Raw genomic sequence first — 140,205 nt, forward strand, 5'->3', positions numbered from 1 at the left:
GAGTTCAAACCTCAATCTGCTAGGCAGGAGGAACCTAACAGTGCTGAGCTCTAGTTCACTCCACCACATAAGGGTGTGTGCATGTACAGGTGTAGCATACAGGGCCTGAGCTACCCTGGTGTGGTCATGTCTGAATTTCTCGGTGTAGTTTTTTCCTTGGATTTCCACATGCTCTGCCTGACTGCCTCCACCACTCCTAATTCATTCCAAGTATTTGCATTTCGATGGAGAAAACTACTTTTTTGTGCCATTAAGACAGGTTCCCTTTCTCATAACTTTATCCAGACATTTTCTTGCATTAAATTCCATCTCTCGTGCTTTACTCCATTTATCTTGTCAAAACATTTCTGCAGCTCCTCCCAGTCCTGCTTTCTTGGTTTTCTCAGTAGTGTGTGTGTGCCAAGGGAACCATTTCCGGCCACCATCGGTCAGTGCTTTGTGTATATTTGTTGGTCGAGATTCATCATATTCTCCCCGGAAGTGAAGTGAAAGTGTACGTGCGTGGCTGCCAGGTGCGGCGTGATCCCGGACCCTTTCACCGGAGGGGCCGCGAGCCTCGTGTGGGGGGGAGGACGCGGGGTGGAAGGAGGTGGAAAGTACAACAACAAAACAGAAAGGGAAAATGTCGAAGGGAGAGGAAGGAGAGTGAGGGACGAGGAGGAGGAGGAGGGGAGAGGGATGGAGGGAGGAAAGTACAACAAAACAGAAAGGAAAAATGGCGAAGGGAGAGGAGAAGAGATGAAGGAGAGTGAGGGACGAGGAGGAGGAGGGAAGGGAGGGAGGAGAAGGAAGAGGAGGAGGAGGAGGGGAGAGGGAGGGAAGGAGGAAAGTACAACAAAACAGAAAGGAAAAATGGCGAAGGGAGAGGAGAAGAGATGAAGGAGAGTGAGGGACGAGGAGGAGTAGGGAAGGGAGGGAGGAACAGGTATTGGAGATAAAGAAGAGGGAATGGAGGAGGAGGAGGAGGAGGAGGGAGATGGAAAGTACAAAACAAAAAATGGAAGGAAAAATGGCGAAGGGAGAGAAAAGAGATGAAGGAGAGTGAGGGAGGCGAGGAGGAGGAGGAGGAGGGGGGAAGGAAGGAAGGAGGAGGAATTAAAGTACAAAAACAAAAGAAAAGAAAAAATGGTGAAGGGAGAGGAAGAGATTGAGAGCAGTGAGGGAGGAGGAGGAGGAGGAGCTATCCATCCCAATATATCACCACTACTACTACTACTACTACTACTACTACTACTACTACTACTACAAATTCCCCACACCTGATAATGCGAGGCAATGGTGAGGAGGCATAACTGGGGAGCGTGGGGGGAGAGGGGGGGCAGGTGATCAAATATTAACGGATTTTTATTATTATTATTTGGCAAACTCAAAATGGATATCCGGCTTCCTGACACACCCGCTGGGGCTAACGGGCGAGGACGTGAATTATTGGCGTGTTTATTTATGGCTCAGAAAATAGAGTCGTTAAGGATAGTAGACTAGTAATAGTAGTAGTAGTAGTAGTAGTAGTAGTAGTAGTAGTCTGGATAGGTTGTCCCTTCACTAATACAGCCAATATTCCCTCATTTTTAGGACTACAGCACAATATCTTCGTTGCTACAAACTTATCAATCTCTACAAAAATGGAACACTGGCTTTTGCGAAGTTATGCGTCTCCCTCGCGGACGGGCTCTTCAAACTTTTTTTCCTGCTTCAAACTTTCCCTGCTTCTCCTATCACCCCTCCCCTTGCTTCACCCCTTCACCCCTTCCCTGCCTCCCTCTTCACCCCTTCTTTTCTTTAGCCCTTCACCCCTTCCCTGCCTCCCTCTTCACCCCCTCTCTTCTTCACCCCTTCACCCCTTCCCTGCCTCCCTCTTCACCCCTTCCCTTGCTTCACCCCTTCACCCCTTCCCTGCCTCCCTCTTCACCCCTTCTCTTCTTCACCCCCTCACCCCTTCCCTGCTTCCCCCTTCATACCTTTGGCTTTTGGGTTCATATCTTTGGGTTATTGTGAAGAGATGGAGAACGTTAGGAAAGGCCTTTGAAATTACCCCGCAGTGGACTAGTAATGGACTAAGTAGTAATGGTCGTAGATGATCCTTACAACAAAACCAATAGCCTCAGATAGAATATAGGCCTTCTTAAAACTGTAGTAAATACGAAAAGAAAGGCAGAACGCAGAACGGGGTAGGAAAGAACGGGAAGGGAGACGAGTGAATGAACGCGGTATTAGTTCCATGATATTGTTGTGCTGGAAGCTTCCCCCGGCGACCATAGGCCTCGAGAAGGCTCCCGGAGAAACGAGCAAAGGGGCGGGGAGCAAGGCGAGCCGTCCGCGCCCCACGGAGCGCGGCCAGGCGCCAGGCGGGAAGTGTGGCGCGGCCAGGCGCCAGGCGGGAAGTGTTGCCAACTCGCATATATTTTTGCTACATGTTCTTGTATGATCTAAAATATACTGTAACATTCTAGACTGTACTGTTCTGGATATATATAGGAGAAGAGGGCGAGAGAGTCCCAGTCATAGTAAGCTAGTGTTAAGTGAAGAGTCAGAGTGAAGTGTACTACTAAGGAAGAATATTAAACTACAGAAGCTGTGCAAAGTGTTTACATATCTCCCTCCCACGGAGTCTCCTGACGGCGACACGGAACCCAAGTAACACGTCCGGCATAACAATATTGACACATTGTAATATTATGGCACAACGTATTGACATGTGGCGAAATATCATTATGCGTCTCCGTGGTGCAGTGGTTACCGTGTCTACCTAGATATCTGTGGGTCCGGGTTCGAATCTCAGCCTGGGGAGTTGGCGCGCAGCCCACGTGGGGAGAAGGTAAACTGTGGTAACCTGGATTATCACAGGCTCAAGGGTCAACGTTACGGAGATGAACACCGAGGCCACGCGTATAGCTCTTATATATAGCGTAAACCCCCAACTTTTCCTTTCACCATTACCTAATAACATTCACTACTGCGAGACGGAAAACGACCCTGAGAATTACCTTTTCCTTCACCAATCACATCCTGTTCTATTATTTTGACCTCTTGCACGGAAAACCCCACCGCCGCTCACCTGCCGGGGCCGCGGGTGAAGGGGGAAGGGGAGGCAGGGAGGGGTGAAGGACTGAGGGCTGAGACAGGAAAGGGGTGGAGGGGGAAGGAACCTGTGTGAAGAGGTGGGGAAGGGAAAGGGTGAAGGGGTGAAGGGCAAGGCAAGGGAAGGTATGAAGGGAAAAGAAGGGAAGAGGTGAAGGGCTGAAGAAAAGGGTGAAGAGGGAGGCAGGGAAGGGGTGAAGGGGTGAAGGGCTGAAGAAGAAAAGGGGTGAAGAGGGAGGCAGGGAAGGGGTGAAGCAAAGGGAGGGGTGATAGGGGAGGCAGGGAAGGTTTGAAGCAGGAAAAGTTTGAAGAGGCAAGAGGTAGCAAGAGTAGGGGTGAAGGGGGAGACAGGGAAGGGGTGAAGGGGGTAGAGAGGTGAAGCAGAGAAGGTGTGAAGCCGCCACTGAGACACCACAAAAGCTTCAGTCTGACCCTCGCCGTCAAACCGGGAGGACGTCTTGAAAGTGGGGTTCCTATACGCTAACTCGGCCGCCGTGACTGGAACATGGGTGAGTGGGAATCTGTGTTACTTATTAGTATTTCAAGATTCTCGTCTCCATGATTCTTTTTGTTTGCGGTTTACTTGTATTTCCTGAAGATTGGGATCGTTGTGCATCATTAGGGGACTTTAGGGATTTAGTTGCGAATTGTTTATTAGTTTTTATTCCTTTATTTGTCTTTCTTCCTTCCTCCTTCTGCGTCCTGTCTTCCTTTTTTAGTTTCGAATTGTTCATTAGTGATTATTCCTATATTTGTCTTTCTTCCTTCTTCCTTCTGCGTCCTGTCTTCTTTTCTTCACTTAGTATAGCTTCAGTGGATGTAAGGGTATAGTTTTCTTTTCCTGGGGACGGTAAACTTTTCCGTCGTGTTTTCTTGCAGTTCTAAACCAACCTTGCCTCCATTTACTTGCTCTTTCTCTTTCTTCCCTCCCTTTTCTGTTCCTGACTTTCATATCTCATTATAGCTCCAGTGGGTGTAAGGGTATAGTTTTCCTTTCCTGGGGACGGTACATTTTTCCGTTGTGTCTTCTTGCAGTTCTAAACCAACCTTGCGTCCATTTACTTGCTCCTCTTTCTTCCCTCCCTTTTCCTGACTTTCATATCTCATTATAGCTCCAGTGGGTGTAAGGGTATAGTTTTCCTTTCCTTGGGGTGGTAAGACTAATGGTAAGCAGGTAACCGAACTTATTTTATTTTTACAACAAGGGAGACGGCTCAAGGGCAACAAAAAGAGTGTAGAAAAAAGTCAGTTATTCACCGCTCCCACAACAGACAAAAGAGAGGTCAATTTCAATTTCTAAGATGATAGCCCAGCCCTGCCCTTCTCTCCCTCGTAAAAAAGGATAAGTCAGTCTCCTATTCCCTCATTTTACGTCTATATAATGCACATAATAGCATCTTAGGGAAGTCCATATTCTTCACTATCATCAGGGTCTGGTAACACTGAGATACAAGGCGTCCGATATCCACGTTCAAGAAAATAACTCGGGTTGTTTATCTTATTTATTGTTATTTTTATTATTTATTATTGTTTACATGTTTTAGCTGGTTGTTGTTTGTTCGTCTCTCTCTCTCTCTCTCTCTCTCTCTCTCTCTCTCTCTCTCTCTCTCTCTCTCTCTCTCTCTCTCGGGAACGTTGCTCTCTGCGTTGAACCAGTTTATCGTTAGTTTTTATAAAGGAAGATGAGTCGATTTCCTGCAGTACTTCCTTTTCCTATATATGGTGAAGAGTGTCTGTTGCTGTTTGTCTTTGCATTCGTCTCCACACCTCGGAAGCGACGTTGTAGCTATACGAGGGTGTGCTTTGGTTATGGAAGTGTGTGTGTGTGTGTGTGTGTGTGTGTGTGTGATTTGCTTGCTTGTTTTCTTCCTTCCTTCCTTTATTTTCTGTTTGTTTGTTTGTTTGTTTATTTGTATGGTTGTTTCTTTCGTTTTCTTTCTTTTTATCTCTTCCCTCTTCCTTTCTTTAATATTTCTTTCCATTTTCTTTCCTCCTTCCTTACTGATTTCATTGACCTAATTTTCACATTCGTTTATTATTAAAGAGAAAAAAACACGTTCCAAGCATTATTAAAAGAACATAGATGCTAAAAATAGTGTCAGGATGTGATTAGTAAAACACACACACACACACACACACACACACACACACACACGGAGCTTCCTTCAAGAGATTTCTATGCACACAAGGTAGTGAGTTCTTGAGTGAATGAGAGATGTGCAAGCTGGTTTGTTTGAATGTATCTTTTTTTATTGCTTTTTTGTTTTAATTCGTTTTCTTTCTTATTGTTTCTTTCCTTTTGTTACTGTTCCTCTTCTGTTCTTCTTTATTGATTTTCTTGTGCTTATTCTTCTTGTTATTCTTCTCCTATAGTTCTTTATCTTTTTTTCTTTCTTTTGTATTTCTGTTCATCTCTAGTTCTTCTTGTTCTTCTTGTTCTTCTTGTTTTTGTTCTTCGCGCTTGTCAGTATGAATGTATGTATGTATGTATGTATGTATGTGAGGTAGTCTTTCTCCATGTGCGTATGGGGGGGGGGGGTCTGTTTATCTGTCCGTCTGTCCGTCTGTCTGTCAATCTGTGTTTTCTCTCGTCTTCTCTTTTCTTTTATCGGCGGAAACTATAAAATGAAAACTTACTATTGTCTTCCTGTCTTCCCTTGTCATCTCCACCTGGCCCCATATACCTATTGTTAAGGAAATAGGTCTCTCTATCTATCTATCCATCTATCTATCTAACTATCTATCTATCTAACTGTCTCTCACTCCTGATGTCATTGTTTGTTTTTGTCTTTTTTCCTGTTCGTGGCAATAACAGAGAGAGAGAGAGAGAGAGAGAGAGAGAGAGAGTGTTCAAGCATGTAGAATTTGAGTAAACACCACGAGAAAGTTTACCAATATAATATAAACACATTCCTCTCTCTCTCTCTCTCTCTCTCTCTCTCTCTCTCTCTCTCTCTCTCTCTCATCACCATTAGGAGGGCAGGCGGTGGTTATGGTGGCAGCAGTGTTACCAACGCCATGGTGGTGCTATACCCTTGTTACCTATTTGAGGGCCGCCCGCATGACTGGCAACGCTGCGGCTCACGACAGGTGGTGAAGGAAAGTGGAGCGTCTCTCTCTCTCTCTCTCTCTCTCTCTCTCTCTCTCTCTCTGTTACTCGCCTTCTACATCACGGAAAAGTAGAATTAGTCGCCAAACAATCCTAATTTCGCCCGTGTCATAAGTACATAATAATAATAATAATAATAATAATAATAATAATAATAATAATAATAATAAACGTGAATTGTTACCGAACCTTTCTCACGCGATGAAGAATTTCCCTGAGAGAGAGAGAGAGAGAGAGAGAGAGAGAGAGAGAGACGTGGTAGTCGAGGAAAGCAAATAAACAATCTTTTCAACTACTTTTGTCTAGATCTTGTCAAATAATTACATGAGATTTTCTTTTCTTTCTTTCTTTCTTTTTGGCAGTCCGGTGAGAGAACTGAAGTCTTTGATGATTACTTACTTTCTTATCTTTTCATCGTTACTATTTGCTCTGTTTTCAAGGTACGTGTGTGTGTGTGTGTGTGTGTGTGTGTGTGTGTGTGTGTGTGTGTGTGTGTGTGTGTGTGTGTGTGCATGCTTCTCATCCTCAATATTTACAGTGACTAGACAGAGGAGTGAAGAAGCGCTGAAAAGTGACATTGAAGAAAGAAAGCTAAGATTGGAAGGAGGAGGAGGAGAAGGAGGAACAAAAAGAGGAAGAGAAAGATGATGATGATAAGGAAGAGGAAGAAGAGGAAGAGGAGGAGGAAAATGGTGATGATAAGGAGGACAAAGAGGAGGAGAAATTTGTGTATTAGAAAAGGGATCAAACAGAAGAGCTTATTTGAAGAGCTTTAGTGGAGCGATGAAGAGAAAGAGAGGAAGTATTTGAGGGTTGAGGAAAATGAACTGGAAGAGGAGGAAGAGGAGGAGGACGAGGAGGGAGGGTGTTCGTTGAATTGCAGTGGTTATAAGGGTCAGTTTGTGGAGTGACTTGAAGGGGTAGAGTGGGAGGGGAGGAGGTGGATTAGGAGGGAGAGAAGGTGGAGAGGAGGGAATAGGAGTGGGAGGTGGAGGTTTAATTTCTGTATCGTGGTTGTAATGGAGGCGAGGGAAGTGTGTTATCACTACTACTACTACTACTACTACTACTACTACTACTACTACTATTACCACATTTGCTGGACGGTTTCTACGCTGTACTTGGCAATGATTTTCCGGTCAGTTAGGTCGGTTTCACACACACACACACACAGAGTACGGGAAAGTTTCATTACTAATAGAAACTTCCGTGGTGTTGATTCGAGTGTGTGTGTGTGTGAGAGAGAGAGAGAGAGAGAGAGAGAGAGAGAGAGAGAGAGAGAGAGAGAGAGTGAACTTGAGTGCAGTGGAGTTGCTCTTCATGAGGGGGTGCACGTATAGAAAATCATAACACTCTACTGACATTATGATCTGTTGAAGGCTTCGTATGACTGGTGGGAAGAAAGTGACTCTAGCAGGAGGTTCTGTGCATATGGCGGGTGGCGTGAAGGGTTGAGATAGACAAAAAGGAAAGAAGTGAGTCCCGTGAGAGAGACTGCAATATATTTTACATCAAACTCTCGCTTCACAGACAAGTAGCCATATTTAAGTCACTTCATCTACAGTCATAGTGCACGTACTTTCACTATATATAACGTATACACACACATCATAACGTATATTGACTTTCACTCCTACAAACACCACCAGCAACGCCCTCTACAGCCATGCATCAGAAGTCTGGTCTTCCCATACACGATTCGTCTCGGTCCGCTGGTCACAAAAACTTCAGTCATAACTACACGGTTTATCTACCTCTCCATTCCTTACAAGCATCGTCATCTGTTCTCCCTCACCATCCTTCACTATATTTGGGCCCCAGACGGTGGAGAATCGAGTCATCAACACCATATATCACCTCGACCGCCACTGCAGCGACCATGACAGTCAGACGCTTTCGGCTCTCGGCTCTCACAGCAACTATCTCCAAAGGCCACGGAGGAGATTGGTCGGGCTCCCATGATTATTTTTCACGTTCATGGTGTAGAAGGCTTATCAAACTAACAGTAGGGATATAAAACTACCCTTAGAAATCCCTAAAACCTCTATGAAAGCCTTATCAAATGTGGGTATGTGTTTGAGAGTATGGGCCAGTGTTTTTCACGTTCATGGTGTAGAAGGCTTATCAGACTATCACTAGGCATATAAAACTACTCTCGGAAATGCCTAAAAACCACTACGAAAGCCTTATCAAATGTGGATATGTGTGTAAGCTCCGAAAAGTGCGAAAATATGGACCTCGCTCTCTTCCCGTGACTGCATGAATCTCCCCTAGTCCACTTTCTCTTGCTTCTCGCTGTTTTGTGTTGCTTTATTTGTAGCCACGACGTTATTAATCTCCCCCAAAGTAGCTAGATTAATTGACATGACTGTGCTCTCCTTTCTAGCTTGTTTTCACTTCACATATTCCCTGTTTAGTCGTGTAATTATGATGTTGTGTGACTTGAATTGCTTTATTGTAGCCTAGGCGTTGTTGATCTCCACGAAGACGTCTCAATGAATTCTCAAGACCATTCTCTCGTATTTTGCTCGTTTTCACCTCGTATGTTCTTGCTCGTGTTCATGATGTGTGTCTTGCCTTGCTTTCTTATGTGCATCAAAGTCTATATATATCAAGTCAAGTCGCACGCAGCTCTGTGGGAGGAGACACGGTATATAGAGACTTTGATGTGCATGGGGGTGAAATTTTATCCGTTTTGTGTAGGTTGGTCCCAGTCTGTTAGTGGAGCAGGCGGATTTTATTTATAGTGAGTGCCGTGATGTATGCCTCTTGCTTGGCCTGTGCTGCCCCCCCCACCCACCCATAGGCTACACCGGTGCTCCTCTTGAAAATTGAATAGTTGGGAAAGCGTGAAGGAAGGTGTTAGTCGGAGTTCGCTTCTAAATACGGGAAAGAAAAAGAAATGAACGTAAAGAAATCATAAGAGGTAATGAATGGAATAAAAGATAGATAAGTGGAGCAGAAGGAAGTATAAAAGAAAGATGAAACAATGAAAATCGAAATATAAAGTGGAGAAAAAAGAGAGAGTGAAGGAAGATGATGGTTACTTGGTGTTTGCTTCTAAAAGTGGGAAATAAAAATAAATGAACGTAAAGAAAGTATATAAGACGTAATGAATGGAATAAGAGATAGGCTAGATAAGTGGAGCAGAAGGAAGAATAAATGAAAGATGAAACTGCGAAAAACGAAATAAAAAGTAAAGACAAAAAAACGAGAAGTAAAATGGAAAGAGAAAGAGAGAGGAATACAGGAAAAATAAAGCACACAGTCATTATATATTCATGCACTTGTTACCAATGCAGACAGTCACTTCCTGCTTCTTCGGTTCCCACTTTTCTTCCCCGTATGACGCAATAATTACCCTAAAAACCGATAGATGGGGCGAGAACACAGCCTTTGCGACCGTTACTAACCGCCAACACACACACACACACACACACACACACACACACATCTGTTTTTCGTCCACTATATAATAATTTGTCTCCTGTTTGGTGTTAATGTTTGTATGTCTTTCTCTTCTTCCTCGTCTTCTTCTCCTCCTTCTCTTGTTTTTGTTCTTCTTGTTCTTGTTCTTCATCCTTTTCTTCTTCTTCTTCTTGTTTTTGTTCTTCTTGTTCTTTTGTTCCTATTCATGTTCTTGTTCTTGTTCTCGTTCGTCTTCCTTATCTATCTTCTTTTTCTTCTTCTCGTTGCTGATATTGTTATTCTTTCTCTCTTCTTCCCTCGTGGCATTGTTGTTGTTATTGTTGTCATAAGGGTTGGAGAGATGCCAGAGGAAGGAGGAAAGGAATGGCAGAGAAGAGGAGGAGGAGGGAGGGAAGGGAGGGGCGGGGCTGGCGAGGTGCAATAGAAGGAGGAGGAGGAGGAGGAGAAAGAAGAGAGGGTCAGGAGGAGGAGTTGCAGGTTGAGGAAAGACCCAAGGTTGAGTGAAAGTAAAAGTGAGAGAGAGAGAGAGAGAGAGAGAGAGGTTATGTAACTTTCTATTTCTTTGTTTTTCTTCTTCCGTGTCACGTGTTTTTTTGGTATTGCGTCATCAATATTATTAATTAAAATGCTACTCGTGACAATCTCTTCCTTCTTTCTTTTTTCTTTCTTTACTATTTCCTGCTCTTTACTTTCTTGACTTTATTTTCATTCTCCATTTTTCTGTATTATTTTCTGGTCCTTCTTTCTTTCCTTTATTTTCTGTTCGTTCTCTCTTTCTATCTTTCTATTCTTTCTTTTTGTTCAGTCTTTCTTTCTTTCTGTTCCTTCATTCTTTCATTTTTTATTATTTTCTGTTCATTCTTTATCGTTCTGTTCATTCTTTTTTTTCATAATTTTCTGTTCCTTCTTTCTTTCTTTTTCATTTTTTTTCTTTATTTCTATTCATTGTATCATTCGTTTTTTTATTCATTCTTTAATTCTTTCTCTCTATTCCTTCTTTCCTTCTCTTATTTTCTGTCCTCTCTATCTTCTTTTATCATTTCCCGTCCTTTTCCTAATCTTTCAAAACCCTCGTGTGTTGAAATTGCTTTCGTATAGTTCTTTGCATAAGCGTTTTAATTTGCATTCATTTATATTATTAATTGTTTCATAGAATTTACTTTCGCTGCCATTGTTCTCCGGGTTGAAATGAAGAGTGCATGATAAATAAATAAGAGTTATGATGGAGAGGATATATAAAAAGCTTCATTATATATTAAGTCTGGGGTTGCGTCATGGTATTAGGCTAGTCATTAAGTCAGTACCTAGCTATTGTTTTGGGTTCCTCGTCCTCCTCCTCCTCATCTTCCTCTTCCTCTTCCTCCTCTTCATCGTCCTTATTCTCATTCTTATCCTTCTTCTTCTGGTTATATCTATCATCTTCTTTCTCTTTCTTTTCATCTTCCTCCTTTTCTTTCTCGGTTTCCTCCTCATCTTCCTCTTCTTCCTCCTCTTCATCGTCCTTAATTATAATTCTTATCCTTCTTCTTCTTCTTCTGGTTATATCTATCATCTCCTTTCTCTTTGTTTTCCTCCTCCTCCTTCTCCTCTTTTTCCTCCTCGTATTCTTTTTGTTTCCTTCTCTTTATTCTCCTCCTCCTCCTTCCTTTCTCGTTTTCCTCTTCTTACTTCTCTTCCTCCTCCTTTACTTCTTTGCTTTCTATTGTTCTTTCTTGCCCTTATTTTGTTTGTCCTCCTGTTTCTTCTTGTTATCCTATTTCTTTTTATTCTGTTTCTTCTCCTCCTCGTTCTTATCTTTCTTTCTCTTGTTATATTTCTCCTTCCTTTTCTTCTTCGCTTTCTATTGTTCTTTCTTTCTTGTCCTTATTTTGATCCTCCTTCTCTTCTCCTCATTGTTATTCTATTTCTTATTATTATTCTGTTTCTTCTCCTCATCCTTCTTATCTCTCTTGTTATATTTCTCCTCCTCCTTCTGCTTTGCTTTCTATTGTTCTTTCTTATCCTTATTTTGATCCTCCTTCTCTTCTCCTCCTTCTTGTTATTCCATTTCTTCTTATTATTCTGTTTTCTTCTCCCCATCTTTCTCTTTCTTGCTTGTTTCTCCTCTTTTTCTCACCTCCACATACGCTGCGTCACTCCCACCACACCAGGTCACCGCCCTCACCACCACCACCACCTTGACCCCACGCCCTGCCCACGCCTCACCTTGACCGCACGCCCACACGCCCATCGTAGACTCTCACTTTCCCTTTCTCAGTATCCCCGCCCACGTAATAGGATTCTTTGGGCCGCGGGTCACAATGAGAACGATGGAAACAGCTCAAGGTTATTATGGGTTAGTTAGGCTATCGTGTGTGTGTGTGTGTGTGTGTGTGTGTGTGTGTGTTGTCGTTGAAGCCGGATTATGGTGATGATTTGGTGGTGGTGTGGTGTGGTGATGGTGGTGGTGGTGGTGGTGGTGGTGGAATTGGTGTTGTTGTTGTTGGTGGTGGTGGTGGAGGTGGTATTGGTATTGGTGGTGTTGTGTTGTTGTTGTTGTTGTTGGTGGTGGTGGTGGTTTTGTTCTTTATTATTATTTTGTTTTCTTTTTTTCTTCTTTCTTCCTCTTCCTTCTTTCTTTCTATCTTTCTTTACCATTTTCTGTTCTTTCTGTCTTTCTCTGCCTTCTTTCTTTCCTTCTATCATTTTCTGTTCCTTCCTTCTTTCTGGTTCCTTCTTCTTCACGGGCTATTATCCTCTTCCCCTTCTTCTTCCTTCTCCTCATCCTCATTTTTAACCTTATCCTTATTTTTGTTCTCCTCCTCCTCCTCCTTCTGGTTATATTGATCAATCTTTTTCTTTCTCCTTGTTTTCCTTCTCCTCCTTCAATTCCAACTCCATTTCTTTCTTCTCGTTTTCGTCTTTCTGCTTCTCCTTCATTCTTCTTCACTTTCTATATATTTTTTTATTTATTTTGCTCTTCCTCTTCCTCTTCCTCGACCTTCTTACCTCTTTGTTTCCTGTTTTACTCCTCCTCGTCCTCCTCCTCCTCTTCCTCCTTCTCCTCTTCACACACACACACACACACACACACACATACATACATACATACATATATAGCCTAGTGGTCGTCTTTGGTCAAACTTCTATATTAGGCTAACTTTCTTTTTCTCTCTCTCTTTCTCTCTCTCTTTCCTGACCCTTTCTTGGTTCGGTTTGTCTTGGCGCGGTGCCTAGAAATGCCGACCAGTATAGTGTGTCAAGTTCGAATCCCAGGGTGAGTTTTATTAGTGTTTTAAGAGGTTTTCATGTAGCTATTGTGGGTTTGTTATCTCTCTCTCTCTCTCTCTCTCTCTCTCTCTCTCTCTCTCTCTGGTAATGATCGTTTTCCTCTCTTCTTTTTTCTACTTGTCCATCTCCTTGTCCCTTTTTTTTGTATTTCTTCTTCTTTTTCTTCTTCCTCTTCTTCTTCTTCTTCTTCTTCTTGGAGGGAGAGAAAGTAGACTGATGGAGAAGGAAATGGAGAGTGAATGAGAGACGGAAGTAGCGGATTAGGAGGAGGAGAAGGAGGATGAGGATGAGGATGTGAAAGGGACGAGAGAGAGAGAGAGAGAGAGAGAGAGAGAGAGAGAGAGAGAGAGACGAGGGCAGCCTGCACTCAATACCAAAAGACCTACATACATAAGAATAACCGTAGTATTAAACAAGAGCAGATTGTGTCACTTCGCAAAGCCGGATCGCCCACACACACACACACACACACACACACACACACACACACACTCACTCACACGCGCACGTAAATACAAACAGACACACACAAAACAACTTTCTAACTCAGATGTTGTACTGATGTGAGAGATGTGAGGAGGGGGATAAAAAGGAAGGTTCAAGGACGAAGGGAAGATGTGGAGGAGGAGGAGGAGGAGGAGGAGGAGAAAGGGTTGGTTATAGAGGAGGAGGAGGAGGAGGAGGAGGATACGAAAGAGGAAAGGGTTGGATATAGAGGAGGAAGAGGAGGAGGAGGAGGACGCTTGAGGAGGATAAGGAAGGGGAAAGGGCTGGATATAGAGGAGGAGGAGGAGGAGGAAGATGAAATAAGATGAGTCCTTTGTGTTATATTTTTTTTGTGTTGTTGTTGATATGTGGATTTGTGTGATAATAAGTAATGATATCTTGTTTTCTCATCTACCTGTCTGTCTGTCTGTATTCTTAGGGTCAGTTCACCTGTATATGCACCAGAGTGACCACCTGTATTAATTAAGGTAGCCTACACACCTTGCCGCCGGGCCCAGCAGGTGTCCGTGGCCCATGTGTTTATGTAAATATGTGTAAATTGTCGCCTTGTGCCTCTACCCCCCTCACCTCCTCTTCCTCCCCCGTTCCCTTCTTGTACATTGCGTCCCCTTATATCATCTCTCACTCCCTCTCTTTCAGCGTTGCCAAGTTGTCGTACACTGAACATTGCATTTATAATTTTTAGGCTCGAAGACTGTCGTAACCACACATATAACGATAGGAAATTAAAGTTAGCGTTAAAACTGTTAAATATTGATGGGTTTCGTTCTTTTTTGCTACAGTTATCGGTCAGAAACTACAAAAAATGCAATGCGCTGAGTACGATAATTTGGGAACGCTGCTCTCTTTCCCTCTCACTCACTCGCTCCCTCTCATGGCCATTTTACCCTCTCCTCCTTTTCCTCATGTCCATATCTCCTCTTCTTTATACCGCTTCCTACCTCTTCCTCCCACTTTCCCTCCTGTTTATTGCCCCTCCCTGTAATATCTCTCATTCCCTCTCTTTCCCTCTCACTCGCTCCCTCTCATGGCCATTTTACCCTCTCCTCCTTTTCCTCATGTACATATCTCCTCTTCATACGGTCATACCCCTTCCCTCCTTTTCCTCCCCCTTTCCCTCTTGTATATTGCCCTTCTTTATAATCTCTCTCTTTCCCTCTCACTCCCTCCCTCCCTCTCATGGCCATTTCACCCTCTCCTCCTTTTCCTCATGTCCATATTTCCTCTTCATACGGTCATACCCCTTCCCTCCTTTTCCTCCCCCTTTCCCTCTTGTATATTGCCCTTCTTTATAATCTCTCTCTCTCCCTCTCTTTCCCTCTCACTCGCTCCCTCCCTCTCATGGCCATTTTACCCTCTCCTCCTTTTCCTCATGTCCATATTTCCTCTTCATACGGTCATACCCCTTCCCTCCTCTTCCTCCCCCTTTCTTCTTGTTTATGCCCCCCCCCCACCTCTCTTTATAAGGCTACTTGTTTCCTCACTCTCCCTCATGGCCATATTAGTCCCTTTTCTTATGACCTCACCCCCCTCTCTCCTCTCTTCTGCCCACTCTTTCCCCCTTTCCTTCTTGTTATTTTATGCCCCCTCCACCCCACTCAAGACCTCTCATTCCCTCTCATTCCCTCTCATGGCCCAACCCCTACTCCTTTATGGTCACACACCCCACCTATCTCTTCTATCCATGGCCATCCCCCACCCACCTTGTCCATGCCCCCCTAACCTCACCCATTTCTACCCATGCCCCCCCCCCACCCCCACCCCCACCCATCTTGTCCATGCCCCCCTGACCACATCCATTTCTACCCATGCCCCCCCCCCACCACCACCACACCCATCTCCCCTATCCATGGCCACACTACCTAACCCAACCTTTGTATCTGTTCTATGACGCCACATCCCCTGGTCACACTATCCCTCCCCTCCCCCCCAAACATTATTCTCCCCTCCTCTCTTCTCCCCTCTCCCGCCCCCCTTCGCTTGGTGTGGGTGCCTCTTGTAGGTCGGCCCCTCCCCTTCTCTCCCCTTCTCCCCTCTCCCCCTCCTCCTCCCCCCTCCCCTCCCCTTCTCCCCTCTCCCATCTCCCCACCCCTCCCCATTACCTTTCACCGCCTACACACAGCTCCCGGCGGCCTACTACCTAATTTTGGGGTCGTGATACACTTATTTTTTTTTACTCTCTCTCTCTCTCTCTCTCTCTCTCTCTCTCTCTCTCTCTCTCTCTCTCTCTCTCTCTCTCTCTCTCTCTCTCTCTCTCTCTCTCTCTCTCTCTCTCTTACGTAATTTATCTTTTTTTATCGTTTATTATCCATTTAACTTAACATTCGTGTCTCAGTTTTATTTATTTATTCATTTATTTATATTTTTTGTTTGTTTCATGAGAGTAAATATTTTCCCCATTCGAGTATGACTGAAAATATATGTAAAAAGAAGTTCACCATGAAGGGTTTGTAATCTCTTCGGCATCGTATTCGGCTTATCACTATTTTTGAGATAAGAAAAAAAGAGAGAGCGAAGAAAAAGAAAGAAAAGACAAAATCTCCCCGATGACTCATGACCGAAAACAAAGAAAATAAAGAAAAAACAATGACTCGACCGAATACAAAGAAAAATAAATAAAAAGAAAAAAATGACGACCGAAAACAAAGAAAATAAAGAAAAAAATAACTCGTGACCGAAAAAAAACAAACAATGACTCGACCGAAAACAAAGAAAAAGAAAGAAAAAAAGAAAAAAAACAATGACTCGACCGAAAACAAATAAAAACAAAGAAAAAAATAACGACCGAAAACAAAGAAAAAAGAAAAAAACACTCCCCGATGACTCATGACCGCGCGCTTATGACCTAATGGACTCAGACTAATGGGATGTAATGACCCACTGCGGTGCTCTTTACTTTTCCCGCTGTGACCTGGTTTTCCTCGCAGCCTGACCCTCATGACCTATTATCACCTAACTAACTAACAGGCAGCATACGGAGGGGGTGCGTTGCTTCACTCACTCGCCGCTTCTACCCCATCTTCCCTCCCCCCTCTCTTGTTTATGGCCCCCTCTCATAAGACCTCTCACTCCCTCTCTTTCCCTCTCATTCCTTCCCTCTCCCTTTCTCTCTTGTTTATGGCCCCCTCTTATAAGACCTCTCACTCCCTCTCTTTCCCTCTCATCCCCACAGTACCCCCTTCCTCATGGCCCTACCCCCATACCCCCGTAGCAAGCCCCCACCCAGCTGCCCTATCCATCCCAAGTCCCTCCCGGCAGGTTCGATCGACTTGCCCCAGACATGAATTGCGTGGGCGTCCCCTTCGTCTCCACTCAGCATGGGAAGGAAATCAAAATAAGGGTGAATAAGAACTAACGGGGAAGGAGCCAGAGGGAGGGAGTGAGGGAGAGAAAGTCGTATACAAAGAGGAAAGTTTTAATGCAAAGAGAAAAGGCAGCCTACCGCCCTCTCTCCTCCCTCTCTCCCTCCTTCTTCCCTCTTCCTCCCATCCCCTTTTCTTCCCTTCCTTCTCTCCTTCCTTTCCTCTTTCCTCCCTTCCTCCCTCCTTCCTCCCACCCACCTTCTTTTCTTCCCTTCCTTCTCTCCTTCCTTTCCCCATTCCTTCCTTCCGTCTTTTCTTACTCCTCTCTTTTCCTCCTTTCCTCCCTCCCTCCCTACCTGCCTCCTTACCTCCTTCCTCCTCTTTTCCCTTCCCTCAGGTGTGAAACATAAATAATTAAGACCACGTACGCACATACACCTTATAGGCCACGTGTTTACCTGTCCGTCCGTGCAACACCTGACAACTCTCCCTGACGTTCGTGTGTGTGTGTGTGTGTACTTCATCATGGTTTAGTCACACCCTAGACTCGTCATCGCCAGCCAGTACCCTCTCCGAATATAATAGCTCACAAATAGCGGATCTCTGGGCACGGGACATACCCCAGACTGACACCCGGTACCCTTTCACTGCTGGGGGGACAGGGAGCACGGATTACAGGAGACTACCCATCCGTCTCCACACCGCCCGGGAATCGAACCTGGGACTTTTCTAGTGTGAGGCGAGCACGATAACCACTGCGCTACGAAACTCCGCGTGTGTGCTGGGGCTGGGGGGATATATACAGTAGTTTCTCTGCGTGGTGCTGCGTGACGATGCCGGGCGATAGGCGGCGTCTTGCTAGGGGGTGCCATTGTTGTACACTCGCTGCTGTGTTAACAATGAAACAACAACAACACACTTTCTCTTAGCGTGTCGCAGAGTGGACGGATGGCCCCTAACTCCTCACGTCACGGCTGTTCCCCTTTCTTTCTCCTCCTTTCTTTTCTGTTCTCTTTTTATTTAACGATAGAAGGCGACGATGATGTGTGTGTGTGTGTGTGTGTGTGTGTGTGTGTGTGTGTGTGTGTGTGTGCTGCTCTCCCTTTTCCCTGCCTCTCCTCTTTCTCCTCTCCTTTTTTCTTCTCTTTAGTTAACGATAGAGGGTGATGATGATGATGATGATGATGATGGTGTGTTTTGTCTCTTTTTTTTTCCTGTCTCTCCTCTTTCTCCTCCTTTATTTTTTGCCCTCTTTAACTATTTAACTAACGAGAAATGATGATGGTGATGATAGGGGTGATGATAATGTGTGCACGTGTAAATAAATAAGAGAAGAATAAGAAAAAGAAGGAAGAGAAAAATTGAGTCGCGAGGAAATTCATTGATATTTACACAAGCAAGACTTTTCCATCATAATTACCCGTCCGCTTACTCACGTGCTTTCTCACCTGTCAGCTACTTCGAAAGGTGTGAGTGTGGGGGGGGGGGAGGGGAGGGGGGAAGCCTGAAGGTCGGTCATGGGCAGAGGTGAAAGGTTGGTTGGTCGGTCGGTCGGGAGAGAGAAGGAAGGAAGAAGGGAGATAGAAGGAAGGAAGGAGGGAGAGAGAAGGAAGGAAGGAGGAAGAGAGAAGGAAGGAAGAAGGGAGAGAGACTGAGATAAGGAGATAGGAGGAAGAAAGGGAGAAAGAGGGAAGCTTGAGATATGAAGAGATAGGGAGGGAGAGATGGGGAGGGTAAAGGATAGGGAGAGGGAGAGAGGGAGGTAAAGAGAGGGGGAAGGAAGCAGGGAGGGAGTGACGATGTGAGGGAGGGAGAAAATGAGAGAGGGAGAGAAAGGAGGAGAAAGGGAAAGGAAAATAGGAGGAAAAGTAAGGAGAGAGGGAGAGAGTCAGGGAGGGAATGAGGTTATGAGGGAGTACGGGAGGAGTGAGATAGGGAGAGAAAGGAGGGGGAGAGAAAGGGAAAGGAAAATAGGAAGGAAAGCAAGGAGAGAGGGAGGAAGTCAGGGAGGGAATGAGGTTATGAGGGAGTACGGGAGGAGTGAGATAGGGAGAGAAAAGAGGGGGAGAGAAAGGGAAAGGAAAATAGGAAGGAAAGCAAGGAGAGAGGGAGGAAGTCAGGGAGGGAATGAGGTTATGAGGGAGTACGGGAGGAGTGAGTGAGGGAGAGAGAGAGAGAGAGAGGGAGGGAGAGAGAGAGAGAGGGAGGGAGAGGTGTTGGGTATTTCCTGATGACGTCACTTTTGATCACTTTCACTTACTGAGAGAGAGAGAGAGAGAGAGAGAGAGAGAGAGAAGGTATGGTAAATTTCATCACAAATCTTATGTCTTAAAGGTCTTTTTTTTTTCTATTAATATATCATTCATAAGTCGACTCTTTCTTTCTCTATATCTCCCTTCATCCTTTATCTCTCTTTCTATCTATCTATCTCTCATACTCTCATTAATACGGTTTTTCTTCCCTCCTATTCCTCTATCCCTTTCCTCCTTACCTTGTCTCTCCCTTCCTCCCCCTCCTCCTCCTCCTCCTCCTCCTCCTCCTCGTCATCTATCCCATCCCATTATCCTTCCTCCTCCTCCTCCTACTTTCCCTTTCCTTTCACTACCTACTTACCTGTAATACGTCTGTCACAGGTGCGAGTCCTTCACCTGGCCAATTAGGAGAAAGGGGGTCGGGGAAGGAGGGGCAGGTGTAATTACTAGTGACAATAAACAACATAAACATCACCTGCCTGCAAGAAACAAAAGAATGACGAAGGTGTGAAGGCGAACGCTTGCCCAAGAGAGAGAGAGAGAGAGAGAGAGAGAGAGAGAGAGAGAGAGAGAGAGACTGCCCATGGAAATACTAAACTAAATAACACATAACCTCTACGAAAGCCTTATCAAATATGTGTGTGTGTGTGTGTGTGTGTGTGTGTGTGTGTGTGTGTGTGTGTGTGTGTGTGTGTGTGTGTGTAAGCCCCGGAATGTTTCAGAATATGGAAAAATTATGTGAAAATGTAATAAAAACAACATTATTTCTATCTTATCTTACTTTCTTTTATCCTATCATACTTTATCTACTTTCTATCTCACTTTCTTATTCTTATCGTTCAACTTTTCTTTCCCTTTCCTTTTCCAATTTATTATTCTTATAGTTCACCTTTCCTTCCCTTTTTCTTTTCCAGTCACCGGCAGATTGAAGCAAGCGGTGGTGGTGGTGGTGGTGGTGATGGTGGTGGCGGTGGAGGGCTCGTGGAAGTGGGGGGAGGAACAGGAGCCCCCCCAAGCCCCCGCCTCCGCCTCCTCCGTCGTCACCTCCTCCTCTTCCACCTCCACCTCCTCCTCCACCTCCACCTCCTCGATAGCGTCTGCCCTCCCTCCCTCAGCATCATCGAAGGAGGTAAGAGATAGATAGAGAGATAGAGAGATAAATAAAGTAGATAGATAGACACAAGTAAATAGATAGGAAGATAGATAGACAGAGACTGATAGATAGATGGATAGATAAGTAGACGGATAGACAGGGTAGATAGATAGATAGATTGATTGATTGATTGATTGATAGATGGATGGATAGCTAGATAGATAGATAGACAGTTAAAGATAGATAGAAAGATATAGTCTTGGAATATCACTGATGAAAATTCCTAATGTCACTTGAAATAAAAAACAGAAACAGGTTTATTGAGTTTGAAAAAAAAGAGAAGAGGAAAAAAAGGTTATCTGATTATGGTTTTAAAGGTAACTTGATGACATACTTTTTACTTGCCTTGTTCTTCTTGTTCTTGTTTTTTTATTATTTTTTTTATTATTATCATTACTTTTATTATTATCTTATGTAACTGAAGAAAGACAAACAAGCAAACAAGATTCCTAGCCACTACGAAACAAACATACGAACACACAGACTCATTTCACCTTCTTCCATTACTATTATAACTATTCTATGTAACAAAAAAAAAAACTCATAAATAAACAAACAATTGACCTCTCTTTCGGCCACCTCTTTGGATTCTTTTTAGGAGCAGCGAGTAGCGGGCTTTTTTTTAATTATTGTTTCCTTTTTTTTTGTGCCCTTGAGCTGTCTCCTTTGTTGTAAAAATAAACAACAACAACAACAACAACAACAACAATAAACAATCACACATACAAACACACGTACTCACTTTACCTCCTTCATCACTTCACCTAACATGACCTAACACAACACAACACAACACAAGACAACCTAACGTAACTTACCCTAACCTAACCTAACCTAACCTCACCTAACCTTAGCGGGCGCCGAAGTCACTGGAAGGGCAGGCGGCGGCGGAGGAGACGGAGGGGGAGGAGCTGGTGGCGGAGGAGTCGATCTTGGCCCCTCGAAGCGTAGGCCACCCGCTCCCCGACGCCCAGCCGAGGTTCATTGGCAAGCTGAAGAAGAAGATGTGCTCCGTCGGCCTTGGCATTAATGTAAGTAGATGGGTCATGGTACTCTAGGGTCATGTCAAGTTAGTTCAGGTTAGGTTAGATAAGGTATATTTTGTTTTGATGAGCTTAGGTTAGTAAATAGATGGCTGTTGGGACTGGGGTCATGTCAGGCTAGGTCAGGGAAGGTTAGATAAGGTATATTGTGTTTTGGTTAGCTTAGGTTAGTAAATAGATGGCTCGTGATACTGGGGTCATGTCAGGCTAGGTCAAGGAAGGTTAGGTAAGGCGTTTTTTTTGTTGTTTGGGTTAGCTTAGGTTAGTAAGTAGATGGCTCATGGTACTGTGGGGTCATGTCATGCTAGGTCAGGGAAGGTTAGATCAGGCGTTTTTTGTTTTGGTTAGGTTAAGTTAGTAAGTAGATGGCTCGTGGTACTGTGGTCATGTAAGGCTAGGTCAGGGAAGGTTAGATAAGGCGTTTTTTGTTTTAGTTAGCTTAGGTTAGTAAGTAGATGGCTCGTAATACTGGGGTCATGTAAGGCTAGGTTAGGTTAGGTTAGGTTAGATAAGTTATATTTTATTTTGGTTAGGTTAGGTTAGTGTGGGTTGAGTCAAAAATGGCAAATGACTCTCTTTGTTACTCATGACCCCGCACACACCCATAGTCACCCTCTCCATGTCAGTCCCTCACAATTAACGACCCTGTAGCCTTGCCCTTTCCTTACTCATAACCACCCCACCCGTGACAATTTGACAACCCCACACAGTAAACGACTCTGCAGCCTTGCCTAGCCCCCACTCATAACCACTCCACCCATGACAGTCCCTTACAGTTAACGATCCTGCAGCCTTGACTAGTCCCCCCTCATAACCACCCCACCCATGACAAGTTGACAACCCCACACATTAAACGATCCTGCAGCCTTGACTTGCCCCCGCTCATAAATCATAACCACCCCACCCATGACAGCCCCTTACACTAAGCAACCTTGCACCCCGGACTAGCCCCCTTGATAACCATTCCACCCATGACATCCCCTTACAGTAGACGACCCTCATTACCATCCGCCCATGACAAACCCACATAACAGTCGACTCTTTCCCTCCGCACTCACGACTCCCCCACTACCCCCGCACCCCCCCAGTGTGGCGGCAAGGGCAAAGGCCACTACACCCCCGCGGCCCAGCACTACGGCAAGCCCGCTGACCCCCACGAGGTTCAGTACGTGCAGCCTGTTGTCATACGCCCCGTCGGCAAGCCCATCCCGGCCATCCCCTACAACCACGGGGGGTCCTATGGGGATTATCAAGGCCACGGGGGGTCCTATGGGGATCATCAAGGCCACGGGGGGTCCTATGGGGGGTCTCATGGCCATGGGGGGCACTCGCACGGGGGTCCTGAGCCATCCTACAGCCAACCGAGTTTCTACAGTGGCGGGGGAGGCGATTCAGGGCCACACTATGGAGCCCCGAAGCCTTCAAGCATTATCCGCAGTGCCCCGGGGCTCTCCTACGGCGCCCCTGACCCTCCATCCTACTCCTTCACGCCCCCGGGTCCTCCCTCCCTCAGCTACAGTATCCCCGACCTTCCTGCCAGCTACCTCACCCCTGACCCTCCCGCCACTAGTTACATCGCTCCTGACACCCCGATTTACATTCCCAACGACCCGGACCCGCCCTCCTATAGCGTTAGTGACCCCGTGCCGATCTCTTTGACCTCGAGTGACTCCGATGGCGGCTACGGAGGTTCCAAGCCTGATGGGTCGACGCAGACGGTGCAGCATTTCCATATCCATCAGCACTCTTACTCTGGTTTTGGTGCTGGTGATGGTGGTGGTGGTGGTGGTGGTGGTTATGGGAGAGAAGTAGGAGGAGGTGGAGGAGGAGCGCAAGGTGGTGGTTATGGTGGAGTTGGAGGTGGTAGTGGTGGTGGTGGTGGTGGTGGAGGTTATGGAGCAGGCGGAGGAGGAGGTGGTGGGGGTGGGGGTGATTATGGTGGAGTTGGAGGTGGTAGTGGTGGTGGTGGAGTAGGATATGGAGGAGGAGGTGGAGGAGGAGGAGGAGGTGGAGCAGGAGGAGGTTATGGGGGAGTTGTAGGAGTGGGAGGTGGAGGAGGAGGAAGTAGCGGCTATGGAGGAGGAGTGGGAGGAGGAGGAGGAGGAGGAGGCGGCGGCTATGGTGGACTTGGAGGTGGTGGAGGAGGTGGTATTGTAGGTGCAAGCTATGTAGTGGAAAGTGAAGGAGGAGGAGGAGGAGGAGGAGGAGGAATAAGCTATGGAGGAGGAGGAGGAGGAAGCAGCTTTGGAGGAGGAACAAGCTATGGAGGAGGGGGAGGAGGTGGGGGAGGAGGAGGGTTTGGGGGTAGCCTCGGAGGTGGGGGCTACAACAACAACAACATCATCACCGGCACCCAAAAGCTCTTCACGAGGGAGACTCCGGCGAAGGCGATCCCGGGGGCGGTGCGGGGCGTGCGGCAGCCTGCGGGAGGGGCGGGGGCGGCGTGCGTGTGCGTCCCCGTCGAAGAATGCCCCGCCCACTTAATCGTCTCCTCGTCACCATTCGCACGGGAGGACTTTGGCAACCTGCAGGACCCTCGCAACCCCCCAACGAGAGTCCTATCCAACGCCACTATCCCCGTCAGGACCCGAAGAAACACGGACATGAAGCCGCCCTTGGACCAGATAGCGGCGGCGGCTTCAGCGGTGGAGGCGGCAGCGTTGGCCCCAAAGGAGTACCTCGACCAGCTCGCCCTCGCTACCCACACCCACTTCGCCAAACTGCGGAAGACCCAGGAACCAGAAGCCAGTGACGACACCCCCTCTGAGGACCCTAAAGCCAAGGACCAGGACACGGCACCTCAGGAAACGGCCATACAGGTAACAGAGGCCCCTTTGATCACCATTACCGTGCCTTCAGGATACCCAAACATCCACATCGTACGTTCTGGCATCAAGGTACAGCAGGGAACCGCACCAGCCACTTCCGACCTCGCCTCCGCCAAAACCCAAGGCCCTTTCGCCCCTCTCGCCCCTGTTGCCCCGGTCCCGTTCCCCGTTTCAGCCCCACTCGGCCCCTCCATCATCCGGTTGACCCCCGTGGCCCCATCCCCCGTCCCCCGCCCTAAGCCCCTGGCCACACGAGGGATTGTGGACGACGTGACGCAGCACCTTCAGCAGGATCTGTCCACTAATGTAAGATGGCCGTGGTGGTGGTGGTGGTGCTCGTTGTGGTGGTGGTGGTGGTGGTGAGTCGGTATGGTGGTGTTGCTCCGAGGCTCCCTGCGCTGCGCCCCTCTACGTCTCCTTTTGATCCTCTTTTGTTTTCTTGCCTGACTTGAAGACTTCGGGACTGTTTCGATTTTTTTGGGTTTTCTTTGCCTGACTTGACGACTTTTGGGGGGACGGTTATTTGACTCATCCTCCATCACTGTATTGTTCTTTGTATGCATGGCTCTGTTGTCTCTGTCTATCTATCTATCTACTTTTCTATTTATCTATCTATCAATCTATTTATCTATCTATCTTTGAGGATCCTTTCGGTTTCTCTTACATTTTTTTTCTCTTCCCATTTTTTTCTCCCTTTTTTCTCCCTACCACTCTTCTCTCTCCCTCCCTCTTTTCTCCCCCTCTTTTCTCCCTTCCATCCTTCTCTCTCCCTCCTCTTTTCCCTCCCTCTTCTGCATCCCTCTTTTCTCCCTCTTTTTTCCCTTCCACTCTTCTCTCTCCCTCATTTTTCTCCCACCCTCTTCTGCATCCCTCTTTTCTCTCCCTCTTTTCCAGCATCCCTCTCCCTGTCCCTTCCTCTCCCTCCCCCTCCTCCCCACTGTTCCACTCTTTCATCCCTCCTTCTTTGCATCCCTCCTCTCTCATTCCCTCTCCCTCCCACTCCCTCCTACTATATCCTACACGGTGTTTCAGGAGCCCGCCGAAGGAGCAGAAGGAGCAACAAGAGCCAGGGTTCGTCGTGGCACTGTCGGTAAGGGTTGTAAAAGCATGCTAAGAGTACGTCGGGAGGCTCGCAACAACAACAATGACAACAACGATAACAACAACAACAAGAAGAACAAGAAGAAGAAGAACAAGAGGGAGAGGGATGCCAGAACTACAGCCTCTCCTTCTTATACTCCCTCTTCCTCTTCCTCTTCTTCCTCCTCTTCCTCCTCCCCTACTGCACCTCGCTCCTCCGGCTCCTCTTCCTCCTCTTCTTCTTCCTCTTCCTCCTCTCCCACCTCTTCAACAAACCCGGTAAGTACAGTTATTATGTTTGTTTGTTTGTTTGTTTGTCTTCTTTTTCTCACAAGCACACTTAGAAGTTTGCACAAGCTCACATAACACACACACACACACACACACACACACACACACACACACACCTAGTACAGCACTCAGCACTCTGCACAGTAATAGACACACCTCCTCTTCCTCTTCCTCCTCCTCCTCTTCCTCTTTATATAGTGGTCAGTCTCCTTCCCTCCTCCTCCTTTTTTTTTTTTTTTTTTTTACTTCATTATCTCCCCTTGTCTCTTCTTTCCATTATCTTCCTCCCCAGTATTTTTTTCTTTGTTTTATTTTCTTATTTATTTTCATTCTTGTGTTATCTATCTATCTATCTATCTACTTTTCTGTTTACCTATCTATAATTATCTCTATCTACCAATCTATCTATTTATCTTTCTATTTTTGAGGATCCTAAGTTTTGGATTCACTTTCAACCTTCTCTTCTTTGCCTCATCCCTTCAGCGTTCATGTCACGTCCTTCCTTTCCTTATCCCTCCCCATTCCATTTCTCCCATCACTCTGACCCTTCTTTAAACCCCCGTCAGTTGTCATTCCTATATACCCACCCCATTCCTATATACCCACCCCATTCCTATATACCCACCCTGTTGCTATATACCCATCCCATTCCTGTATACCCGCCCCATTCCTATATACCCAACCCATTCCTATATACCTACCCCATTCCTATATACCCACCCCATTCCTATATACCCACCCTGTTGCTATATACCCACCCCATTCCTGTATACCCGCCCCATTCCTATATACCCAACCCATTCCTGTATACCCACCCCATTCCTGTATACCCACCCCATTCCTATATACCCACCCCATTCCTGTATACCCACCCCATTCCTATATACCCAACCCATTCCTATATACCCAACCCATTCCTATATACCCACCCCATTCCTGTATACCCACCCCATTCCTATATACCCAACCCATTCCTGTATACCCACCCCCTTCCTGTATACCCACCCCATTCCTGTATACCCACCCCATTCCTATATACCCACCCCATTCCTATATACCCACCCCATTCCTGTATACCCACCCCATTCCTGTATACCCACCCCATTCCTATATACATACCCCATTCCTGTATACCTACCCCATTCCTATATACCCACCCCATTCCTGTATACCAACTCCATTCTTTAAGCATCATCATCCCTTCCTTCTTTCTCCTTTTCCTCCTACGCTTCCCATCCCTCCCATCACCCTACCACAGATGTCACTCCTGTGCCCCATCATTTGAGCATCACAGTCACCTCCTCTCCCCTCCCCCCCCCCCTCTCACTTCCATCACCCTGACCTCTCTAAACCCCTTCATCGTGTTTGTTGTCACTGGTTTCCCCCATCACTTGACCATCCCTCTCTTCCCTCCCATTCTCCTCCCATTAACACTCCACACCCTCGTCACTCCCTTCCCTTCGTCAGCGCTTCCTCCAAGGACTCCTCAACGGCAATGGCTTCGACGGCTTCGACGGCAACCGCTTCTTCGCTGGGCTCGGGTTGGTCCCCTCCTTCGGCATCAAGTTCGGCACCATCCCTACATTCGGCGGCGACGGCTACGGCGGCGGCGGCTTAGGCGGCGGCATAGGGAGCGGCGGCAACCCTCTGGGACTCGATCTGGGGCCCGTGTCGATCAACCCGCAACTGGGCCTTAACGTGGCGAGTCTTGATGGTCGGCCGCTGGTCAACCCATCCTTGGAGTTACTGGTGTCCCCGAATAAGCAAGGTGTTCACGCCCTCCAAGGCCTAAGGAACACCTTCTTAGGGGGCCTCGGCGGCGGGTACGGAGGAGGCTTCCCAGGTGGAATTGGCTCTGGCATCGGCCCTGGCATCGGCGGGTACCCTGGCATCGGCCCTGGCATCGGCCCTGGCATCGGCCCTGGCATCGGCGGGTACCCTGGCATCGGCCCTGGCATCGGCCCTGGCATCGGCGGGTACCCTGGCATCGGTGGCTACCCAGGATATGGCCACGGGAACAAGTATACTCATCCACCCCCTCTTCCTCCACCTCCACCTCCCCCACCTCCACCTCCCCCACCTCCTCCTCCAGTGTATGTGCCAAAGCCTGTCTATGTCCCCAAGCCTGTCTATGTCCCCAAGCCTGTTTATGTCCCAAAGCCCGTTCCTAGACCTCCATTCTTGCCACCTCCCTTCCGCCCCAGCCACCCGATCCCTCCTAAACCTGTCGAACTCCACCACCACGAACACACGCACTTCCACGAACACAAACACGGACACGACGGCTACCAAGGACATGACATCCACCGACCTGGTTTGGGCGGTTTTCACGACCCTCACGGACTCGACTTCAACCGACCTGGCTTGACCGGTTTTCACGACCCTCACGGACACGACTTCAACCGACCAGGCTTGAGCGGTTTTCACGACTTCGGTAACCACAACGGACATGATGATATTTACACCCCCGATGGCTTCGTTCACTCCATCTTCGGCAGGTCTGAAGGTGGGAGTGGGAGAGACGCCCTATCCTCCTCCTCTTCTTCTGCAGTTCCCCCTCGTCCAGGCTCCTCCAGTTCTCGTCTACCTCAACGTTCATCATCATCCTCATCACCATCTTCATCATCATCGCGTTTCCCGTCATCCCCCTCCTCCTCCTCCTCCTCCTCCTTCCGTGCCTCCTCCAGTCCCACGTCCAACAGGAGATCGGATCCTGGCGGTCTCAAGTTCTCCGCGAAGTAAGAAGTGGGAATTCGTAATCACACTTCGCTATAACGTTTTCGGAGACTTGAGTTATTGAGGTTCATCTTTTTTTCGGATTTCTTTACGTGAATATCTTAACTTTTATTTATCTGAGTTATTGAGGTTCGTCTTTTTTTCGGATTTCTTTACGTGAATATCTTAACTTTTATTTATCTTGTTACTTTCTTACTTTCTCTCATGTTTCCGGAGATAAAGTCATTGAGATTCATTTTTTTTTCGTATTTCTTCACTTAATTAAATATTCTAACTCCTATTTATCTTGCACTTACTCATTTCCTTTCACTTCCTCACTCTCACTCACTCGCGTTCACCCGTCACACGCTTCCTCATACAGTTAGTTTAGACGCTTTATGAACTTGAGTATGTTTTCCTTTAGTTAGTTTAGCCGCTTCATGGACACATATGCACGGAACCAACGCCGAAATCCCACTTTAGTTTATAGTTTCATTCTCTAGTTCATTGTCACGCACCTCTGACCTAGCGTTTCTTCGTGTGGTTTAGAGAGTGCACATTATATATATTTAGATCTCGTTGATAGTCGTTTTAATTGGCACTTACGGTTTTTAAATTAGTATACGCTTGATTCGCTTTGTGTCTGTGCCATTTGCAATAGTCGTAGTTGTTAGTAGCCTAGTTAGTCGTTTTCTAAGATTATGATTTGCGTTTGTATTTTTTTTATAGTAATAGGCCCTAAGTATTCCATGTGGGTGTTTATATATCTCTAGTGTTAGTGATGGTATGTCTATATGCAATTTTCGTTTTCTTTTTATGGACAGAAAGCTTGTTTGTGTGTATTTAGGTTTATATTCAGGTTTATTTATGTTTTATTTATCTATTTATCTATTTTATTTATTTATCCACATTCAATATTTAGCAGAATAAGGAGAAAAAGAAAAGAGAGGGAGAGGGATGGCAGAACTACAGCCTCTCCTTCTTATACTTCCTCTTCCCGCTCTTTCTCCTCTTCCTCCTCCTCCCCTACTGCTGTTCTCCCACAAGTGATCAGCGCCCTTGGTATTCTGTCCGGGGAAAGCAGGATCGCGCGGCGCACACTTCCAACTCCTGCCGAGAATAATAACCAACAGTCAGGCGCGCGGGGAACGGTGTAGGCCAAGCGTTGTGTATTGATTACGTCGTTTTGCGTGATGGACTTTGATTTTTTGTACCGTATAATGAGAGAAAAAAACGATGAATTGATAGAAGTGTTCAAGTCTACGATGATTGCCAGAGGAGAAGGAGGAGGAAGGAGTGGAAATGGTATAATGACAGAAAAAAATGATGAATTGATAGAAGTGTTCAAGTCTACGATGATTGCCAGAGGAGGAGAAGGAGGAGGAAGAGGAAGTGTAGAAGGAAGTATAGGATTAGGATGTCATGCTTGATGGAGAGTAAGCTTTTGTCTGATAATGGTTTGATGATAGAAAAATTAATGAATGATAAGGACGTTTTCGAATATTTATGATAACCGTCGAAAGAGGATGATGATGATAAGGAGGAAGCAGAGGAGGAGGAGAAGAAGGAGAAAGAGTAGAAGGAGGAGGAAGTAATGGAGAACTGAATGAATGGTTTGATAATAGAAGAAAAATAATAGATTGATAAGGAAGTGTTCGAATTCACGATACTCGTCAGAGGATGATAATGATGACAAAGAGGAAGAGGAGGAGGAGAAGGAGAAAGAGTAGAAGGAGGAGGAAGTAATGAAGAACTGACTGATTGGTTTGATAATAAAAATAAATAGAATAAACAGAAGAGGATGATGATGATGATGATGATAAGGAGGAAGAGGAGGAGAAAGAGTAGGAGGAAGAAGAGGAAGTAATGGAAAATTGACTGATTGGTTTGATAATAGAAAAAAAATAATAGATTGAGTGTTTCACGATACTCGTCAGCTCGAGGATGATGATGATGATAAGGAGGAAGAGGAGGAGAAAGAGTAGGAGGAAGAAGAGGAAGTAATGGAAAATTGACTGATTGGCTAATTGACTCATAAAACACTAATAGGCTATCATTAAGTTGTTGAAAATAGATTATCAATGAAAGAAGGAGAGAAAATTAAGACGCATATAAAACTAAATAAGAAAAATGATATTGCACTAACGAGAAAAGGAAAAAAATCCAGCAAACATTCTTACAAGATATACAAGAGCGAAAGAAAGAAGAGGAGGAGGAGGAGAAAGAGAAGAGGTGTAAGAGCGGAAGGAAGAGGAGGAGGAGGAGAAGGAAGTAGTGCCTCATGAAGCTGCCATTTCGTAAGGAGTGCCAAGCGGGGGCGGGTGGTGCCATGGCGGGGCGGTGTCTGGTGAGTCGGGGTTCGGGGCTCATTGATTTAATAGCCGCCTGACGCCGCTGTTTACCGACACGCGCGCTGGTCCCCCGCTCATGCGCTGATTACGTGGATTTTAATTACTTTCTTATCCAGTTATTTACAGTGTTTATTCCTTTACTTACAAGCGTTAATTATTTCTGCAGCCTTTCGGTTTATCTTATTTATTTAGTTAGTTAGTTATTCATGTATTTATTCATTTATTTATCTATTTATTTGCTTACGTAACTTATGTAGGCTATCATTTATTGGTCTCATGCTTATTTATTTCGTTTATTTATGTATTTATCTATTTATTTTAACTTAACATGAGATTTTTTACGTTTTAATGTCATTCAGTGCCACATTATCGAGTTAAGGGTAGTAATAAGTCTCTGTGTGTGTGTTTGTTAAGTCTCTCCTTGTGTGTCATTTTAAGCGATTTGACTGTTGAATGTGTTTGAGAGTGAATACCTTGCCGACCAGAGCCCCGGTAATACTAAGACCAGGAATGTTAGCTGCGTATACTTGTTGTTGAATATGCGTATACCATGAAGGTGCTCTTGAGATATGAGTTGAAAAAAGGATACTGTGTTGGCGCCCTGGTGTTAGATAAAGCTCGTTAAGTTGTTAAGGATTGTGGTCAGACCGTCTAGCCTATTCTCTGTTGTTCCCCTCACGAACGTTTTTTTATTTATTTCTATTTTTTCTCTTGATTTTCTTGCGTTTTCCTTCATCATCGCGACAATCTATAAAAGGTTTTCATTAAAGTCTATGGTCATCCCGTCTCACTTTCACTCATTTTATCACTCACGAACGTTGTGTGTGTGTGTGCGTGTGTGTGTGTGTGTGTGTGTGTGTGTGTGTGTGTGTGTGTGTGTTTCATCTCGATTATTTCATTTCTCTTCACCATGACGCTTTGAATCTTATCACCAAAAAAAGAAAAATGTCATCTCGTTTTACTTTCACTCGCTAATGACTTTTTTTTCTATAGGTTTCTGAAATTCGTAGACAGTGACATATTTTTCGATTTCTTACGTCATAGCGCTCTTAAATTATTATTATTATTATTATTATTATTATTATTATTATTATTATTATTATCATTGTTACTATTTTAAGGTGGAAGAAGGTATCGAACCCCGGTCACCCCGAATCCTGGGTCCAATAAGCGACTTCTTCAGCCATCTCCCCATCGACGTGTCCCTTCAGTTCTCCCACCAGCCCCATCACCCCCCTCTTTACCCACCCATTCACGACCTCACCCCCCCTCACCACCACCACCACCTCCACCAGCACTCAAACACCCCAGATCACAACCCCCATCTCTCTTATCTCCCCTCACCCCATCACCCACCCCCCTTTCACCCACGTCCTGCATCCCCCATCTCCCCATCACTCTCCCTAGGACTGACCCCTGACCGACCCCTGACCTCGTTACTGCATGACCTCAAACTGGGATTAGGTCAACTTGTAGGTCACTCCCCTCTCCTGCATGGATCTGAGGGGGGTTTAGGTATCCTCCACAAGCCTCCTCCTCCTCCTATCCCTCCTCTTCCTCCTCCTCCTCCCCACCGCCCCTTTGTGACCCATGCGCATGCCCCAATATGCCCCAACATCGCCGGCTGCTTCCTTCTCCGTCTTCAGTGTCTGGTAAGTTGTTTTGTTGTTTCATCTACGGACGCAACGGACGAACGGACGGACCCACGGACGGACGGACGGTGAGATGGACGTGGTAAGATGAGTGAGTTAATATGGTGAGTGTTTGTTTGTTTGTTTGTTTATTTGTTTGTATTGGGGAGGGGTATGGTTAGGGAGGGTAGGGGGGATTGGGGGTGGTTCAGAGAGAGAGAGAGAGAGAGAGAGAGAGAGAGAGAGAGAGAGAGAATGCATGGGAGACAGAGACAGAACGCATGACATATTTTATCTAGTGTTATCATTATTACCACTACTACTACTACTACTACTACTACTGCTACTACTACTACCATCACCCCCCTTCTGTCACCCCATCACAGCGACAGTTCAGCGGAGGCGGAGTCGGGGGCGTAGTGTCTGGGGACCGTGACAGCTGTAGCGTGTACGAGGTCTGCTGCGGGGCTACCATCGGGGGGCTGCTGGGGTCTGCTTCAACCCCCCAGAGTAGCCTGAGTCACCCCCGAGCCAGCACGTGTGGTCTGAAGGGCAGCGAGGATGTGCGGTCTCGTATCAGCAGTCCGCAAAGGGAAGATGGGGATGCTGAGTTCGGTGAGTGTGGGGGGTAGGAGGGGGGTAGTGTAGGGTATATGGGGGGGGGGGATTGGGTAAAGTAGGGTGGGGGTGGGAGGTGGGGGAGGTATGATCCTGTTCTTGTGTAGGCCTATGCTTCGTCTTCGTGGTTTAGTTTTCTGTTCTTCTGTTATGACTTTTTGTTCTTGTTTTTTTTCTTGTTCTTTTTGGTCTTCTTGTTCTTGTTTTTTTCTTGTTCATGTTCTTGTTCTGCTTAGTCTTCTTGTTCTTTTTCTTCTTCCTCTACCTCATTTTTTTGTGTGTCTCTTTCCTTCTTCATCTTCCTTGTGATATTCTTCTTCTGTGTTTCTTTTTCAACGTCTTCTGGTCCTCTCTTCATTATCTCTCTCGATTTCTTCTTCTTCTTTTTTTTCTTCTTCTTTTCTTCCTTATTCTATGTGTTATTGTAGTTAGTATGATCAACACCATTACCATCATCACCCTTTCTTCCTTTACCCGCGGCAGGCGAGTACCCGTGGCAGAGCGCCGTGCTGAAGAAGGAGGGCGTGGACAGCGTGTACGTGTGTGCGGGGACGCTGGTGGACGACCGGCACATCCTGACGGCGGCTCACTGCGTCACTGGGTACTTATCTTACTGCTACTAATACAACAACTATAGAAAAAGTCACCCTATATTACCCCTAAACTGACTTATCTTACTGCCATTAATGCTAGGTACAACTATAGAAAAAGTCACCCTACATTGAACTTACCCCTAAACTGACTTATCTTACTGTTACTAATGTCATAACTGTAGAAAAAGTCACCCTACATTACCCCTAAACTGACTTATCTTACTGCTATTAATGCTAGGTAAAACTATAGAAAAAGTCACCCTATACTAAACTTACCCCTCAACTGACTTATCTTACTGTTACCAATATCATAACTATAGAAAAAGTCACCCTACATTACCCCTAAACTGACTTATCTTACTGCTATTAATGCTAGGTACAACTATAGAAAAAGTCACCTTACATTGAATTGACCCCAAAGACTCGGCCCCTCTTCACAGCTATAAGATCTGATTGCTTGGAGTGAAGGAGCTTGGAGTTAGGAGTCAATGTTTTCTTGGTGCGAGGGTGAAGGAGGGGGCGGGGGTTCTGGACCAATTTAGTGTATACGATGACTATAATACTATGCCGTTCACATTAGCATCGCATATAAGCCCCGCCCACTTCAGCTCAGAACCCGCCAATGACATTTAAACTTTTCTCATTATCTCATTTTCATTCTCATTTTCATTTATCATTTTCATTCTCATTTTCATTTATCATTTTCATTCTCATTTTCTCATAACCAAATTTCCTCTTTCCACTCGGTCAGAATAGCCCACTTGTTTTCTCCTTTCTACCTATCCACATCTCTCGCTCTCTTTATAACCTATTGTAACTTCTTCACCTACTTCTTTCCTCACTTTTTTCACCCTTTTCCACACCCTTTGTCCCTCTATTCCCTTTCCTTTTCCTTTTATCTTGCTCGCCACCTCTTCCTCATCCCCTCTCATCTCATCTCTACTCCTTTCCTCACCTCCTCACCCTCCTAGCTCTCTCCGCCTATACTTCTTTGTACGCTTTCCTTTCCTTTTCCTTTTCTTTTTATCTTGCTCGCCACTTCTCCCTCATCCTTTCTCATCTCATCTCTGCTCCTTTCCTCACCTCCTCACCCTCCTAGCTCTCTCCTCCTACTTCTTTGTACCCTATTACTTTACTTTTTTCCCCAACCGGCCTCTTGCAGTCTCCTTACGTTCTTATGTTCTTATGTTCACCCCTTCCTTCTCAGCACAAACCTCAAACCACACACACATGCACACACACACACATCACTATCCCTTCTTCCCCCACACAGATACTCGGCCAGTGAGCTCCGTGTCCGTCTCGGGGAGTGGGACGTGAACAGTGACACAGAGTTCTACCCTTACGTGGAGAGCGACGTGGTAGCCGTGTACGTCAACCCCGACTACTTCTCCGGCAACCTCATGAATGACCTGGCAGTAGTGAGGATGGCGGCCCCCGTTGACCTGGCGCGCAAGTAAGTAGAGAGAGAGAGTGAGGTGTGAGATGGGAGGGGAAGGAGGGTGAGAGGAGTGAGGAAAAGATGAGGAGAGGTGTGAGATGGGAGGGTGAGGGAGGTGAGGAAAGTGAGGAAATGAGAAAGGGTGAGGAGAGAGGTGTGAGATGGGAGGGGAGAGAGCTATAGGAGGGTGAGGAGGTGAGGAAAGGAGATGAAATGAGAAAGGGTGAGGAGAGAGGTGTGAGATAGGAGGGGAGAGAGCTATAGTAGGGTGAGGAGGTGAGGAAAGGAGATGAAGTGAGAAAGGGTGAGGAGAGAGGTGTGAGATGGGAGGGGAGAGAGCTATAGGAGGGTGAGGAGGTGAGGAAAGGAGGAAGAGATGAGATGAGACAGGATGAGGAAGAGGTGAGGAGCAAGATAAAAGGAAAAAGAAAGGGAATAGAGGAAATAAGGGTGTGGAAAAGGGTGAAAAAGCGAGGAGAGAAGGTGAAAGCATAATTTAAAGAGGGTAGGAGATAGATGGAAAGGTCGAGTGCGTATTATAGACATGTATTAGAATATGGGTTGGAAATTGTAGGCCTATGAATAATAATTTTGCTTGTTTTCTTCTTCTTCCTCTTCTTCTTCTTCTTCTTCTTTTTCTTCTTCATCATCTTTTTTCTTCTTCTTCTTCTTCTTCTTCCCCCCCTCCGCCCCGCCAGCCCCCACATCGGCCCCATCTGCCTACCCCACCAAACTGACTTCACAGGGCATCGGTGTTGGGTGTCGGGCTGGGGCAAGGATGGCTTCGGGGACGACGGCAGGTACCAAAGTGTTCTAAAGGTACGCATATACTTAATTAATCACCTACACCGTTCATTAGACAGGTATACATAGTTAATTAGAGAGGTAAACTATTCGTCCTTTTCTTCTGTTATTTGTTAGTGTTTATTTCGTCTGTGGAAGAGTTAGTTAGTTAGGTTTTTACTTTGTTTTTCTCTGTTTCGGTATAGCCTAGTTTCAGCTCTTCTTCCTCTACTTGTTTCGTCTCCTTTATTTTCTTTTTTTTTCCTATTCCTCCTTCCTTCCTTTTTTTTCTCTTCCTCCCTCCTGCCTTTTCCCTCTTCCTTCTTCCCTCTCTATCTGTTTCGTCTCCTTTATTTTATTTTTCTCCTATTCCTCCTTCCTTCTTTTTCTTCTCTTCTGCCTTTTCCTTCTCTTCCATCCTTCCTTCCTCCTCCTTCTCTTATTTCTTCTTTAACTCCCTTCCTGCCTTTTCCTTCTCTTCCTTCCTTCTTCTTCTCCTCCTCCTCCTATTCCTTCTTTCTCTTTCCTCCTGCTTTTTTCCTCTCTTCCTTCCTCCTTCTCTTCCTCCTATTTCTTCTCTCTCTTCCCTCCTGCCTTTCCCTCTCTCTTTCTTCTTCCTCCTCCTCCTTCTCTTTTTCCTTCTTTCTCAACCCTCCTGCCTTTCCCCTCTCTTCCTTCATCCTCCTCCTCCTATTCATTCTTTCTCTTCCCTGTCTCTCTTTCGCACTCTTTATTTCTCTCTCTCTGTCTCTCTAAATACCTTGTTAACCCACCACAAAAGAATTAAAGAACGTAGATAGCTTAAGATATACTATAATTCCCGCTGCTTCAAATCTTCCACATGTTTCCTTTACTCCTGCGTGTGTTACTATTCCTTCACGTCTCTTTGGGCCCTTCAGGAGGTGTCGCTGACCGTGGTGCCGCGGGAGGCGTGTCAGGCGGCGCTCCGACACACCCGCCTTGGGCCCCGCTACGTCCTGCACCCCGGGATGATCTGTGCGGGCGGCGAGGCGGGCAAGGACGCGTGTAAGGTGAGTGCTTCCAAGGCTTGCGTGTGCTTCCAAGGCTTCCAAAATGCCTTTTCTTCCTCTTCTTCTCCCTTATTATCCACAGCCTCTTCTATAATGTGTCGCGGTCCGCAGGGTGACGGCGGCGGCCCTCTGGCGTGCAAGGGTTCCGACGGTCGCTACCAGTTGGCGGGCGTCGTGTCGTGGGGCATCGGGTGTGGGGCGCCGGGTGTTCCTGGGGTCTACGTCAACATCCCCTACTACACGCCGTGGCTCAGGGATATCCTCCGCTTCTAAGGGCGCGCCACACCCCACCCCTGGCCATGCAACCTCACCCCACCGTGCCTTGTTATATATTGAGTGGTGTAATTGGTTTTCCTTTCCTCCTTGTTCCTGTACGTTTTTATAAGTCTTTTTCCTTCTTCGTCTTTTCGTGTTAGTTTTTCGTTCGTCATTTGTCTGCTGGAAAGACTTGGAAAAGGTGACGGATAAAAAAAAATAAAGAAAAAGTAAGTTGGACGTTTCCCAGTTAGGCTATATGAATTTTAAACATTGTTATTATCATTACTATTATCATTTTTATTATTATTATTTTATCGTGAGCCTATATTGATGTCATTGTTATTATTTTTTTTTTTTCGTGAGTAGGCTACCTCCTTTTTCTTTTTTTCATATGTTCGTGATTTTAATTTCATGACATTTTCTTAAGACATTTTCTCTCTTATCATCTTGACGGAGCGTGTTTGACCCAATTTCCTGAATGATATCAATGGCAGTCTTGGGCGGGGCGGGGCGGGGAATAGAATCCAATCCCATATCCGATCCTTTGTACACCTGCTCAAAAAAATATGTTCACCGGATTACCTTTGTATAAAACGTCCCTCCATTTCCCCCTCACTCCTCTTTATTTATTATTATTATTCTATTCCGTTATTTATTCGTTGTTCCCATACTTTCCGCAAAACTACTTTCGCCTCCTCTATGTTCTTATCTTTGTTCTATCATACTACTGCTTGCTATAACGCTTCATACTCTGTTATTTATTGAACTTTACCGCACTTTCCACGAACCACGATTTTTTTTAACAGCTCAAGGGTAACAAAAAAAGGTGTAAAAAAAAAAAAGAAGCCCGCTAATTGCTGTTCCTATCTTTATTATCTTTAGTCTCGTCTCTTTTAGGTTCTTATGAAGTCAGAATATGTCAACAATTTGCTAAAGTGTGCCCCCCCCCCCCCCTTGCCCTGCCATTCTCGTGTTAGTGTGTTAGAGTATGTACCGAGCGCCGGACTGCTGGTCGGCTGGTCTGTCTGTAAATAAAGCTTTTTTAATGTTACTTTACAATATCCGACGAGATCTTTATTTATCACCTTTCCATCCTTCCTTTAGCGCACCAGAAATCCTTCCAATCCTTCCATAGAAATATTAGGAACTGACCTTTTCATTTGAACTTCCCTCCAGAGCGCATCTTCAATTGAGGAGCTTCGAAGCCTCGGCCGCAAGGTTTCGGGGATTCATAAAAGAGTAAGAGTGAATCCAATGGCCCAGAGAGGTTTGTGTTCATATTGTTCCATTATTTTGTGTTCATTCTGAGGGAAGGAGACGAGGACATGTTAACAATGGGAGTGTGGATGGTCAAAGAAGAGTAACAGGAAATAAAGTAACGAATCTATGAACGCATCCGAACACAAGGCTCAGATGGTTCGAACGCAGCATCAGCATCTGCCAACACCTGTGCTCACTGCTCACGTGCTCAGTTGTCAATGGACGGTGAAGGAGATATTAGAGTGTGTGGCATCTTTGACCTGCGAGTGGGCATAGCTACGTCGGTCTATTCATAATGCCTTTACACGGAGTCTACTTAAGGTGAATCAGAAAACAAAAGCTATCGACCACCGGAGGAATTGAATGTATCTCTGAACTTATGGATTGATAAGCACGTTGAAAAAAATAATTGGGCTCCATGAATCTACAAATTCACTGCGGTAAGTTCTGATTTGATGTGCAAGTATTAATCTACACTACTACTACTTTGTATACGAGTAGCCTACTTACCTAAAAACTAGCTTCGGAACTACATAGACTACTTTTTTGTACATTACTTGTGGGTTTGACTTCAGTGGGCGAGAGTAGTTGTGCAGATTTAACTCATACGTAATGTTTTTTTTATTTTTTTTTATTCATTTCTGTAATTTCTCCACAGTACTGAAACTGAATCATGTCGTTACCATGTCTCAATCTTTCACGAGTTGCGCACACCTCCCCTGCCACAGTACAAAAAGGAACTTGTACTAAATAACAACAAAAGGGCCCTTTTTCACATAGTTACCCAGAAAATGTAAAAAAAAAAAAAAAATATTCACAGTAGAGGAGTGAGGACAGAAGGAGGAAGAAGGAAGGGCGGTGTGGCATTCAGGTGGGTGAGGTTAGGAAGGAAGGGAAGAGAGGGGAAAACAGACATCCTAGTGAAGAAGGACAGAAGGAGGGGAAAGGTGTGTGAGGGAATAATACTGTTGGAGAGAACAAGGAGGGAGGGAAAAGGAGAGGGGAGAGGAGACATCCCAGTTAGAGAGGACAGAAAAGGAGGAAGGAGCGTGAGGGAAAAATACTGCTGGTGAAGACAGGGAAGGGAGTGACAGGAGAAAAAGTAGACATCCCAATAGGTGAGGAGAAAGAGGTGGAAGAAGTGAGGGAGCATTACTGGAGGTGAGGACGAAATGAATGATGGAAGGAAAGTAGATATCCCAGTGAGGAAGGACAGAAGGAGGGGGAAGAAGTGTGAGGAAGCATTACTAGGAGGAGAGAAAAAAAGACATCCCAATAGGTGAGCAGAAAGACAGGGAAGAAGTGAGGGAGCATGACTGGAGGTGAGGACGAAATGAGTGATAGGAGGAAAGTTTGGGGTCAAATTACAAGACATTTCGTCACCCAAGAACACCTATTTCACAAGGCTTTCGCAGGAGTTGTGGGCATTACCAGTAGTAGTTGTATGACCCTGGTGGTAGTCTGACCCTTCCTCTGTACCTTGAACCTGAAGAAACACTCATTAGAACCTGACTGACCCCCTCTTTGACCGATAGAAAGAGATGATGTGAGAAGCGAAAGTGTCTTGACATACCGACCTAGATATCCCAGTGAGGAAGGACAGAAAGAAGCGGAAAGGAGTATGAGGGAATAATACTGCCATTGAGGACAAGGAGGAAAGGGAGAGGGGAGAGGAGACATCACAGTGAGAAAGGACAAAAAGAGATGGAAGAAGTGAGGGAGCCTTACTGGAGGTGAGGACAAGATGAGTGATGGGAGGAAAGTAGATACCCCAGTGAGGAAGGACAGAAGGAGGGGGAAGAAGTGTGAGGAAGCATTACTAGGAGGAGGAAAAGTAGACATTCTAATAGGTGAGGTTAAAGCGAGGTGGGGCCTAAGGACGGGATGGTTAGCGGCTCCTGGTCTCCTTGGTGGGGGCAGCGTGGGGTAAGCAGACTCTCCGTAACAATGATACTGTTTATGTCACCGCTACACAGCACGAAGCACACTGGTTCACTAGAGGTGGCTCTTAACAAAACGTTTGCAAATCAATGCCCATAAGGTTGGCCTCTACACTACAGGGCAGCCAAGGAGGGGCGCCGAGGCCGGCCGCTCAGGGGAGGACAGACGGACACAGCAACTAATGTGAACAGCTGGTGTGAGAACATCTTGATTTGGAATGATAACCTGGGAACATGACAATACTGTAGAAGGTGAATACTGTACATCAATTATCCTCCGACGTGTGGTTCAGGATCTAATGAATGTATGTACGTACGTATGTATGTATATGTTAAGGAGGTGAAGACTGTTCATCAATTATCTTCTGATGTGTGTGGTTCAAGATCTAATGAATGTATGTATGTATGTGTGTGTTAAGAAGGTGAAGACTACATCAATTATCTTCTGACATGTGAAGTTAAAGATCTAATGAATGTATGTATGTATGTATGTATGTGTGTGTGTGTGTAAGGGTGTAATATATATAAGCACTGAATGAAGAAAGAAATGCAATAATTGAACAACTCTTTCAATTGCACTAGACTCAAATATCCAATTCAATGTTGCTCCATATTTTGTCTCTGACTGTATAATAGAAGTGCAAATACAAAATTCATTAACTATATAAAAGTAAATAAAATATAAATATCCTTTCAGTTATCAACAATGGCTTTGATAATTCTCTTATAAAACTATTCAATATATAAAACAAATTTACCATGCAATTTTTTTTAATATAATTCTGTCATTCAACAAAAAGTGAGTACAAGAGGAAATGAGAGAAAGAAGGACAACAGCAACACAACCTGGGGAGGACACAGTGACAGTCTAACTCCCAGTGAAGTTGTCTGGCTGACAGCTCATGCGCGTCACAGTCAGGTACTATCAGTGTATCGCTACCCGAGGACACACCCAGCCCCTCCACCCTAGCTACGCTCACATGCACGCACGCACTCACTCACTCACTCACTCAGTCGACACTCACTCCAAGCTATGCGGTGAAAGACACATTAGTTTTGCGCTGTAAGCTGAGAATAAAGTGTTACTTGACTACACTACACACAACTACATCTGCAGGTTCCTGTGGGTTCTACAACAGCGGTACAAAGCCTACGAGCTGCCTACAACTCACTACAAGCACTGGGCACAGAGCTGCACGACCCCAACAAAACACTGCAAGCAGCTATGGTTCTTGCAAGTGTGTGTACAAATAAATGTAGAAATATTTAAAAGAAACTCCTGCATAGCTTTGTTTTCACTGCAACAGTGTGTCAAGCTTTCATGTAACATAATGCTGGGGTGAATTTGTTTATAAAATACCCAACATACCTACGGCTAATGAGACAGCCCACTCCAGCAGGCAGTAGTCAGCTGCCTGATCAAGGGGCTGCTACCGACCTTAAATATAGTGATCTGGGAAGGAGATTCTCAGGTTAAAATGTCCACCACGGGCTGAGACACTCACCAAATTGCATCACCTCCTGTACCATGTTGCTCACACTCTACACGTATTCGTCTACTCTTCAGTGCTATATCGGTTAGCTAGTATGGCATCTCTTTGTTACGGCATGCAGGAAAACCAGATTCTAACACTGACTGTACTGAGTATGAGAGGCACACTGTGACTTGAATAAGTTGGGTCACTGAATCATCACATAATCTTTGCATGGATAAATTCAAGTGAGACGGCTGTTGAATTTCTCCAAGAACCTGATCTCTGTTGCATCCCTTTCTGTTAGAACAAGGTTTTCCAAAAAATATAGATTGTCTCTACTTGAACAACAATTTTAAATTTCATTGGCAATCCACATTTCATATATTGCCAAAATTCAGTTCCTTAAAGTAATGCCAATAGGTATACTCAATATAGTTTTGCTAAACTTCTCCTTATGATAGACAATTTGTAATAATTTGTATTATCAGTCAACAATAAAATCTAACTTATCACAGTCTTCTCATTGCTCACACTGTAAACTACTAAACAGCAAGTAAGTGTCCTTAGCCAACACCATCTTTGCACATCACTGGTTGCTCTCCGATAACTGTCTACCTTTGCACTTTGTTGCACTCACCGGCGCTGAGTGGGAGGGAGAGTTCTTTGAGGCTGCACGTGTACGATGCACTAACTATTTCAGCTGTGGTGTCACTAGCAAGACAGAGGTAAGGTGGAGCTTCCCCCCACACCTAAAGATTCTGGTAATGAAGGTGGGTACCCAAACCCTCACAGCTATATACCTAATTTACACTGGTCTCCATTTTTACCTCAAATGTCTGAAACTTAAGTCTTATATGGGACAAAAATATTGGGTCAAGCTCAGAAGATTTCTCTTTGTAGCCTGAATACTGTATTTATCTACGCTTCATCTCATTCTGCAGCTAGCTGGTGGTGGCCACCCCCTCCCGCACGCTGCCAGTCTGTCCATCCTGCGGGCTGCTCCTGCTGCCCTCCTGCTCACCGGTGCATCCTGAGCCACGGTGCAGGATGCTCCCCGGGTCTTCACCTGGAGCACTCAGATGGTAAGTGGTCCTGCAGTGGATTTCTTTGACATCATCTGTTTCCCTCCTGGTGGGGCCCAAGAGGCTGCAGCCACCTCCTCTCTCAGCCTCTTGCCCTCCTTGGCTCATGGCAGAGAGGCCACACTCAGGCCGACCTTCCAGCTCCTCACTGGAGACCTTTTCTTCCCTCTTGGTGGGGCCACAGGGGGTTAGGTTCCCTGGTCCCTCTAGGTGTTCCATTTCCCTGTTTATTGCTTTGTTTCCTGATGCTGCTATGTGCTCCGTGTCCCTGTCTGTGGTGTGGACGCTGGACAGGCTTTTACTGGAGGTTTCCTTGCCACGGTTTGTGCTGGAGAACTTATATGATTCTTCATAATTTTTCTTATTTCTCTTTGTGTTACTTTTGCCACTTTTGATTTCAACTTGACTCTCTGCGGCAGTGAGTTTGAAGACATATGGGTCGTCCTCGGCAGCTGAGGTTTCTTTGGTCAATCTGCCACCGTTCGTCTCCCCCTTGGCCCTTAGCCCCTTGCTGGGTGCAGAGGCCGTGGAGGTGACTTTTTCACTTTCCACTTTCTCTGTGTAGGCAATTTTTTCACTATCCTTGTTTATTTTTTCTAAGGTAGAGAGGATGGAGTTGAGGTTTTGAGATTCTTCTTTTGCCTTGGCAGAGCTGAGAGGCGTTGAGGTAAGATTTTTACTTTCTCTTTTCATTTGTTCTGTGATGGAGGGATTTTCTTTATTGGTGGAAGGGGAGCCGGAGGAGATGTTTTCACCTCCTTCTGACTGTCCCTCACTTTCAGTGGCTGTGATGGCGTGACTAGAGGCACTTTTTTCACCCTCCTTTCTTTCCCCGTTCGCACAGAGAGTAGAACCGTCTGCCTTCCTCCCCTCCCCTTCCTCTCCTCCTTGTGCTGGCTCTGAGGACATGTCAGAAGTCCCCTTGGCTGGTGCAGTGCCCCCCTCCCCTGAAGCTCCTGTGGTGCTGGCCACCTTGCGTATCACCAGAGACAGCGGGGACCCCTCGGAGGAGACACACTCGTAGCTGGACTTGGCGGTGGCATGACGCTCGATAGCCCTCAGGAGGCGGTCGTGGCGGACAGAGTGGACACGGCGGTGGCGGGAGAGGGCGGTGGCAGTGGTGAACGCAGCGGTGCAGTCGGGGCAGGCGTGGGGGCCGGGCGTGCGGTGGTGCTTGTCGTGGCTCCTCAGTGCCGCTGCCGAGCTGAAGAATGCACCACAGAGCTTACAGGCAAAGGGCGCGGCATCATTGTGACGGCGAATGTGACGCTCCAGGTGGAAGGCGCGGCGGAAGGTGAGGTGGCACAGGTGGCACTCCAGAGGCTTCTCCCCGACCTGGTGGATGGCCTGGTGCCGGGCCAGGTCTGAGGGCGTGAAGAAGCGCATTCGGCACTCCGGGCAGGCGTGGCGGCGCTCCCCGCTGTGCCGCCTCACGTGTAGCTGCAGGTGGCACTTACGCACAAAGCCAGCACCACAAAGCTCACATAGGAAGGGCCTCTCCCCGCTGTGGGTGCTGGCGTGGCGCTTCAGCTCAGTCGCTGACCTGAATGTGAAGGGACACAGGTGGCACTTGTGAGGGCGCTGGGCTGCTGCTGCTGCAGCGGCCCTCTCAGCCATGGCCGCAGTCTTGCTTTGCCGTCTTTTCTTGGCGCTGCTGGACTTCCTGCCACGCTTGCTTGCTGCTGGCCGGGGTTTCTGAGGCTTGGAGGGAGGCGGGGCTGAGGGTTTGGCTGAGGGCTTGGCTGAGGGCTTGGCTGAGGGCTTGGCTGAGGGTGGAGCTGCAGGAGGGTTCTTGGTCTCGGCTTTGGCTGGGCATTCTTTAAGAGGTCCTTCTGGTTCGTCTGTCTTAATATCCACCGGCTTGGGGGCCTCCTGGGCTTCCTGAGCCGCCTGGGTCTGGCGCTCCTTCTCCATCTGGGCCAGCCGGTTTGCCTCATTCCTCCTGCGGCACGCATCGCAGGTGTTCTTCCCCTTGGTGTTGTTGGTGGGCACCACCCAGGCAGTGCGTGGCACCCCCATGGCACCAACACCCGTTCCTGGCGACTTGTTGGCGGTTGAGGCTGCCGTCTTCCCCGAGGTGGCTGGTGAGGGAGGGGGGCCAGTGCAAGATTGAGGTCTGGCCATCCTGCCCTCACCTGGTGGTGGTGGTGGTGGGTGGAGGGCTCCCTGGCCCTCCTTGGCCCCGGGTGTTGCCTGGCATGGCTCACCTTTGAGTGTTGCTTGGCAGGGGCCATTCAGGGGTGTTGGCTTGTGTTCCTCTGTGTGGGGCATTGCCTCCTCTGCTGGAGGGTTGTCATCTGGCTGTGAGAGGCCCGTCACCTCCCCCTCCCCCTCCATGAAGGTGACGTCGCAGGCCACCAGCGGGGGATCACAGTCAGAGTCGTCAGAGTCTGCTTCATTTTCATTTGCCTCCGGCACCCAGGGTCGCTCCACCTCAGGCCCATTGTTAGCCTGGATGTCAGGCACCTCCAGAGACCCAGGGATCAACGAGTGGGACAGAAGGCGGCTCACCTCCCCCAGCAGGAGGAGGTGTCCCAGGGAGCCATCAGAGCTGAACAAGCTGCCAGGAAAGAGGCTGTGATCCAGCTGGCCAGACTGTCCCCCATACTCTTCTTTCTCCTCCTCTTGCCGCTGCTCCTGCACCTTGAGGAAGGGGATGCGGTCTTCCTCGTCACTCTCGAAGCACTCCACGTCATCCTCAAGTTCCACGAAGGAGTAACTCCTCTGCCGCAGGTTACGTTTCTTGATGATACACACGGTTTTGCCTCCCGGCCGGTACGTCGTGTCCGGCTTATTCTTCTTGTTGCGCCGGCCATTGCGCTGGGCATCCCTGGACGGTGGCTGGTCCTTACTGTCCCCCTTTGGGTCTCCTGCATCCCCATCCAGCTCCCCTTCCTCCCCTTCACCGGGCACCTTGGGGCCGGGTGCCTGGTGGGTGCGGCGCTGGTGCCGCAGGAGGCAGGAAGAAGTCACAAAGCAGACGCCACACAGACCACAGATGTGGCGGCGGTCCTCCACATGGCGCCGCATGTGCACCTCCACGTGGTCCTTCCTCTTGAAGCAGCGGTGACACAGGCGGCACTGGAACGGCCGCTCCCCACTGTGCACGCGGCTGTGGCGAGACAGTTCATAGGGTGTTCGGAAAGAGGTGTCACACTTGCAGCACTTGTAGGGCTTCCTGCCGGGCTCACACGCCCCGAGGCACTCCCCCGGCACCCCTTCATCACTGATAAAGGCGTACTCATCCTCGCCCGACGGGTATGATCCCATGCCACTGGCATCACACTGCGTCTCTGTGCTCACCATCTCGGGTTTGGGTGCCGGGGGCCTGGAGGGGTCACTCACCGGCCCCTTGCCCTCGCCACCACCCGCCAGACCCTCCTTGCCCACAGCCTCACCATCCTCTTGTGTGGAGTTTTCTTGATTACTCTTCCTCTTTTCCTCCGACTCCTGCTTGGGTTCTACAAGTTTTCCTTTGTCAGTATCTTCCTTCTGTTCCTCTTCTTTGACAGCTATGCTTGGCTCTCCTGCAGGAGTGTCTTGTGTCTTGCTCTTGATGCAAGGCTCTGCTGCACCTCCAGCAAGAGTTGTTGTGTCCCCTGCACCTCCAGCAAGGGTTGTTGTGTCCCCTGCACCTCCAGCAAGGGTGGTTGTGTCCCCTGCACCTCCAGCAAGGGTGGTTGTGTCCCCTGCACCTCCAGCAAGGGTTGTTGTGTCCCCTGCACCTCCAGCAAGGGTGGTTGTGTCCCCTGCACCTCCAGCAAGGGTGGTTGTGTCCCCTGCACCTCCAGCAAGGGTGGTTGTGTCCCCTGCACCTCCAGCAAGGGTGGTTGTGTCCCCTGCACCTCCATCAAGGGTTTCGGGTGTTTCCTTTTCTTTGTCTGGTACTGGCGGGCTCTCGGAGGGTTGTACTTGGCTTGACATTTCTGCAGGGGGGACGTTCAAGCTTTCTGAAGTACCAGTCCCTTTTTCTTGCAGCACAGGCAGTGTTGATGGCTTTATAGTGTTATCCTCTATGCAATCTTTCACCTCAGAGTCTTCCTTACTGTTTATGGCACTGATTTGCTTCTCTACCTTTGCGGTTTCCATTTGTGCCAACCCTGTGCCAACACACTGATCTGTTTTTTTGACGTCTTCTGCTGCCGAGACACTGTTCTGCCCTTCTGACGCTCCACCTTCACCACTTGTGGGTCCATCCTGACTCAGATTCATGTGATTTATTGTTTTGTCATCTGTTGCTGAGACGCTGTTCTGCCCTTTTGCTTCAGTAGCTTCTTTACCTTCAGCACTTGTGGGTCTGTCCTGACTCAGATTCATGTGATTTATTGTTCTGTCATCTGCTGTTGATGAGATGCTGTTCTGCCCTTGTGTCTCTACAGCTTCTCCACCCTCAGCACCTGTGGGGGCGTCCTGACTCAGATTCTTCAAGTTTTCACAGTTTACTGTTTCTTTGACACTGCTCTGGCTCTCTCTCGCCCCGGGTGTCACATTGGCTGTGTCTGTGGCAGTGTCTGGCCTCATTCTCTTGACATCAGTCACTCCTGTTATCCCTGAAGCATCATCTAGACTGTTTCTCTTGACAGCTGCCAAATTTTCTGAAGCCAAAGAACTATTTTCAGTAACTCTTTTGGTGTCCACAGCACTGGTAGTATTGACAGCAACACAAGCATCCTGCTTCAGCCTCTTTATGACGGCCTCAAGGGGCTTCATGCCACCACCATCCTGGTTCAGTCTCTTGGAAGGTGCCGTACAATTTCTTTCAGCTGCACTCTTTAGGGTTTCTCTCTTGGTACTTATCGCACTGCTACTTCCAGTCACACTAGCTTGTGTGGGTGGAACTTTAATACTATTATGGCTCTCTCCCTTTTGCTGCGCCATATTCAACGTCTTAATGTTACCGCCCTGTCCTTCTTTCTTATCACCTGCCATATGCAGGCTCCCTGAGGTGATGTCATGGCTCACTCTTGTCAGATCTAAGGCACCAGAGTACCCTTGACCTTCCCCAATAAACCCAGGAAACCTGGGAAAGGCCCCTGTGGCCCTGTTCCCACTCCACCCTTGGACACTGGTCTCAGCCAGGTTTGCCATGGCTCTTCCTTGGCAGTCCTGCCCGAAGGATGGCACGCTATAGCTCCCGATGGCACCATCTTTGACACTTGGTATCTGCAGGCTTCCCAAGGGTGGAGCGGCACTCTCCACCTTGGTGAGCTCTGCCACAGTGAAGCCCCTGGTGCCGTTGCCTTGGTTTCCTCCCACCACAGCCGGCATCAGAAAGTTTCTTGTGCCACCGTCTTGGTTCAAACTTTTGACTCCTGCTTCTATCCTCCCCGAGGCATCTTCCCTGTTGTGCTGAGGGACAAGTCCCGCCCCGACTCTCACTGGTGCCCCAGGAGCCAGCTCTCGTCCTTCACACTCTCCCTTCATCCTCACGGTCTCCTACGTGCCTCAGTTCACAAGTTGGATGATATTCACTACAGAACAAGTGTAATTTTGGAGAGCTATAACAACAGTCAAGGTAAAAGCAGGAAAAGGCTTTCCAGCCCTTCAATGTTTCTTTCAGTTCCCTTTTTGTATGACAAAGGAAATAATGCTGAGAAACATTATGGAGCTAACATCAATAAACACTTTGGAAACAAATAAAGATACTGTATGTAAGTAATGGATGATAAAGAGTTAGGTAACAAAAGCAAAGGAATTATAATATGACCAGAAAGTACTGCTGCTTAGATAACACCAATCTTTGTCATGTTGATATGTGGACACTGTAGAGCTGGACATGTTGTCTCATAACATGTAACCAAGAACTGTATGTGACGAGTCTTCACCAAAGTCTGCTAAACCCTATGAGTATTCTGAGATTTTGTGACTTATGAGTGGAACAAAGGGCAAGACATCTGGGAGATCATACTAATAGTTCAGTGTTGTTGCAGATCTTTCAGAAATGAGAACTGAAAAGTTGTGATGTCAGGACCCCGGGTCTTGGGAGGAAAGGCCAGCTGACTAATCTTGGCTCAGTGGGTGGCTGGCACTCCTGCAGGCTGGCACACTGGTCTCACCTGCAATGAACAAACTCATAATTCCTGGAATACTAAACAACCCTCATGATATCTTTAGGGTGTTCACACTAAAGCAAGGTCACCCTGGTAACAAGGCACCAGCGATGCACCTTTCCATAGTACCAGCTCAGGAAAGTGAAATGTGGTATGCAGATAAGCAACCTTGACTGAAAATGACCTCCTGGGCCTGTCCATCAGCCCTGGCCCAACACACTCACACGTCAGCCAGTCTGCCGGCAGTGTCCATCCATTGCTGGGGACGGCATGGTCTCCTCTGCCTGTTGGGTCCCATCTTAGCACAGAATCCTCCTCTCAGATGATGACGAACCACAAGTCTGCAAAGGATTGCAACAATAATGCATGTACAGCCTGAGTGTTGTTTCCTGACTGACAGGATGCCCCACACTCTAGGGCTCCCTTTGGGCGAGTGGTCCTGAACCACGCCGCAGCCACAGTCAGTCAACCTCCAGTCCCCAATTAGTGTGTGGGTGGATGTAAAGCAGCTCCCATTTACTGTTTGGAACTGACCTCTCAAGATTTAGATTATCAGTTAGAATATTTGTCCATGTTCCTCATCTATCTACTCCCTTTCTGCACATTCTTCCAACTTTCAAGCTGTCCTGACATAACTCAGTGTTCTCCTGTCCAGTCATGATAATTTCTCCAGCCAGCAATAAGCTTGCTTTCCTGATGATTCTGGTCAGGCTCTGAGGCACATCATTGAAAATTAAATCTTTCCTGACAAAGCAATAAATTAGTGGAATGTACTATGAGGAGCAGTTGTGAGCCAAAAATGTTCAGTTTTAGAGAAAATGAGAAATTTGTTTCAAATGACAGGAAACTACAAGTTTGACAAAATCATCTAAAAATGAAAATAAGTAAAAACACACATGTGTGATGATAAGGTATTAAATATAAATGATCATATAATCAATGGGAATCTAACAAACAAAATGACACAATAGAAAATTGCCCAAAGAGCTGCATTTGAGATGGAAGAAAATTCAATTTCTCCAAAATGACAATTATTGGTAAATGGAATATGTTGACAGGATACATGAGTTTGAGGAACTGTATGATAAAGTATTACACACTGAGCATGACACTTGTTATAACAGATGTATACACATACACACACACACACATACACAGTAATATTGGTGAGCTATTGGTGAGTGCTACAGAGCTAAAGATAGACGAACTAACACTACAATCCTAACACACCCTTCCACACAGCCTGCCACAGCCACAGGGGGCCGGGCACACACCCCCAGGCACACAGAGGGCGCCGGGCAGCCATGGGGGACAGAGCCACAGGAAGGGGGAGGGGAGCCACACAGGACGCTCACACACACACGCACACGCACAGACACGCACACAGACCGACACACACACAAGCAGGGAAGGACAGACAAGCAAATTAACGAGGAGACACGGACGGACAGGCTCGGATAAATTAGAGAAACGCCAAGAAGTAGACAAAGAAGATTTATCCAAAGGGTCATTCCCCGATGCTACCCAAGCCACTGTTCTTCCTCGCCCCCACGGCCTCACGCCTCCCCCTAACCCTTACCCAAGCCTTAAGTAATGTTTGTAGATCCTAAATAACCGGAATTTAAGGGTGTCATCCATTAATTTGGGCAATAATGAGAAAATACCTGTTTTTGGCGGTAAATAAGGTACCGTCTTCTGCTAAGGACGAACGGACCATCTTCACCACAAAAGGGTTCGAGTTATTTCCCTATTAAACCTATAAATAAGTCGTGTATCTCATTGTATCTCACCCTAAATATATCTCGTACTCATGCCTGAAGAGATGCCGGTCTATTTGGGGTTGGTGTCTCGCTTAATGAGTAAATTAGTTAATATTAAGACTGTTCGTTGTGCTTCCACTCTCATCAATCCTATTTATTATTGATGAAATTTCCTGCTAAATTAATTATCAGTTTCTCGTCTAAATAGCATGAACCGGGGCAGCAATAGCGCCTTAAATGGATGAAATAAAGGCTTGGTAGTATGATAAAGCGTTAGAATGCGTCTCTGTGCCCTCAAAAGCGTCCGTTGAGGTGAAAAATGTGAAAATATATCAGAAAGGAGAGTCAAGGGCAGGTCACTCCTATAAACATGTCCACTCAAGGAAAATAATTAAATAGTAAAGCCTTAAAGTGTTGAAATAAAGGCCTAGTAATACAATAAAGAAATGCTATGTGTCTTTATGCTCTCAAAAGCGTCCGTTGAGGTGAAAATGTGAAAATATATAAGAAGAAAAGAGAGTCAAAGGCAGGTCACTCCTTTAAACATGTCCACTCAAGGGAAATAATTCAATAGTAAAGCCTTAAATGGTTGAAATAAAGGCCTGGTAATATTATAAAGGAATGGGATGTGTCGTTATGCTCTCAAAAGCGTCCGTTGAGGTGAAAAATGTGAAAATATATAAGAAGAAAGGAGAGTCAAAGGCAGGTCACTCCTATAAACATGTCCACTCAAGGGAAATAATTCAACAGTAAAGCCTTAAATGGTTGAAGCAATGGGATGTGTCGTTATGCTCTCAAAAGCGTCCGTTGAGGTGAAAAATGTAAAAATATATCAGAAGAAAGGAGAGTCAAAGGCAGGTCACTCCTATAAACATGTCCACTCAAGGGAAATAATTAAATAGTAAAGCCTTAAAGTGTTGAAATAAAGGCCTGGTAATATTATAAAGCAATGGGATGTGTCTTTATGCTCTCAAAAGCGTCCGTTGAGGTGAAAAATGTAAAAATATATAAGAAGAAAGAAGAGTCAAGGGCAGGTCACTCCTATGAACATGTCCACTCAAGGGAAATAATTCAATAGTAAAGCCTTAAATGGTTGAAATAAAGGCCTGGTAATACAATAAAGAAATGCTATGTGTCTTTATGCCCTCAAAAGCGTCCGTTGAGGTGAAAAATGTGAAAATATATAAGAAGAAAAGAGAGTCAAAGGCAGGTCACTCCTATAAACATGTCCACTAAAGGGAAATAATTCAATAGTAAAGCCTTAAAGTGTTGAAATAAAGGCCTGGTAATACAATAAAGAAATGCTATGTGTCTTTATGCCCTCAAAAGCGTCCGTTGAGGTGAAAAATGTGAAAATATATAAGAAGAAAAGAGAGTCAAAGGCAGGTCACTCCTATAAACATGTCCACTAAAGGGAAATAATTCAATAGTAAAGCCTTAAATGGTTAAAATAAAGGCCTGGTAATACAATAAACCAATGGTATGTGTCTTTATGCTCTCAAAAGCGTCCGTTGAGGTGAAAATGTGAAAATATATAAGAAGAAAGGAGAGTCAAAGGCAGGTCACTCCTATAAACATGTCCACTAAAGGGAAATAATTAAATAGTAAAGCCTTAAATGGTTGAAATAAAGGCTGTGTATTGTGTTAAAGCGATGGTATGCGTCCCTGTGCTCTTGGCGTCCGTTAGGGTGAAAATTGTGAAAATATATAGGAAGAAAAGTCATTGGCAGGTCACTTATGCAAACAGGGAGAGGTGTTCAGGGGTATTTCAGCATTAGCAAAGACTTAAATGGTGGAAATAAAGGCCTTGTAATATAATAAGAGGAGTGTTTGTATCTCTGTGCCTTCAAAAGCGTCCGTTAGGGTGAAAATGTGTAGATATGTAAGAATGAAAGGTCAAGGGCAACTCATTCATATAAAATCGACACCAAGGGAAAGATTTTTAGGGGATATCCAAGCAACAAAATACAAATAAATTCTTTACTAACGACCAAGGTGAAGGGCGATAGTGTTTGATGACGTCATAAATGTAAACCAATAAACAACACCGATGCTATCATGACGTCATAAAACTGACCAATCAAAATCGAGAGACTGCTTGTGACGTTTCATAGCGGACCAATCAGCGGCCAGCAAGCCCCTCCATCATGGGCCAGCGATGCCAGATTGTCTTACTCAACCTCTTATATTTACCACTTTCCAACCCAATTACTGTCTCCAGGACCTCAATGACTAGATTTATTTATAGTTATTGTTGAAGTAGTTAATTGCTAATGCTTTTTAGTGATAGTTAAGCGTCAAATACCGGTAAATATAATGTGGCGAATAGGAAAATCTAGCAATGTAAATCTTGACTCCCAGCCAGCCAATCACAGGCCGCCGTTTTCGTGACGTCATCGGCCTAACGTAAATAAACCCAAATTTGAGTGCAGCTGGGCGCCATGAGTGATGTTTTTCGCCTTTTTCACGTGATTCCCGCCTCCCACGCGTCCCCGGCGGCATGAGCTGCAAGAAGTCCATCTCGGGGCCGTACAGAGCCACGAAACTGGTGAGTGGGCGGCGGAAAAATAAGGAAAAGGAGGGAAAATGTGAAGCCTGGCGCCGATCCTCTCTGGGGTTTGAACTTCCGTGATTGTGGAATGTGTGGGGGATGAATGAACGGGTGACCTTGAGCTCTTAACTATCTTATTAATTACCTTGTTGCATCGTTTGGTTTTGTAGTTATACTCGTACTGCTTGGGAATGGCTCGTTAGGCCCTATTATAGGCGGGCAACGTTCAGGTGGTAGGAGTTTAAGTAATGATCGACCACCTCTCATATCAAGTTCGAATAGTTGTATATTTGGCATTTTGAACTTCCTAATGTGTAGTTATGTATAAAATAAAGTCATACAGCACACGAAAAGACCAGATAGATGCTAGAATTTAATATGTAATAGCATGCTACAGTCTAATAAAATAGTGAAGGTGTAAGACTTGAGTTTTTCCTAGATTTATATGCGCCATTAAGATCCTGTGGTTCATGCAGACCCTATAACCTGCTTCCATTTCTAATAGTGCTCTTTTTAAGTTTTTAATAATAAGAAGCATTATTTACACTTGTTAGCTCATTCCAGAGTAAACCCATTCCAGTTACTAATTATCTTTTGATTCTAAGAAAAATTTAGGAACTATGTATCAATGTAGACCATGGCTGATTTTGTATTTAGTCACTAATAAGGAATCCATACAAAGTGGGTGTAATGGAAACAGGACTATCACTAATTTCAAAAGGACCATCAAATATAAGACACCTTTCTTATAGAACTAATATACTTCATGACTTCACTCTTATAGGATTAAGGTACTTCAAATAATCTTTATATCCAATACCTGTATATTTTCATCATCCTCACATTAATGATTTTCTTTCTTTCCCTCTGCTGACGACAGGCATTCTCATAACTTTGCCCTCCTGATGTTACCCTTTCCTCTTTCATCACTCCCTCAACCAGTGGAACGATGCCGTGCGGTCCTTCTACAATGGCATGCCGGTGTCACGTCACTGGCGGGGGCTGCGGCAGTACGAGCGCTGCTTCACGGCCTCAGAGGCGGTGGACTGGCTGCACCAACACCTCCAGAGCAACCCAAACTTCAGCCGCTCCGTGTCCCGGGACCAGACCATTAAGCTGCTCAGGTGCGGTTTTGTCCAGCGTGTGTTTACACTTTATTCCTTTTTTTTTTTTACATCAAAGGAGACAGCTCAAGGGCAACAAAAAGAAGGCAAAAAAAATTAAAAAGCCCGCTTCTCACCACTCCCATAATAGACAAAAGTAAAAAGTAGCCAAAAGAGAGGTCAGTTTTGGGTGTTACTTACGTGTTTTCATTTCTATATATTTTTACAAGGATTGATTTGAGCTTATAGTGTTCTCTTTTTATAAATTTTTTTACATCTCCCAAATTTGTTACTTGTCTTTTAATAATAATAATAATAAAATAATAAATGGTTTATTCATTTGTAGGCAGCCCTAGTGGGTAATTTCTTAAAGGAATAATATGTATCGATGTATTTATTGTTAACCATTATTTCTCCTTCATCCCTCCTCCAGGAAATTTGTGAAGGCTGGGCTGCTGGAGGATGTGCGAGGGGTGACCACACGGCCCGAGGACTTTAGGGAGGGCAGGGACTTATACAGGTAAGGCCATGCTCTTTTTTTTTTTATATATATATATATTTTCTTGACAGTAATGGAAGCAGCAAAAGGGCAAAAGAACAATGCAAAAAAAACCCACCGAGCTCTATTTCTTCAGCTTGTCCCCAAAGCGAAAAAATGATATAGGAGTGGTAAAGGTATTGATAATGGTATTGTTGGTTAGCCTGTGTTGCATCCGTAAATTTCTATGTTCCAGGTTCAGCAGCCGGTCACCCCTGAAGGCCCTGCGCACGCCTGGCCGTACAGCCCTAGCCGCCCTTGACCCCAACACCCCCCAGGCAGACTTAGGTGGCTCACCGCTCCTCAGGCGTTACCGCAGCTCACTCAGACAGGTATTATTAGGCATGATGTGTTTACCTGGAGATAGTGTGCAGGAGTTGCCTCTGTACTACTGGTTGGTACATTATTAATTGTCAAGCTATCTTTCTTTTTTGTTTATAGTCCATTCTTGGGGTCGGACTTGCAATGATCCTCCTCCATCTTGGTGAATCCAATGCTAATTCTTCCTCACTTTCTAACACTTTCAAGTCTTGCTGCATTGTTCCTCTCCATGTTCTCATTGGTCTTCCTGCTGATCTCCTTCCATCCACCTTCATTTCCTCCACCATCCTCAATACTCAGTTCTCGATCTCTCATCTCACATTCCCAATTAGATTTAAACTTATTGTGTGTATATATGTATGTATGTATGTATGTATAAAGTATATAATCTCCTCACTTCCAGCGGCAAGACAGAACGCCCCAATAATCATCCGTGATATTCTCATTGTTCCTCTCCCAGTCTGTCAGATGCAAACGAGGTGTTGACCGTGATGCCTCTCCCAACACCGACGCCCCAGCCCCCAAAGCCAGGCCCAGAAGAGCTGCATCGCTACACCGGGGGGAGAACGCAGCCAATGAACGTCGGGCCAAGGCAGACCAGGGGGACAGAGGTGGCAAGGACCAGGGCGGCATGCAGGAGTGTCATCTGGTGGCTCGTCCACCCACTGCCCAGGAGACCAACCAGGTGTGGAAGGAGGTCCTGCTCGACAAGTAAGTTTGTTGGCTGCACTTCAAAGGGTGTTGGGGGTCGGGGATGGGAGGGTCGGCTTAGAGCAGTGCTTCAAGCTTGTCTCATTACAACCCGGTTTTATTCTAAGCAAGCCTCATGATGGTGTTCAGAGCTGTGTGTCTTGTCATCCAGTATTAAGTTGCCTGCTTGTAAAAAAGTGGAAATACTAATAGTAGTCTGTTACGATGCACTCCTTGTTCACCCAATGACGGCTTTGTGATGATCCATGATTGTGACTATTTTAGGGTGCTAGTTGTAGTGGCGTTGCAGGGGTTATGATTTGCTTGGTCGCACTTCTGTAACGTGGGGAGGCAGCAAAATCAAAGGGTAATGAGTAAGCAGTTACTTAGGTAGAGGAAGTAGCAGCAAGGTGTTCATTTTTTAATGTTTCTGATAATGAGGAGAAGAGAGGACAAATTAATAAGCATCTCTACTAGTTCTTCTTAAGCTTGTTAACAAATATTTATAAGCTAGTTAGTATTGATATTTGATAAAGAAAAGAGCTAAGTAAAAGTGAGGGTTCTGGTGTAAGTAGAGTCTTAGAATGTCAACATTGTTTGTGGTCTTTGTTCCTTGTTTTATCTTAGCTATAATATTCAGTACTTGTTGATTGTGAACACTGTGATCGTATGGTATTTAACCAAAGAAATGTCACATAAGTGTGTGGTGGGTCGTGATGCTTTGGTGAGGTGACTAGAGGTGGCTACAGCTGCAGGAGAATAGCAACTTTGCTCCTCAGCATCCAGTGTGTCATTCAAAGGGACACGTGACACTGATTATGTTACTGAAAGATATAGCAGCTTCAGCATGTCCATGTAATAGCCTTATGGGTGTGTCAGGCTTCCAGTGCCAAACTTTAAGTATGTTTATTGTTCCTATACATAGTACATGTTAAGAAAACACAAGGACATGATTCTTGCTTGGGGCATTGGTCAATGATGGAAGATCGGTATTCATAAGTAATATTATTCAGTACATTTTTTATGCATCTGTTATTTGATTCAGAATTTATTTTTCATGGAGCCTTCGCTATTAAGCTTTTGCATTGGGGTGTTAGTCAGTGGTACTTAATATAAATGATTTTCCTCAGTCCATGATTGTCAAGTTACGGTACATTTGTATTGTTATTTGCTGATGGCTACCTAATAAAAACTTGTTGAGATAACATTTTGCTTTTATTTGACCCCAAGACTGACTAATACCCCACATGCAGATGCCAGCTGTGGGAGGCTCTTAAGTGATGATAATAATAATAATAATAATAATAATAACAAAGAAGTCTCTGATGTCTATAAACACAGTAGGTGCCATCCGGCTAGATTAAAGTCTTGACACCAGCCATGAGAGTGACGCCTTGCCCACAGTGAGGGCAAGGTGTCAGGTTAAGTCTCAGAAGTGGCCTCTGGCACAGTGACCTTTTAGCTTTAGTGAGAAGTCTGTCATTGAGATTGGAATAAAACCCCTAAGAAAAAACTAGAAGAATAAAAAAAAAAAGAAGCTCCCTGAAAAAAAGTCTGAATGGAAATTTTAGATTCAATTTGCCTGATAACTAAAGTGCTAAAGTAGAAAGAGGTGTCTCCCTGATAGACAGACACCATGAACCAGATTCTTACCCATGTCAACCCAAATGTCAGTAAATGACAGTGATGAAGGGGGATAAAAAGCCTTTAAACTAAAAAAAATGCTAGCGGTAAACAGTATTTGCTAAAATTTTAATTATCAAAACAATGATTGCATATCCCTCCACCCTTGTCCCCCTCAGGCTAGATGGCTTGTGTGAGCGTCTGGTGTTTGGCGGCGTTGAGACAGTGCTGGAGCCACAGTTGGTGTGTGGGGAGAGTGTGCGCCACAACATGACGCAGCTGACGGCACGCGGCGTGGTGAAGGTGACGGACGGCCACCCGGAAGACCTCCCCAACTGGATCCTGACAGCCATGAAGTGTTTAGCCCAGTGTGGGTGTCTTTGTATATATGTGTGGGCTTGTGTGTGCATGAATGGATGGGTGGATATGTGTTAGAAGTGTCTTATGTCAAAACTTGCTGGTGATATACATTGCATCTTATATACATTGTCGAAATTCCTGCAAAATACTGTAACATGAGTGAAAGCTTCCATCCCATCACTGTCATCTTCCCACAGGGCCTAATGTGGCTGACTCAAACTGCAACATTCCCAATTACCCCGGGGTGGAGCGAGACGTGTTCAAGATCGTGCGCGACTTCTTCATAAACATGGTAAGGAGTGGAGTGGTCAGGCCATGAGAAATAAGTAGTATGTAATGAGCATAAGTTGAAGAATGCATAATTATCCAAAGCTAAATCATGGCCAGCACTTTTATGTAGATTTGAAATTCTGTTGGCCTCTTGTTCTTCGTTTCTTTTGCCAGAGCAGTGTTTAGCAGGCTTTTTTTGTTGCTGTTTTTATTTTTTGCCCTTGAGTTGCCTGCCTTGTTGTAAAAAAATCTACATCCAGTCACTCACACTATTCATATCTTTTAGTTACATTGAAATACCACTCATAGTTATTCTTAGTAGCCCCCCACACTCCTCTTCCTGCTCCCCTAACAGGCCGTGCCACTGATTCCCTTTGAGCTGTACGAGCCACTCATCCGCCTCTACATCGGGGCGGAGTTTCTGGACATCACCCACCGCTCCCACGCAGCCCCCGCCAGCACCTCCACCTCCACCACTGGCTCCTCCTCGCCGCCCTCCCCTCCCCTGCACCGGGCATCCAGCGACACAGACTCCGTTGAAGACCTGATCCTGAATATGAGTTTGAGTGGCCAGGCAACCTCCACGCCCCACGGGGAGGAGCGGACTCAAGGGGCGCCAAAGCAAGGGGTGGACGAGGGCACACAGACGCCCCACCTAGACACCATGGTCGCCCCTGAGGCCTCCCGTCTGCTGCTGTCCCTCAAGCTGCGTCGCCTCAGGGACTACACAGACTTCAAGGATGACAGTCTGTATCCTGTCTCCCCTCTGTGCCAGGCAAGTGGAAGGAGGTCCTGTGACCCACCACATGATGCAGCACCCACAGCCCCACAGAAGGTGAAGAGTCCTGTCAGTTCCCCTCCTCAGCTCACTACAGCCCACCAGTCATCCCACAAAACGCCTCCACAGCCCCAAGATGTCTCTCGCCCCGTCAGCAGGCAGAGTGGAGCCATAGAACGCCCGGCAAGCCGTGGGCCTGATACAGTGCGGTCTGTCAAGACCAGCGACCAGGCCCGGCGGCTGAGGCAGGCCGGCGCCAACAGTCCCTGGGAGAACGTGGAGGTGAGGCCGGTTGAAGTGCTGGACAACCTGACTCTGCCCAACAACTGCTGCTTTGAGACTGCCTTCACCTCCGACAGCCCCAAGACCCGGATCATTCCCCAGAAGTCAGTGGACTCCCTCCACTTTGGACATGGAGAACGGCAGCGGCCCCGCAGCCTGGCCGCCCCACCCTTCCAAGCCCCCCCTGGCCCCTGGGATTCCATTGTCAACTACTCCTCTGCCTCTGACCTGTTCCGCTCCAGCATTGTCTCGTCTGCCAGCACAGAGTACATCACGGCCCCGCTGGCCCCTCTGTCCCCCTTCAACCGATCCTGCTCTGCTGGGAACCTGCAGTGCTATGAAGCTGACCGCCTTAATCCAGCCCCTGCTCCTGCCCCCGCCCCTGCCCCTGCACCTCTAGCACCCCCCAGGAGCCTGGCTTGCCGCATCCGTGACTCCATCAAGCGTAAACACCTGCGTGATGACTCCCTCTCCCGGAAACGTGGCAGCCGGGGGAAGGTTGCTGCTGTGAAGCACCTCAGGACAGAGTCTGGGGGCTACCTCAACCTTGGTATGCCTGGGCCAGCGCCGGATGACACGGCCAGCACTGCGTCCTCTGAGGGCTCAGGATCCTCTGCGGCCAGACTAGCTCACCTGCGTACCAAGTCTGGCGGCTTCCTCAATCTGGCTCTTGCTCCCTCTGGGGACTCCACAGACACCCTGGACTCTGTGCCCTCAGCCCCCATGAGTGCCTGCTCTGACCCTGGCCTGTTGGACCACCACCCTGCCCCTGCCCCTGCCCCCGCCCCTCGGCCCGTCTCCCGCCACAGGATCCACACCCCAGATGGATGCCTGAGCCACAGCCTCCACTCCACAGCCTCTGGGAACAGTCTCTACCACTCGGCTCTCTCCCACACCAGCCGGGGCGGCACACCCACCTCCCTGGCCTCACACTCCAACCTGGCCTCCCCCGCCCTGCAGCCCGTCAGTGGCATGGCCGGGATATACTCCGCCACTGTGAAAGGTCAATACTGTTGGTAGCTTCTAGTATCCTAAACTCTCAAGAGCAGTCCTTAAGAATTAGAGTGGCTAACTTTTTAGAAATTTATTTTTAAGGGATGACATTTTTTTCTAGAGCTTTTATTTTCTTTAACAGTAAAACTTATTTCTCCTAATAATTAGAATAACATGTACGACTGTCCCGCTTGTCCACCATTAACCTTTGCCCACACCCCCTCCAGGCACTGCTGCTCAGCCCCAGGCCTCCACAGACCCTCCAATGAACAGTGACCTCCACAAGCACCTGTCCTCCTCGGCCAGCGAGCTGAGTGACAGGTGGGCTGACCGCACGCCCCTCAGTCAGGCACCGTTTTCCTTCATGCGGGGCGGTGGGTCGCGCCTCTGCCTCTCCTCGCCAAGTAAGAGACGCATCGGCCACAGGCGCGGGGCACGGGTGTTCTGGGGAAGCAAAGCATGCGTGCCTGGTAGGCTTGACTCATCACGGTTCGTTTAATTTTAGCTAACACTTAGAGCACCATAATAACAGCTTCACTACATGCTCCTGTCTAAACATTAACTGCTGCTTTTGTTATTGTTTCCATTGTTAATCACTAAATTCTATTCTCTGCCCCCATGCTGCCACCTACATGTGTAACCAGCACCTAATGTTTGACTTGTATTTAACAGATGTTCATTAATTTAACACATGACATTTACAAGACCCCATTTCCCTCTGCAGCAAGGGATGGGGAGAGAGATTGAGTTTCCTATTAATCCAACTTGTTTTTTCTATTAGACTTAATAATCTAGCATGCTCTCAACAAAACTATTAATCCAGCTTTCTTTTAACAGAATCTTACTAATTTCAGTGCTTACATACATGAAGCATAACAGAATCACGCCTCACTTACATGATTTACTCTGTGATGGCTAATAAATCATCAGCCTTCACCATCACTTGAACTTAGAACCATATTTTCACAACAACCAAACACTAGCTACACAGCCGCTGCCTCCCTACACCTCATCCCTTATCAGCCTCCCCTCTGTTTCTTCATTCCCCCCATCACCCTACCACCTACACCACTAACCTAACCTAACCAAACCACTCACTCATGCCACCACCTCCCTCCACCTTATCTCTCCACATCCTCCCCTCTGTTTCTTCTTCACCCCCACCACACCACATCTAACCTACCCATCTAACCTAACCTAACCTAACCCCCACCTAACCTAACAAAACCACTCAGCCACCTACCCTAACCTAACCTAACAAAACCACTCAGCCACCTACCCTAACCTAACCTAACTCCCACCTAACCTAACAAAACCACTCAGCCACCTACCCTAACCTAACCTAACCCCCACCTAACCTAACAAAACAGCCACCTACCTTAACCTAACCTAACTCCCACCTAACCTAACAAAACCACTCAGCCACCTACCCTAACCTAACCTAACCTAACAAAACAGCCACCTACCTTAACCTAACCTAACAAAACCACTCAGCCACCTACCCTAACCTAACCCAACTCCCACCTAACCTTATAGAACCACTCAGCCACCTAGCCACCACCTCCCTGCACTTCATCCCTTCACAGCCTTCCCTCTGTCTTCTCTCCTGCCACCTTCACCCAACCTAACCCCTCCACCTATTCATCACTTCCTCCTCTAGGGTTGTTGACGAGGGAGGGCAGGGAAGCAGCCACCACCTCGGCCCGCCTGCTGTTGCTGCTCATTGCTCCAGTGCGTCGTCGAAAGCTCCACCTCCTTCTGCGGATGATGAGCAAGATGGCCGTCAATGATTCCCTCACCCTCGACTCGGACACTTCCACGCGTGCCTTGGTGAGTGACGTGATGTGAGCTAACCTACCCCCTGCCCCCCTTCTTTTTTATTAATATCGTCGGCACCTCAAGGGCAAAAACGAGACATACGAAAAAAACTCCTCCTTTACCCCCTTATGATAGACCCTCCCAAAACTCGTACATTTTCGAAGAGCTGTTTCTCCTTTGCACTCTCTGTTTATCATCTCATTTCCTAGAACTGCCTTTTCTCTAAGCTCATGTCTCCCTTTTCTCCTTCCTGCAGTGCTTCAAGTCTATTTGTTTCCACTTTACACTTTCTGCTTACCATCTCATTCCCCATAACCTCCTTTTGTCCCATTTCATTTGTCTTTCCCTTCCCCTTCCTGCAGCGCTCCAAGTCTATTTGTTTCCCCTTTACACTTTCTGCTTACCATCTCATTCCCCATAACCTCCTTTTGTCCTATTTCATTTGTCTTTCCCTTCCCCTTCCTGCAGCACTCCAAGTCTATTTGTTTCCTCTTTACACTTTCTGCTTACCATCTCATTCCCCATAACCTCCTTTTGTCCCATTTCATTTGTCTTGCCCTTCCCCTTCCTGCTGCGCTCCAAGTCTATTTGTTTCCCCTTTACACTTTCTGCTTACCATCTCATTCCCCATAACCTCCTTTTGTCCTATTTCATTTGTCTTGCCCTTCCCCTTCCTGCAGCACTCCAAGTCTATTTGTTTCCCCTTTACACTTTCTGCTTAATATGTCATTCCCCACAACTTTCTTTATTCTTAACTTATTTGTCTCCTTCCTCTTTCGTAGGTTCTGAACACCTTCGCGCGCAGCATCCTCCTGTGCGGGCGCGAGGCGGACCACGACGAGGTGCTGGCCCTGCGCGTGGTGGCCTTCCTCATGGACACACACGAGGAGGTGATGCGCCCGCCGGAGGACCTGTCCGTGCTGGCCCACCGACGCCTGGCTCTCCGGCACCGCAGCCAGGTAGAAGGGGGGGAGGGAAGGGGTGATGGAGCAGGAAGGAAGGCGATGAGTGGCGGTAAACTTTCAAGAGACGGTTTGGTTTGAATACTAATAAGTCATTTTTAACCCTGCAAGTTTTAGGTTACGGAGATCAGAACGTTCTTATTTTTTGAAGATGAGGAGAGTGAAGGGATGATGGTGCAAGACTGAAGAGGGTAAATTGTGTAAAACCTTCAAGAGCTGGTTTGGTTTAAATACTAATAAGAAAGTCATTTTTAACCCTGCAAGTTTTAGATTATGAACACCAGAACATGTCTATTCATTTAAGGTGAGGGGAGGGAAAGGGAGGTGGTGAAAGGAGACAGTGAATTGTGTAAAACCTTCAAGAGCTTGTTTGGTTTAAATACTAATAAGAAAGTCATTTTTAACCCTGCAAGTTTTAGGTTATGAACACCAGAACATGTCTATTCATTTAAGGTGAGGGGAGGGAAAGGGAGGTGGTGAAAGGAGACAGTGAATTGCGGAAAACCTTCAAGAGCTTGTTTGGTTTAAATACTAATAAGAAAGTCATTTTTAACCCTGCAAGTTTTAGATTATGAACACCAGAACATGTCTATTCATTTAAGGTGAGGGGAGGGAAAGGGAGGTGGTGAAAGGAGACAGTGAATTGTGTAAAACCTTCAAGTGCTGGTTTGGTTTAAATACTAATAAGAAAGTCATTTTTAACCCTGCAAGTTTTAGATTATGAACACCAGAACATGTCTATTCATTTAAGGTGAGGGGAGGGAAAGGGAGGTGGTGAAAGGAGACAGTGAATTGCGGAAAACCTTCAAGTGCTGGTTTGGTTTAAATACTAATAAGAAAGTCATTTTTAACCCTGCAAGTTTTAGATTATGAACACCAGAACATATAGTTTCATTTAAGGTGAGGGGAGGGAAAGGGAGGTGGTGAAAGGAGACAGTGAATTGCGGAAAACCTTCAAGAGCTGGTTTGGTTTAAATACTAATAAGAAAGTCATTTTTAACCCTGCAAGTTTTAGATTATGAACACCAGAACATATAGTTTCATTTAAGGTGAGGGGAGGGAAAGAGAGGTGTTGCAATCAGAACCTGTATATTCATCAGGGTTGGGAGGGACATCTTCAGGCATATTTTCTCCTCACTCTAGTAGCCATAGTTGTCATGCTGGGGTGACTGTGATTGTCTCTTCTTCAAGGTGTGATTGCAGTGTGTCCTTGCATGACTGGGCTAACGAGACGTGGCTGAGGTCATGAGGAATGTAACAAAATTCTAACCTTTGTCATGTGTGGGAATGGAGACACTGTGCTGAGGCAGGACACTTGTTGCTACTACTGGAGTTCGTGTGTGCCGTAAGATGACTCAAAAGAGCAATGGTTAGGTTATTATAGAATTTTTATTAATGGAAATGTATACAGCAATTTATAACATACTTTGAGCCTGAAACTCACCCTGGGGCATCTGAAACCCAGTGGTCACAGTAGTAAGCCACACACACAAAAACTTATTTAATTTTTCAGGTAATCAGTTTTCCACATCCTCGATAAGTCTTAGAATGACAGTTTATAATGAAGTGCTCTTTGAAATGTACTGTCATGCCTTGAATTAGGTAACTTTTGTCCTGCCACACATGCAAGGCACATTATTTTAGTCCCTAGTGATGGACACATGGAAACACTCTTTGAATGTCACAATTTATGGGAATGTAGGGTTTGGGGTAGAAGGCTGCACACTATACTCCAACCATTTCATATAGTCTGTTTGGCCGTTCAGTTCCGCGGATCCTTTCCTCCCCTCTGCTCTGCCACACAGTCTCAATGCCTATCCCTTCCTCTCATATGTCAGCTACAGGTAACATATGAGAGGGAAAAATAGGTGTTGGGACTGTGTGGCAGAGCAGAGGGGAGGAAAGGACCCACAGAATCAAACGCCCAAACGGACTATTTGAAATGGTTGGATTATAGCTAGATAGAACACCTGTGGGAATGTATAATGGTATGTTTGCACTTTGCCGGTGATATACTGGGGAGTGGTTCATGGCGGTCTTGTTTTAACCATTTCTCTGATTGTTGTGTTGTTACTAATGGGTTATCTCATATTACTTCTTCCAGGGAAATGTAGTTACTTGTACTGTTTTGTCTCTGTCCCATTCTCACTCTGAGCCGTCTCCTCGGAGCCTCGCAGACCCGCCTTGCTGGACACACTTGGAACGGAGAAAAGGGAGGCCGTAGCGTAGCCGTAGCTTGGGGTTGTGGTGGCTGGGCACTGGCATCTTTTTGTTGGAAGTGAATGTGGTACAAGTAAAAGCTTGCAGGTCTCAAAAACAGTAAATAGTCAGATCATGGTATGTGGTGCAGTAATGTAATGTAGATGATTAGCTTTGTTGTGTGTTAGTTACTAGTGTAGTGGTGGTGGTGGTGGTGATGCAGAGGTCTCAAGAGATGTGGCTGGTGGCTGAGCTGTGGGATTGGTGATCTGTGGCTTGGCACTGATGGGTCTGGCTGGGTGTGGGGAGTGTCGGTGTGATTGACCAAGTTCCCAGGACAGGCAGTGATTGGGGGCAGCAGAGTCATGGCACCCACTCCCTGTGATTTATGCTTTGGGAACTAATGAGACTGGGTAGCTGCAGCTGATAAAAATCCAGCTTTATATGTTGCTTGATGGTTATTTTTATGGTGCTGATACTTTGCCTCTTCCATAACATGCACAGCTATGGTTGATGACCCTTCAAAATGCTAAGAAGACTTAGTTCTTTAAACGCAGTATTAAGAGTTTCATCAAGGAGAAAACATTTATTTCAGTTGTCTCATTCAGAAATACTTTTTTTGTAAAGGGATAAATATGAGAAGTGAAACTGGATGCAGAAAAGTTTGAATTTGTTGAACAAGAAGCATATTCATATTTTGAGGGAAACCATTAGTGGTGCCAGTAGTAATAGTAGTACTCCAATAGCTGTAGTACACTATCTAGAGCTGTTAGTCTTTTCATTCAGTAATAGACACTAGATGTAGAATATGTTGAATGAGGAGTTTTCATTCTGGTATTGTTTAGAACTTGGTGTTTGCATCTGTAGCTTGGAAGAACATTGTTTTAGTTATATTTCTTTGTATGTGCAAATAATACGTAACTCTTTGCCTGAATTTTACCTTAGTTAGATGGTTAGCAGTTAATATAAAGGAAGGTTTTGTTTGTTAGAGTAAAGTATATATGTTTTTATGTGACTACTTTGAGTATTGGCAGTAGTGCAGTACATCTATCTTGGTGACTCCTGCAGCAGGTAAACATGCCCTAACTAGTAATATCTGCTCTGTAACTGGTATTCTTTTCAAGGTGTTTGCTCGGTAATCATAATCAAGCCCACCGTTGCCAGATTATCGTACTCAGAGCATAGTATTTACCGGTTTCTGACGCCTAACTATTCCCAAGAAACATCAGGATCTAACTCTTTTAACGATAACTATAAATGAGTTTCGTTATTGGACCCCAGAAGACAGTTTTGGGGTAGGAAGTCGGGAAATATAAGCGGCTGAGTACGACAATCTGGCAACGTTGATCAAGCCTATTTTCCTCATGCTTGGGCGGCTTGGTTCAAACAGAGGCGGGTGGCGGGTGCTTGGGGGTGCACATGATATTGTCGGCCTTGGTGCTGGTAGCGGCATGGATGAGCTAAGCCTTTGTGGCGCGCTGGAGGCATGCTCCCACCCTCCGTTCCAGGTGGTGTACCCGGCAGCGGCAGGGGAGCGCTCCGTCACCATCACCTACTGCCGGCAGGTGTCCCCTTCTGAGTACCAGCGGCAGCGGCTCACTGGCTCGCAGCTCTTCCTGGCGCAGCTCCTCGACCAGCTTGTGGAGAACACCGGCAAGCTCTCGGCAAAGGACCGCAAGAGGAAGCTGAAGGAGGTGAGACTGAGCAGTGTTGTAGAGGTGTTTCTTTTTTAGGATTTCATTATAGTGCACCCTTAAGCTAACTCCCTCATACACACACACACACACACACACACACAAAAGAAAGTTCCACGAGTCCTAAATTGATAAATCTCAATGAATTAACACTTTCGCTTGCTTGAACTTCTTGGGTACCTCGTGTTATTTAGCAGGTCTTTTGCACTTCTGGTGAATACAGGCAGACTCTCAGCACAGGATCACAAGAGAAAGCTGAAGGAAGTAATGATGGAAAATGTTGTTAAGGTGTTGAGGGTTTTTGAGAGTTGGGATAATCATAGAAGTGATGGTTGTTAGCTGAGAACAGTAACAAGCTCTCGACAAAGTAGTGCAAGAGGAAACTGAAGGAAGAGAGTATGATACGTAGGTGTTTTGCTTAAAGTTGAGACTTTAATAATTGTGATAAAAGTTTTGTGTATATTCGGGTATATCAAGTATATACAAAAGTGACCCTTCCATCCCACCATCCTCTTCCTTTCTCCTACAGTTCAAGTCACTCTACCCGGAGGTGTATCGGAGCAGGTTCCCAGAGGAGGAGCCGCAGAAGGTTGAGGGGAAGAGCCGTATGAAAAGCCTCATCAAGCTGGCCTCCCTCACCTCCCTCGGACGCAGCCGCCAGTTGAAGATCACAGACGGTCAGGGTGTGAAGGGGAAGAGCACCGTCAGCCCCAGCCAGTCGGGGTGTAACGAGAAGGGTTACCGGGAGTCACAGGCAATGAGGATCTAAGGGGAGGACTGCTTGGGGTGAAACTAGACAGGGGATCAGAACTTAAGGGGGAGTCAGGAGCTGTTTAGGGTTTCCTGAATGCTTTGTTTCCTCCTCTTAACCCTTGAGTTTTTTTTCACATCATTTTCAGTTGCTACGTTCAGTGTTCTGAGTCATATATGTAGTGATTGTCAGTTAATTGTCAAAAACTGTTCTCTTTTCTGGTATGGATTTTATGTTTTTGCTGAATACTTTTATATTTTAATTTTTCACATAGAATTTCACCTTTTATCTTGTAGACTTTTATAGTAAGTTATAATTCCCAGCATCATGTCTCCTCCAGGCTGTACACTTCCTTTTACCCTATGAATCAAATTAGTCACCCCTTACTGATTCTACCTTCCTCACATAACCATGAACTGGGATTTTGTGTCATATATTTCTTGCTGACTGGTATTGGAGTGTTATTGGTTCAGTTAGTCTTGTCCAGCTAGTGAGGTCATTGCAGGCTGGCAGGTGCGTTCTGTCTGTCTGGCACGATGGGTTGCTCACGCTGGGATGTAACGAGTGCCATGTGTTTTGAAGCAGTCATGAGTGGAACGAGAGTGCCATCTGGTGCCAAGTAGTGTGATAAGCCATTTAGAGGTATTGTGTCAGCTGTGATTGACTGTATACATCTCTTGAATTTTAGGTGACAAAGGAATTATGAACAGGAAATCTGCATGTCTGAGTCCCAGATTGTATCATTCACGAGCTTTTATATATAACATAAGACATTGTCATTGCACATATACATAAGACATTTTATCTTCATATTCTGTCCTTATTTAAAGTTCATTATGAGCTTTATCATATCCTCTTACCCTGACATTTGTATGGAGATGTTGTTGATAAAGTTAGTGTTGGCATCAATAGTGTTGATATTAATGGGGTTTGTGGTGTGGTGTAATGTTATGGCTAGACGGTGGCAATGCTTGGGTCTCAGGCAGATGAGGCATTGGTGTTGGGAGCGCTAAAGGGATATAGCTTAAGGATCATTATAGACTCCTACAGCAACACTTTCTTTAAGCATCTCGCCCACTGCCAAGACCTACAAGGCATCCTGTATTTATGTCTGTTCACTGTCACCAGTCTTTCATCTTAATGCACAGGACCCAACCACAAGTTCAAGCTTTAATTCCCATTTCAAACAGAACTGGGAAACATATGACTCTCTTGTTACTTTCAACAAGCATTTTCTTCTTTCTAATGTACATTCTTTGAAAGACTCATGAAACTAAAGACTGTCGGCATGCACCGTCATCTGTTTTATGGACAGACTGCAAATTTGTATTAGATGTACAAATATGCATTCCTGGACCTTTATGTGCCTTTCTATACTACTCCAACATGAGGACAGATAACCTGATTGAAAATGTAGATAGTATTGTAAATATAATGATTCATGCATAGATATTTTCATATTTTAACAACTGCAATGTGCAATCTTGTCAGTGGTACATTTGGTCATAGATAATGACCCTTCAGCACCTCTTGAACACAAACCAAAAACTTACAAATTGGCTTTGTATATTTTGTACATCACTCATCAGCTTTACTAACAGTGCAAGTTTTGTGAAGAGTTCCTAGTTGTTAAGCAGTACTTAATGTGCCACCTCCTCACCGAAGCACAAGCATCTCTGTGTTTGGACGCCTCTTCCTGGCTGACAGATTCCATAATTTTTTATTATTTTTATTAGTATTCCTAGAGTGAAAATGACAGGCTTTTATTGATTATTATTTTAGTGTAGTATACTTTTATACTTTTTTTTAAATGTTTTATTGTCATTCTTTTATAAAGAATGTGACAGACTTATTATTATTCAATACTGATACTGATTGTTCTCTGAAGTGAGTGTGTGCTTGTGCAGAGGGAATGCCATATACCAAGCTGTTGCAGAGTGTGTCACTGTATATGTTGTGACTGAGATAGGTGAACAAAGTGTGTTCATGCTTTATGCAACAAAGTGTGTTCATGCCTTATGCAACAAAGTGTGTTCATGCCTTATGCTAATTACCTGATTGTAGTGAGCATGTCTGAGGCTGATTTCTGCAAGTTTGATTGCTGACACTTCTTTAAGCTGTATTTCATTGGGAAGGTAAAGACAGGAGTGTGTGGAGTATGTTCACTTTGCTTGGTGCTAAAGACGTGGTTTAACAGTATTACTTGAAATGGGTGTTTGGAGCCTTGCCAACAATACAGTTTTGATTTACACTTGTTCTTTATTATGTATGTTCCTTTCCTTAACGAGTACCAGCATGCTTTACTTCAGATGACCATTTTTAGGGGAATTTTAGCTCTCGCATCTCTTGGATAACCTGCAACACAACAAAAACGTAGAAGGAAAAAAAGTAATAGCAATCATTCACTCAAACATCATATGAAAACTAAAGTAAATAAGAAGTTTGTAAATGATTGGCAACATCAAGGATTCATATCTAGACTCCTTGGCAACTGTATGTGTTTGTTCATTTGCGGTCTAGCTCCCGTGCGGTCAGTGTCTGGGTACAGTGAGAGCTTCAAACAAATGAGGCCTCGTTTCATCCCTGCAGACTGAGGTAAGATTAAGTTATCCTTATTACAGTTATTCTTTAGACATCCAAGCATAAAGGGATGACGAGTGGAGGCTCAATGAAGCTTGCGGTCATTATGTAGCCGGAAGGGAAGTAAGGGTGTTCAGGAGGAGGAGCAGAACGCCATGGGGGCAAGGTGCGGGAGTAAGGGTATTGTATGGCTCGCTAGTATGTTTTTGAATGGTAATAATAATAGTTGTAAGGTAATTGATAGCTATTCGTGAGGCAATTACTTAACCCACATTTAGAAGGGAAACGAGGGTGTGGGGAAGGATCAGGACGCCATGGTGGTGGGGGCAAGGTGCGGGAGAAAGGGTATTGTATGGCTCGCTAATATGATTTTGAATGATAATAATAGTTGTGGTAAGGTAATTGATATAGCTATTCGTGAGGCAATTACTTAACCCACATTTGGAAGGGAAACGAGGGTGTGGGGAAGGATTAGGACGCCATGATAAGGGTAAGGGGCGAGGGGACTGATGCTGTGTGGTTCGTAAATATGTGTGTTGTTGGTAATAGTAGAAATGGGGTAATTAATGTATTCGTGGGGCGGTGATTAAGCTTTCGTTTGTCATTATATTAGTTTTCATGATGTTTGTAATAGTAGTAGTATTTTTTTTTTTTTTTTTTGGGGGGGGGGGATGGGGCAATGATTAGGCTTTCGTTAGTCATTATTAGTCTTCATGGTGTTTACTCCTATCAGCTGACAAATAATTGGTGGTTCCGCTGGTCCAATTTCCGCTGGTCCGATTTCGCGGTCTTTGAATCATGTGTTCGAATCCGCCTCACTTTTTCTTGAGTAATTTAAGGTAGTATAACAGCAGAACACAATAGCACTTTGCATTTTCTAGCATCGTCTGTATTTTCTTTTTATACATTACATTCGTCTAAGCACATTTGTATATTGCTTAGAGTTTCGGATGATAAGCAACACTTCCCCTCTCTGTTAGCTTCTCGCAACAACCAAATCCTTCAGTCAGACAGCGCTCGGAGGGAAACAAAGACTCATTTTACATTACGGAAGTTTATTGGTCGTTGAACTTAAACCGGTACACGAACATCAATAAAAAGGAGACGTTGAAACTGAGGCTCCGTCCCTACTAAAGCAATACAAAAACTGTGAAAAGAAATAGATATGGAAGAGGTTTGTCCCTTCCTTAGCTGACCACAAAAAAAAAAAAAAAAGTCTGGCTAGTCTCCCTCCCGCCTGGTCAGCCCTTGTTGGTGGCGATGAGTCTCTCCATCTTGCTCAACTCGATCTCCCGCGCCGTTCGCTCGTCCGCCGACTTCGTGTCCTTGCTCACCCGCCTAAGGTTCGGGGAGAGCTTCAGGCAGATCAAGTTACCCCTGCGACAAAAGAGGCAAAAAGACAATCATAGGCTGCACTTTAGGAACTTTCAAGTGCAAAATGGAAGAGAAAAATAAGACAAAAGTTAAACGAGGCAGTACCGTATCTAGAAACTGAATTTAGACGGTTCAGTGACTTAAGAGTTCAGCGTACTTTGAACAAGGTTATCAATCAAGGATCACTTATATTATACCCAAATTCGTCTTAGACCAAGCTATATCTCGGAGAAGGAAAGGGCATCACTATAACCTCTTCGTCTCTTAAACACTGCCCTGACCAAGTGCCTAATTGTTTTAAACACTGCCCTGACCAAATGCCTAATTGTTAACATGAAAATAAGTAAAGCTAAAGGCTGGCGATAAATACATGAGAAGGCAAACGGTGAATTATAACACATTGACGTTCGTATAAGCTACCAAATATGCCCAAAACGAAGACCAAGAGGATACAGAGTTTAGCATTGCTCCACTCTCACGTACACTATCCACCCATGGCCATTCACGCACCTCTCGCCGCCCACCAGCAGCACGGGATGGCTCGGGCTGGGAGACACGCACGTAGCCGCCGCCCGCCGCCGCTGCACGAGGGATTGAACGCAGAGGGGCTTGGCGCGTCGCATGAACAGGTCGTAGACGTACACGCGACCCTCGTCCGACAGCGCCACGACCACGCTGCTGTTGAAGGGCGACCACGCGACCCCCGACACGGCGCCCCCCAGGTCAAGTACGATGAGCGGCGACCTGGAGGGTGAAGTGAAGGGGAAACTAAGGACGTTAAAGATATAAGAGGAAGAGGAAGAAAGGACGCCCGGGATGTTAAGGGAATATAGGGACGTTAAATGCAAAAGGAGAAAAAGGAAGGTCGGCCGAGAGGTTAGGGGAAAATAAGGACGTTAAAGATATAAGAGGATGAGGAAGAAAGGACGCCCGGGATGTTAAGGGAATATAGGGGCGTTAAATGCAAAAGGAGAAAAAGGAATGTCGCTCGGGAGGATAAGGGAAAATAAGGACGCTAAACAAAAGAAGAATAAAGGGCGCCTGGGACATTTAAGGGAAAATAAAGATGTTAACCGAATACTAATAAGAAAAAAAAGAAGGATGTGTTGGACAGTTAGAAGGCAGGATTTCAATCAGGACTATATCAGGAAAAGGAAAATTGCGTTAAATAAAGAAAATATATCCTATTACCATATTCAAGTTCGACAATCAGTTTTTATTATATCGTTTTTTTTTATATTATCGTTTTTATTTTCCATTTTTTTTGTGTGTGTTTTTTTGTGTGATATAAGTACTAACTCGAATGGAGAATAAGAAGTGGCAAACAACATGTACAAACAAACGCACGCACCGCCCCACACCCACCCACACACACACGCACGCACACACGGACTCACAAGTTATACTGGAGCCACACTTTGACGGTCCAGTCGACGGAGCAGGAGACGAAGACGTGGTTGTGGTAGGGGTTCCAGAGCACCTGCCTGACGGGGGCGGTGTGGGCGGGGTAGCGGATGAGGGAGTGCGCCGTGTCCGATGTCGTGCACTGGAACACCGCGCCCGTGTCCACGCCCACCAGCATCACCTTCTCGTTGTCAGGGCGGAAGGCCACGCACGTCCCGATGCCTGAGGGAAGAGATGAAGGTGCAGGCGATGGAAGGAGGAGGTGGAGAAGGAGGAGATGAAAGTGCAAGAGATGGGAAGGAGGAGGTGGAAAGAGTAGTAGTGGGGGAAGGAGGCGAAGATGTTATCGGTGGAAGGAGAAAATGGATATGATGGTGGAAGCGATGGAAGGAGGAGGTGGAGAGGGTAGTAATGGGGGAAGGAGACGAAAGTGGAAGCGGTGGGAAGAAAAGGTGGAGAGGGTAGTCCAGTATGATGATTTCTGGAGAGGGGAATAAGTCAAGTGGAACGAGTCTCATGTTCAAGACAGATACGTGAGAATAAGGCTTTGGCACACAAGTTAGTGGCGTTACTCCAGCATTCGACCACGCTGTTAGCAAGGCAGGACTCGAAGAAGGAAGCCGAGCACTTCTTGCGGGACCTAATGCGACAGTTCCCCAAGATCCAAGGCATTCCTCGGATAAACACGGGATGATATGGGATTAAGTTTTCGATCGTGTTAGAGTGACTCCTTTAACTTTGTTCCGTTTGCGATATACATTCCACTAGCGGGTGCCGAAATACACACAAATTCAGAAGGAGAACACACCTTCGAGCGCCACTCTGTCCTGGGGCTGAGGGGCGCGCGGGAGGTCAGGTCTGAACTGTATGAGGTCGGTGTGAATGAGGACGGAGGAGTGAACCTGCCACTGCGTTAGTCTGCCGTCCTGGGCCACCGAGTAAAGGCACAGGTCCTCCCCGGGCTCCGTTAGTACCCATCGGACCTGCCAGGGAGAAAAAGAGTTGTGTATAAGGTTCATGGCGGCGAGAGATAGCCTACGTGTCTCTATCGGGATAATGTCTACTGGGGGGGTTAGGCGAGGGCAAAGAAAAGAGAAAAAGAGAATGGGGAGAAAGTGAAGACTAGAAAAAAAGGCCAAAATCTCTATTCTCTTGACCCTGGTGTTGGCTATATTGGGTTTTGGAGGCGAAGGAGAGAGACAAGGCGAGAACTGATAAAAAATGTGACGGTTTAGATCGTATATTTCCTCACTTAGATATGGAGAGGAGGGATGCTGTAGGCCTTGGCAAGATTAGAAATAGGGGAATACTTGGATAGAGATACTGGCGAGCACAGGATCACAAGAGAAAGCTGAATGAGGTAATGACGGGGGATGTTGTATAGGTGTTGAAGGGTTTAAGAATCGAGATATTAATACATAGTTGTGGTAAAGGTTGTATATAGGGTAGACTTTTCAATGATGACAGTCACGAATTTTGCAAAGGAGAGAATCGAGAGGCTGAACTCAATCGTTGGAAGAATATGTAGCATGTGGAAGAATGTTGTACGTGGAAGAATGCAGTACTTAGTCGACTCGCCCCCAACGTTGCCAGATTGTCGTACTCAGCCTCCTATGTTTGCCAATCAATTTCCGACCCCCAAACTGCCTCCTCGCCCCCAATAACTGCCTTCATATATAGGCTAGTTATCGTTAAAATGGTTAATTATTTTTTTTTTTTTTTTTTTTGAGGGGGGGCAATAGCTATGGCTCAGAAACCGATAAATACGAGGCTCTGAGTACGATAATCTGGCAACAGTGCTCGCCCTTCACCTGTGTCACGGGCAGCAGGTGTTTGCCCTCGCCCGTGCAGGAGGTGAGCCCGGCTGACTCGCCTGGTCGCCGCGCTTCGTACACCACCACCGAGCCGTCCGCCCAGCCCGCCGCGAAGACACTGCCATGCTGAAAGGAGAACTAGACTCACCTCGGCTCTTGTTTATGACCCATGGATGTAAACTTTCGACCTTTGATGGGGGGCTAAAATAAGTACAGCAGGCGAATTTTATTTATAGTGGCTGATTGATATATACGAACTAAAATGAAGGATGGATTTTTTTTTTTACAACTAAGGAGACAGTTCAAGGGCGTAAAGAAAAAAAAAAGAAATAAATAAATTGTGTGGTAAAGCCAGACCATAGTACTAGAATCTTATTAAAACCATTGGGTACTTTTACTTCGTTTCCTTTGAGGTCATTATAAGTATACGTCAGTCTTGTGGAGTCATGAGGAAAGGTCATGTAGGTTGAGGGGGTCATGCGGAACACCTGAGACTTGTGACCTGAGACGCGTGTTTACCTTGGGGTGGAAGGCGAGGCAGGTGACGCCGCAGGGAGCTCGGAACACTCTCTCGGGCGTGGACGGGTTCTTGAGGGAGTACAAACACAGCATGCCCACGCCCCCCGGCCCGGCGCCCCCCTCGCCTGTGGAAGAAGTCAGTGATAATGATAAGAAGTAGAAAAAATAAGAACAAAAACAAGAAAACCAAAAACAAGAACAAGAAGAACAAGAACAAAAGGAACAAGAACAAGTACAAGAACAAAACAAAAACAAGAAAAAGGAGAACAAAGAAAACTAAAAAGAAAAAAGAGGAAGAAGAAAAAAGTAAGAGAGAAATAGAACAAAAATAACGAGAAAAAGCAATAACAAGAACAGGAGACAAGAAGAATAACAAGAAGAAGAAATAAAAAAAAAGGAAAAGACAATAACAGCAGGAAAAAGAACAAGAATTACAATCAAACTACTACTTAAATAAACTGACTGAATCTCATCAATAACCACCATCACCACAATCACCACCACATCACCACCACCACCATCACCACCACCACCACCACCATCATCACCCTAACCAAACCTTGCATACGAGTCACCATTATCCATCCCTCCCTCACACCGCAACATTATCACACCACAAAAATCATACCATTACACGTCTCTGCAGCTGTACAGTCTCGCTTTGCCCCCCGATCGATCATGTGCAGACAGTAATAACGCTTCTCCACCCTCCTCCACCCTCCTCCACCCTCGTAAGTCAGGATAAAGTCCCCCACGAGTCACGTTAGGCTCGTTACCCGCCCATGTATTCCCTGTCCGTCTATTGGTATGCGGCGGCAGTCAGTCTTGAACGGAGCAGGTTAGGTTAGGTTAGGTTTAGGTGGAGTTGTTTAGGGTAGTTTTGAGTGGTGGGAATTACAATGGGGGTATTTTCCAGAGCTCCCCGTGGTTAGTTTCGAAGCTCCAGCCAAGCGAAGATGAAGAAGAAGGAGAAGAACGAAATAAGAAGAAAGAAGGAATAAAGTAAAAAAAGAAATAAGTAAAAGAAAATAAAGAACAAAAAAAGAGAAAGAAGGAGAAGGACGAAAAAAGAAGGAAAAAAAATAAATAAAGAAAAAAAAGAAAGAAAAAGAAAATAAAGAACAAGAAAGAGAAAGGAGAAGAAGCAAAACAAAATGAAAAAAGAACAATTAAGAGAAAGAAGAAGAAGCAAATGGAAAAGAATGAAAAAGAAAACGAAAAATGGAAAACAAGAAAAAGAAGAGCAAGAACAAGAACAAGAACAAAAATAAGACGAACAAAGAAAGAACAAAGAAAACATGAGAAACTGAAAATACCCTACCCGCCCACGTACCTGAGGGGGCGTAGGCGGCGGCGAAGAGGTCGGGGTAGATGGGGCTCCAGCACAGATCGGTCACTACGAGGAGGCGTGACCTGTCGTGGTGGAACTTCCAGAGGGGGAGCAAGGAACCCTCAAGCGGCCGGAACTCGTCACTCCCGTCCTCCCAGTACCGGAAATCTGAGGAGAGGAAGAGAAATAGTGACGACGGGAGTTCCTTTGCGCTTTGTGGTGTGTATTGGGAAGAAGGAGAAGACGAAGAACATGAATAAGAAGAAGATGATGAGTAATTCGAACTAGAAAACAAGAACAAGGAGACGAAGAACAAGAACAAGAACTAGAAAAACAAAAATAAAAAGGCGAAGAACAAGAATAATAACAATAACTAGAAAACAAGAACAAGGTGACGAAGAACAAGAATAAGAAGGCGAAGAACAAGAAAATGAACAAGAAGATGAAGAACTAGAAAAACAAGAACAAGGAGACGAAGAACAAGAACAAGAACTAGAAAAACAAGAATAAAAAGGCGAAGAACAAGAATAATAGAACAAGAATAAGAAGGCGAAGAACAAAAAAGGAACAAGAAGATGAAGAACTAGAAAAACAAGAACAAGGAGACGAAGAACAAAAACTAGAAAAACAAGAATAAAACGAAGAACAAGAACTAGAAAACAAGAACAAGAAGAAGAAGAAGAACAATAACCACCGTAGAAGAACAAGAAGAAGAACAAGACAAATAAAAACCAATAGAAAAAGAATGAAGAAAAAGAAAGATCAACTCCAACACGGTGCGCCACGCTAACCAACAAAACAAAAAAGCATCAGACAAAGGCGGGAAGGAAGTCATGCCAGGCGCCCATCAGCTTACGAACTATGGTAGCGTCGTGAATGTCCATTGTATAAGCCGGTAATTTGTCGGATCTCGCTGATATAAGACCGACTCAGCTGCTTTCTCTTTTTCTCCTTTTTTTGCCCTCGCCTAAACCCCCAGTAGACATAATCCTGATAGAGTTATTAAAGTCCTTTCTCTCGTTATGAAGAACTGGGGTGTCACGCCGTCATCCCTTCAACTCCTTCTTGCTTGCATAGGTCGGTAGGCTATTTTCAGACGTCTCCGCCACTCACATTAATTATTTCCAAAAGCTAAAAAGGAGATTAATCAGGTTCTAATGAGTTTTTCTTTAGGTTCATTGGACGGAAGAAAGGTCGAACTACCACCAGGGTCATAAAACTATCCATGGGAATGCTCAGAACTCCTACGAAAGACTAAAATACATGTGAGGTTGAGCGCAGATATGTTCAAGAATGGCCATTACGATATTCTCAAGAGCCACTGTTCCAAGGGCCAAAAAGGAGATCAGTCGGGTTCTAATGAGTCTTTTCTTAGGTTCATGGGACAGAGGAAGGGTCGAACTGCCACCGGGGTCATAAAACTACCCCTGGAAATGCTCGAAACGCCCACGAAAGCCTTAAATATATAAGATTGAGCGTCGATGTGTTTTAAAGAGTATATGACCCGACGTCTCTGCCTGTCAGCTTCCATATTTCTTACTTTCTCTGCCTCCGTATTCATGGCAGACTTTAATTTCCTGTAACCATTTTGCAGTCCAACACCTTTATTCTTTTTTACGCCATGTTTCACCCAACGTCCATCTTTCTTAGTAGTTGTGCGTTCATATTTGGCACACACGCATTTTGCTTCAACCATTTTTCAGTCCACGCTTAATCATTCTTATGCCATATTTCACCCCACGGCTGCATACGAGAATAAAAACAAACAAGAACAAGAAGAGCAAGAACAAACACAAGAACAAGAACAAAAACAGAAGAACAAAGAAAATTTAAAAGAAAAAAGAGGAAGAAGAAAAGAAGAAAATGTGAGAGAAATAGAACAAGAATAACGAGAAAACAAAAACGAGAAAAGAAAACAAGATAAAAACAAGAATTACAAGAACAAGAAAGGAAAATAGGAGCAAAGACGAGATTGACTGTGCGTTCAAATCTAGCTCACGCATTTTCCTTCAACCATTTTTCAGTCCAACGCGTCTAATCATTCTTATGCCATATTTCACCCCACGATTATATTTCTTTCCTAATTCCTCTGCGTTCGTATCTAGCTCACGCATTTTCCTTCAACCATTTTTCAGTCCAACGCGTCTAATCATTCTTGTGCCATATTTCACCCCACGATTATATTTCTTTCCTACTTCCTCTGCGTTCGTATCTAGCTCACGCATTTTCCTTCAACCATTTTTCAGTCCAACGCGTTCAATCATTCTTGTGCCATATTTCACCCCAAGTCCATATTTCTTTCCTACTACCTCTACGTTCAAATCTAGCTCACGCGTTGTTGTTGTTTTTTCGGCCATTTCCAGCCCAGCACGACGTTTATTTTTTTTTCATAAGCTATATTTCACCCTCACTTTTTGCTTGCTTGCTGTTTTGCTGAACCTGCTAACTGCCTGACTCCCCTCCTGCTCCTACTCCTGCTCCTGCCTCTGCCACGCTCCTCAGAAACTGGGAACCGTTTTTGTCGCTTTTTTCCTTCCTACAATTTAATATCTTCTAAGAATGGAGTACTTAAGCGACTGAATCAACTTGTCTTATCTTTGGGAAATCTCTTTTGATCTAGTTTTGGGGAATGATATATCTACACCCGCAGCCCGAACTGGTGAGATGCGATTAGCGGGCTTTTTTTTTATAGGCCTACACCTTCATTGTTGTTGCCCTTGAGTTGCTTCCTGTACTGAAAAAAAAGAAAACGAACGAGAGAAAAAAAAATACCTACCATTCCTAACTACCATATAATCACGACATATTTAATTGACTAACTCGCTATTTAAAGCTACCTTATTGACTACTAACTGATTAATTACTAACCAGCGCACCAACAAACTCACTCACCCACCCACCGTGCAAATATCCGACCAGACAAATAATATACAGCTATTTTTCTCCTCGCATTCCAGTTCGATGACTTACATTACACGCCAACTCATAGATTTCCCGCCACTGGAAGCCTTGAATTCGCATGGGCTGGGCAGGGGAGGTGGCGGGGGGGGCGCCAACGGGAGGATGGGGAGAGAGACGGGATAAGCCCGCGATATGACCCCCCGTGCATGGCGACAACAATAACAGCGAGAAAGATAGAAACAACCACAATAAAACTGGAGTAATAAAACACCGTGAAACATGCATGACGCTCACACGACACGCCAGAAAATAAAGTAAAGTAAAAGAAGAAAAACATAACAAAAGGATAAAAATGGAATATACAGAGAGAGAGAGAGAGAGAGAGAGAGAGAATGGGGAGAAGTTAAAAGGGGAAAATAAAAGGGAAAGTTGAAGATAATGAAAAAGATAATGGGAAAGGATCAAAATAACGAGACATATTGAGTTAAGGGAAAGATAGAGAAAGGAAGAAAGGGAAGGAAAAGTTAGAAGGAGAAATTAAACGGAAAAACGAAGATAGTGAAAAAAGATAAAGAGTAAAGATCAAGATAACGAGAAATATGGAGTTAAGGGAAAGATAAAGAAAGGGAGAAAGGGAAGAAAATTTTAAGAGGGAAAAATATAAAAAAGAAAAATGAAGAGAGTGAAAAGATAATGAGAAATGATCAAGATAGTGAGACATATAGACTTAAGGGAAAGATAAAGGGAAAAAGATAGAGATGAAGAAAAAGAGAGAGAAAGAGAAAAAAGACATGACAGCAGTTTACGTTTTATTATTATTATCACACACACACACACACACACACACGCACACACACACGCACACACAACCTCCCCCAAGGCTTTCTTCATTAACCCCTTTGTCTTTTATAGTCTACTCCTGTCTGTACCGGAAAGCACGCACACACACACGCACGCACGCCATTACTTCCTTCTTTTTTTTTTCTTTTAAACGGTCCACGCGCCACACCTCACGCCACAGCTGACGCCACACTCCCCCCCTCTCCCCCCCTGCGATAGATCCATTAAAACTCCATTATTTTTTTGCCTATTATACATTTTGGGGTTCTTTATCCTTTCCTTCTCTGTTTTTTTTTTCTTTCTCTTAACTTTCTTTTTTTATCCCTATTTTCAGCCTTATTTATTTATCTCTCTACGTTTTCTGTATTTCTTCTTTATTTTAGTTTATCTTTATCAATATCTTTCTCTTTGTCTTTATCATTACCTCATCTTTATTTCTCTTCATTTTTATCTTTCTCTTTATTTTACCTTATCTTCGTTTTTCCATTTATTTTTCTCTAATTTTCCTTTCACTAATATTTTTCCCTTATATTTATCATTCCCTAATCTATCTTTTCCTTATATTTATCTACCCTTTATCCTTTCCCTTCCCTTTATCTTCACCCTCATACATTCCAGCATCTTACCCTTATCTATCCCCTTTCTTCATCTCTATCTTACCTTATCTATCAATCTTTATCTCTACCCTTCTATATTTTCCTTTAACTTTCTCATATCTTCATCTTTGTGTCTATCTGAATCTGTTACCCATTTCCCAAGCTGTACCCATTTCCCCAACCTTCCCCCTTCCCCCAAACCCTTACCTTGACATATGTCGTCATAGGTGTTCTGGTTGACCATCCTCTCCACCACCTTGGCCGCCTGTCCAAGCCCCGCCAGGCCCGCCCGCTCGCTGTGCCTTCGTCCCGAGCTGCTGGCCACCTCCAGAGGGTCCAGCGCCCCGGGGGAAGGCGTCTGTAGGGAGAGGGATAGGCTTTTGTAGGGTTATTTGCACAGACTTACATACTAGACTGCTCGCCAAGGCCCTCCAAGTGAAGCCGGCCACCACCACCACCATCACCACCGCCACCATCTCCACCACCACCATCACGACCATCACCACCACCACCACCACTTCCATCCCAGTTGCTAAATTAAATTGTTATTTATAGGGTTGTTTATTTATTTTTTATTATGTTATTTTATTTTGTTTTGTTTTTGTTTTGTCTTGTTTTGTTTTGTTTACTTTGTTTTTTTTCTTTTCTTTTCCTTTCCTTTTCTTTTCTCTGGATGTTTTCTTTTCTTTTCTCTGGACGTTTTCTTTTCTTTTCTCTGGATGTTTTCTTTTCTTTTCTTTTCTCTGGATGTTTTCTTTTCCTTTCTTTTCTTTTCCCTGGATGTTTTCTTTTCTTTTCTCCCGATGTTTTCTTTCTTTTCCTTCTGTTGGTGTTGCTGGGTGTGGATGAGCCTCCTTCTCCCCAGAAGAGACTCACCCGTCACCCACCCTGCGGCCCCAGGGGCCGAAAGCTGGGTGACCTTTTATTTCTTTGCTAGATGTTGTAAATTAACTTTCCCTTCTCGATGTTTTAATTTTCTTTTTCTATCCTTTCTGAACGGTCTGGGTTAGCCTCCTTCTCCCCAGAGGAGATTCACCCGTCACCCACCCTGCGGCCCCAGGGGCCGAAAGCTGGGTGACTTTTTATTTCTTTGCTAGATGGTGTAATATCATTTTCTTTTCTCGGTTTTAATTTCTTTTTCTTTTTCCTTTCTTGACGGTCTGGGTTAGCCTCCTTCTCCCCAGAAGAGACTCACCCGTCACCCACCCTGCGGCCCCAGGGGCCGAAAGCTGGGTGACTTTTTTGTTTTCTTTTCTTGATGTTTCTTTCATCCTTTCTGATGTTCCTGGTCTGAACGTTTTCCTTTTCTTGATGTTTCTTTCATCCTTTCTGATGTTCCTGGTCTGAACGTTTTCCTTTTCTTGATGTTTCTTTCATCCTTTCTGATGTTCCTTGGTCTGGTTGAGCCGCTTTCCTCCCAGAAGCGACTCGCCCATAATTTTGTGATGTTATTTTAGGCCAAAAGGTGGATGATTTTTTCTATTTTCCTTTTCTTGATGTTTCTTTCATCCTTTCTGATGTTCCTTGGTCTGGTTGAACCGCTTTCCTCCCAGAAGCGACTCGCCCATAATTTTGTGGTGTTGGTTTTGGCCGAAAGGTGGATAAGTTTCTTTATTTTCCTTTTTCTGATGTTCGTTCTCTGTGCTATCATTTTTCTGGTGTTCCTTTTCTGCATTTCCCTTTTTCTGTTGTTCCTTTCTATGCTTTCCTTCTCTTGGTGTTTTCATATCGACTTTTCCTGGTTTTGTATGTTGGAACGCGTGAGTCTCCTTCTCCCCAGAAAAGACCCTCCATACCAACATACAAGACCCTTTAAACAAAGCAAAACAAGACAATTTTTTTTGGTATTTTTTGATTTTTTTGATTTTTTTGGATTTTTTCGTTTTTTATCGTTGATGTCATGACACTTGCCTTGCTTAGGGGAATTTTGCCTCCCTAAGCGTCGAATCTTCCATTGAAACGTGTCATGACCGTGTCGTCTGGCTAGTAAGAGGTCAGGAACTGTCTTGCTGGAACTTCACCCCCCACAACCCCCGGACCCTTGGGATCTCCGACACGGAGGTGGACGCTCCGGGGGAGCCGAGGCGCCCTGCCGGAACCCTGAGCCCTGCGACGCTCGCCAGGAAGGCCTTGGGCCCCCTTACGCTCCCCAGCCCCGCGAGGCGAGGGGGGTGGATAGCAAGATGAACCTCTTAAAATTCCAGACGGGATTATATCAAATCAATCGAAAAAAAATACAGTGTAGGCGCCGGAAACCATTTTTGTTGTGGGTCAAGGATGGCAGGACGAAGGCCGAAGGAAGGTGACAGAGTGAAGGAAGGAATAAAGGGGGAAGGTGACAGGACGAAGGAAGGAAAGAGGAGATGACAGGACGAAGGAAGGAAGAAATGAAGGAAGGGAGGAAGGAAGGAAGGAACGAAGGAAGGAACGAGGGAAGAAAGGAAAGTGGCAGGACGAAAGAAGGAAGGCAGTTAACAGGGCGAAGGAAGGAGACTGAGCCGCCAAGATTCTGTCCGGGATTGGCGCGAATGGCGAGTCCCCGAAGTGACGCGGCGACTATATAGTTTTGCTGCCTCGGCTTGTTCCGTCACTTTACTTCCCTGAATGGTCGAGCTACCACCAGTGACATACAACTACCCATGGATATATATAACCTCCTTTCATCCAACCAATCACCTCCTATAGCGATGGCAGAGAGGGAGGGGGATGAGGGGTTCTGGGTTAGTCATTTTACCGTACTGTGACCTTTCTGTATACTTTAGTTAATCGTCACGTCCCTCCAGCTGACGGGGTGACTTGTAGCGAGCGGGTCCAGCTATTTGCCTTAATTTACCCCGCACAGGAAGGGTCCGCGCTAGATTATCTCCCCGGCAGATTATCTCCCTCGGACACGCAGCGCCTTATGGTAGGAAGGGTCGGGCTTGCTTAGTTAGAGGGAAGGGTAATGATTTCCTTCCATTACCTGAATTGCGTTTGTCTTTTGTTTTATCATGGTTGGTCTTGACTTACGAGCACTCACCCGCTTGCCTATGCTTCCCTCCGCCCTGTTTTTTTTTTCTTTCCATCTATTTCTTACTCCTTTATTTTTCTCTTTCTCTCTTTCTTTCCATGTCTTGCTTTCTTACTTCTCTTTCCCTTTCCTTCTTAGATTCTCTCTCTCTCTCTCTCTCTCTCTCTCTCTCTCTCTCTCTCTCTCTCTCTCTCTCTCTCTCTCTCTCTCTCTCTCTCTCTCTCTCTCTCTCTCTCTCTCTCTCTCTCTCGTTCCCTCCCTTTTCTTCCTCTCTCCCTCTCTCCCTCATGCATATATACATACTCACCCTCCTTCCTCCCCGCTCCCTGCTTAGGTCTCTCTCCCGCTCCTCCTCCCGCTCCTCCCTCTCCCGTTCCATCTCCCGGTCCAGTAGAAGCTCATAGTTGGCACTGTAGGCTTCGGTAATCTCAGCGGGACCGACGGTGTGGGCGAAGGTAGTGCTCGGCGGTGCCTCCGTCTGCACTGCGAGGTTCTGGGGGCGAGGCGGAGTGGGTTAGAGACGACACAGAAGAGTTGAGAAAGAGAATACATCCCTTAATGGGGCGAGGCGGAGTGAGAGATGAGACGGAAAAGTTGAGAAAGAAAATATATTCCTTAATGGCTAGATACATTTTAACCCCCATGATATATATTTTTTTTTAATACTGGTACTATTTGTTTTGTTTACAGTAAAGGAACCAGCTCAAGGGGAAAAACAAAAAGCCGAAAAACTATAAAAAAATAAACTACTCATATCAGTCAGCTTATCAATAGCTTTTCCTTTTTTTTGTATATACGGTAGACAGCATTTCCATCAAGCATTTAGTTCTCTAGGGCTAATGCTACGGAGATTAGCACCGAGGCCGCGCGCAGCTATAGTGTATACCCCTACCTTATACAAGACGCACCAACCGCTTCATAGTATCCCCTTCCCTTTCCCTCCCCTCAGTTCCCCTACCCCTTCCCTCCCCTCAGTTTCTCCCTTCCCTTTCCCTCCCCTCAGTTCCTCCCTTCCCCTGCCTTCCCCTCAGTTCCCCTTCACCTTTTCCTCCGCTCAGTTCCTCCCTTCCCCTTCCCTCCCCTCAGTTCCCTTTCACCTTTCCCTCCCATCAGTCAGTTCTCCCCTTCCCCTTCCCTCCCGTTATTCCTCCCCGTAAAGTAACACCGCCTCTACTCCTCCCCTGGGGCCTCCTTACCCTGTGCGAAAACCTGTTGGTCTGTGAAACTCGCTCGGAGAAGTTGAATGGGTTGGGCTGCGAGTCGAGCTTAGCCAGGTCGACTTGGCTCACCATGTCCTTGTACACCTCCTCCATCAGCCGCCGCCCAGCGTCTGCGCCTGCTGGAGGGATAAGGGTATTGCTTTGATGCACGCCACACCTCACACCACACTCCCCCCCCCCCCCCTCCCCCTGCGATAGATCCATTAAAACCCCATTATTTTTTTTTACCGTTATTCATTTTGGCGTATTTGTTCTATTTCGTCCACTTTTGTCTATCTTTTTTATTGTTTTTTAACTTTATTTTTTTCTTTCTTGTCTTTGTTCTATTTCGTCCACTTTTGTCTATCTTTTTTTTATTGTTTTTTAACTTTATTTTTTCGTTTTTGTCTTTGTCTTATTTCGTCCACTTTTGTCTATATCTTTTTTTATTGTTTTTTAACTTTATTTTTTCTTTCTTGTCTTTGTCTTATTTCGTCCACTTTTGTCTATCTTATTTTTATTGTCTTAACTATTTTTTTCTTTATTTTTTCTTTCTTTGTCTTTGTCCTGTTTCCTTCACTTTTGTCCATCTTTTTTATTGTCTTTTAACTTTATTTTTTCTTTATTTTTTCTTTCTTTGTCTTTGTCCAATTTCATCCACTTTTGTCTATCTTTTTAATTTCTTTTAACCTTATTTTCTCTTTATTTTTTTCATTCTGTCTTTGTGTTTTTATCTTTTTCGTTTTCTTTTTCTTTATTTTTGTTTAATGTCGCCTTGCTGTTATCATGCACCTCAAACCCCTATATTTATCACGTCATCTTCTCACTAATCGCATTGTATGTCTTTTTTAATTGTCTTTTAACTGTTTTTTTTTTTTCTTCTTTCTTTGTCTGGCTAATATGCATCAACTCCTCCTATTCATTTAGACTATCATGTTTTAAGTGGTAAAGGTGAAGGTTAAGATATCAGTCTACTCGTAGGCATTTGTTTTAGTGGTTGTGGTATTAAAATCTGTTGTTATCTCGTCCTCATTACGGTAACAAGCTTCAACTCCTGCTGTTTAACTTGACTGCCAGGTTTTAAGTGGCAAGGGTGAAGTTTTGTTTGAGTCTACCCATCATGTGGTTTTAAGGGGCTGCCGCATTAAACTCTACGGTGATACAATGATTGGTTTAACTTTAAGAGGCTGTCACGTTAAACTCTACGGTGATACAATGATTGATTTAGCTTTTAAGAGGCTGTCGCGTTAAACTCTACGGTGATACAATGATTGGTTTAACTTTAAGAGGCTGTCACGTTAAACTCTACGGTGATACAATGATTGGTTTAACTTTAAGAGGCTGTCACGTTAAACTCTACGGTGATGCAATGATTGATTTAACTTTAGGCTGTCACGTTAAACTCTACGGTGATACAATGATTGATTTAACTTTAAGAGGCTGTCGCGTTAAACTCCACGGTGCTAGAGTGATCGGTTTCATTTACTGGCACACTGACACTGCCGTTGATACTCTTACGTGTAGCCTACCTCAAAAGTTCCAAGCCATATGATATTGTAGCCTCACCTTCCGTTGTCTGCTTGCTCTGCTCCTGCTGCTGATGTTGTTGTTCCTGGAGTTGGTGGTGTAGGTCGCGGTGTATGACCCTCGAGGGCAGGGTCAGCAGGTCGAGGGTGAGGTCCTCGTCGCTGCTCGCCACACGCTTGTACGCCCCGCATGTCAGGTCGTAGCGCACCTGGTTGTGGAGCCGCGCGCTGTTCGAGCTGAGGCGGATGGTGACCTCCGGCTCCCGCGTTCCCTGCTGCTGGGGTGGGGCGGTGCGTTACTCGGGGCGCCTCGATCTACTGACGGAGAGCTCACGAAACACTGACCCACGAAACATTCCGTGCACGTGACGCAGAAATATTTCGTGCTAAACGCTCTCATTTGTAAGGGAAGGAAAAAGGAAAAGAATGATCCTGCCTGAGACATTCCATGCACCTACGTAGTCTGTCTCTCTCCCTAACACTCGCCGAATACAACATTGCCCAGCCACCCAGACCAACACACTCGGCAGGACGTTCTCGCGTGGCAGGACCATCAAGGCGCCCCTCGCCCAGCCCGCATCCTGCCCTGACGGAGGCGAGGCAGGCGGGAGCGATGCGTCCTGCCGGGTGTGTCAGCGAAGGGCCGCGCGTTTTGGCGTCCTACTCTCTCGATGGTTAATGTTACTGATTTAGGTTTGAAAGTATTTGTATCTGTCATAAAACTATTTGGAAGAAAAAGTAGTTCATTTATTATAATATTTTGTTTAGCTTTAAATGGCTTAAAAGTATTAACATGCATCATTTAAGTTTAGTCATATTTCGTTATAAAAGAGTCACTGTCTGGTGGACGTTGAGAAGCATCATAACACTAGCATGGACTATTGCTAGGTAAAAAGTGGCGCTAGTCAAAAGCCGTCTAACTCTATACAAAAATATCGTAAAGACACTCAAAAGGAGCGGGAGTGGGAAGCTGCAGCCAAGCCGAAAATCAGCTTCATCCATAAAACAACATATATACACATACACGTGTTAAAAATGGCTGGAAATGTCACCAAAAATACAAAGATGTATAATGTTAGGAAAGCCCCGCCATGCTGCGTCGGGCTTTGTCCACACGGCGGGCGGCGGCGGGGAGGGAGGGAGGCCCGGGGCGGTGGCTGACGGGGCGGCGGCCGGAGGTTGATTATGACTTAAGGCGATTATGTCCAAACTAATGAGACTCCCGCACGCCCCGAGGACGCGCCACGGCCTGGGACACGCGTGGGCCTGGGGGTCCCGGGGGTGCCAGGCCGGGGCTTGGCGGGGTGCGGTGTCCCTATAGGCGTGTCCGCGGCACTGGGACACCGCCACTTCCGGACACCCACGTTGGGAAGTCTTTAGGCTACTTCAGGGGTAAGAATGACATGCGCGATGCTGAGGACGCAGCAAGGCGCCTGCAAGACTCAGCCGCTCATCAAGGCAAAGATTTAATGGCAGAATGAGATTATCCGTAACGTTAGCTGTTTGGCGTGAGCTTGAATGTTAGCTTGAAGGGATGGACGAGCAGTGGACAACCTGAGGCCGCTTCAAGGCTCCTGCAGGCGTTGAGGGGGCGGCGTGGACTTTACTTTACTCAGATCATAAACTCTTTCCGCCGTGCCGGCCAGGCCTCTCCTTTCCCTCCCCGCTGTCGCCCCCCTCCCCATCTTACCTCCCCCTCCCCCTCCTCATCCCCCAGCTCCTCCCGTCGGCGCAGGCGGAGTTTAGGAGCGACGCGGGCCAGCATCATTAGGGTTGGTTATTTTACTTTGACAGAGCAAAGAGACACAAAACATTAGTGGCGGAACACCAGCACTGAGTCACACTGCACTTTAGCGTCTCAGACAGACATGTTCCAAGCAGTCAAGGAGTGAGCCGAGACCAGTGATTGGGAACAGCCTGCAGCGGAAAAAAATGTGTGTCCAGTTCCAACGTTACCAGATGACCGTACTTTGAAGCCCGTGGTTTTAAACGTATCGCCACCTCAATACGACTGTCTGAAAAGCCTGTCATAGAAATTGCAGGGGTTTTCATTGGCTTTTTTTTCTGTTTCTGGTCCATGAGTATAAAAAAAGAACATCGATACTGTACGGCTTTAACACTAACTTGAATTGGATATCGTTAGTGGTGTGGCTCCGATAGTTTTTGGGCCTGGAACTGATAAACAACGTAATTTGCGGTTTCTGGCCCATGAGTATAAAAATATCGATACTGTACGTTTTTAACACGAACTTTAATTGGATATCGTTAGTGGTGTGGCTACGATAGTTTGGGGAAATGGAACTTATAAATGCAATGTTCTGAGTACGATAATCTGGTCACGCTGGACTCCCGTTGTTGAGGCAGAAGGTTAAACACAGCAAAAGGTTGACCCAAAGAGGAATCATAGCACAAGAGCAGAACCCACTGTGAAAATACTAGTGACATGTACCGTTGCAAAGATTGAACTTCGCCTCGTCAACTGAACTGAATGATTGATTGATTGTTAGTTTATTGTTGCACGTACGTATACAACAAGGGAGAAGGGAGGAACCTGACATCCCAACCCCCAGGCAATACGTAGTGTGATTGTACAACTATTAGCACATCCGTAGTTAGCACCATGACACTAGAACGAATGAAGAATCTGAAGTTAGTGGACGAGACTGAGTGGGTTAGAATGCGTTTTATGAAAAGCTTGATTACGAGAGGCTTTTGTTTTTTACCGTTTGATGTGTTTAATAGCTGACGGGGGACACATTGTTTTCCGCGCAGAGTAACATATGATGGCAGAACACAAAGATAATGGCGGTAAAGAAACACAATGGAAGCAACACAGTAGTACAGAGTCACCATATTTTTATTTACATGGTTTAGGGTGAAGGGAGATATATATTTTGGGGGTTGGTGAAGGATTATGATTATTATTAGTCCCGGAAATTTAAGATATATAGTAAGAACGGTGCCACATCAACACACACACACACACACACACACACACACACACACACACACACACACACACACACACACACACAAACACATGGAAGACTGGTTATATACAGAGATGGGTCGTTGACGTACATCGACGTAATAGAGTGCGTTAGCTATACACACTCGCTTAAGGGACTATTACACTGGGCAAATTTTCCGTGGACCTTCAGTCAAACCACGATTTCCGCTGGCGTGGTTCTCATATATTTCCGTGGTTTTCTGACGTGTCCACGATCTTCCAAAGCTACGGTAGATTTCACCGAAGGACGACGGTATTACTCACCATCATCAGCAGAAGCAATAACAAGAAACAAATGAGAATGCGGAAATCGTGGTTTGACTGAAGATCCACGGAAAATTTGCCCAGTGTAATAGCCTCTTAAAGAAGGCTTCGTTTATCACTTTATTTATGGTTCAAGGCGCACAGCTAAAGCGGCGTGCACAGGATGCGTGTTTCCTCTCGCCCAGTCTGTTCAGGTCAGCGTGATGGATGTGCCTACCTGCCCGCCACTTTTCTTAAACATGACATGGGGCGTGATGGACAACCTTCGCCTTCCTTTCGCTTTTCGTCCGTTTTTTTTTTTTCTTTTCTCTCTCTCTCTCTTTCGTGACCGTCTGGAGGAGGATACGTTGCTCTGAGTGGCGGTCACTGAGGAGCGGCCAGATTCTCATCCATCAAGTTGACTTTAACAAGACTGTAAACAAGACGAGCGAGGCGCAGAGGCATCGAGTCTGCGTGAGTCGCCCGGCCCGTCGGTGTCTGTCCATTCTAGAAGCGATAACTTCTTGCACCTAAATGTATGTTTACAAACTCTAAAACTTTATGCGGTGTGGGAGCGTCAACAGCCAGCGGAGGCACCTCAGACCACCTGGCGGCGCAACACACTGAGTGGAGATAATGAAGTTAGAGGGCCTTGATGCACTCCACTCTACAGAGAGAGGAAGACAAACATACAGAAGGAATGACACCTTCGGGCCACGGCCATTAAGTAAGCAGTTGACGACCCCACAATGGCCACACTGCAAGGCACCAGCGAAGAACAAGGAAGCCATACAGAACACAGCGATCAAGCCTTGGGAAACAAACCGAAAGCTTAACAAGGTTACGCCGAGAGAGTCACTCGGCTCAGCCACAAGCACAACAAGCAACAGCTTGCTACAGCCAACCACGAACACAAAAACTTGCAGCGGCCATTTAGCAGCACTGGAACAGCCCACAAAAGCCAACCACAGACACAAAAAGAATAGATCTAAGAGCTGACAAGACACAAAGCCACTACAGGACCCATCGCTGACGCAAGAGCATTTCAGAAGGGTCAATCATAACTGTTAAAGCAATTCACAAGAGCCAGTCGCAGCCGAGAACAGCTCCACAACCAATATGGACGGAAAAACAACAACCAAAGGAACAAAGAACGTAATTATGTTCGTAGAAACAAGAAAAGACAAAAAAAATATGTTAGAGAAGAAAGTATATACAAATAACCAGTGATTGAGAGAGATAGGCGTTTCACAACCTATAAAAACTACAAAGAAAACGACTAAGAGGATAAAAAAACGAAACTATACATATGGAAACAAGACAACAAAAAAAAGGTAGAATAGAGGCGTATATATAGATAGCCAGAGAGAGAGAGAGAGAGAGAGAGGGGGATAGCGCTTCACAACTTAAACAGAAACACAAACAGACAATGAAAACATACAAATAAACTCAAAATATATACACGAAAACAAAAGAAAAACAAAATATCAAGCCACACGCCAGCCAGGCCGCACGTATAGCCAGTCGCAGCCAGCTAGGTAAGTAAGTAGGTCAGTCAAGGCGTAGACAAATATATAAGTAAGTAGCAAGTGAGATGGAGAGTGTGAGGCGACTTAACCAGCTAAAAAGAAGCTCGCACGCCGCTGCCAACCCGAGCTGGGCGTGCCACTAGGCTCACTGCACTACCTTCTTCACCATCCCAACGAAGCCTCGCAGGTTCCTCATCTTCTTCCCAACCTTGTCTAGAGAGAGAGAGAAAGAGAGGGAGGTAGACAGATAGATAGATAAATAGATACGTAAACAGATAGAGGGTTAGATTGATATAATAAACAATGCGGGTCTGTCATTATGAGGTGCTACCCCTTTGTCTCCTAATTATAGATGTGTCTGCACTACCACGAAGATAATTTTGACGTGTCCTTGAATCTTGCGTCACCAGCTTGTGTTTCAATACCACGAAGATGATTAGACGCCTCTCTGTATCTTGCGTCACCGGCTACCCTTCGTCTCCTAAATACAGATGTCACTTCAGTACCACGAAGATAATTAGACGCCTCTCTGTATCTTGCGTCACCGGCTACCCTTCGTCACCTAAATATAGATGTCACTTCAATACCACGAAGATGATTAGACGCCTCTCTGTATCTTGCGTCACCGGCTATCCTTCGTCTCCTAAATATAGATGTCACTTCAATACCACGAAGATGATTAGACGCCTCTCTGTAATCTGCGTCACCGGCTACCCTTCGTCACCTAAATACAGATGTCACTTCAATAACACGAAGATAATTAGACGCCTCTCTGTATCTTGCGTCACCGGCTATCCTTCGTCTCCTAAATATAGATGTCACTTCAGTACCACGAAGATAATTAGACGCCTCTCTGTATCTTGCGTCACCGGCTACCCTTCGTCACCTAAATATAGATGTCACTTCAGTACCACGAAGATAATTAGACGCCTCTCTGTATCTTGCGTCACCGGCTACCCTTCGTCACCTAAATATAGATGTCACTTCAATACCACGAAGATAATTAGACGCCTCTCTGTATCTTGCGTCACCGGCTACCCTTCGTCACCTAAATATGGATGTCACTTCAGTACCACGAAGATAATTAGACGCCTCTCTGTATCTTGCGTCACCGGCTACCCTTCGTCACCTAAATATGGATGTCACTTCAGTACCACGAAGATAATTAGACGCCTCTCTGTATCTTGCGTCACCGGCTACCCTTCGTCACCTAAATATAGATGTCACTTCAATACCACGAAGATAATTAGACGCCTCTCTGTATCTTGCGTCACCGGCTACCCTTCGTCACCTAAATATAGATGTCACTTCAGTACCACGAAGATGATTAGACGCCTCTCTGTATCTTGCGTCACCGGCTACCCTTCGTCACCTAAATATAGATGTCACTTCAATACCACGAAGATGATTAGACGCCTCTCTGTATCTTGCGTCACCGGCTATCCTTCGTCTCCTAAATATAGATGTCACTTCAGTACCACGAAGATGATTAGACGCCTCTCTGTATCTTGCGTCACCGGCTACCCTTCGTCTCCTAAATATAGATGTCACTTCAATACCACGAAGATAATTAGACGCCTCTCTGTATCTTGCGTCACCGGCTATCCTTCGTCACCTAAATATAGATGTCACTTCAATACCACGAAGATGATTAGACGCCTCTCTGTAATCTGCGTCACCGGCTATCCTTCGTCTCCTAAATATAGATGTCACTTCAGTACCACGAAGATAATTAGACGCCTCTCTGTATCTTGCGTCACCGGCTACCCTTCGTCACCTAAATATAGATGTCACTTCAGTACCACGAAGATAATTAGACGCCTCTCTGTATCTTGCGTCACCGGCTATCCTTCGTCTCCTAAATATGGATGTCACTTCAATACCACGAAGATAATTAGACGCCTCTCTGTATCTTGCGTCACCGGCTACCCTTCGTCACCTAAATATAGATGTCACTTCAGTACCACGAAGATAATTAGACGCCTCTCTGTATCTTGCGTCACCGGCTACCCTTCGTCTCCTAAATATAGATGTCACTTCAGTACCACGAAGATAATTAGACGCCTCTCTGTATCTTGCGTCACCGGCTACCCTTCGTCACCTAAATATAGATGTCACTTCAGTACCACGAAGATAATTTGACGTTCCTGAATCTTTCGTCACTATGATCCTGAACTTCACTCTTAAACGTCACCCTCTTCACCTTTCATACATTTGAACATCACGAAGAACATCTCTTTGAATCTCCCCTCAACACGGTTTCTTGTTTCTTTTCGTCATTTTTAACTTGAACGTCACTCCTCAAAGCCATCCATCGCCTTTCAAACATAAACGTCACTTGGACATCACGAAGACAGATAATTTAAACATCTCTCTGAATCTCTCTTCACACCTCGATATCATGGTATTTTTTCGTTACCATGAGCTTTAACATCACTCTTTAGAATCACACTTCGCCTATGAAAACATAAACATCCCTTGAACATTAGGATTCTGAACATATTATTGAGTCTCCCTTCACCACGAGCTCTTGTTTCTCTTCTTCACCATGACCCTGAATCAGCCACCTCTCAACAGCCTCTTCAGTGCCACATCCATCCCCTTAAAACTACAAACACTTGAACAACACGAAGCGAATCTGAACTTCACTTTGGCTCTCTCTATACCAGGAGCTCTCCACCATTACCCACTAAGCTCCAATGCTGTTCAACGCACACTACTCTACTTCTCCCTCCCTGGTGAGCTTTTATCAGCCCTCAGAGACCCTCCAGTAGAGTCCCCCTTCACCGTTTGTCTTGACGTCAGCGCAGTCTGTAATGGGAGAGTATTAAGTCTGAGCTCCCCTTTGAGGTCTCCCATCCGTTCTCTTTAGGCGACGGGAACGCGGCTGCAAGAAACATGGATCAAGGCGCTGGAGGGTTGGAAGGGGTAAAAAGAAGCGAGCTCGTGACATGCAAGAGGACGGCGTTAGTAAGAAGTCATATAAAAAGCTGCGCGGTGGTGTTTTGATGTGGCGCGGTGGTGGTGGCGGGTTGTCGTTCTTGCTCACTTTAACGTTGTCTGGGTTATTGAGTTGGAATTGTATGAAGAAACGTTGTGTGTGTGTGTGTTTGTGGATGTCCATTACGAAGGTTTTTATTGTGTTTTTTGATGCTGGTTTTCGTTTTGGGTCATTTTAACGCTGTCTAGGTTTTGTATAGAGTTGTTTTGGAGTCTGAATTGCAAGAAGAGACGGTCTGTGTGTGCGTGGATGTCCATTACGAAGGTTTTTATTGTGTTTTTTGATGCTGGTTTTCGTTTTGGGTCATTTTAACGCTGTCCGGGTTTTGAATAAGAGATGTTGTTGAATTTAAATTACATGTGTGGATATTCATTACGAAGTTTTTTATTTTATTTTGCGGTTGCTAATATTCGTTCGGTTGTTAGCTCTTTCTTGCTCATTTTAACGCCATTCAGATAACTTGGAGACGTTGTGAAGTCTGGATTGCTTAAGAAAACGTTGTATGTGTGTGGATCTCCATCACGAACGCTTGTATTGCAGTTTTTGGTGTCATTTTTACACTCTTGTCTGCTTATTTTCCTTTTCTGTCGTATCATCCACCGGGCAATCATTTATATAACCAATCATAGACTTTGTGGGTGTGTGAAAACCTTTGGCCAATTGAAAAACCTTTGTGTGGCTGTTGGCGTCACCTTCACACATCGTTTTTACATATTCCATCACTTTGATATACACATTTAGCGCTTAAGACCTGACAGAATGATTATAGACAGTGTGAAAGTGTTGTTATCGAATACGAAGACTTTTGGGGGATTGCTATTATCATTTTTGTTACGCCAGATATCATTTTCGCTTCCTTTGTCGTGTTATTCATATTCAAAGCTTAAAGACTAACCAGATTGTTTATGGAGACGTTTTAAAAGTGTTGTTGTCGAATACGAAGCCTTTTGGGGGATTGCTATAATTATCTTTACACATCAATATCATTTTCATTTCCTTTGTCGTGTTATTCATATTCAAAGCTTAAAAACTAACCAGATTGTTTATGGAGACGTTTCAAAAGTGTTGTTATCGAATACGAAGCCTTTTGGGGGATTGCTATAATTATTTTTACACGTCAATATCATTTTCATTTCCTTTGTCGTGTTATTCATATTCAAAGCTTAAAGACTAACCAGATTGTTTATGGAGACGTTTTAAAAGTGTTGTTGTCGAATATGAAGGTTTATTTTTACGTACTTTTAACTTATTTTGTACGCCAGCCAGTCTTTATTCCTGTGTTCTTCTGTTTCCCTAATTCACGGCTAATAAAACACAGATTCCTTATAGAGACATTTTATATGTGTAAATATCGATTCTCAAACCTTATTTGTGGTTATTATTTTTTTATACACTGGCCAACCGTTTCTTTCCTTAATTACATTTTTTTTCCTTTTTCACGACTTAAAAACAACCAGAATATCTTTAGAGACGTTTGTATGTAAGGATATCGATCTCAATGGCCTTTTTTTGTGGCCATTAGTGTTATTCTTATACGGCAGCCATCCTTTTTCTTTTCCTTTGTCCCTTTCCTTCCCTTACTCACCGCTCAAAATCAAACCAGAGTGCGTGGATATCGATTTCAAGGCCTCTTTTGTGGTCATTATTGTTATTTTTACGCGCTGGTCATCCATTTCTTCTCCTTTGTTCCTTTCCTTTCTTCATCCATTCCTTAAAACGAACCAGATTCCTTAAAAAGACGTTATGTATGTGTGATTATCGGTTTTGAGGTCTGTTTTGTGGTTATTTTCGTTGTTTTTACGCGCTGATCATCCATTTCTTTTCCTATATTCCTTTCCTTTCTGTACCCATTCCTTAAAATCAAACCAGACAGCGTGGATATCGATTTCAAGCCCTCTTTTGTGGTTATTATTGTTATTTTTACACGCCGTTCACTCGTTTATCTTTCTTCTCTCCGGGTTAAACGAGGGAGCGCAGGGGGAGGGCAGCGAGGGGGTCGGCGCTCCCCTTCGGCGCCGCCAGCAAGCTATTTCTGAAGATTCTCCGCCTTTGTCATATCGATTCCCTTTAGCTCAATTCGGGCGCTTCCTTCCTTTCTTTTATCCTCCTCTTCCCGCTAGCTATTATGCCCCTATACATGCAAGCCCCTCTCTCTCTCTCTCTCTCTCTCTCTCTCTCTCTCTCTCTCTCTCTCTCTCTCTCTCTCTCTCTCTCTCTCTCTCTCTCTCTCTCTCTCTCTCTCTCTCTCTCTCTCTCTCTCTCTCTCTCTCTCTCTCTCTCTCTCTCTCTCTCTCTCTCTCTCTCTCTCTCTCTCTCTCTCTCTCTCTCTCTCTCTCTCTCTCTCTCTCTCTCTCTCTCTCTCTCTCTCTCTCTCTCTCTCTCTCTCTCTCTCTCTCTCTCTCTCTCTCTCTCTCTCTCTCTCATATATATATATATATATATATATATATATATATATATATATATATATATATATATATATATATATATATATAGAAATTGACAAGCTCGCATTTTCCTCGTTTACATTCTTATTTACACAAACATTATTTTTTTTCTTTAGACGTGGTAATCTCTTCGACACACACACACACACACACACACACACACACACACACACACACACACACACACACACACACACACGGGGACAACAAAGAAACACACACACACACACACGGATTCGAGTCCCAGAAATCACCACAGCTGACTTAATCCACAAGTTAATGTTATTCTCTTCCTCACGCAAGTTTGGTAGTGGTGGTGGTGGAGACAAGGTGTTAGAGGCACCATCCACCTCCACCTCCACCTCCACCTCCACCAGCGGCACGTCGTTACTGCAGCCCCGCCCACACACACACACACACACACACACACACACACACGCCGGCCAGTACGTAACTCCCTTTTATGGATCTTGAGCAACACACCTTCCTTACTTTCTTAGACTGTTCCTCTCTCTCCTTCTCTCTCTCTCCCTCTCTTCCTCTTCCTCTTATCCCTCCCCCTTTCTCTCTCCCTTTCCTCATCTTCCTCTTTCTCTATCCTCTTTCCCGTGAGCACCTCTTCCACTTTTACCATCTCCCTCTCTCTCCTTTTCTCTCTCCCTCTCTTCCTCTTCCTCTTATCCCTCCCCCTTTCTCTCTCCCTTTCCTCCTCTTCCTCTTCCTCTTTCTCTATCCTCTTTCCCGTGAGCACCTCTTCCACTTTTACCATCTCCCTCTCTCTCCTTCTCTCTCTCTCCCTCTCTTCCTCTTCTTCTTATCCCTCCCCCTTTCTCTCTCCCTTTCCTCCTCTTCCTCTTCCTCTTTCTCTATCCTCTTCCCCGTGAGCACCTCTTCCACTTTTATCATCTCCCTCTCTCTCCTTTTCTCTCTCCCTCTCTTCCTCTTCCTCTTATCCCTCCCCCTTTCTCTCTCCCTTTCCTCCTCTTCCTCTTCCTCTTTCTCTATCCTCTTTTCCACGAGCACCTCTTCCACGTTTACCATCTCCTCCACCACCACCCTTGATAATCTCTCTTCTCCTCCACCTCTCCACCAATCCTCATCACCATTATAACTATTACTCCATCACCACCACTCTTATCCACCTCTCTCAACTCCACTCCTCCACTCTCATCACCACCATCATATTACCACCACCATCACCACCATCATCACCGCCATTATTTCAGCGTCTTTTGTGTAGTAATTGTTTTATTTTCTTGCTTTTTCTATGTGGTAGGCTAATTCTTTTTTTTAATATTATTGTGGAACTATTTATACGAAGACTCTCTCTCTCTCTCTCTCTCTCTCTCTCTCTCTCTCTCTCTCTCTCTCTCTCTCTCTCTCTCTCTCTCTCTCTCTCTCTCTCTCTCTCTCTCTCTCTCTCTCTCTCTCTCTCTCTCTCTCTCTCTCTCTCTCTCTCTCTCTGTGTTTATCATTTTACGGCTTTTTTTTACTGTTTTCGTATCTTATTTTCTCTATTATTTTCTCTATTCTACGTTTGGAAACATTTTAACACTTCAGAAATAGCCTAATAATAATAATAATCTCTCTACCTATCTCTCTAGCTATCTCCCTATCTCTCTAGCTATCTCTCTATCTTTCTATCTATCTCTCGGTCAATGACGGTCAACACGGTTCCTTAATGTAGTGCCAAATAATAATAATAATCTATCTACCTATCTATCTAGCTATCTCCCTATCTCTCTAGCTATCTCTCTATCTCTCTAGCTATCTCTCTATCTCTCTAGCTATCTCTCTATCCATCTAGCTATCTCTCTATCTCTCTAGCTATCTCTCTATCCATCTAGCTATCTCTCTATCCATCTAGCTATCTCTCTATCCATCTAGCTATCTCTCTATCTCTCTAGCTATCTCTCTATCCATCTAGCTATCTCTCTATCTCTCTAGCTATCTCTCTATCCATCTAGCTATCTCTCTATCTCTCTAGCTATCTCTCTATCCATCTAGCTATCTCTCTATCCATCTAGCTATCTCTCTATCTCTCTAGCTATCTCTCTATCCATCTAGCTATCTCTCTATCCATCTAGCTATCTCTCTATCTTTCTATCTATCTCTCGGTCAATGGCGGTCAACACGGTCCCTTGATGTAGTGACAACCCTCGCACGCTCGCGGTCGTGTTTGTTTACTCTCCTCGTCGTCTCGGGCTGTCATGCGCCGCGGTCGTTTTGTGGCGGCGGCTCCGGCATGCAAAAGGCTCAGACGGGGCGTGACTGACTGCCCGCTATTATTCACTCTACTGCATGGAAGGCTAAAAGGATGGATTGCTCAGTTACTTCCTTGTTTTTTTTGTATAGGAGTTGACTTGGGGGTGTTTTTACTTGAAGGGATGTTTTTTTATAGGAGTTGACGTGGAGGTCGTTGTTCTTTCTACTGTATGCGAGGAAGGTCTAAAAGGATGGATTGCTCAGTCACTTCCTTGTTTTTTTTTTGTATAGGAGTTGACTTGGAGGTGTTTTTACTTGAAGGGATGTTTTTTATAGGAGTTGACGTGGAGGTCGTTGTTCTTTCTACTGTATGCGTGGAAGGCTAAAAGGATGGATTGCTCAGTTACTTCCTTGTTTTTTTTTATATAGGAGTTGACTTGGGGGTGTTTTTACTTGAAGGGATGTTTTTTTATAGGAGTTGACGTGGAGGTCTTTGTTCTTTTTACTGTATGCGTGGAAGGTCTAAAAGGATGGATTGCTCAGTCACTTCCTTGTTTTTTTTGTATAGGAGTTGACTTGGAGGTGTTTTTACTAGAAGGGATGACGTCGTTCTTTCTACTGTATGCGTGGAAGGCTAATATTTCCTTTTTCTTATTTAATTTCTCGTTTATCTGTTTCTCTATTAGCTTTTTTATCGTCTACGTAAGGCCTTGAGAGTGTCATGTTATAATATGATGTTTGCTTCCATTAAATCGTATAATTCACCGGTCTTCATCTTTAACATTACAATCTTTTCCATTTCCATTGCTAATAGGATGAATGGTAGCCTATTTTTTTATTGTGTTTCTTTATCATTTTTACACTGACGGTCGCTTAATTCTTCTTTTTGATGCTTGTTTATATAAAAGCGTATACTTCACCGGTCTTCATCTTTAACATTACAATCTTTTCCATTTCCATTGCTGATAGGATGAATGGTAGCCTATTTTTTTATTGCGTTTCTTTATCATTTTTACACTGACGGTCGCTCAGTTCTTCTTATTGATGCTTGTTTATATAAAAGCGTATACTTCACCGGTCTCCATCTTTAACATTACCATCTTGTCCATTTCCATTTCTGACAGGAGGAATGGTAACCTATTTTTTGTCATTATATTCCCTGGTAGCCTTTCTTACTGTATGTAGCTAAAGAATAGATGAATGAATTAGTCAGCGCCAGATATCAGGGTTCACGGCGTATATGTGTGTGTGTGTGTGTGTGTGTGTGTGTGTGTGTGTGTGTGTGTGTGTGGTGGTGGTGGTGGGGAGGGTTGTGTGTATGTGTGTGTGTGTGTGTGTGTGTGTGGTAAGGTTCAAGAGGAGGGTATCACGACACCTCTCCTCCCGAAATTGACCTCTCTTTCGGCCACTCCTCTTAACTCTTTTATAGGAATCGTGAGGAGCGGGCCTTTTTTCATTATCGTTTCCCTTTTTTTGCCCTTGAGCTGTTTCCTCTGCTGTAAAAAAAAGGGGGTTAAAAAAAATCGAGGTGAACTGATAGGGATTGAAGGAGCGACTCAAAAATTAGGTGTTGAGGGTCACGGGTCAGGGATCACGAGGTCAAAAGTAGAGGAAAAGGTCAAGGTGCTAAAGTTAAGTGATGGGGGGTGAAAGAGTGAAAGGTCAGAGGTCAAAGATTACAAAAGAAGAAGAAAAAAGAAGAAAGAAGGTTGAAGATTAAAGGATGAGAGAGAGAGAGAGAGAGAGAGAGAGAGAGAGAGAGAGAGAGAGAGAGAGAGAGAGAGAGAGAGAGAGAGAATAAAAACTTTAATGACAGACGACAAAAGTGGCAAGAGATTAAAATAAGAAGAAAAAAACGGTCAGAGATCAAGTTAAGTTAAATGAAAAGTTAGGTCAAAGGTCACGTTACTATATCAAAATCAAGAGCAAGGGAAGAATAGGCCTATCGACTCGAAGCTCCTAATTTTAGTATATACAGTAGGCCTAGCTATTTAAAGGCACCATCATCATCATCATCACAATCATCATCATTACCATCATCACCATCACCATCATCATCATCACCATCATCATCAGGAGCAAGAGTGATCGTTCGGACCTCACCTGCGTGCGTTCCGTGTGTGTGTGTGTGTGTGTGTGTGTGTGTGTGTGTGTGTGTGTGTGTGTGTGTGTGTGTGTGTGTGTGTGTGTGTGTGTGTGTGTGTGTGTGTGTGTGTGTGTGTGTGTGTGTGTGTTGTTTACGTTTCGTGCAGGTGTTGTGTTTGTTGTTGTTGTCTTCCGTGAATGGCGTTTAGCATTAAAAAAAGTGAGTCACAGGGCATCAGGAAGTGTGTGACGTGCGTGTGTGTGTGCGTTTGTTTGTTTGTTTGTGTGTGTGTGTGTGTGTGTGTGTGTGTGTGTGTGTGTGTGTGTGTGTGTGTGTGCGCGCGTAATAATATGTATACAGGATTTAGTCAAGTTCAAATTTCTCTCTTTCACGAATTCATCATAATATCATCCACTAACTTTGTTCTTTTTAGTTTTATAAATTCTTTCGTTAATTAATTTATTCCCGTATCTGTTTATCTGTTACTAGTGTGTGTGTGTGTGTGTGTGTGTGTGTGTGTGTGTGTGTGTGTGTGTGTGTGTGTATTTACCTATTTGTAGTCTACAGGGCCCAAGCTAAGCTCTAATAGTCCCGCCTCCATATCTACATTAATCCAGCCTTTCCTTTGTGTGTGTGTGTGTGTGTGTGTGTGTGTGTGTGTGTGTGTGTGTGTGTGTGTGCAGGAAGCTTATTTCGTCAGAGGAAGCAACGCGTGGGGACGGGTACTCCGCGGGGACGGCACCCTCGGCCCAAGGGGGGACACTCACTTACCGGGGGGGTACATGACAACGGGGCAGGTCACGCCAGGTTAGGGCAGGTCACCACCGTCCTCTCCGTGCAGCACAAGGGCGGGGAAGGTAGCGGAGGGAGGTGCGGGGTCAGTTCCTTGAAGCACGTGTCTTCCGAGGGGCGACCAGACGTGTGTGCCCACCAGCCGCCGCTCCCAGACTGAGGCGGCGGCGGCTTTGTGTGTGGTGGTGTGAGGCACTGGCACCCCCTCAGCCTGGCACTCCATACACTACCTCAGCCCCCTGCATGGACCTTATCTTACGAGGACAGGAGGGGTCGTATTATAAAACACTTCGTCGCCCAAGAACACATATTTGACAAGGCTTTCATAGGAGTTGTGGGCATTTCCAGGAGTAGTTTTATGACCCTAGTGTTAGTTTGACCCTCCTCCAGCACTATGAACCTGAAGAAACACTAGAACCCGACTGACCCCCTCAAGGCTTTCATAGGAGTTGTGGGCATTTCCAGGAGTAGTTTTATGACCCTAGTGTTAGTTTGACCCTCCTCCTGCACCATGAACCTGAAGAAACACTCACTAGAACCCGACTGACCTCCTCTTTGACCTTTAGAAATAGCTGATGTGAAAAGTGAAACTGTCTTATAATACCGACCGAGATATCGTAAGAGGCTAAGAAGGTAAATTACGAAAAGAGCGTTGAGAAATTTAGTTAAGGCAACCCTGACCCCATTTTCTCTTAGTTTTAGAGTAGCCCCCCCTTAATCCTCACCCCCGGCAACCCTAACCCCATTTTCTTTCAGTACCTCTTCCATTAAACCATTGTTCTGCTCTCTATCAACATCCCCTAACTTAAAACCCTTATTTATTTGTCTCAAGAATAAGTAAATGTATATGTTTTCATTTTAAGGCAACTCCCCCTTAAGTTTGGTGATTTTATTTTTTTTTACAACAAAGGAGACTGCTTAATGGCAACAAAAAGAGTGCAGAGAAAAAAAACAAGCCCGCTACACCCTCTCCCCTCCTTTGTGTATCTTTACGAACACATATTGTTGAGGTATAGGCCTGCACACCTTGACACACATCCTCGCCCCTGCACGCCACTCAACCCACCTTTTCTATAGCTTTTCAAAGACGGATACATATGCTGGCACTTCATGCACAACCTCATCCCCCTGCATTCCTCTACACCCTCTCCCCTCCTTTGTGTGTCTTTACGTACACATATAGTTGAGGTATAGGCCTACACACCTTGACACACACCTTCGCCCCTGCACGCCACTCAACCCACCTTTTCTATAGCTTTTCAAAGACGGATACATATTGATGAGGTAAATACATGAGGTAAATACATGGATACATATTTATACAGGCTCCTCCATTTCCTGTAGGCCTTTCTTAGGGGTTACTGTAACAAAACTGTGCATATTTCATCACTTGTTTTATTTTATGAGTTTGATAATCACAATTTTATACGTCATTTCAGTCAACCGTTTTGTTTTTTTCAGTGCTATATGACCATGGCAACCACAGCGCCACGGTGAAATGCCCCAGTCAATCAATCAGTCAATCAATCAATCAGTCAAATCATCATTGTTTAAATCGTGCTTCTCTGGATGTCCCGCAATGCTCTGTGACGACCTCAGCACTCTGTAGGAGCTTCAGTCATTAAGAAAGCAGCAAACTCAAGGCACCTCTCCACCCGAAATTGACCTCTCTTCTGGCTACTCAACATTTGTCTATTATGGAAGCGGTGAGTAGCGGGCTTTTTTTCTCTGCGCCCTTTTTGTTGCCCCTGAGCCGTCTTCTTCTTCTTCTTCTTCTCTGCCTTATTAATCCCTGCCTTATATGTTGTCGCCAGTAACTTCTGCCTTGAGCCGTCTCCTTTGCTATAAAAATAAACTCAGCAAACTTAACTAACTATCTTAACGCTCATTTCGTAATTTAGCTCCTTAGCCTCTTACAATATCTCCTGTCCTCGTACGGTAAGCTCCATCAGGTTGTTGCACCGCTCATCAAAGAACAAGAAATGAGGAAACCCTAACTAACGCTGATGATGGTTTGTTTCCTCTTACTGTCTCGTTCGGTGTTCCAGGATCCATGCTTCGACCCTCCATTGTCCCCAACTCCGCGCAGTTCCTCACTCACCCTTGGGTAAGACGGACGTGTGCTGAGCCGCCTAGTTCCTCCGGGGTGAGGGTCTCGTGCTTTAAGAATACGTGACAAGAACTTGGGAGGCTCAAAGAGAGAATTTGGCTGCATGCAACATTTAGAGGAGCTTCCCGTGCATGATTAGAGGTGTGACGAGATAACGAGCGCGTGACGGTTCGGAGGGAAGTGTCATTGTCGTTTGGAGTGAACCGAGAACCACTTAACGAGCCATTACTTCCATCTACCTTGCCTCTAAACGACCTTATTAGAACAAACACTACCTACCAAACAAGCTCTTAGGGCCGATTTCACAGTCATTTTGTTTGGTTTGACCGTTACTAATGGCGGCGATCGTTGCTATAGTATTTCCACGTAAAACTGGCCGATGGGGGAGTGGCGGCTGCGAGGTTAGCCCGAGACCCGCACCTTGCCACACACTCTCAATACCTCTCGCTTCCTCTGCAGCCACCACTACCCCATAGGCCAGTTTCACGTGTAAAACTATAGCGTCGATCGCCGCCATTGGTAACGATTAAAACAAACAAAGTGACTGAAAGCGGCCCTAAGAGCTTGTTTGGTAGGTAGTGGTTGTTCCAATAAGGTCGTTTAGGGGCAAGATAGATGGCGGTAATGGGTCGTTAAGTGGTTCTCGGTTAACTCCTCAAACAAAACGCGCGTTATGTTATCATTTAGAGTTAGACCAATGGAACAAATGATTTTTTTCAATACAGTATGTTTCTTTGCGATCAGGAAACTTGGTAATAATTGTTTCCGAAGAACAAGAAAATAGCTGTTAGGATGATACAGCCGCTCTTTTTACCTTAACTGGATGATCATTTTTTTTTTTTATCTAAGTTATCGCTTTTTTTTCCAGAACTCTTGATGCTGCTGCGACAGACTCCAGGATCAAGGACACGCGAGACTCCAGGATCAAGGACACGCGAGACTCCAGGATCAAGGACACGCGAGACTCCAGGATCAAGGACACTCTAGACTCCAGGATCAAGGACACGCGAGACTCCAGCACACGCGATGCCTCCCTGCCTCTACTAGTGTCAGGGAGAATATGGAACTTCCTCTCTTCAATATTGGTAAGACGTGTCCTTGAAGCATGAGGTATACTACATTGAGGTACTATAAATGAGGTATGTAAGGTACTACACTATGCATTTATTAATTTCTCAATACTTTTTTGCTTTATATTAATTTCTTCCAACACCTTTTTGCTTTTTTTATTAATTTTCCCCCACACTGTAGATGACACCTGGCAGGAGGTGGAAGAGGCGTCATAGGAGCCATGTGGACACCCTACTCTCTTGGTTATTATTTGAAGTGATGTGCCCGTGATTACCCCAGACCCTCCCTGGCGCCCTGTGACGAATGGAGAGGCTGAAGGAGCAGAAAAGTATAAGAAAATTAAGTGGAGAGGTAAGTGGATAAATCATTTTCTTACATGGTTAAGGCCCGTCTGCATGATTGAGCAGTGCTCTCGAGTACAGGCGAGCGGTCTGCCCGTTGACAGGCTTACCGCTTGTGCCTGCTGAAAAAGTACTAGGTTTTCAGCAGGCACAAGTGGATCGTGTGGACGGGCCTTTACAAGCGAGGGTGATGATAGTGACTTTAGCAGTAGTAACAGCTCTATAGTTTGGGTTCCTCATCCCTGTTGTGTCCTGTTAGGGTTGTAGGGGATCAGTAAAGGTCCTGCTAAAAATATTACTAAAATTTATTAACAACTTATTCACAGGGCTTCATGGGTATACACAATATGTAAAGATCTGATACAGAGTGAATCCATTAACATACAGTATAATAGCAATAGAATGTTACAAATGTATGCTCTGCTTCCTTTTACTTAGAAACCTGGATCCCAGTCACTTCTCTGAGGAACGAGATTGATTTTATAACAGATGAGGGTGTCGCCGGGCTGGAACCGGAGCTCTTCATCGGCGAAGCGCAGGCCACACTCCTTCCCTCGCGCTATGCTCTCCACCTCATCCTTCAGGTGCCGCATGGAGGACAGCTCACCTGTAATAACGACTTGTGTCACTGGCGAAGTACAGCCAGATAGGACAGCAGCAATCCTGGCAGTGATCAACTGTTTATGGATGCCAAAAGTGTTCGTCGCTGAGTGCCAGGGGTCAAACTCAGGCCCTCCAAGTAGAAGTCAATGCACACTATAGGACTGTGTTAATGGTGTGGGACCCAAGTGTCTGGCAAATTACTGCTAAAGCCTCTGGCATGGTGACCTTAAGCTCACAGGTGGCTCAAATGCTGGGCTGCCTTGACTTCGATAACTGGCACTCAGCGGTCCACATTTCAAGATTATTTACAGCATTATTATGTTAGTTTACATATAAATGGTTCATACAAATTTACAAATGCACTGTAGTTTCTCTGATAATTCTCCACAAGTGACTGACCCTCGTGAATGTTATCCTGTCCCCGCACCACCCTGAACAAGGCATTCTTCTTGAGGGTGCCCTTCACACATCGGGACCCAGCCACCGGCACCTTCTTGCGGCCCTCCGTGATGACGAACTCCTCCAGGACGTTGGCCTCACCTGCAGGAGTAATAATGGGTGTTATTTTACCAGTTATTGATGGAAGGGAATATACAACAAGATTGATAAGAAGCCTCCTACGACCCACCAAGTATTTCCTCCTCTTCCTTGAGGGGCAGCCGTGCGGAGATCTGTTCCTTGAGGTGGTCAATGAGGTGGTAGATGACCTTGTGCTCCGATATGGTCACACCTTCCTTCTGGGCCTGGGCTCTTATGTCTTTGGGCACGTCCACATTGAAGGTGTAGATGATGCCTGGGTGGAAAAAAACTCAAATTATTTAGTATAAGCTCCTGTAACTACACCTCCTTACATAACTATGGGAGCTGATTGGAGTTACAAGTCAATGTTATCTTGGAGGGGGAAGGCAGGGGGGCTTCTGGACCAGTTTAGTGTCTGGTGGCTAAGGTATAACTCAACCCTGATGAGTCAAAAGCTTACAATATGGACTGACAGACTTGTGAGAAACGAGTCTCCGTATCCACAGATTAAATTGAGTGACAGACTGATGAAAAATGTCTCTTAGTAGCCATAAAGAACAATCATGTAACAAACCTAACCTGACAAATTATTACACACAAACTCTACCCTGTACCCGAGAAAGCAGCAGCCATCGTCACATCCGTGGAGGTGACATCCCCGACCCCATAGCTGATGACATCCAGCTCACACTCGGTGCTGTAGTAGGTGTCGAGGGTGTCCAGCAGCGCCTCCACCGACCCATCCACGTCCCCCTTGAGCACCAGCGACACCCGAGGCGGCCCAGACACCTCGATGACTTCCTTTGGCCGCGGTCCTCTCTGGCGGAGCTTGTATCTGTCACCAACCAAAAGGAGGAGTGTTTAGGGTGTTAGTTAATAAAGGGTTGCTAACTATCTTCTGCCATCTCTCTCCCTCATCCCTCTTCACTTTCCATCTCTCTTCTACATCATTTTCTTCTCATATTTCTTTTATCTTCCCTTCTTCCTTCTCCCTCACCCTATTCCCATATTACTTCTACCTCATATTTCTTCCCATTTTCCTTCCCTCTCCCCTTATTCCCATCTTTCTTCTATCTAACATTGTCCTTCTATTTCACCTTATTACCTTTTCCTTCCATTTTATTTATTCCAATCTTCATTTTATCTCCCCTTATTCCATTTCCTTCCATCTCACCTTCATCCCATTTTCTTATCTTACCATCTTCCTTCTCTACCTCCCTTTATTTCCATCTTGCTGCCATCTCTCCTTATTTCCATTTTCCTTCTATCTCACATCTTCCAGCTTCCCTTCTTCCTTCATCTCTCACCTTATCCCCCTCTTCCTCTTCTCCTCCCTCTGCGCCCGGTACTGTTTGAGGTGCTCCTGTAGCTTCTCCTGGATAGCCGCCTCGTCCTCCGCCTGCTTCAGCCGCTCCTGCTCCGCCTGCCGCCACTCCACCACCTCCGTTGCCCGCCGTTCGCCCTCCACCTCCAGCACCACATCCCCGGCGGAGGGCAGCTGGCGCCACCCAATCACCTGCAAAAAAGGAAAAGAGGATGGAGAGGATGTAACATGATTAACTTAACAATTTGGGCTTGCTAAGTTCTCCTAATCCCTAACTCTTTTCTCTAATGAGTTAAGGGTTTGCATTATATATATCTACTTACTGACCATAATTTGGATTGCATGTTCCTATATAACTTTTAAGAGGCAAGATGGGCCATAAGAAGATAGTCTGGGTTGAATTCACACATAGAATTCTGGGTTAGTTTCTTACAGTTCCCACCTTCAAACAGCATCTCAGGGAGGGGAGGAGAGGAAGTTTAGGAGTATCAAAATGTAAGAGAGAACTTAAAGAAACAGGTGAAGAAGTAAAAAGAGAAATTAGTTAGTGCAGTACATTAAAGGAAGAGTAATAAAAAGCATTTCTGGATTTATCTAATAAGTGTTATTTTCTTTCTACTTTTTCCTCATTAAACTAAAGATAAGGGGGAAATATGGACAAGGGGCTGGGAAAATATGGACAAGGATCTATGGGAAATGAGGGCAAAGTTATCCTCTTCATAATCTAAGACTTCAAGGGTCAACTGGAAGAGGTAAGATCAAACAAGCACTTGGGAATACCTCTACAGGGGTGGACGGGGGAGCAGACTTGATGGAGCGTCCAGCGTCATCAAACATGTTCCTCACTTTGGCCCACGCCGTACCAGCCACCAGGACGGCCCCACGGGAGAGAGTTCCCCGCTGGATCACACATGTTGCCAGCTGGAATGTAGGGTGCGGGGGTAAGTATACCCGTGGGGAGGCACTAGAGTGGGAATGTTTCAGTTAAGGATATACAGAACAAAGAAGCAGACTGACAAAAATTATAGCCATTCTTTTAACTCCAATTTCTCTTTCCTCTCCTTCAGTTTCCAATCTTCTCTTAGTAAAATTTGCTTCAACTTGTCTTTCTGCTAAGGGAAAAACAGTATGTGTATTCCTGTGACACCATAAATACGGACCAACTTCTGTAAACGTACTCATAAATTATATTACTTACAAATAAAACAAGCCAAAACACACACCATCCCTAATTCAGTTCCTTCCTGTTATTATTATTTTATTTTTTTAGTCTTCCCTCTCACTGACATTTCCAAAGACCAATTATTTACCTTTCCTCGTCCTGGGTCTGTTCTGGACTCCACCACGACTCCCTCCACTGCACCATTAGGGTCGGCACGAAGGTTCAGCAGCTCGGCCTGGGTCACCACAGCCTCCATCAGCTGATCCAAGTTGAGGCCGTTCAGCGCTGACACCTCCACTGCCTGCACCTCGCCCCCTTGCTCCTCCAGCTGTATTCCGGCGTTCAGCAGCATCCTCCTGGTGTGGGCCTGAGAGATAAGGGGATGGAGGGATGATATTGTATAAGTTCTGGTCTTGAGTTGAAAAAAGTTTAAAAGTGCATAAATAATAAAACAGTAACAACGCCCATAAAGTTTTGTCATTTAATTAACTAATCTGTGCTCCTGACAATATGGGTTTAAGGCCTTGACTGCAGATTTCCTACAAGAAGACATCACCAAGCTGCAGGAATGGAGCAACAAGTGGCTGCTACAATTCAGTGAAGAAAAATGTAAAGTCATGCACCTTGGGAGGGGAAATCCAGCATACCAATACCACATGGGAAACACTCCACTATCCACCACAGAGACAGAGAAAGACCTGGGAGTATATGTTATCAGGCTACCAGTGAAGGCCAAATCCATGCCAACTGCAGCGGACAGGTTAATTATGGAAGCGGAAAGAATCTCTAACGCACTCACCACATCTGCTCCAGGCTTGTCGATCTTGTTGATGGCCACCACAATAGGCACTGGAAGAGGGAGGAATAGAGTGAGAGGGTGACAAAGAAAACAACAGGGGCTATGAGGTTAGGGTTTCACAAAATATTACAAATGCCATTACACTTCAGGAAGGGCAAACAGTCATTTATCCCAGCTGGCTTCCTGAAAAAAAAAAAAAAATAAATAAATCTTCCCCCTGGATACCCTTTGCTCCACTCACCATTAGCTTCCTGGGCCATGCTGAGGGACTCCTTGGTCTGGGCCATCACCCCATCATCGGCCGCCACCACCAGGATCACCAGGTCCGTCACCATGGCCCCCCGCGCCCGCATGGCCCTGAACGCTGCATGGCCGGGGGTGTCCAGGAAGGTGACCCGCTCCCCGCTCTCCATTTCCACTGAGGAGAGAGGAAAGATGAAGTTTGTAACACACTAAACCACCACACCCCAAATAACACTAATTGGAATGGTGTAAAAAAAAATGGCAAACATACCCTAGGAGTGTAAAACCTGCAAATGAACTGAATACACTCAGCCCACGTCAACACCATGTCCCCCCTGTGTCGTCATGCTGACCTGAGAATGCTCCGATGTGCTGCGTGATGCCGCCATGCTCTGACTGGACCACGGAGGTGTGTCGGAGGCTGTCCAGGAGGGTGGTCTTGCCATGGTCCACGTGGCCCATGATGGTGACCACTGGCGACCGACGGACCAGCTTGTCCTCCTCTGCTGGTGGCCTGGGTGGAGGAGGATCAGTGAACAGGTGGGTGAAAAAACACTGATCTACCTCAGTCTTTGTTTTAAATTTTTAGCCTATTCACCTGCTCCACGATGCACTATATCCTGATTCAATGGACTATTCCACCAAATCTTATCATACTTTGTTACTTCCACAAAAAAAAGCTCCACATAACCTAACCTAGCCTAACAAAACCCCAAACAATTAATATAGGTCTTGACTCAGAAAATTCACATATACTTCCTTAGTAATGAGACTTCTATACAACATAGTAAGGTCATTCTTTGTTGATTTATACCATAAGGGGCTGGCTATGTGTTTCAAGATACCCTAGACTTAACCTAACCTAACAAAACCCAAACAGTTACTACAAGTCTTGACTCAGGAAATTCATATATGCTGCCTTACTAATGAGACTCTATACAACAAAGTGAGGTTATTCTTTGTTGTTTTATACCATAAGGTGCTGGCTATCATGCATTTCAAGATACCCCTAACTTAACCTAACAAAACCTCAAACAGTTAATTATAGGTCTTGACTCAGAAAATTCATATATGCTTCCTTACTAATGAGACTTTCTATACAACAAAGTGAGGTCATTCTTTGTTAATTTATACCCTACGTGGCTGGCTATCATGTGTTTGAAGATACCCTAAACTTAACCTAACCTAACCTAACAAAACCCCAAACAGTTACTATAGGTCTCGACTCAGAAAATTCATATATGCTTCCTTACTAATGAGACTTTCTATACAACAAAGTGAGGTCATTCTTTGTTGATTTATACCCTACGTGGCTGGCTATCATGTGTTTGAAGATACCCTAAACTTAACCTAACCTAACCTAACAAAACCCCAAACAGTTACTATAGGTCTCGACTCAGAAAATTCATATATGCTTCCTTACAAATGAGACTTTCTATGCAACAAAGTGAGGTCATTCTTTGTTGATTTATACCATAAGGTGCTGGCTATCATGTGTTTGAAGATACCCTAAACTTAACCTAACCTAACCTAACAAAACCCAAACAGTTACTATCATTGCTGGCAAAATCATGTGTGAAGAGATACCTAACTTAACCTAACCTAACCTAACAAAACCCTAAACAGTTACTATAGGTCTTGACTCAGAAAATTCATATATGCTTCCTTACTAATGAGACTTTCTATACAACAAAGTGAGGTCATTCTTTGTTGATTTATACCATAAGGTGCTGGCAATCATGTGTTTGAAGATACCCTAAACTTAACCTAACCTAACCTAACAAAACCCAAACAGTTACTATAGGTCTTGACTCAGAAAATTCACATATACTTCCTTACTAATGAGACTTTCAATACAACAAAGTGAGGTCATTCTTTGTGATTTATACCATAAGGTGCTGGCAATCATGTGTTTGAAGATACCCTAAACTTAACCTAACCTAACCTAACAAAACCCTAAACAGTTACTATAGGTCTTGACTCAGAAAATTCATATATGCTTCCTTACTAATGAGACTTTCTATACAACAAAGTGAGGTCATTCTTTGTTGATTTATACCATAAGGTGCTGGCAATCATGTGTTTGAAGATACCCTAAACTTAACCTAACCTAACAAAACCCAAACAGTTACTATAGGTCTTGACTCAAAAAATTCATATATGCTTCCTTACTAATGAGACTTTCTATACAACAATGTGAGGTCATACTTTGTTGATTTATATCATAAGGTGCTGGCTATCCATACTTCCACCAAAACTAAAATATTTTACCTCCTGAAGGCATCCTTATTTTTCGTCTTGTGTTCCTGCTCCTTCGCCGGGTTTCCCTCAATCCTGAAGCGGCAGCCGGCCCGCTTGACAGCCTCCTGAGCCACCCGTAGGTTGGTGATGGGTGCCCCGGGGTGGTCGTAGGAGTCGCTGCCCTCCACGTACAGGAAGATCTCGAATACCGTGTCTGCAGGGAGAGGCGTGTGTGACTGGGTGCTTTTCCTTATGTCTGTTTACTGCTAACCATTTGTGTTTTTACAGGAATCAGTCGAGCTCACACAAAACAAAGGGTGATTTATCATATGCCACTAAAATATAAATAAAATAAAATAATTGAGTAACACAAATAATGAACAAATAACAAAATAAAAATGCAGAATCAATCCCAGTCACCTAATCTTCCTCATTCGAGACACTTAACCCCTTGACTGCGGATTTCCTACAAGTAGACATCACCAAGCTACAGGAATGGAACAAAAAGTGGCTGCTACAATTCAATGAAGAAAAATGTAAAGCCATGCACCTTGGGAGGGGATATCCAGCACACCGATACCACATGGGAAACACTCCACTATCCACCACAGAGATAGAGAAAGACCTGGGAGTGTATGTTACCAGGCTACCACTGAAGGCCAACTCCACACCAATTGCAGTGGATGGGTCAAAGCATTTAGAATAACAAATTAGCACCACAAAAACTGTAGATGAAATTAGGGCAAACAGGTCCAGGTGAAAACGTGACATAAGAGCTTTTGCCACAGCAGGAAGGACTAAACTAATAACAGCCATAAAGAGGGACAGAGTAAGCCATAGCCATATCAGCCATAAAGAGGGACAGAGTGAGTTCTTGCACTGAAATACCGGATGGCCCACGCACCTAAATCCCTCTCAAGACTCCTGGCCAACTCAAGCACGGTCATGTTCTTCCAGATGGACACAACACGCGTCTTCGGTTTCTCCAGCTTCAAGGCTTTGGGGTTCACATGTACCGCATTCTGAAAAAGAAGGATAAAATACATAAACTGAAAAGATGAACGTATCGATAAATACTTCTCTAAATGATGCGATTCAAGGGCAGAAAATGTAAACTGCAGAATAGTAGTAAAAAAAATATGACACACTAAGTAACAAGTCATGGTAGTTGTGGAAGGAAACTGTTGCTTGAAGGTGGAGATAATGCCTAGTAAAGATAGTAAACATAGTGAGTTGCAGAGTAGCAAATAAAAAAAGCAATAAACAAACCCCAAGAAGAAAAGAAGGGAAGGGAAGAAAGTAGAAGAGACACGGGGAAAAGATGAGCAAAGATGATGAGTGTGAGTGTATTTGTGTGTGTGTGAAGTATATACAAAAAGGAATAGTGTATAGAAGATTCGCAAGTATACCCAACCAAAAATCAGAAAACCTAGAGAGCATGCAAAATATTATCCATGAAAGACTTACCTTCGCATCTTTTTCTTTCCTCTTTTTACTGACACTAGCAGAGGTGTGGAAGGCACTGCACTGACTCTCATTACATAGCAGGCACGGAGCAGCTTTCCACACCTTCAACCTGACTTCCTGAAACTGCAGCCGCTCAACACCTCGCAATCCTTGCCTGGACGGTCGTGCTGCCCTCAGAGCCAGGCAGCATCCCCCCACCAAGCATCGTCTGGTGGTAGTCAAACATCAGAAGTTTTATGTAGTAGTCTGAGATACACCAGATGCTTTTGACCATCCTGACCATTAAGAAGAGTCAATCTTCTGAGTAACCCATCCTATAAACACCCTCTTGGGAATATATAGAGGAGGGAGGTTAGCGTTGTTTTAGAGGTTTGTTGAGTTAGTTAGTGTTGTTTAGGTTAGTTTGGGGTTTAGTTAGTGTTAAGTTTAGGTTAGTTTTATGTTATGTTAGTTAGGTTAGGGTAGGTTAGGTTGGGGTTGGGGTTAGGTTAGGTTAGGTTAGGTTAGGTGGGGTAGGTTAGGTTAGTTTAGGTTAGGGTTAGATTAGGTTAGGTTGGTGTTATAGTGTTGTTGTTGTTAGGTTTAGTTGGTTTTAGGTTAGGTTAGGTTAGGTTAGTTAGGTTATGTTAGGTTATGCGTTAGTTTAAATGCATTTGTGTTTAAATGAACTTTTTAGTTGGTAGATTTTTTTCTGTTTTGAATGGTCTGTTTTCTAAAAATTTAAATCTAAAAATTTTATGTCTCTGGGTTGGGGGCAAAAAAAAAAAAAAAAAAAAGCGATGATGATAGAAATGACAATTCTTCATTCAAAACAGGCCAAAAACTAGTTCTGTTGAGATTAATTGACTGGTGAAGTGCTACAAATTTACCGAAGTTTTATTATGTTTTCATCATCATTTCATCGACGCCTGCTCCCAGGAGCTCCCACCAGGGGATGGCCATGGCAGAAGAGCTTCCAACTTTCTCTATCCAGACACTCCCTTCTTGCCTGCTCAAAGTTTCTCAAAGATCTTTCCCCCCTCTCCCTAACGTACTCTTGCACCCTATCCCTCCATTTCACTGGAGGTCGTCCTCTAACATTCCCTCCCTCTATCTCACTCACATACACCCTTCTGGTCATCTTACTCTTCTCCATTCGCTCCATGTGGCCAAACCACTTTAAAGTCTGTTGCTTCACTTCTTCCACCACTCCACACTTCTTCCCTTCACCCCTGAGACACATTCCAAAATTCCAAAATTATGTTTTACAGATAATAAACCCTAAGCAGGACAGCAACAATCAATAGTCAATATTTTGAAGATTCTTTAGTTTCTCAGAACCTGGTTGGTACCACACTGCATTCAGAGAAAGGGATACAACACAAAATATACATAATGACCTCCCGTGAGATGGCTACCATAAAAGATATATTAACCAAAAGGAAAAAAATAAGTGTGGGACAATATCAAATTCAATAACAAGGAATTTTGTCCCCACTGAGGATCACCATGACTTCCAGAACAAGTCAAACAGTGGCTTGACAGAGTGTATCCCACTGTATCGTACTGTTATCTGCCCCCCAGCCCCTTCCCTCACCTCAACATGACAGTGGAGGCGAGGGGCGAGACCCATCACACAGCCACCCGCCCTTCTTTCTTCCCCTCCTGCGGGCCTCTGACGCTGTGTATCGCTTCTTAGGCCTTGACACCTTGATCCTCCGTCCTTTACGTGTGTCCTGTAATTAGTTTTCTTTCTGTCTTCCTTTCCAGCTTCCAACCAGAGAGATTTGATGAGGGGGAGGTCAGTCAGCCGGTCCCCTTAATGCAAGCCACCATGCCATTCCTTTGTTCGAACTCATGCATTCTACTTTCTGCCTTAATACTGCACTCTAAAACACAATATAAACCATAACAACGCACTCAGATACAAAATAAAACTCTAATAAGAAATTAAGTATATGTATAGTTGACTTAAGATACCCATTATACAGGATACTTGGTCATTAGTTGAAGGCGAAGGTCAAGTCATCTAACACCCTCAGACACAAGGTCAAAATGTAAACAATCCAACTATCATTAATGTTTTGGATGGTAATTAAATGGTTAGGCAGCTTGGCTTCGCAGATGATAGCCCTATTGAGTGATAATGAGGAAAACTTACAAGGATAATAAATAAACTTCACAGAAAATTCACATAGAGAGCGTGAAAGTCGGCACAGAAGATGAATATGAACAAAATTAAGGATATATGTTTAATTTTCGATTGGTAAGGGAACAGAAAATGATTGTGATGATACTTGCTGAGTGATTCTGAGGAAGAGAGAGAGAGAGAGAGAGAGAGAGAGAGAGAGAGAGAGAGAGAGAGAGAGAGAGAGAGAGAGAGAGAATAAAAGAAAATGTTATAAAGAAGAAAAAATGTATGAAAGATTGTATGAAAGAAAGAAAGAAAGAAGAGAATGATAAAGAAAGAAAAAGAAAGAAAGAAGGAAAAAATAAGAATAGGCATGAGAGAGAGAGAGAGAGAGAGAGAGAGAGAGAGAGAGAGAGAGAGAGAGAGAGAGAAGAATAAAAGAAAATGTTATAAAAAAGAAAAAAATGTATGAAAGATTATATGAAAGAAAGAAAGAAAGAAGAGAATGATAAAAAAGAAAAAGAAAGCAAGAAGGAAAAAATAAGAATAGGCATGAGAGAGAGAGAGAGAGAGAGAGAGAGAGAGAGAGAGAGAGAGAGAGAGAGAGAGAGAGAGAGAGAGAGAGAGAGAGAGAGAGAAAAAAAAAAAAGAATAAAAGAAAATGTTATAAAAAAGAAAAAAATGTATGAAAGATTATATGAAAGAAAGAAAGAAAGAAGAGAATGATAAAGAAAGAAAGAAGGAAAAAATAAGAATAGGCATGAGAGAGAGAGAGAGAGAGAGAGAGAGAGAGAGAGAGAGAGAGAGAGAGAGAGAGAGAGAGAGAGAGAGAGAGAGAGAGAGAGAGAATATCCATCAGCTAGGCACCATGGCCACTCTACCTTTCGTGATATTGCAGTGCATGCCACGTGTATATCCCCCAACAGGTGTGCAAGGCAGATCACCTGTAAATAACTTTGGCTTGCGTGAGAGGTGCCAAGCTCTCTTATGCATTGTCACTCCACACTCCGTTCACTGCAGGGGATTGAGCCATTGGTAGCTACATATTTCTATCTTCACCGAGCTACTGATAGTGACTTAAATTTCACTAACTAAAAAATTAACAGTCTCCGTCGCATCGGCCCTTGAGCGCCGTGTCATTTGCGTTTCTTCTATGCAACCTATGCCACTCTTCCGGTCCTCTGAGGCTAGAATTTCAGAGTTAAGCACATCTGTGTCACACCTGCCTCTCTTCAAGCAGGTGTTACGCGATCCAGCAGACTCTCAACGGTCTAACTACAACGCAAAAGGTCTGTTTGTCTCTCTGTGGTCCCTCCTGTGGTAGCCTATAGTATATACTTCGGGCGCCGCTGCGGAAGAGGCGAGCAGCGATGTTGGGGTCCGTCTTCGTGTTGTTCCTGCTGGTTACAACATATGTGGGGCAGGTAAGGAGGCGCTTGTATTGTTTGGGGAGCACTGGCTGATATTTTGATTAGGCTACGTATTTTTATTATTGTTAGTTTCTTCTTCCTCCTCCCTCTCTCTCCTTCTTCTTCTCCTTCTCCTGTTCCTCCTCCTCCTCGCTGTCGATGTTGTGTTGCACCGTAAAAGAAATATTAAAAATCGGCAAACCATTCATCAAAACTCTGCGGGATTTCCACACCTGAAGCTAATAACTATAGTCTCACTCCTTACCTACGCGGAGTTGAGCGATGGGGCCCCGCGTACCGACTCCCACTAACTCTACCTCTCTTTCCAGTCCCAGGGCTTACGACAGTACCCAGCCGACTTTGAGCACCTGCAGCTGCCGTCCTCCTTCCCCTCCGACCTGCTCCTCTTCATCGCCGTTCCCGTACAGCGTCCATGGGAGCTGCGGGAGGCGGAGGGCGGCAAGGTGTTGGTGGAGGCGGTGCAGGTGGTGGACGAAGGGAGGGCGGCCATACCTGGTGACGAGGGAATAGCCGTTCAGAGACTACGAGACGGGACGAACGTGTCTTTCAGAACGAGGTGATGGTGATGGTGCTTGTGATGAAATTCGTAAGGTTGTAAACTCGAAAGATCAGCTTCAAGTTAGATTATTAGATTATTATTATTAGATTATTAGATAGATATAGGCCCTACCTGTTTACCTAGCTATCTCTATATGTCCTTCTGTCTATAAATGAGTCAGTTAGTTAGTTTATTGATATACTTTCAGTTTATATAAAAAAGTGATCATTCGTAAAATCAATTCAAATCAGTCACTCAGTCTACATCAATTTATCTATCCATCCAGTCTGTAAATCAGTCGGTCAGTCAAATCAGTTTATCAGTCAATCAATACATTTAGAACAAGATGATGTTTTTTTTTACAACAAAGGAGACAGCTCAAGGGCACACAAAAAAGAAAACAATAATAAAAAAAGCCCGCTACTCGCTGCTCCTAAAACTTGTACTTGTAAAATGAAGTCAAATCAGTCAGTCAGTCTATATATCTATTTATCTATCCATCTATATGTCTTTCCTTCTGTCTATCATATTAGTCAGTTAGTCAATCAGTCTATTAATCAATCAATGCCTGATACTCATAAAACAACCAATCAATCAGTATTTTATCTACTAATCTATCCATCTATACATCTTTCAGTTTATCAATCAATCAGTCAATCAGTCTATTTTTCTATCCATCCATCTTTCTATCTATCAGTCAGTCAGTCAATCCGTCAATCAGTTTATTCATCCATCCCTACAGTTTCCTATCTATCAATCAGTCAGTCAATCCGTCAATCAGTTTATTCATCCATCCCTACAGTTTCCTATCTATCAATCACTCAGTCAATCCGTCAATCAGTTTATTTATCTATCCCTACATTTTCCTGTCTATCAATCAGTTAGTCAATCCGTCAATCAGTCTGTTTATTTATCCATCCCTACAGTTTCCTATCTATCAATCAGTCTCCTAATCCGTCTAGCCATCCATACCCTCAGTTCGCTCAGTGAGTCATTTCTGGCGGACGGAGACCTCCCTCGGGCCGTCTTCAACCTCCAAGTGCCGTTCGTGATACCCCTCGAGCTCGACTTCATGTACACCCCCGAGAGTACCCCCCTCAAGATGTGCTCCGTGGACCTGCGCACTTGGCGGGAGAACTCCATCACCCACATCATGAACCAGCTTGGCCTGCCGGGTAACCTAACCTAACCTAACCTAACCTAACCTAACCTAACCTATATAGTGTTCTGCTGGTCCATTATACATTAGACATAAGAGCGAAGGGATGGAAATACAGGGAACAAGAAAATAACAGAACAGGGAACGTGAATGTATCGTAACAAATATTTGGATGGTAGTCTTTGATGGTAGTCTTTGATGGTAGTTTTGATGGTAGTCCTTGATGGTAGTCTTGATGGCCTAAGAATTGGGTTAGTTTAGGTTAGGTTAGGTCTGTTTAATTAAAAAGGCGCTCGTAGATGTTGTCGGGGGTTGCCAAGGGCGGTGTCTTGAGCCTGACGGTAGGTAGTTTTAAATGGCTTTTACGATATGAACGGAGAAAAAAACTCATGGCAACCCGATGTATTTCCTCTGTGGCCTCCAAAATCAATAACAAATGCCCAAAAGGTGACGAGACTTATAAGAAATGGAATTAGACATGTATTATTATCATTTATTTGTGGATATTATTTCTCAGACGTGCCGAAGTGGAATCGCGGGCCAGTGAGGGAGAAGGTGAGGCTGATCAAGGACATAATGGCCTCCAGAACCCACGAAGACTTGCATAACAACTCGGAGGCGACAGTTGACCTTTTGCAGTACGTGTGTTGGGCCCTGAGTCTGGCGGAGGTCCTCTACCACGACTTCTTGGGGAATAGCCCCTTGGTAGGTACTCCTGTGCTCTCTCTCTCTCTCTCTCTCTTCTCCCCTCTTTCTCCCAAATATCAAATGCAATGAAATGTTTACTAGCCCTCATTTTGACACTTGTTTATTTATTCTATCAGAGCTTATAATTTTCCTGTTTGTTTGTTTTTTCCTTCGTTTATAAGTACGAGTGAGAGGTCATAGGCTATAGGACATGTTAAAGCCTCCCTTCTTTGTTGTTTTACTTGCAACAATAAACTATCAATCAATCAATCAATCATTGTACAAACTATTCCTGTTATTAGCACTCAGATCATGAACAAAATACTAAATATTCCCTTAAACTGGAGTAATTACGGTATATAAATGAACTGTACTAAAAATAATGAATGTTTATATACGAATTGATTGATTGATTGATTGATAAGTTTATTGTCGACCATTGCCTTTCATCCTTGTCCCCTACCATTGTATCTTTTTAAGTTCGTTTTGCAAGACATTTCGCCACGCAAGAACACATATTCGACAAGGCTTTCGTAGGAGTTATGGGCATTTCCAGGGGTAGTTTTATGGCCCTGGTGGCAGTCTGACCCTTCTTCTGTACCATGAACCTCAAGAAGCACTCATTAGATACCGAGTGAACCCCTCCTTGGCCTTTAGAAATAGATATTGTGAGAAGCGAAAGTCTTATAATACCAATCTCATTCCTGGTGCTATTTCCACAGGTATCCTTAGTTGTATAATCACACTCTGTCCTGCCTGGGGGTTGGGATGGCATGCTCCTCCCTTCTCCTTTGTTGTTTACTTGCAACGATAAACTATCAATCAATCAATGCTTTCAGAGGGGGCCACAGTACCAGACCTTGCGGGCAGAGGGCGTGGACACCTACCGCCTTTTACAGAACAGAATTGCCTTACTGCACCAGGCTTTCCAGGACCTCAACGTCTCCACCTCGATGTCAGATGAGGTATGCATTTCCCTGCTGGTGATAAGACTCCTGTTTTTCGTTCTCATTGCGGACATATATAATAATTCACATAGCCTAGTCAGATTACAGTGTTTTTTTTTCTTTCTTTCTTTCGTTTGGGGTATTAATAAGTGTAGTTATCGTATTGATGGTGATGATCGACCTCCACCTACTACTACTACTACTACTACTACTACTACTACTCAAGGGCACAAAAAAGTAAACAATAATAAAAGAAAAAGCCCGCTACTCGCTGCTCCCAAAAACTACTACTACTTCTACTACGACTACTACTACTACTAAACAATAATAAAAAAGCCCGCTACTCGCTGCTCCCAAAAACTACTACTACTACTACTACTAATACCACTAATATACTTATACTAATATTAATAATTCGCAGCTGGACAACGTGAAAAACAAAGTCACCTCGTCTCTGGATAAACTGTCTTCCTAATAACCTCAGCCCCTTCACGTTTGCGGCGTCGAGGAGCTGAACTGAGGCGAGATGGGACTCCAAAACACATGAAGAGAGTTTTTGGGCAAGTTTTACAGTCCAATACAGGAAGTTTGTGAGCTCCCCAACCAAACACAAAATACGACGAAAATTCCTTGTTTGGCGTTGATGGAGAAAGGAGGAAATTTTAGGAAACCACACATCAGGAAATCTCTTTATTAATATCCTTCTCCTTTGTTGTTTTACTTGCAACATTTAACTATCAATCAATCAATCAGTATCTGGTTTTGAGTGGAAATAACGGATCATTGAGGGGAGTATAGTTTGGTTCGGGCGCTTACAATGACTCGAGGCCGTATTTTTAAACATTTCGTCTCCCAAGTTCACATATTTGACATTGGCTGCTTGGAGCTTCTTTGGCCTAGGGGGTAGTAGTTTACCTTTGTGGTGGTGGTTTTGACCCTTCTTCTGTGCCATGAACCTTAAAAAACACTCATGAAAACCCGATTGATCCCCTCTTTGACCTTTAGAAATAGCTGATGTGAGAAGCGATGGTGTCTAAAAATACGGCCCTCGGTGTTGGAATGTCGTACTGGCCCTGTAAGATGAGTGTTCAATAAAAATAATATACAGCAGAGGAGAAAATATTGCCCTCGTGTGATTTATTCCATAGTGTAAACATAGACCTGTACTATTGTGGTGATTAAATTACTGAATGCTCGTCTTCGTCTCTGGCCTTTTAACACTGCGCAACCAACTAACAAACAAACAAACAAATAAACATACAAACTAACTAACTAGCACACAAACAAACAAACAAACATAGAAACTTACTAACTAATTAACTTACTAACAAACAAACAAACAACAAACATACAAACTAACTAACTAACTTATGAACTAACCAACTAACTAACTAACCAACAACCAATTAAACTCACTAACTCACTAGATCACGAACAAACAAACAAATTATATGCAACGATGAAATCCAGAATACGAGTTTACATTTTCCAGATTTTCCCAAGTAGGTTACCCATAATCCCAAATGGTGAGCGCCCGCCTAAGCGAGCGCGGTTAGTGCGTCGGCCTAATGCAGTATAGGTAGTAAGCAGTAGCAGCATGCAGGTAGTAGCGTAGCTACTTAGTGGCGGTAGTGCCACTCTTAGAAAAGCAGCGAAAGAAAGAGCGGCTGGCTACAAGTGGCGGGGTAGCTCGCGCTACTGGGTGGACCAACTACGTACGTACGTGATGAAAACGCGATGAAAAAAACGCGAATGAATCGGCCTTTGAGATCAGCCAAAGGGACCCATAGTCTCATAGGTAGCTTGGCCTATCACTCTAGTCAGTCACGGTCTCATTCGCCCGCCTCGAGGCATGGGACAGTGCTTGGGCAGCAACAACGAGAGTGAGCAGACTCATGGATTCCTGATCACGGCTCACGTACGAAGCCTTGGAAATTGATAAAAACTGCATGGGTGAGTCAACCAGCACAGCAGAGGGGGGTGAGTGAATCAATCTTCTACCTTCACGTACAGAAAGTGTAAAGTGACTTACTCGATCAGTACTCTATCAAGAAAGTGGAACGTAACAATATGTATAAAAGATAATTACCCTATGTTTTTTCAGTACGGCACACAAGTAGAGGTAGTGCCTCTAAAATTTGACTGAAGTAGTGGTAGCAATAGTGCCATTACTTTTAGCAGGTATAGTACGCACAACACTGCCTATAGGTACGAATGCGTGGCTCTTGGTTCGAATCCCCGGCAGTCGGTCCGCAGCTCACTCGACCCGCAGTTCACATCCTCCCTCTCAGACTGGTCGATAAATGGATGCTTGAGGAAACCCGGGGTAGGGAAACTGTGGTAACCAGGAAGTCACACTATAGCCATGTGTCCCGGGGTAATGGGTTGATTAATTCATACCAGACTCAAGACTAATGCCCTTGAGATGACTTGCGAGGCCACGCGTAGCTATATATAACGCGTATCCTCCCATTATAGACAGATAGATAAATGAATACCTGGGGGAACCATAGGAATTAAGGTAAACTGTGGTGATTTAGGTGTTCCACGGGGCCTTGATGGATTCTCTCAAGCCTCTAAATATGTATCCTACTTTTCTTCCTCAATTGTTTTCTTCATTTCCTTTTTACTTTCCTTCCTTCATTCCTTCATTCTTTCACTGCTTCCTTCCTTCCTTCCTTCTTTCTCTGCTTCCTTCCTTCCCTCCTTCTTTCGCTACTTCCTTCCTTCCTTTTTAAATCCTTCTTTCTCTGCTTCCATCCTTCCTTCCTTCCTTCTTTCTCTGTTTCCTTCCTTCCTTCCTTCTTTCGCTACTTCCTTCCTTCCTTTTTAAATCCTTCTTTCTCTGTTTCCTTCCTTCCTTCCTTCCTTCCTTCCTTCTTTCTCTGCATCCTTCCTTCCTTCCTTCCTTTTTAATTCCTTCTTTCTCTGTTTCCTTCCTTCCTTCCTTCCTTCTTTCTCTGCTTCCTTCCTTCCTTCCTTCTTTCTCTGCTTCCTTCCTTCCTTCCTTCCTTTTTAATTCCTTCTTTCTCTGTTTCCTTCCTTCCTTCCTTCCTTCTTTCTCTGCTTCCTTCCTTCCTTCCTTCCTTCCTTCCTTCGCTGCTTCCTTCCTTCTCTCCTTCTTTGTTTTCTTCTGTACAATCTCGAGGGCAAATGTGACGGGGATGAGCACCGAGGCTACGCGCAGCTATAGAGTATGTCCCCAACACAGAATCCTTGTCAAACTACGTACAGGGCTTAAAAAACTACCCATGAAAACACCCATACAGCCTATACAAAAGCCTTATCAAAATAAAATTAATATGGTTGAATGGAGAATAACCAACCGAAACAGAGAAGGGTTTGAGTGGAACGTAAGAAAGTGGAAAAAAAATGTAATAGATAAAATTAAAGTTAAAGTTAAGTAATAGATAAAGTTAAAGTTAGATAAAGGTGAAGTTATGTATACTTTTCCAGCTATAAACCATCAATCCATTCTTTTTGTTTCTTATTCTTCTTTTTTTTTAACCTGTGACGCTTTGTATCGCTTCTTATGTCCTCTTTCTCTCGTTCCTCTCTTCTTAATGACACACTTTCCTTTTAAAATACTACATAACTTTGCGTAGTTTCTCTAAGGAGGTGCCGTTACAAAGACTTAATGACACGATAACCTCCCAAGACACTGTGCTATCAGGATCAAGCTCAAGGCGACAAAGGATAACGAGGCACTCAGTCCAGCAGGGCGGCGCTTGGAGGACCAGCAGGCAGGCAGGAGCGGGCAGCAGGAGGCGGGGCTGCTATGAGGGAAGGACGCCCACACTCCTAGAAGCGGAAGAGGAAGCTAAGTGCGCCATGCCTATCAAGAGGACTGAGTATAAGTTCCGGCCTCTTGTGCTTCGGCCAGTCCGCCCCTTGGGAAACTTGAAGGATGGTAAGCAGGGAGCAGGCAGCAGGGGGTGGGTGGGGGGGTCTGCTGTTCTGCTTATCTAACACTCAGAATATCTGCTTTATAATCCTCTAGACTGTTAATTGGGGACGAAGAGGGATGTTCAGCAGACAGCAGGTTGGGTGTCAGCAGGTGGGCGGAGCTAGCAGGGAGGGCGGGGTCTGCTGTTCTGCTTATTTAACACTCATGATCTCTGCTTTACGATCCTCTAAACTGTTAATGTATCAGTGATGGCAGAGTGATTGTAAGCAGAGAGCAGGTGGGTGGAGGTAGCAGGCAGCAGGGAGTGGGTTGGGGGGCCTGATGTTCTGCTTATCTAACACTCAGAATATCTGCTTTATAATCCTCTAGACCAGGGGTTCCCAACCTGGGGTACATATATCCCCAGTGGTACATTTGCACTCTTCAGGGGGTACATTGGGTCCAAGAGAATAACCACTACTGTACAATACATGGTGCTGTAATCTGCATTCAAATTGCACAATGTTGTGTTTATTTTTTCAATTTCCTCATTTTAGTAAGCAAAACTTTTATTCAAATTTTATCATCAGTCCACATATACAGATTTCATTATAAAATAATATCAAAATATTACAATTTCATCGTTTTTTATCCTAAATTTTTAGGGAACCTATAAAAATGCCCAAAGGGTACAGAGGAACAAAAAGGTTGGGAACCCCTGCTCTAGACTGTTAATTGGGACGAAGAGTGATGTTAAGCAGACAGCAGGTGGGGTGTCAGCAGGTGGGTGAAGCTACCAGGGGGGGTGGGGGTCTGCTGTTCTGCTTATTTAACATTCAGGATCTCTGCTTTATGATTCTCTGAATTATTAATGTATCAGTAATGCCAGAATGATCATAAGCAGACAGCAGGTGGGTGGAGGTAGCAGGCAGCAGGGGGGGGGGCAGAGTTCAGGTGTTCTGCTTATTAGACACTCATTATCTCTGCTTTATAATCCTCTAGGCTGTTAATGGGAGACTTAGAGTGATGGTAAGCAGACAGCAGGTGGGGGGAGGCAGCAGGGAAGAGTGGGGAATCTGCTGCATGTGGTGCTGTTCTGCTTACTACACACAGGATCTCTGCTTTATAATTCTCTCGACTGTTAATGTATCAACAATGCCTTTTGGGGACTAGAATGAACGTTCAGCAGACAGCAGGTGGGGGGAGGCACCAGGGAGAGGGGAGGTTGAGTTTCTGCTGTGCGTGGTGCTGTTCTGCTTCTTAGACACCCAGGATATGTTCTTTATGATCCTCTCAACTATTGATGTGTCAGTAATGCCTTTTAGAGCCATTGGTAAGCTTGAAGGACGGTAAGCAGTGAGTAGGAAAGGTGAGGCAGGGGTCCTAATCCTCAGCTGTTCATATAAGGTAAAGTTGGGAGCATGCGCTATAGCTGTGCGTGCGGGCAGTGCTCATCCCCATCCTGTCCGCCCTTTGAGCCTGTGGTGGGAGAGAACTCTTTAACCTGTCCGCTGCGATTGGCACGGATTTTGCCTTCTCTGGTAGCTGACATACACTCCCAGGTCTTTCTCTGCCTCTGTGGTGGATAGTGGAGTGTTTCCCATGTGATATCGGTATACTGGACTACATTTTTCTTCATTGAATTGTAGCAGCCACTTCTTGTTCCATTCCTGTAGCTTGGTGATGTCTTGTAGGAAATCTGCAGTCAAGGGATTAACTCAACATAGGACTAGTGTATTCAGGTTGCCACAGTTTACCTTCCCCAGGTATCCACCAATTTATTGACCACCCCAAAAGGAAGGATAAACAGCTGGGTGGACTGCACGCCAACTGCCCAGGCCAGGATTCAAACCCAGGCCTGCAGATTCGTAGTCAGGGACGTTAACCATAGCACTGCAGAGGCAAATACCTTGATTAGTAATATTTTGTCTAGTCCTTAGGAAGCATAGCTAGCAGGCATTGGAGAAGCAGGGAACCCAATGCTCAGATTAGACTAACAGTAACAATAATACGGTAATAATAATGATAGTAATAATATTTTTACTTTACTCTGAGATACATATATACAGGAAAAGGGAAATGTGGAGATAATGCTACATACAATTGATGAATCTAATATCTAATCTAATCTAATGAGTAATATCTAATGAGTAATCCTGTCCGGCCCATGTTAAACTTGAGTGATAGCCGCACAAAGTGAACCCATTGCTCAGCTGTTTGGGGTCCGACTCTACCTTGTAATCATCCTAGAGGGTTTTATTATAAGACATTTCGATGCCCAAGAACACATACTTGACAAGGCTTCCGTAGGAGTTGTGGGCATTTCCAGGAGTAGTTTTATGACCCTGGTGGTAGTTTGATCCTTCTTCTGTACCATAAACCTGAAGAAACACTCATTAGAACCCGACTGACCCCCTCTTTGACCTTTAGAAATAGCTGATGTGAGGGGTGAAAGTATCTTACAATACCAACCCCTGTCTCTACACTGTGAATACCCTCATTAATAATATACACACTAGCTGTTGTTCCCAGGAGTAGGTTATCATCATAGGCCTTATTTACTTATATTTTCTCTGTGTTGGTGTTCTGCTCAGTACATAATGCAGTAGCTTGTATGGAGTCAAAAAATAAAAGATATGTATGTCAAGCAAGTTTAGGGTATTTGATAGTTTTTAATGATTTTTACTCTCTTTTTGGTGCTGGGGGGAAATCGGAAGGTTGTGCAATAGATATGGCAATCACACAGCAGATAGCAGTGGAGGAGGGCAACAGGAACTAGTTACGTCATCAGGACACTCACGAAACATTAGTGAGTCTCGAGTTTAGAAAGAATTGGTTGATATGCTTGCCAGATATTAACCATTATTTGTGTCTCTAGTTCATTATTCAGTTGTATTGATGGAACTCTAATTTCACATCAATTACCTAACAGAAACACCTCTCTTTGGCCACTCTACTTTCTTTTACAGGGGCAGTGCTAGCAGGCTCTTGTGTATTATTTATATATTTTTGCCCTTGAGCTGCCTCCATTACCGTAACAAGATAATAAAGGAAATACCTGTCTTTTGGCCACTCTTTATTTTCATTTATAGGTGGAGTGCTAGCAGGCTCTTTTGTTGTTATTTAGTTTTGCTTCCTCTACCATAAAAAAATAATATAGGAGATAATGCGGTGGTAATTAAGACACTCACTCACTCACTTCGACGTTTGAGAATAAGTGCATCGAAGATTATTGTTGAGGCTAATATTGCAATTGTTGATGGCCCTCGAGAGCTCTGCATCAGCGGCGGACCAGGGCCTGTAACCTCATCAACAGTAAACGGTAATGTACCTCTCTTTTTGCCACTCCTCTCTAGTTGTTTTTCTTGGAGCAGTACCAGCAGACTCTTGTTTTTATTGAATTTTACCCTTGATCTGCTTCCTTTACTTCTCTTTTTACAACAAGGGAGGCAGCTCAAGGTCAATAAACAAAAACAGGAGCAAAATGGCCCACTAAACGCTGCTCCAGTGAAAGAAAACAGAACGTGAGGCCAAGAGAAAGGTCAGTTACAGGTGGAGAGGTGACCTGATACTTGATGTTAACAGCTATTGCCAAGAGAAAGGTCAATTACGTGTGGAGAGGTGACCTGATACTCTCTTCTTGATGTTAACAGCTATTCTCTCCCTCCCAGGCATCCCCATCCCTATGCCCCGCAGCGGTCATCGCATCGTGTGTTCCGGCCTTTCTTTTTACTCCTTCGGCGGCTACAACCCCAAGATCTCCGCCACAGACTATGCAGACGACACCTGGCACCGCACCAGACCACTCTTCCAGGAGGTGCAGCCTTGCTCAAAATTGTAGATGTAGCTGTTTGAGTCTCACCCTTGCTACATATGCTGTTTTTAAGAATTTATGGGAGTCTTCATCTTAAGTTTCAAGTAGAATAATAAAATTGAGCTGAAGTTTATCCATGAATACTGAGATTTTCACTATTAGTTCTAAGGTCTGCTGGCCAGTTGAAATTGAGCATGATAATGAGTTTTGAATAAGACTACCTCTCCTCATGAATCATAATCAGTTTAATGAGCTTAAAATGTCGCTTGGGTTTATGAGGAAGTCCAAAACCTTTCAAAATGCCTCCTTTACTGTAAGAATTAAAGAGGAAATGCATGTCACCAACAACTGTGAAACTAAGAGATTGGGTGAACTTAAGATAGTTGATTTGGTACCATTATGGGATTAAGAAAGTTGTCTCGTTATCTGACTTACCTAAATGGCCTCCCTATTAACAATGAGCTTACATCTCCTACAGCTATGGCAGTTCAACTTAGTGAGCCACACATGGACGCGCATCAAGGGCGAGGGGGCCATGCCGGAGGAGCTGGCCTCCCACTCGGCGGTGCAGCGCGGGGCCTACATGCTGGTGTTTGGGGGCACGGCCATGCCTTTTGGGGACTCCTCCTCGGACTCCGTAAGTGGCATTTGTACCTATTTGTATTTTGTAGATGTTTAAGGGTTGACTCAGGCTCATGATGTTCTGAACTTTAGCACATTTTTTAACCCGGTAGCAGCGGGGATCATGTTTCTTAATGGTCCCTCTAAGCGAGAAATATGAGAAAAAATCATCACTCACACAAACCATTTCATAATATATATCAAAGCATTTGTGATCAGTTTATGTATTATCTTTTTTGGGGGGGTTTAAATCATGGCACAAATTTGGCCCGTCGCTGCTACACGGTAAAGCCACAAATTTGGCCCGTCGCTGCTACACGGTAAAGCCACAAATTTGGCCCGTCACTGCTACACGGTAAAGCCACAAATTTCACGCTACGGTAAAGCCACAAATTTGGCCCGTCGCTGCTACACGGTAAAGCCACAAATTTGGCCCGTCACTGCTACATGGTAAAGCCACAAATTTGGCCCGTCGCTGCTACACGGTAAAGCCACAAATTTAGCCCGTCACTGCTACCGGGTTGATAGAATTCCATGAACTTGTGCATTTTATCATTATCACTGAGATTTTTGTAGTTGGTTAAGGTTTGACTCAAGCTTATATCAAGTTAATACTCAAGTTAATCAAGTTCATACCCAGTTAGATAGATGCTAGTCTTGAAAATTGTATTAAAGTAGAAAAGTTAATGAGTTGAAATAAAGATTGATAAGTATTTGTTATTATGAGCATAAGTCGTCCTGAACTTTATCACATTTATAATAGAATTCCATGAACTTCTGTATTTTATTATTATTATTATGGAGATTCCTGAAAGGGCATGAAGGGAAAGTAAAAAAATTGATAATATAACCTGTGTTTCAGCTTTACCAGTGTCACCTTCCAACGGGGAAATGGCAGAAGATTGTGACCATGGGGAAGAAACCCAAGCCTATGTATGGACAGGTGGGTGTCTCCTCAGTCACTTTCACCTAGGTTCATGATTCAGAAGAAGGGTCAGACTACCTCCACGGTCAAAAACTACCCTTGGAAATTCCCCAAACTTCTATGAAAGTCTGATCAGATATGTGTTCTTGGGTGCCAAAATGTTTAAGAACATGGCCCACTGTCTCTCGCCCTCACCTCTCCTCTCTTCCACCCCAGGCTGTGTGTATGAGTGACGACTACCTCTACGTGGTGGGAGGGACGACCGGCTTCCAGTACAGCATTGACGTCCATCGCCTTGACCTCGAACAGCGCACCTGGGACCAGCTCTCCCCGCCCTTCCCCCCGCCACACACTGTACCAGAGGAGAGGTGAGTGAACCCTTTGTGACTGTTGGTAAGGTAGCGGATTCATATATATAAAATTAAAGAAAGTATGAGAGTTAAATAAGGAGAAAATAAAAGACGTCTCACTCCACTTTGCCTCATAACCATAAATAGTCTGCCCCCTCATTCCCCAGCACATCCCTCTCACTACATCTTCGTCACCGGCAGGTATCGGCATGAGGTGGTGGAGCATGAAGGGGCGCTCTACGTGTTTGGGGGCGGCCGCTCCGACGCCTCCTGCACGCTGACGCACCTGCCGACCTTCCTCCTGGATCAGCGGGTCTGGGCCTCCACCCCCACACGGCCGGACGCACGAACCAACACCTTCCCCAAGCCCCGGCGCTGCCATGTGGCTACCAAGGTGGACAAATGTGAGTCTTACAGCCTCTTGGTGGATGATGTTTAGGCTAATTTGATGAGAAATTTAGTTTGAATCTTATTATTTTGAATTTTAGTAGTGTAATTTAATATGATAAGATGATTTGAGTGATTCTGTGAGGTAGATAGAAAAAGAACTGTATGGAAGAGATATGTGTGTTCTAGTGAGGGAGATACTATAGAAAAGAGCATGTTTTGTCTGCAGAATAGACAGTATGAGGAACTAGGAGTTGCATTAGGCATATGAGAGGTGGAGAATAAGTGTGCAGTAGTGTTCTTTTCCTTAATGAGAGAATGGAAGTAAACAAATAATCAGAGAATGGAAGTAAACAAATAATCAGAGAATGGAAGTAACAAATGTTTTCTTAAGAGTTAACATCCACTTAGAATGAGATATTTTTTACATCACCTCTTCCTTCCGACAGACGTGTATCTTCATGGCGGATACAATGGCTCAGAGGCTTTTGCTGACCTGTGGCGCCTCAACCTGGCTACATTCGAGTGGCAGCTTCTCCCCTGCAAGTCTTCGGTGCCACTCTACTTCCACTCCGCTGCTGTGACAGAAGTAAGGACGGTGGAGGCTGAGGAAGGTTAACTCTTGTATTCTCAGACATTTTCGGCTCACAGCAAATATTTTCCAAGGCTACAAAGGGGATTAGTTGGGTTCTAATGAGTGTGTCTTATGTTCATGGTGCATAAGCTTTGTCAAACCATCACTAGGCTCATAAAACTACCCATGGAAATACCCACAACTACCTCTGTGAAAGACTTACCAAATATGGGTGAGTGAGCCCTGAAATGTTTGAGAATGTTGGCAGAAATCTTAATGTTTGATCCTGGTTTAGCAAGGGTGGAGCTTATTTGCAAAGTTAATATGAATAGAAGAAATTACGTAGAGGATTGTGTTAAAGAGAACTATCACTAGGATCGTAAAACTACCCATGGAAATACCCACAACTACCTCTGTGAAAGACTTACCAAATGTGGGTGTGTGAGCCCTGAAATGTTTGAGAATGTTGGCAGAAATCTTGATGTTTGATCCTGGTTTAGTGATGGTGGGGCTTATTTTCAAAGTTAATATGAATAGAGGAAATTACGTAGAGGATTGTGTTAAAGAGAACTATCATTAGGATCGTAAAACTACCCATGGAAATACCCACAACAACCTCTGTGAAAGACTTACCAAATATGGGTGAGTGAGCCCTGAAATGTTTGAGAATGTTGGCAGAAATCTTAATGTTTGATCCTGGTTTAGTGATGGTGGAGCTTATTTGCAAAGTTAATATGAATAGAAGAAATTACGTAGAGGATTGTGTTAAAGAGAACTATCACTAGGATCGTAAAACTACCCATGGAAATACCCACAACTACCTCTGTGAAAGACTTACCAAATATGGGTGAGTGAGCCCTGAAATGTTTGAGAATGTGGCAGAAATCTTGATGTTTGATCCTGGTTTAGTGATGGTGGGGCTTATTTGCAAAGTTAATATGAATAGAAGAAATTACGTAGAGGATTGTGTTAAAGAGAACCATCACTAGGATCGTAAAACTACCCATGGAAATACCCACAACAACCTCTGTGAAAGACTTATCAAATATGGGTGAGTGAGCCCTGAAATGTTTGAGAATGTGGCAGAAATCTTAATGTTTGATCCTGGTTTAGTGATGGTGGGGCTTATTTGCAAAGTTAATATGAATAGAAGAAATTACGAAGAGGATTGTGTTAAAGAGAATTATCACTAGACTCGTAAAACTACCCATGGAAATACCCACAACTACCTCTGTGAAAGACTTACCAAATATGGGTGAGTGAGCCCTGAAATGTTTGAGAATGTGGCAGAAATCTTAATGTTTGATCCTGGTTTAGTGATGGTGGGGCTTATTTTCAAAGTTAATATGAATAGAAGAAATTACGAAGAGGATTGTGTTAAAGAGAACTATCACTAGGATCGTAAAACTACCCATGGAAATACCCACAACAACCTCTGTGAAAGACATCAAATTTGGGTGTGAAAGCCCCAGATTGTTTGAGAATATAGGCCTAAATCTTAATGTTTGATCCTGGTTTAGCAAGGGTGGAGCTTATTTGCAAAGTTAATATGAATAGAAGAAATTACGTAGAGGATTGTGTTAAAGAGAACTATCACTAGGATCGTAAAACTACCCATGGAAATACCCACAACAACCTCTGTGAAAGACTTATCAAATTTGGGTGTGAAAGCCCCAAACTGTTTTGAGAATATAGGCCAAAATCTTAATCTGGTTTAGCAATGTCAGGGCTTATTTTCAAAGTTAATATGAATAGAAGAAATTACCTTGAGGGCTGTGAATGTTTTGAAGCACTTGCGGCTGTGTAAAATTTGAAAACTGTTTATGTTTACAGGATTCGATTTTTAATAGTTCCCAAATTAACTGTTTCTTATTTTCCTGACATGAGTACTAATTGGAGTAGCGAGTACCATTGGCAGTCATACCCTATGTCTGTGAGGGCCAAATGAAGGAGGTAATTTATATTTTTTTCATGAGCATTTTCATTTCCCCCTCATCCACAATTTCTCACATCCAAGGTATCCCCTCATCCAGTTTCCCCTTCAAAGCCATACACTCACACTACAACCCGCACATCCCCCCAACAGGAAGGGTGCATGTACATATTTGGCGGTGTGAGGGACCTTAACGAGAACATCCGGACGGCTCGCATCACCAAGGTGTGGCTGGGTGTGGCTCGCCTCAGGGACATGAGCTGGGAGGCACTGTGTCACTACTGCCCCAACCTGCCCTCCCTGCCCCCCTCGGCCCTGCTAGCAATGGGCATCCCTCCGTACATTGTGGAGGCCCTTCAGCACCAGACCCCGGCTTATGGCTAACTGGCAACATGTAAGAGAGAGATAGACAGATGGACAGACAGACAGAGAGAGTGTGTGTAGCTAGCTGGCAACATGTAAGAGAAAGGAAGACAGACAGAGAGAAAGATCTGCCATGATATAAACCCCCCAAAATAGATGATGCATGAACTGATCACAAATGCGTTGATATATATATTATGAAATGGTTTGCGTGAGTGATGATTTTTTCTCATTATTCTCGCTTAGAGGGACCATTAAGAAACATGATCCCCGCAGCTACCAGGTTAAGACTCACCTTTGTTGTTGCAGGGAGTGGCTGGAGAGGAGAGCAAGAGGAGGAGGAGGAGGAGGAGGAGGAGGACCCAGCCTGACTGTGATGGGTGGTGGTGAGACAATTCCTGCCTCACCCCACCTCAGCTCTCCTCGACTCACCTCTTCATCTCCCGCCCACCCACTCACTCCTCTGTCTGTGTTCATGTTTGTCTCGCGTGCAGCTGGGATCGACTGTGTGATTTTTTATATTGCTGTTATTATTTATTTATTTATTATTATTGTTGTTATTGTTTGGGTTATGCACAGGCACCCTTTTTTAACATCTGCTGGGTTATGGATATTGTTTTTGTTTTTTTTCCTTGTTCTTTCTCTTCATCTTCTTCCTCTCCTATTTATTTTTCTTCTTTTTCTTCCTCTTCTTCCTCTTTGTTTTCCTCCTCCGTCTTCTTCTTTCCTTCTTTTTCTTCATTTTTCTTCTCTTCTTTTCTCTTCTTTTTCTCCTTTCTCTTCCTCCTCTTCTTTTTTCTCCTCCCTCTTCGTCATCTTTCCTTCTCCTTTCTCCCCCTTCAACTTTTATTTTTTCTGATTATTATTTTTATCATCATCGTTATTATTATTATTATTACTATTACCATAATTTTTTTTATCATTAACTTAAAAGAAAGGAATTTGCACTAGCTTACATCTCTCCAGCAGGTGACAGGTGAAACAGGTGTGCTGCCGAAGGTACGCCAAATAACTTATATGATCTGAAAGATTCTTCTACTACCCAGCTTTAACGGCTTGTCATGATTAGTTACAATAGATCTGTTTAAGGTCATTTTGCAGGTCCTTTGATGGCTGAGCATGTAAAAAAAAAACTCACTTCACATCGCTGTCCACATGTTTCCACACCCCCAGGCCTTCTCACACACACACACACACGCGCGCACACACACACACGTTTTATGGATCTGTTTCATGCATTCATATTTTCCTCCCACACACAGCCTCCCTTTGTTTCTCAAGTCTATGCAGCATAATATTATTTCCATGTTGTGACTAATATTTATCTGTGAATAATAAAGTCAGGCTAAACAGAATTGGAAGCCTTTTAATTATGCTCTGTCTGGATACTTCTGCTGTGACTCTTTATATACTTAACCTCTTACCTGTGGATTTCCTACAAGAAGACATCACCAAGCTATAGGAATGGATCAAAAAGTGGCTGCTACAATTCAATGAAGAAAAAAATGTAGTCATGTACCTTGGGACGGGATATCCAGCACACCAATACCACATGGGAAACACTCCACTATCCACCACAGAGGCAGAGAAAGACCTGGGAGTGTATGTTTCCAGGCTACCAGTGAAGGCCAAATCCATGCCAGTCGCAGCGGACGGGTTATTGAAGAAAAAGGGAAATGTCTCAACTATATACTTTATGAAAAAAAAGGGAATTGTCTCATATAGGTGATGCTGAGTGGACTCCTTGACTGTTAGTTGAATTTATAGTTAGTTGAAAGTGGAATAGTAAAGGGAAACTTCACATTTTATTAACAAGTGAAACATCAGCAGGTAAGGAAGGTTGTTAAGTAGTATTTAATCTATATATAGTTAAGTAGTATTTAATCTATATATATGTTTAATCTGTATATGTGTGATGAGCTGCACACAACTGTCCCCTTAAAACATAACTAGATGTATATAACGTGTAGAAAAATGTTATATCGATCACATAGGAGGTGCTGAGGGGATGGGAATACCTTTTGTAATATAATGAATACTTGATAGAATGGTTTATTTTTATCTAAGTAGTAGACATATTTCAACTACACAAAGAATAATCCAGAATAATCGAGTAAAGGCATTAGAATAGACAGGAGAGCTTAGCGAAACTCGAAAATCATGCGTGACCTCTGAGTTCGAAGCATTCAGAAAGCGCGGGAAATGTCGTCAGCTGGAGGTCGACAGTCAGCTGGTCGATGTCAACATTCCTGGATCGAAGGCCGCGAATCCCCTGCTTTGTTTTGATTATACAGAAACTCCTAAAAAGACTTCTATGGTATGCCCTAGTTCTGCCTCATTTTCCCTCCAGGCGTAACTAACGTGTATTCATGGCCGTACATTGGTGATATTTTCTGGTATCTCGGGAGTCCTGGTGCGCGGTTGGTAATTTTGGGCGCATAAACAAGAAAAATTTGCCTCGACAAGTGAGGAATCAAACAGGATCACGACACTGCTACCCTTTTAAGAACTAAGATACATAACATGAATAACACTAAACATACAGCAGATTTCCATTCATAGACACTTAAATAATAACAAAAATACAACTAAAATGGCGCTGTCTAATATATCGATGCGGTTTGCAGGGATTATAGACAAGTTAATGCATCGTATAAGCATATCCAAACCACAAATATAAAAAAATACACTGATATATGCATTTTTAAGCCTATATAGATACAGTAATGGTAAAAAACAGTAAAAAAAGCAGATTAAATTTTAGATATGTGATGGAGGCGAGGAGTGTGGGAGGCCCGGGACAGCAAGAAGGGTCGGGTTGTCTCTGTTTGTCTCTCACTTGGATTAACTTTTTGCGGTTCTCTCTCCCTTCCTCGGTCCGCCGCCAAGCTGGACAAGTTACCGGAATACCTGCGGGACACCGTCGACTGGTTCATGGGGTGAGTAGCAGCCTAGGGAAGCTCTGAGGAGGGGTTGAGATAAGGTCCCCCCCATATTACCTCTGACCTTTATTTTTCGGTATTTTTTTCTCCCTTTCGGTTTTGTCAAGTTCGCAGGTGAATGATGACCTTGATTTGGGGTTGTTGTTTCATCCTGTGTCACCTGTATTACCTGTGACCTTTCTTACCTTGACCTTTATTTTTTTGCCCTTCGGTTTTGTCAAGTTCGCAGGTAAATAATGGTTTTGATGTGGTGTCTTTCGTGTGTCCTATCGTTATAATTTCGACCCCAATTATTCATCTGTCAGCCATTCGTCACCTTTTATCTGGTATTCGTTCTTCCATCTTTGATTTCGAGATGAATTCGTCTTGTTTGGAGGTGGTGGACAGACAGCACCTCGACCTTGATTGATTGATTGTTTCATTGATTAGTGCAGGAACTCCACCTCAAATACCTCTCTGCTACCTCACCTGTCCGATACGAGATCCCACGTGCCCATGTGTCAAAGGTATGGGACATCTTACACCTGTCCTCACCTGTGGGCTTGGGTTCACTCAGGTAGGGTCCCTCTTGACATGTATCCAGATTTACCGAGTTGTATTGTTTGGGAAGTCAAGACATATTTTGTAGACTTCCTTCTGTGGTTACCTTCTTTACTTATTCTTCTATGCTCATCCAGGTAATAATGTCTGTGTGATGGATTGTTGATCTTTCTTTCTTTCTTTCTTCGGCCAAAAGAAGCAGAAATGCATGAGAAGCAGTAATGTATAGTGAGTAGAGTCTTTGGTTCGTGTGCTCCAGACAGGGATTCTGCTTCTTGTTATCTTATGTTGTTATGTAATAGTGAAAACTCCAGAAGTACAGGAACAGAGGATGTAAATTAGAAGGTAAAGATTGGTTTTATTGATGTACCAATATCTGGTGACCTACTCAACCAACTGCTCTTGTGTTGTCAAAGATTTCGTCTACTAACCTTAAAGCCTTCCAGAAGTTCCATTTCTGAGAGGTTAGAAAGGTAGTAGAAGATATGTATATATTTGACAATGCAAGAGTATATACATTGTAAGGTGGGAAGCGAGATAGGGGCGCTTTAATATGACCAATCTAAACTTAATTCCTGAAGGTAAGCTGGATCATTAGGAAAGAAAACAAACAATTAGCCAACAGGACTAAGAACCATATGATGTGAACAAGCTTAACTTTAAAAAAACGGAGGAGAGAGTCAACGTTATTTGGAGAGAAGTCAAAGAACACAGAAATCTAGTCTGAGTGAATCTATAAATGCAATTGGGAACATAAGGAAAGAAAAACATAACCAACAGCATCAAGAACAATGACACTAAACAAGGATAACTTTCAAGAACACGAGGAAATGAACCCTGTAGGAAAAGAAGTGAAAAAACCTCGGAAATCCAATCTGAATGAATCCATGAGCACAATCTGGAACACTAGTGAAGAAAACCATAAGTATCAGCATCAAGGAACAGATGAGCTGAACACTGATAGCTTCCAAGAACACAAGACGACATCAGCCCTTATTGAAAGAGAGATCACGAACACAGAAATCCAGTCTCATGTTTTTTTGGGGCAGCATGTCATCTATAGTCAAGTCCAATGGCTATTTAATGGGGAAGACCAAGATGCAGTTCTCTCACAGACCCTTGGGTGAGCTATAATGAATTGCTTATCTTGCACATAACTCTATCTTGTGCATTGTTCTCATAGTTATCTTATTGCATTATTCTTTGTATTATTGTGGTGCTGTGAATGTATACCCCAATCAATCAATCACTTATTCTCGGTGCTCTCAAACTACATACACTTTCTAACCTTCCCAGCAACCATCAGTGCAGTTTGTTGATTATGAGACATCCGCACAATACTATGGTTCATATTAAACATTTTGTCTCCCCTGCACACATATTTGACAAGGCTTTCATGGGACTTTGGGGCATTTCCAGGGGTAGTTTTATGACCCTGGTAGTAGGTTGTATTCTTAAACATTTTGTCGCCCCAGCACGCATACTTGACAAGGCTTTCGTCGGGCTGTGGGGCATTTCCTTGGGTAGTTTTATGACCATGGAGATAGTTTGACCCTCTTTCTGTACCATTAACCTAAAAAAACACTCGTGAGAACCCAGTTAATCTCTTTTTTGATCTATGAAGTAAGTTGATGAGAGGGGTTGCAGCGTCTGACTATACCGACCTATGATACTGACTGGTGACTATCCTCGAACATACAAATTTATGTGCCTCAGGATGAATAGTGATGACATGTTGATATTTATTTTTTGTCGAGTTATTGTTTCATATTAGCTAGAATTTTCATGTTGTTTGTTTCGACTATTCATTTTTAACTAACTTTTTTGCTTGATAATCTGCATTCTAGTGATGACATGTTAATATTTATTTTTTGCTGAGTTATTGTTTCATATTAGTTAGAATTTTCATGTTTGTTTCGACGATTCATTTTAACTAACTTTTTTGCTTGATAGTTTGCATTCTAGTTGGGTGCCACATGAAGTTGGATACTAACGTTACACTATAGGTATTCAGAGTCAGTCAGTCAGTCAGCTAAATAGTCATACAACAGAAACAAAAGAGGAGAGTATCAAGACACCTCTCCACCTGAAATTGACCTCTCATTGGCTACTCTTTACTCCGTCTTTTATGGGAGCAGTAGTTAGCGGGCTTTTTATTTCTACACTTTCTTTTTGTTGCCCTTTAACTGCTTCCTTTGTCGTAACCCCCCCCCCACACACACACACACACACACACAGAAGCAGTAATTACAGGACTTTATAAACTGTTGTGTATGTAGATTATTATGTTGTCTATGTAAAGGTAATGTGGAGTGTTGAGTGAGATAAAACCACTGGGTCCTCCCCTGGTGACGGTCTCTCTGGGCACTGTGGAATGATCTGATAGCCTTGAGGTCCTGGCAAAGGCTGTGTGATTATGTAGAAGTGTGCAGACTGTTTGAGTGAGATAACATACCACTGCCTCCTTCTCTAGTGATGGTTTCTCTGGTCACTGTGGAATGGTTTGAAAGCCGTGTAGTCCTGGCAAAGGCTGTGTGGTCATGTGGAGGTGTGCAGAGTGTTGAGTGAGGAGGTCCTGGCAAGCGCTGTGTGATTGTGTAGAGGTGTTCAGAGTGTTGAATGAGATAACATACCACTGCCTCCTTCTCTAGTGATGGTTTCTCTGGTCACTGTGGAATGGTTTGATAGCCGTGTAGTCCTGGCAAAGGCTGTGTGATTGTGTAGAGGTGTGCAGAGTGTTGAGTGAGGAGGTCCTGGCAAGCGCTGTGTGATTGTGTAGAGGAGTTCCGAGTGTTGAGTGAGATACCACCACTTGCTCCCCCCCTAGTGAAGGTTGCTGTGGGTGCTGTGGAATGGTTTGGTAGCCGTGTGGTCGTTGCAAATTCTGTGTGGTCGTGTGGAGGTGGAAGTGTAGGAGGAATGTTGAGAATGTGGACGTGACAATGCTTTCATGATGTTTACTGCCTTTTCCGTCCTTCTTTGCCTTATTTATTTTACTTTCTTCCTTGCTTTCCATCCTTTTCTTACTCCTTTCTTTACTTCTACTCTCCTTTCCTTCCTTTTTTTTTTTTTTTCCTTTCTCATTAACATTCTTCATAGTCTTTATACTGTTTATAGTTCTATTCTCCTTCTCTTCCTTTTTTTTTTCCCTTTCTCATTAACATTCTTCATAGTCTTTATACTGTTTATAGTTCATCCATCCTTCCTGACTTTCTTTATGCCTGGAAATGGTGCTACTTAGAAGAGGGTTGACTTAATACTGCAGAGAATAGTACAGTTGATATTATTGTTACCGTTATTGTTCTGAATGAAACCCCACATTTGCAGATGAAAGACGTATGTTACCTAAAATATATTGTACATCTTTCATCTGTAAGTGTTGATTTTATTCTCATCCAGAAAATCGCGTCAGTGTGAATATCCCAGTCTACTGTTAGTGTTCTGTTGTTA

The 140,205-nt window shown here is 44.6% G+C and overlaps 7 protein-coding genes and 1 long non-coding RNA gene across 42 annotated transcripts; 5 read left to right on the forward strand and 3 right to left on the reverse strand.

Moving 5' to 3' along the window:
* The first annotated feature begins 3,456 nt into the window (after positions 1 to 3,456).
* On the forward strand, positions 3,457 to 37,814 carry LOC127008468 (uncharacterized). Its single transcript, XM_050880614.1, has 11 exons — positions 3,457 to 3,587; positions 19,862 to 20,076; positions 20,955 to 21,131; positions 22,232 to 23,192; positions 23,301 to 24,277; positions 32,426 to 32,654; positions 33,141 to 33,258; positions 34,524 to 34,706; positions 35,390 to 35,510; positions 36,374 to 36,505; positions 36,617 to 37,814. Exons 1-11 carry the CDS (start codon positions 3,584 to 3,586, stop codon positions 36,776 to 36,778), a joined length of 3,279 nt encoding a protein of 1,092 aa, XP_050736571.1. The 5' UTR covers positions 3,457 to 3,583; the 3' UTR covers positions 36,779 to 37,814.
* Positions 37,815 to 39,965: 2,151 nt separating this feature from the next.
* LOC127008304 (uncharacterized) lies at positions 39,966 to 50,289 on the reverse strand. 24 transcript variants are annotated; one of them, XM_050880166.1, is made up of 6 exons: positions 50,235 to 50,289; positions 48,795 to 48,911; positions 46,336 to 48,576; positions 46,216 to 46,245; positions 46,126 to 46,155; positions 39,966 to 46,095 (listed from the first exon to the last, which is right to left on the reverse strand). In XM_050880166.1, the coding sequence occupies exons 3-6, from the start codon at positions 47,942 to 47,944 to the stop codon at positions 42,380 to 42,382; spliced, it is 5,385 nt and encodes a 1,794-aa protein (XP_050736123.1). In that variant the 5' UTR covers positions 47,945 to 48,576; positions 48,795 to 48,911; positions 50,235 to 50,289; the 3' UTR covers positions 39,966 to 42,379. The 24 variants fall into 24 exon arrangements, with proteins under 24 accessions (XP_050736123.1, XP_050736118.1, XP_050736119.1 ...); XM_050880161.1 differs by having other exon boundaries at positions 46,186 to 46,245; XM_050880162.1 differs by having other exon boundaries at positions 46,306 to 48,576.
* Positions 50,290 to 52,728: 2,439 nt separating this feature from the next.
* On the forward strand, positions 52,729 to 69,514 carry LOC127008305 (uncharacterized). Of its 3 annotated transcripts, none has more exons than XM_050880171.1 (13): positions 52,729 to 52,878; positions 53,824 to 54,005; positions 54,418 to 54,504; positions 54,719 to 54,854; positions 55,304 to 55,554; positions 57,336 to 57,526; positions 57,714 to 57,808; positions 58,142 to 59,849; positions 60,067 to 60,309; positions 61,500 to 61,669; positions 62,440 to 62,616; positions 66,327 to 66,512; positions 67,042 to 69,514. In XM_050880171.1, the coding sequence occupies exons 1-13, from the start codon at positions 52,831 to 52,833 to the stop codon at positions 67,279 to 67,281; spliced, it is 3,714 nt and encodes a 1,237-aa protein (XP_050736128.1). In that variant the 5' UTR covers positions 52,729 to 52,830; the 3' UTR covers positions 67,282 to 69,514. The 3 variants fall into 3 exon arrangements, with proteins under 3 accessions (XP_050736128.1, XP_050736129.1, XP_050736130.1); XM_050880172.1 differs by having other exon boundaries at positions 66,384 to 66,512; XM_050880173.1 differs by having other exon boundaries at positions 60,067 to 60,243.
* A 238-nt stretch (positions 69,515 to 69,752) lies between these two features.
* On the forward strand, positions 69,753 to 106,154 carry LOC127008308 (uncharacterized). Of its 7 annotated transcripts, none has more exons than XR_007761016.1 (5): positions 69,759 to 69,858; positions 103,131 to 103,375; positions 104,648 to 104,864; positions 105,031 to 105,201; positions 105,630 to 106,154. It is a non-coding gene; the product is annotated as an uncharacterized LOC127008308 (long non-coding RNA). The 7 variants fall into 7 exon arrangements; XR_007761018.1 differs by lacking the exon at positions 103,131 to 103,375 and adding an exon at positions 103,718 to 103,776 and having other exon boundaries at positions 69,800 to 69,858; XR_007761014.1 differs by lacking the exon at positions 103,131 to 103,375 and adding an exon at positions 103,718 to 103,815 and having other exon boundaries at positions 69,838 to 69,858.
* Positions 70,896 to 102,035, reverse strand: LOC127008307 (dynein axonemal intermediate chain 1-like). Of its 4 annotated transcripts, none has more exons than XM_050880177.1 (11): positions 86,397 to 87,080; positions 84,828 to 84,967; positions 83,939 to 84,124; positions 80,829 to 80,979; positions 76,288 to 76,452; positions 74,955 to 75,079; positions 74,433 to 74,561; positions 73,430 to 73,604; positions 72,615 to 72,843; positions 71,701 to 71,961; positions 70,896 to 71,220 (listed from the first exon to the last, which is right to left on the reverse strand). In XM_050880177.1, exons 2-11 carry the CDS (start codon positions 84,942 to 84,944, stop codon positions 71,085 to 71,087), a joined length of 1,674 nt encoding a protein of 557 aa, XP_050736134.1. In that variant the 5' UTR covers positions 84,945 to 84,967; positions 86,397 to 87,080; the 3' UTR covers positions 70,896 to 71,084. The 4 variants fall into 4 exon arrangements, with proteins under 4 accessions (XP_050736134.1, XP_050736133.1, XP_050736135.1 ...); XM_050880176.1 differs by having other exon boundaries at positions 84,828 to 84,970; positions 86,397 to 87,079; XM_050880178.1 differs by having other exon boundaries at positions 71,728 to 71,961; positions 84,828 to 84,970; positions 86,397 to 87,074.
* Positions 105,479 to 115,373, reverse strand: LOC127008306 (translation initiation factor IF-2, mitochondrial-like). The gene is made up of 14 exons (XM_050880174.1): positions 115,126 to 115,373; positions 113,550 to 113,757; positions 112,987 to 113,104; positions 112,113 to 112,296; positions 110,195 to 110,355; positions 109,840 to 110,016; positions 109,599 to 109,648; positions 108,948 to 109,166; positions 108,418 to 108,558; positions 107,621 to 107,829; positions 106,928 to 107,148; positions 106,423 to 106,587; positions 106,194 to 106,334; positions 105,479 to 105,798 (listed from the first exon to the last, which is right to left on the reverse strand). The coding sequence occupies exons 1-14, from the start codon at positions 115,131 to 115,133 to the stop codon at positions 105,626 to 105,628; spliced, it is 2,175 nt and encodes a 724-aa protein (XP_050736131.1). The 5' UTR covers positions 115,134 to 115,373; the 3' UTR covers positions 105,479 to 105,625.
* Positions 115,374 to 116,621: 1,248 nt separating this feature from the next.
* Positions 116,622 to 121,287, forward strand: LOC127008450 (uncharacterized). Its single transcript, XM_050880593.1, has 6 exons — positions 116,622 to 117,083; positions 117,398 to 117,645; positions 118,606 to 118,802; positions 119,304 to 119,491; positions 120,313 to 120,438; positions 120,842 to 121,287. The coding sequence occupies exons 1-6, from the start codon at positions 117,030 to 117,032 to the stop codon at positions 120,893 to 120,895; spliced, it is 867 nt and encodes a 288-aa protein (XP_050736550.1). The 5' UTR covers positions 116,622 to 117,029; the 3' UTR covers positions 120,896 to 121,287.
* A 1,067-nt stretch (positions 121,288 to 122,354) lies between these two features.
* LOC127008309 (kelch domain-containing protein 10-like) lies at positions 122,355 to 134,628 on the forward strand. Its single transcript, XM_050880180.1, has 10 exons — positions 122,355 to 122,400; positions 124,079 to 124,330; positions 127,978 to 128,123; positions 128,599 to 128,757; positions 129,604 to 129,684; positions 129,883 to 130,034; positions 130,218 to 130,420; positions 130,853 to 130,992; positions 133,064 to 133,304; positions 133,583 to 134,628. Exons 1-9 carry the CDS (start codon positions 122,370 to 122,372, stop codon positions 133,292 to 133,294), a joined length of 1,395 nt encoding a protein of 464 aa, XP_050736137.1. The 5' UTR covers positions 122,355 to 122,369; the 3' UTR covers positions 133,295 to 133,304; positions 133,583 to 134,628.
* The last annotated feature ends 5,577 nt before the right edge of the window (positions 134,629 to 140,205 follow it).

This window comes from Eriocheir sinensis, chromosome 37, assembly GCF_024679095.1.
Source record: "Eriocheir sinensis breed Jianghai 21 chromosome 37, ASM2467909v1, whole genome shotgun sequence".
In the NCBI taxonomy this organism is placed as follows: domain Eukaryota; kingdom Metazoa; phylum Arthropoda; class Malacostraca; order Decapoda; family Varunidae; genus Eriocheir; species Eriocheir sinensis.

What these genes read in the sequence shown, in the direction of transcription:
- LOC127008309 (XM_050880180.1), top strand. Translation starts at nt 122,370, where the DNA reads ATGGGTGAGTCAACCAGCACAGCAGAGGGGG. An exon ending in CCAAGCCTATGTATGGACAG is followed by an intron (nt 129,685 to 129,882) that starts GTGGGTGTCTCC and finishes CTTCCACCCCAG; the next exon opens with GCTGTGTGTATGAGTGACGA. An exon ending in CACACTGTACCAGAGGAGAG is followed by an intron (nt 130,035 to 130,217) that starts GTGAGTGAACCC and finishes CGTCACCGGCAG; the next exon opens with GTATCGGCATGAGGTGGTGG.
- LOC127008307 (XM_050880177.1), bottom strand. Translation starts at nt 84,944, where the DNA reads ATGGAGGAGGTGTACAAGGACATGGTGAGCCAAGTCGACCTGGCTAAG. An exon ending in CCAACAGGTTTTCGCACAGG is followed by an intron (nt 84,125 to 84,827) that starts GTAAGGAGGCCC and finishes CCTCGCCCCCAG; the next exon opens with AACCTCGCAGTGCAGACGGA. An exon ending in GCCTCGCCTTCCACCCCAAG is followed by an intron (nt 74,562 to 74,954) that starts GTAAACACGCGT and finishes TTCTCCTTTCAG; the next exon opens with CATGGCAGTGTCTTCGCGGC.
- LOC127008468 (XM_050880614.1), top strand. An exon ending in CCGTCGGCCTTGGCATTAAT is followed by an intron (nt 21,132 to 22,231) that starts GTAAGTAGATGG and finishes GCACCCCCCCAG; the next exon opens with TGTGGCGGCAAGGGCAAAGG. An exon ending in GGTACCAAAGTGTTCTAAAG is followed by an intron (nt 35,511 to 36,373) that starts GTACGCATATAC and finishes TGGGCCCTTCAG; the next exon opens with GAGGTGTCGCTGACCGTGGT.
- LOC127008304 (XM_050880144.1), bottom strand. Translation starts at nt 47,944, where the DNA reads ATGAAGGGAGAGTGTGAAGGACGAGAGCTGGCTCCTGGGGCACCAGTG. An exon ending in CACAACCACCCTTGCTGGAG is followed by an intron (nt 46,246 to 46,275) that starts GTGCAGGGGACA and finishes CCCTTGCTGGAG; the next exon opens with GTGCAGGGGACACAACAACC.
- LOC127008450 (XM_050880593.1), top strand. Translation starts at nt 117,030, where the DNA reads ATGTTGGGGTCCGTCTTCGTGTTGTTCCTGCTGGTTACAACATATGTG. An exon ending in TTACAACATATGTGGGGCAG is followed by an intron (nt 117,084 to 117,397) that starts GTAAGGAGGCGC and finishes CTCTCTTTCCAG; the next exon opens with TCCCAGGGCTTACGACAGTA. An exon ending in GAACCAGCTTGGCCTGCCGG is followed by an intron (nt 118,803 to 119,303) that starts GTAACCTAACCT and finishes ATTATTTCTCAG; the next exon opens with ACGTGCCGAAGTGGAATCGC.
- LOC127008305 (XM_050880171.1), top strand. Translation starts at nt 52,831, where the DNA reads ATGAGCTGCAAGAAGTCCATCTCGGGGCCGTACAGAGCCACGAAACTG. An exon ending in AAGGAGGTCCTGCTCGACAA is followed by an intron (nt 55,555 to 57,335) that starts GTAAGTTTGTTG and finishes TGTCCCCCTCAG; the next exon opens with GCTAGATGGCTTGTGTGAGC. An exon ending in ACACTTCCACGCGTGCCTTG is followed by an intron (nt 61,670 to 62,439) that starts GTGAGTGACGTG and finishes CCTCTTTCGTAG; the next exon opens with GTTCTGAACACCTTCGCGCG.
- LOC127008306 (XM_050880174.1), bottom strand. An exon ending in CATGGCCCAGGAAGCTAATG is followed by an intron (nt 109,649 to 109,839) that starts GTGAGTGGAGCA and finishes TCCCTCTTCCAG; the next exon opens with TGCCTATTGTGGTGGCCATC. An exon ending in ACAAGCCTGGAGCAGATGTG is followed by an intron (nt 109,167 to 109,598) that starts GTGAGTGCGTTA and finishes CTTATCTCTCAG; the next exon opens with GCCCACACCAGGAGGATGCT.